We start from the raw sequence: 121,896 nt of genomic DNA, 5'->3' as shown, positions 1-121,896 counted from the left end.
TATAACTTGCCCTACGGGAAGTTCTTCCCGTAGGGCAAGTTATAGTAATCGCAAAGTTTTGACTGAGTTATAGTAAGCAAGTTTTGACACAACTCTTAAGATCCCTTAAGAGTTGTGTCAAAAAATGTTAATTGCAAAATAACTAGTCGTGTATGGCATCGTGCCTTAAGTCAAATTGCTGGAACTTCCCGTACCGTAACGAAATGTTCGAGGAATATTAAATGTTTTCAAATAGATTTTTATAAATAAATACTGTAACATTGTCTAATATTTTAATATAAGAATTATATAAACTGAATTTCAAAGTTGAAAATATTTGTTTAAAGTATATTAAAACTTAAGTCAGAATTATAATTAATATCTGAATTATTTTCGATATACAAAAAAATATTTTTTGAAAAAAAAATTTAAAAAAAAATGGAAACAATTTTTTTCCAAAAGCAATTATTTTGTTAAAACAAGCAGAAAGTTCTTTGAATCATTCAAATCGAATGCTTAGTTCTCTGCAATTTTTGCCTGCCTTTGCCAAAAATTAATCACCACTTCTCCTCCTCATTACGAATTGAATGTTTTTGGATCATTCAAATACGATGCTCCGATCTGTCAAAAACTCGATTTCTATTTTCTGCATTCTTTGCCACGTATCTCCGAAACGGCTGGACCTGCCTTTGCCAAAAACTAATCAGCACATCTCCCTATCAATACGAATGGAATGTTTTTGAACCATTCAAATCGGTTGATCCATGCGCCCGAAAACGTGGACAAAAAATTGTACCTATACATACATACACACACACATCCATTTTTTCTGAGGTATGCCAAAATGTTCAGAACCCTCCAAAACGTCGAGAAATGCAAATATTTTCATTTTCGATTTTTGGACGATTACAATAACTTATCCTACGGGAAGTATTACTTGATCAATAGGAATTGAGATTTAGTTATTTAGGCAAAATCTTCAATTGTTTATTTCAAAAATAATGTTTTAGCTTTCATTAAAAAATAATCAGTACAATCTTCAATTGATGTCTTTCAAATATAATAATCGTGATATGAATAATGGTATAAATTAAATTAATTAGTTTAAGACATTTCAATTCATCCTTTTCGTTTTTAAAAAATGTATTTTCTTTGACGTCAACTGTAACTAGTAGCTATCTACAAAAAAACAAAGAAAGTACATGTGCTTCGGCATAGATTCTTATTAGAGTCTCTCAAATTCAGGGCGATATTCTGAACTTTGATGAATTATCATAATTCAACCGCTCCAGGGCCGGATTTAGGAATTTGGCGCCCTGGGGCACTGACAAAAATGCCGCCCCATCCCTGAATTTTTACTTAAATAATTTTTATGTATCATTTTTCTAAAATTAAAATAACTATTTGATTGCAGAAAATTTATTACGCATTACATACTATAAATAATGGTGCTTGGCATTGTGCCTTAAGGCAAATTGCTGGAACTTTCCGTACCGAAAATTAAAATTAAAAAAAAAAAAAAAAAATTTTTAAAATGCTTTTGGCATTTTGGCCCGTATCTTCGAAACCGTAAGACCTGCCTTGGCCAATAACTAATCAGCACGTCTCGTTATCAATAGGAATCGAATCATTCAATCATCATTATCAAAAAAATTCAAAATTTAAATAAAGGTTTTTTTTTAATTCAATTTCTTTCATTTTTCAAAAAATTCTAAAGCTCTTTATAAAATGTACTTTTAAGTGCAGGAAGTTTCAGTAACTTGCCTTAAGACACAATGCCATGCGTCACTAGTTTAACTTTTTTTCGGCGCTATAGATTAAAAGTGCACAAATTCGTCATTTTAAGAGGTTTGAGATCTGAAGAACATATTTTTCTTAAACTTTCACCTCGTTTACGAATTTTTATATTAGCCAAATTGCCAAATTTTGCATTGCAATCGTATTATGTTTTGTTAATCATATTTCTTGAAATAAAAAGAATTAATTGAAAAAAAAGAGTTAATTATATTGTATAAAAATTTTTTTTGCTATCTAAATTTTGCCGCCCTGGGCAGTAGCCCCGACTGCCCCTACTGAAAATCCAGCACTGCGCTTATCGTAGGCCTCTAATATTTCAGCATGTTACTTCAGACTACGAAACCTATCGTTATTCAAATTTCATAAAGTATAATCATTCTCACTCATTTATACCTTGTCATTCTGAATCCAATGAGACCAAATTTCGAAAAACTATGTGTCTGTGTATATAAGCCGATTTTTGACCTTTCATCGACGTTTTCCCAAAAACGGTTGAACCGATTTGAAATTTTTTAAAACCATTCCATGTAACTTGATAGGGACTCGCGTTTAATAGTTTTGCGCGACGATCGGTCTAGCCGTTTTTTTTTGTAATTAACATAAAAGTGTGAAATTTTTCGTCCACAATTTTAGCCCGCAATTCTAAATAGATTTTAAATACAAAAACTATTCAATTGTGAATCGCTATTAGTTTTTGGTAAAGATGGGTCGGGCCATTTGCAGCAAGTCTGAATAAGAAATTATCTAAAAATGAGAATTGTTGTACCGAATAGTATTTCAAATGTAGTATCTGGAGTAAGTACTCCTATATAATTTTGAATATTTTCTACAATTATTTTTATAAATATAATTATAGAGTCTCTTTTTATATAGAGGCTGTAACTCTATAGGTTTATACAAGAGTGCGCATAAGGATCACACGCGATTGAAGTAAAGTATTTGCTACTATACAAAGTGAAAAATTTAAGTTAAGTAAAAATTAATACATCATAAAACAATTTTGAATAATGTTTATTAGTAATATGGTAACACTCGTGATGCACACATTTATTAGTGTCAACCATTATACACATTTATATAACGATAAATTATTATAAATTATATATTTATAATAGCATTAAAAATATGTATAATATTTAAAAACAATAAAGTAATAAAAGTCATACTTCGAATATGGCATGATCGGTTTGTCGTTGCAATTAGCATTTAGAAATGAACCTTCATTATTAGTGAACTGAAGTAATTGCTGATTAATAAATTCTATAATATTCGTTCACACAGTGGATTGTGTTAAACAACGCAACTTCACTCGTCATGTAAATGTGTTTGAAGAACTTCATGTAATTAAAATTACCATACATTCATTGACTGCTTGTATTTTTTTTTACTTTTTCGCTTGCGATATAATCTCATTCTTTGAACAGCTGTAATATCTGTCTTGCCTAAAAAAATTTTCCATTTTCATAACTTCAAAGACGGCCCAGATGATTAATTTGTTTTATCATTTTCAAAGAACAGGGTAAAATATTCTTCTGATTCAGGCATTTTTCATTGAATCAAGGTTAGTACTATGATGTTACTTTAAAATTAAAATGTTTTTTTATATTTGCCGATCTCCTTGTTGATATGAATACGCATACAACAACGATGCCGGTACGCATACAACGACAGATCCCTATTCACATACACGACGACTAATCACAATCGATCAGTATAGAAATGATATCATCGAGAGCAAATGACGAATCATTGGCACTCGACTCTTATCTGCCGTAACGCACTTCCGTTGCATTTGTACGGATTTACACCCTAGTCGCGCCTAAAAAAGTTTTACTTCAATAAAAAACTTTAATTAACTTGATTCTACTTCCACACCTTGATTGTCATCGAATAAATTGATTGTTTAAGACATTATTATAGTAATTTATATCTAATGTAGGACATGATGTTAATAAATCCTACTATGTTCATGGTGTAAGATCTAACAATCATCATTTAACTAATAATCTCATATTATTTTATTGTCTACGAGGTAATAATCATTCATTCATTCATTAATTCAATTAAATTCTTGCGTTCATTATAAAAAAAAAGTTTGCTGACAATTGAGGAATAGAAAACCATACGGAATTTGAAAAACGCGTCATCTGTTAAATTTCAAAGCGACTGGGTAAATGTCTCATCTTTCTAAAAACATACTCTATGCTTCAAATGTCAAATAATAAATGCAAGTGAAGTTGAAGTCATTTAACGCGAAACAATTTAAGATTTAATGTAATTTGAAAGATTATTAATTTAATTAGATTACTATTAAGCGCGCAAATGTTTTCGTAAATGTTTGCTGAGTTTACGCCGTGAAAATATTTAAAAATGTCAGAAGAATCAATTATGCCTTTGAATGACCATGCAATTAAAATTGAACCACCAGATTATGTAGAAGAAGACATTAAACGCGAAATTGAAGAATTTGATGTTATTGATGATATTATTAAGTCTGAATCCTGTTCTGAAGAACAGGATGATGACACGTGCTTAGAAAGATTCATGAATTCTGAAGTGACGATAGAAGAGGAAGTCAAACAAGAGTCAATCGAGACATCCGCTTATGAATGTAACATTTGTAACATATCATTTGTAGAATCATATCACCTAAAAGGGCATATGGTTGTTCACAGCAAAGAACGCCCTTTCAAATGCAAAGTCTGTCACAAGACTTTCAAACTACCAAAAGGATTGAAAACACATATGATTACGCATTCTGAAGAACGTCCCTTCAAATGCACAATTTGCAATCAGGCGTTCAAACAATTGGCTGTTTTAAAAAGGCACATGCTTATTCACAGTGGTGAGCGCCCACATCGATGCAGTATATGTAATAAGACATTCACACAATTATGTGCTCTGAAAAAACATATGTACATTCACAGTGGTGATCGCCCCCATGCATGCAACATATGCAAGAAATCATTCACTCAATTAAATCGTCTGAGAAGTCACATGATGATGCACAGTGGAGTACGCCCTCATGAATGCAATACATGTAATAAAACATTCACAGAATTAAATAAACTGAAAAGTCACATGCTTATGCACAGTGGTGAGCGGCCCTATGAATGCAATGTGTGTAGTAAGACATTCACAAATTTGGATAATCTGAAAAGTCACATGGTGATGCACAATGGACTACGTTCCCATGTATGCAGTATATGCAATAAGGCATTTAAACGAGTAAGTGATCTGAAAAGACACATGCTGATACACAGTGGTGACCGGCCCTACGAATGCAATATATGCAATAAGACATTCATGCAATCATGGAAACTGAAAGTTCACATGATGATGCATAATCGAGTATGCCCTCATAAATGCAGTATATGCAATAAGTCATTCAAAAAATTAGATGATCTGAAATGCCACATGCTGATGCATAATGGAGAAAACCCCTATGAATGCAGTATATGCCATAAGATATTCACACAACAAAGTAATCTGAAAAGACACATGCCGGTTCATTATGGAGAGCGTCCTTTTAAATGTGAAATATGCAATAAGACATTTACTCACTCAAGCTATTTGAAGAAACACATGGCAATTCATAGAGTAGAAATTAAATTTAAGTAGATGTAGAATCACCACTCTTCAAACATAAAAAGAATTATCATTCACATATTTTGCTTCCATTTGTTAAAAACAGTAGAAAATCATTAGGTACTTAATCCAAAATATATATATTTTTTATACCAAAATTTATCTCATACTAAATTATATGAATAAATGATATTTATTTATCAAACTGTTCTATTCTTATATATATAAAAATTTTCTGTGATGATGTATGTAAATATACTCCTCCTAAACGATTATTCGGATTTTGCTAAATCTGTCTAAATTTTGTTATGAGAATTTTTTAGTATGTATGTGATTATAGAAATATAGTAATATTGTAGAAATAAATGAAAAAAATTGCATAAAACTACATGTCAATATTTGAGACATAATTTGGCATTGAAAACAAATGAAAACTGTCAACTGCCAAAAATTTCAATTTACCTATGAGCCTAGACAATATTAGAATATGTATTATAAATTCATGATTAAGAATGAGCAAAATGAAATGTTTACATTATTATTGCCAAAAAGTAGCTGAGATGTGCCAGAAATTAAATTAATATAAGATATACAGATTATGGCAGATTGAATGATGCACGATTTGACAAATTTTATGGCAGATTGAATGATGCACATTTAAACAGGATTTGACAAATTCACTTGAAATATGAAATTAAGTAATAATCAAGGCCGTTCCTACGTTGAATGCGACGCACGCCTTAGGGGGCGCCAACACAAGATTCAGATATGAAGTTTTCAATATAATTCAGTATTTTTGAAATACGTTAAAAATTGCACTTTAAAACAACAAATGGGAAAGTAAAGATGAATATACAATTCATCGGTCCTTACGATATCATGATATCGTAATTAGGAGAAGTTTAAACGGTGCAATTTTGGATATCTTAAATAATAAAAAAATAAACTAAAATAATCCAACATGCAGTATCAGTGTTATGTTATGGTTATGTTTAATAATGAAAGGCTAGAACTTTTTTGCTCTCTATGATTTGCTCAATAGAATATATCGCAGAAAATGCCCAAAATAAATAGGTGAAATGTTTCAAAAGCCAAATATTAATTAATGATAATAACTTTAATAATAAACTGTTAAAATAGGCAAAATAATAATAAGAGAGGGGGCGCTAGAAAAAAATGGCATGCGGGCGCTTATTAAAAGTATTACTAAGAAAAATGTAATTTAGATATTGTAATTACTAAAAACCAGTTAAAATATGATACGAGGTTATAAAAATCATAGGCACCATTATTGGAGCAATTATTTTAAAATTGAGTGAAAAAATCCAAGGTAATATTGTTGAAAAACTTCAATTTGCAATAGTGTGGAAATTGAGAATCATTTTATTTAAAGCAGTTCTACATTTAACATCGCCCATATTTATGTGCAGAGTAATTTAAGAAAAACAGTAATTATTATTTTTAATTACACGTTAAATATTAGTATAGGATATTAAAAAATTTAAACGTGGGTACAGGACAACGTCTGTAGGGTCACCTACTATACTCATAATTTTAGTTATCATAACCCCATGTTATAGACTTAGATAATTCTCAAAAATGTTAATTAAAAGATATACTCAATTGTAAATTATAAACAATAAACAATGTTTATAAGAAAGCAATTTTTATACAATTAATAACTCAACTGCGTTTAAAAAAATATTTGAATTGACCGCCAAATTTGGTTTTGATTTGAATCATTTTTTTTCCTCCCGGCAGATGGCGACCACCAAATTTATTGAGACTGAAGTTTTGTTTATAAACTTCATAACCTCAATTTTAATTGGTACTAAATTTGAGCGCAAAATATGTAACAATTGTATAAATTTAAAATTTGTCGTTTATAAGAAAAATAAATAAAATTCATTGTTAAAAAACTATTCTATCAGTAAATATGAGTGTAAAGGATGTACCTATATTAACAAATGCCAATGTCTATGCCTTGGCATCAACAAAATCAGTAAGGCAGAGTATTCAAACTTTGAAAATCCACAGAATTTTTATAAATTATGACAACAAAATAACAGTTGACAAACTATTTGATATATTATTTGCCATGGTAGGAAATTCGTCGTTTTGTCCTACGAATGTTAAAACAGAAGACAACTGCTTAACCTTCTGCGTCCAGAAATGTGCATCAGCTTTAGATAAATTGTTTAAGAATAACTTAGTTCTTAAAGACGGTTACAACGCTTATTATATTAAAGTGCAATTGTGTTACCAGCTTGCTAACAACCAAGATATACCAAGTGAATTCCTGCATCAACTTTTCAATAAACGTTTCAATCTTAATGTACTTAACCTCGAAGGCATTGCTAGTGAGATAACTAAAAAGGATATATACATGTCCCCGAATAATTTAATTTCCATCGGGGCTTATTTATATCAATTTCTGTTTGCTTCTGGACAAAATTTCACATCTGTAATTCGAACCATACGATTGAATAATAATGGCCTGAAAGATCTGCAAGGAATTAAATACTTATTGGTGTTTACCAATTTGACTTCACTTTATCTAAGAAATAATTTATTGGGAGATGTTTCTGTATTGGAGCCTTTGAACACCAAATCATTGGACATAACTGATCTCTGGTTAGACGGCAATCCTCTATGTGATAAGTACACCGATGAAGCTAGTTATATCAAAGACGCTAAATCCTATTGTAATAACCTTGTAAAATTAGATGGAACTTTGCTCAAAACTGGTTTGCCCCAGTCCAGGAGAAACTTTGTATGTGACAATGAAGCTGCACAATTAGTAGATCAATTTATGGAACATTACTTTACAGTTTTTGATATTTGTAGAAAGAATCTAGTGGATTTATATGACGCAAATGCACTATTCTCATTAAGTTCATCCCTTACACCAACAATGCTAACCGGTTCAAGTCCTTCCAAAGTATTTTCCTCTGCCAGTCGCAATATTTTACGCTTATCTGATATAACTAGAGGACAAGATCAATTGCACAAAGGAGCAGAAAACATAATCAAATTTCTGGATACGCTTCCTAAAACCCAGCATGACCCTTATACATTTACAATAGATATCGTCCAACACGATGCATATAGCACAACTATCATGGTCACCGGGATGTTCAGGGTTTTCTCAAATAATCCTGATACATTTTATAACTTTTCTAGGACATTTCGAATAATTCACTGCGGTCACAATAAATTCAAAATTTTCAATGAACTATTAGCAATCACTAATTCTGTTACAAATTACCCCAAAGGTTTTACCAAAACAGTTCCTGCAAGGTTGTCTGAATACAACAAGTTATTTGGAGAACTAAATAGTGAAGAGAAAAAAGATATGTGCAAGATGCTGTCGAACATAACCGAAAAATCTGAATACGTTTGTGAGAAATATTTAATAAGTGCCTCTTGGGATATGAAAGCTGCTATAAATTTATTTATAAAGGATTTTACCAGTAGCCCTAGTTAAGGATAAATAAATAAAATGGATTAAGATTTTAAATGTCTTTTGAGAAAATGAATTATTTTGTTATAATTGAGATAAATGATATTAGTTTTATATTAAATTTGCTTTTGATAAGTATTTTAGAATTTAAGAATATTTGAAACGCTTTTATATATAAATATACAATGAAATGATATATGTAATTATATGAATAAATGAAATATATAATTATACTATGAGTTATTTAGAATATATATATATATATTTATATATATATATATATATATATATATATATATAATATTTAGTTCTGATTTCTGAGCTTGAAGAAATTGCTCAAATCTCACTTTAAATAACAATTTATTTTTATTAAGGGTTGTCCACCCCTAATATTTTTTTGAATTTCAGGACCAATTCTCTTTATTAACTTCCCGTAGGGTAAGTTATTGTAATCGCAAAAAATCGAAAATGAAAATTTTCGTATATCTTCACGTTTCAGAGGTTTCTGAACATTTTGGCATACCTCAGAAAAAATAGATGTGTGTGAGGAAACAATTTTTTGTCGACGATTTCGAGCGCGCGGTCAACCGATTTGATTAGTTCAAAAAACATTCGATTCATATTGATAGGGAGATGTGCTGATTAGTTTTTGGCTAGGGCAGGTCCAGCCGTTTCAGAGATACTGAGCAAAGAGTGCAGAAAATAGAAATCGAGTTTTTGAGAGAACGGAGTATCCGATTTGAATTATCGAAACAATTTCGTAATGACGAGGAAAAGTAGTGATCAGATTTTGGCAGAGGCAGGTCCAGCCGTTTCGGAAATATAGGGCTGAATGTGCAAAAAATGGCAGTTTTTGAGAGAACTAAGCATCCGATTTGAATGATTCATGTTTTGACAAAACAATTGCTTTTGGAAAAAAAAATTGTTTTATTTCAATTTTTGATTTCGAAATATAACAGTTGAAGATTTAAAACTTAATTATCTGAATTTGAATTCTCGGGAAGTTTATGTAATTTACCTTAAAGAAAAATGTCACTTACACCTATAGTTAATTATTAACTTCCCGTGGGACAAGTTATAATTTTTTTTTTATATATCTTTAAGTTTCAAAGGTTTCTGAATGTATGTGGTGTGCGTGTGTGTGTGTGCGGATACAAATTTTCGTCGACGATTTCGGGAACACGGTTTAACCGATTTGAATGATTCAAAAAATATTCGTTCGCTGTTTATAAGGAGAAGTGCTGATTACTTTTTGGCAAAGGCAGGTCTAGCCGTTCCGAAGATACGGGGCAAAAAGTGCCAAAAACGATAACTCGGTTTTTAAGAGAGAGGAGCGTTTGATTTTAATAATTCAAAAAACATTTTACTTATATTGACAAGGAGAAGAACTGATTGAATTTAAAGACGTGCTTGTCCGTTAGACGGCGACGTGGCGCTTACGCGCTTCGATATTTCGTCTCTATGCAGTTAAGCAATACGATTGCTTCAAAAAAAGTTCAAAATTTCCAAAATATTTCAAACTAAAAAAACACATTTTTTCCAAAAAAGTAATTTGTTTTTCAAAAATTTAAAATTTCTCACAAATCTAATTTTGTCAAAGTTTAAAACATATTTAATCTTTTTTTTCTAATTTTAATTTTTGGTACGGGAAGTTCTAGCAATTTGCCCTAAGGCACAATGCCTCTTACACCTAGCAAATTATTCTTATTGGAACAGAACTTGAATCTTATTATATAAGAAATGAATGAGCTCTGGCAACACTTCTACACTACATAACCTATTACGTCAAAACGTCAAAGTTCTAATTTTGCTTCGTGCAAAATTTAATTATTCACATTTTTTCAATCTGTAATGATTTTTCAGATCTAAACCTAAATATGAGCACCCACGCAAAAAAAGTCTGCAGCCTTTATAAAAGGGCTTTACGTAATTTGGAAAACTGGCGATGGCAGAGGTTAGAAGGAATATTAAAATAAAAATAGACTTTTGTGTTAACAATTTTGTTTCCAGGGATATCTTTCGTTATGAAGCTACACTTTTAAGACACAGATTTGATTTAAATAAGGATGAAAAGGACCCCAGAGTTGCCCAAAAACTTTTGGCAGAAGGCGAAGAAGAATTATTTCAGAACATGCACTACCAGCCAAGACAATGTAAGTAAACTAATAAAAATAGTAAACAAAATTGAATTTTTATTATTGGTATAAATATACAAGGTGAGCCAGAAGTCAATTTAAGATCCCAACCGGGTTGCAACCATCATGAAACAATGAATATATTCAAACCGATACAATTTTTCAGTTATTGTGGTCAATTTTTGCTTTTGTGTTTATTGAAACTTTGGAAGTATAATCTTGAACAATATTTCTAGAACCACGGTCACAAAAATAAAGACTCAATTGTGCGAAAGATAGTAAAAAAATTTGATTTTTTTTATTATTGGTATAAAAATACAAGGTGCACCAGAAGTCAATTTAAGGTCGCAATTGAGTTGCAACCATCATGAGACAATAAATCTATTAAAACCGCTATCATTTGTCATTTATTGTGGTCAATTTTTGCTTTTGTTTATTGAAACTTTGAAACTGTAACCTTAAACAACGTTTCTAGAACCACGATCACAAAAATAAAGATTTAATTTTCCCAAATTTACTAGAATTGAATATATTTGTTTACTATGAATATAAAATTTTCAAAATTTGACCTCTTTAATAGGGTCTCCTTTAAAAAATATGTGCTTAAGTGCTTTGGCAAGTGTTATTAAGAGTTTGCATATTTAATCAGTATTGTATAATGATACAATATTTGTTAGTTTTGTGCTAGAAAACTTAAAATCTAAAGTTACCTGATTTTTGCTAACCTTCTTTACTGAGTTACATCATTATTTATATCGCTCATTGGCAGACATGTCCATTATTATCAGCAATTTGACCAGGAATTTTTAGATTTTCTGTAAATGCCTTTAATTTTGTTTTAATTCTATACTGGATGGCATATATTTTTTCCTGATTCCTCTCATGATGGTTACAATCAATCCTATCATCTGGTTTTTGAGTTCTGGTATAACCTGTATAAATATAATATTTTAAATCGAGTAATGTTAAAGGTAAAATTTTTATCAAAAACCAATATTTTTATTAAACATCATTAACATTCAAATGTAGAAGCATACAGATACACTTTTTTAACCATGTAGTTTAAACAATTTGTTGCTTATTTTATTATTATTATATTATTTCTTTAGTTGCCTCAAGCCCTGGTGGAGTAGCGTACGGCCGTGATGTTATTCCCCCAGACTGGGTTATGGATTACTGGCATCCATTGGAAAAAGCCCAATATCCCAAATATTTTGAAAAACGTGAACAAATGAAGAAGGAATACATCGAATTCTATGAAAAGCAGTATGGAAAACCAACCGAAGCCCCCAGTCATTGAAAGATTTTAATGCTTTTATATTAAGATCTATTGATGCTTTATGTATAAAATCTAGTGATTATAGGAAATGAAATAAATATAAATTAAATGAATGACGGTGTTGTGATTAAGAAATAAAAGGGTAAATGGAAATTATTGACTGTAAAAATCAAAGATAAATCATCATTTTCATCAAAAAAATATGATTATATATAAAACATCTTTGTTGCAGTATTTCCTCTCTAATGGAATATCAAAACTTAGGAGCATTTTGTACAAAAAGTAGTTTAAAACACCGTGTTTATAATTTAAAAGTAAATAAAAGTAAATAATAAAAGTATATACAAACTTTTATGTAGTTATGCAGGAATCTATATTTTTGCATTTGCGTATTCAGATAGTAGTTATTTTTGATGTTGAGATATATGAGTAGGTTTTTATAGGGCGATACATCAAAGAAAAAACAAAGATTTATAAATTAATCTTTAATTCTATATGTTTCAATATTCAATTTATTGTTATCATCAGTGGATCTAAAAACAGTGAAAAAATTGATATATTTTACCTGGTTATATCAATTTTTTCACTGTTTTTAGCATTTTAGTTTTATTTATTCAATTTCAAACCATTCAGAATACATTTGTTATATATATATATATATATATATATATATATATATATATATATATATACATTATACTTTATACAATGGGGAAAACGCATTAAAAGCTCATAGAAAATAACATTAATTTGAAATGGAAAATGGCTCACATTGTCGAGAACCTTATTATGTTAAGACATAGGCCTACCGTACAATGTGGAAATAAGATTTAAGTTCAAATTATATGCGTAAGCATCATATAGAAGAATGCAAGGCAGAAATAGAAAATTGCATAAACTGTTTTTACTCTAATATTAAATATAAAACCAATTAGATTACTCATAAGTCAAATAATATTATTTACCCATGTTGTCAACACCGAGTAAAAACCATCAGATATATAGAAACATCTGGGGAAACCTGTGCAAAGCTCATAGAAAATAACATACAACAATAACAAATATCTGGGATTAAAAATATTGTATGTGTGAGCATTACAAGAATGCAAGGCAGAAATAGAAATAAAGCAAATTACAAATTATTACTCATAAAACAAATAATATTATTTGCCCATGTTATCAACACTGAGTAAAACCCATCAGATATATGGGGAAACATCTGGGGACACCTTTTTCAAATGTATATACATTTAGGACAAAAAATGCGTCATATTTCTGAAGTCCTAAATAAATTAAGATATTTTAAAACTCAGGCCTGCTACAAACATAGAGCAACATAATGTAGAAATAAGACTTACTATTCAAATTGTCGTGTGGGTGAGCATTACATCAAATACTAACAGGCAGAATATAACAAATTACAAATGTAATTAATTGCAAATAATATTATTTATTATATATAATATTATTCACTCAACATATAGTAAAAATCATCCAATTCACTATTAATTATACAAAGGCCAAATTGAAGATGAAAAATAACAGCAAAAGCAATAGAAACAAGGACGCCTAAATTAATATCATGTATAATAAAAATAAGGCTAATCAAGAAATGGATAGTAATTTTAAAATAACTAATACATCTTAATACATACCTACGAATGCATTAGCCATTATTAAAAATTAATGTACATTCACAAGTTTGATTTCAAAATTTGTTTGAACAAGTTTGACAAGACATAACAGTATAACGGAAACATTTTTTTAATAACACTTAGCACTGACACTGACTTTAAATCAATTAAAAAATACATATTCAAATTTATTGATAAACCAATATGCTTTAAACATTGCAAATTCGCCATCACAAACGTTTATTTCAATTTGAATTACTCTTGTAACCGATTTGACAGCACTCTTCTACCCGCCATTTTGAAAAAGTATTGCCAGCCTATAAAACAAATCCAGAGACAACCCGAAGTAAAAAGTGTTTTTATCACATCTGGCAACTTTCTGTAAACTTTCTATGCGTTGTGTCTACAGTCAGTTGTTAGCTAAATATTGATTTCTGGATTTCGGCGTCCAAATTTCAAAACGTAATCAAAATAAACCCCTAACAAAGTAATCCAGTTGTTTTTGACCTTTTCCCAATTTCATTTATATTTTACCTTTTTCCAGAATGTCCGCTCACGACGATTTTGCAGAAGATAGGGGACTGGATGATTTTGAAAACGACAGAAAAGTTAATCTTAATGATTATTCCCGGGACGACGATCAAAATGATAGTAAAAATGGATTTTCGGGTCACAAACCAGGTTAGTTAAATTAGCAGTTTCATGAAAACAATTTATACCAGCTTTCTTTTTAAACCAGGAGAATATATTGCCAAGTTACGTGGGCTGCCTTGGGGAGCCACTCAGAATGAAATTTTGAAGTTCTTTGATGATTGTGAGGTTGTAAATGAACGGGATGGCGTTCATATTATTATGTCCAAGGATAATAGACCATCCGGGGAAGCTTTTGTTGAATTTGCTTCTGCAAATGATTTAGAAAAGGCGCTGAAGAAGGACAGGTGCCATATGGGGAGCCGATATATAGAAGGTATTTTCACTGCTTCTTAATTGCTTAATTCTTAATGCATAAGTATTCCAAATTAGTTTCACATATCACATACTGTTTTGATTTTCGAACAAAAATAACAAAATTTATTATATATCACTAAAAGTGCAATTCTGAAATAAGTCTCCATTAGAGAAGTATTGTCCGTTTCTTTTTAATTTTTTCTTCCAAGTTGTGATAACTTAGTTAAATGAAGTACATCTACATTTACATCTCATTTTCATTTTAACATTACTATAAACAACTATTATTAATTTATCTTCAATCTCTTAAAAAGCAATTTTAATTTGTTTTGTAATACATTAAAACCTATATTTATCCATCTGTATATTAGATTTTATTCAGATTTTAAGGTTTTTATTATAAGTTATTAGTGTTTTATATCTCATAAATGTAGTATTTGTCACATATTTTCATTTTTACATATCTATAAACCACTTCTATCAATTTATTAATATTTTGTTACAGAATTATAAATTATTAATACTGGATAGCTTTTCCATAAATTTTCTTTCTTTTAATTCACGATTGTGATTTGGAACGCTTGTATTAATATTTCCAGTTATTTTAGTTTGATAATTAAGTATATTTAATTAAAATTCAATACTTTTTGATTCAACAATGACTTTATTAGACATCAATATTTTTTGTACACTTTTTTTGTTGATGTATTAAAAGTCATGACAAACTTAATCTAAATTGGAGCTCATTTGCTCCAGATATTTTGCAATCATTTAACATTTAAAAAAATATCTCCTTTTATTTATTATATCATTTAAGTCTTTCATAAATTATTTTCAAGTGATCATAGTTTTACATACTCATAAATGTAGTATTTTACATATTTTAATATTTACATTTCTCTCAACCACTTTTATCAATTTATTATCAATGTCTTGACATAGAATTATAATTAGATTTAAAATATTTATCTTCTTATTTATTATTTACCTTTAAAGTCTTTTCATCAATTATTTTCAAGTTATCATAGTTTTATGTCTTATATATGAAGTATATCTTTAATTTTAACAATATATATTTATTTTATTATTCATATTAACTATTCTTATTAATTTTTCTTTAATATCTTGAAATTTGATCAACTGTAGTTAGCAATGTTTAAGAAAAATATATCATAAAACATTTTTTATATTAGCTTTAACATTTAAATAAACTACTTTTATTAATTCATCTATTTTCCAATATGGAACTTGAACTTAATGATTTTTTACTATTTATACTATATATACCTATACTATTTTTGTATATTATTCTAACAATCTAATTCTATTATATAATATATTGTTACAGTTTTCCGTTCCCGGCCATCACAATTTGAATATGCAATTCAAAGTCAATTCACTGAACGTGATGCGTGTGTAAAACTGAGAGGATTGCCATTCCACAGCACCAAAGACGATATTATAAACTTCTTCAAAGGTAATATTCAATTTAATATAATTTCTAATGTAATCAGTTAGTAAACACTTTGAAAAAAATATATATCTTTCCTTCTTAGCTTTTTTGACGTAAAGTAAAGGTATTGCATAAGAAATCAAATTAATAACTAGTTAATTAGGTGCAGAAAATTTTGTGTTACATGCCGATTTATGTGACATAAATTGTAATTTGAATGATTGAATATTGATTTGAATGCCGGTTAAAAAATTGAATCAATGAGCAAACAAACACAATTTTTAAAATTTAGTTGTATAATTGAATATTGTTAAACAAGGTTAGTTAAGATACTTGTCATTAGCATACTACATTAATGTAGTTATTTGTAATTTGTCGAGTGAAAAAGATCTACAAATATTTTTAAAATTATATTAAATATTTGTATCAAAATGTTGGTCATTTAGCAGTTAGTCATGTAATGATTGATTTAACATTGGCTTTAGTAACTAGTGATTACAAATGAAATCTAAATTGAAAACATGCGTTAAAATTAAGGGTCTAATTTAATCATTTTATTAGATAAGTCTCCTATCATGCTTATCCCTGTTGTTAGTATAAAAAGGGATCTTTACAAAAAGGTTTGGCCTTCAAGTAATATTTGTGGTTTATAATCCTATAGTGAATTTATTTTTTTATGTGTTTTTGCATATTTCGTCTGCGTGTGGTACATTGGGTTTGTACTTGGGATTGTGGTGGCCTTTCATCGTGGGATGCACTGGGATATCTCTGGGCTCTTCACATGGGATTGCTGGAAATGGGTTTCTCTCCTTTTATACAAAAAAATGTGTGGTATTATATCGTAATAATTTAGATTTGAAGATAATACCAAATGGGATAACAATGGTGAAAGAAGGATCGGGGCGTGCGAGTGGGGAGGCTTTCGTTCAATTTGCAAGTATGGAAGACGCGGACGAAGCCTTAAAGAAACATCGTGAAAAGATTGAATACAGGTGGGAAGGGTTCACTTATGATTTGTGATAGTTTGAAATAGGTGATTGTTCTATAAGAGCTCAAACTATGTTGGACAATTCTCAAGAATTGAAATTGATATATATTTGTTATTTTGTTCAGTAGATCAACGGTAATTTGTTTATTCTAATTATTGCTAATCTAATTCTTATTTGTGTGATTGTTTACTTTTGGAAGATGGTGCATGAGAAAGCATTATATATATAAAAGCATACATTTCAGTTTCGGGTAGCGATATGTGCATAAATATTTGATTTGGGTGATGTTCCAGATTTGTTAATTAATAGTAATCATACATTATTAGTATAGAAGACTTAAGCCTAAATTTGTACCATATCTAAATGCATAGAGGTAGTAGAACTTACATTTATTGGCATATAAAATATTCGTCACTTTGCCGCGGGTCTACTGTATTTTTAATCGTTAAATATGCATCAAGGTTACCAAGAATATATTTGTATTTGTTAATTTACAAATCCCGTGTTCAAAAATTACTCAAATCTTTTATATATATATATATATATATATATATATATATATATATATAATAAGTCTGTTTTTACACGGTCTTTTTGTACACGGTTTTGATGTAACACGGTTTGAAAATTGAATATTTTTAATTTTTTTACACGATTTTATTCCATTTAGCACGATTTGAAATTTTATGTACTTAAATTTTTTTGTCAAATTTAATTTTTGCGAAGTATGTTCATATCACAAAAAAGTATTTATGAAAGAAAAAAGTCTGAAACCATCGATAGTATCGATAGTTTGCGAACACTAACTTAAAGATTTAAGTGAATTCCCCTTTAGCGCGTACAAATAATTTTTACTGGTCAAAGCAAATGTGAATAGCACTAATTTAGGGGAATTCCCTTTATGTGCACAAAATAAAATTTACTGGCTAGAATGCGAATAACTGATGACGACAGCAATTAAATTTATGTTGTTGTATTTATGATTATCATTTATTCTATTTTATTTTATTTTTTACCTTAAAAATTGAATAACCTATTCTTTTCGTTCACAACATAGTTTTTTAGTTCCTGAACTTGCCATACATTTAATTTATATTACTTTTAAGATTAGAGTGCATATCCTTTTTATCATTAATTACTATGCTTGTGAAAATAAGCATTATATATTTGATTTAATAAAATAAACATGAATTCTTGATCTTAAAAATTCTTGTTTTTCACTAATTTTAATAGGTTTTAGAGATTAGGAACAAATCACCCATTTTTGTATAAGATCAATGTCTTTTTTTACACGTTTTTTTTTTACACGGCTTCTTCTGGAACCAATCTACCGTGTAAAAACAGACTTAGGTGTATATATATTTGAAGTATTTTGCAGCCCAATCCTGGAATTAAAAAAAGATTAAAATAGAAAATTTTTTTATTCTATAAAACGTTTGCACACTTAATGTGTGTCATCATTCACTAATCTAAAAAAAACATTGCATAAATAACAATAATTGATATTAAATATAAAAAGGAGAAAATTATATACACACCAAACCAAGAAAAACACAAAAAAAATTATATAAAATTTATTAAACACTAAACTTGTGCAAAAGAACATTATAACTAACTTTCAACATGTCAAATCCAATCAATTATATATTGAAAATTGGGACCTTAGAAAGATAGTTGGATCGTTATTCATATCTCTTAATACTTCTTGTGTCAACAAATGGAATTCCTCCCATCTTTTACATGGCAATTACAAAGTCATTATAAATTTCATGAAAAGTAATTCTTAAAATTGAAAAGTAACCGTTTTCCAATCATCTCAATTGCATGGTAAATAAAATAGATGTATTATTCAAACAATGATTTTGATTAAATTATATTTCCAAAAATAATTTGTGATTAAATTTATGTCTCAAATCCTTCAGATGTTAAATTACAAAATTAAAAATAATTTTTTTTAATAACTTTGTTGCATGTTCTTTATATTTTTTAGGTACATTGAAGTGTTCCGAAGCAGCTTAGATGATATCAGGCATTATCAGGATAAAATGAATTATGGCTCTAGTAACCGATCAGGTGCTTCCAGTAGGCCTGGACCATATGATAGAAATTCAAGGAGCAGATATCAAAGCGGCGGCAGTCGAGGTGGAAATAATAATATGAGATATCAAAATAATGGTAAATTTTATATTTATATTACTTGAATCTAAAATATTTAGTTTCTCACTAATTAAGTTGAATCCAGACCATAATTTTTCTTTCAACATGTTGATGAAGTTTATTTTTGCCAAAAAATCCTATTTGCTAATTTAAAACTTTTGTTTTTTAAAGGTAATAACTACAATTACAAAAACACTTTTGTAATATTTTTTAATGTTACTTTCTCTGTATTTCTTTACGCAGTAATTTTGATTTTTTTTCCCGATTTTATGATATCAACAGATTCATTTTTTCGATTTTTGTTGAAAATCGATAGGGCCATTTCTTCATAATTAATTGTAAATTGTTTACGAATTTATCTTTGAGTGTCTACACATTTAGTCATTATTTTTTTCTAAATTATCTACATATAGACTTCAGTAATTAATTGATGTTAAAAATTTGAAGGCTTTGATCTAACCTAGTCTTTCTCAAAGTGGGCGATTGTAATATCCAGTAGGATGATAAGCGGACTCTAACTAAATTTTTTTACATGTACACACTGTTTTAAGTAGCGTTTTATTTGCTCTCACTGGTAAAATTTTCTAATTTAGAATGAAATTATTTTTTAAATAACATAGTGCACTATAACTATATTATTAAAATTTATACTCGTATAAAAATATTTTTAGAGAATATATAGGTGTAAAAAAAGGGGGGTGTTGGAAGAAATGAGTTTGAGAAACGCTGATCTAAACGATCATACTACAATAATATAGGATGCTTATGAATAGTGGTTTAATTATTATTTATTAATTTTTTCACGGTGTATATTCCGTTCTTCACTTTGTATTGATCACCGTTGACGCCTGCACTAAATTAAAATAGCGTTAATACGAATTAGAAATAATTGTGTTAAATAAATTAAATTTAATTAATACAATTGCGGATATGTTTTTTGTTTGAGAAATATTAATTGGAAATCGCATTAGATAGTTTTTAACAATGGATTTTCTTTGTCTAATTAGCCAAATCGAAATCATTGAATTAATTATTTACATGTACTGGAAAGTTCATGCAACTTTCTTTAATCATGTATAAAAAATATATTCAACTAGTAGTGTATGGCATCGTGCCTTAGGGCAAATTGCTGGAACTTCCTGAAATGAACAGTAAACATTCTAATATTTATAAGAATTATATTAACTGAATTGCAAAGTTAAAATTATTTATTTAAAATATATAAGCGAACTTTAGCTAGAATTAAAATTAAAATCTGAATTATTTTCGATGTACAAAAAAATATTTTTTGAGAAAACAAAATTTTGTAATTTTTTTTTTCCAAAGCAATTATTTTGTTAACACAAGCAGGAAGTTTTTTGAATCATTCAAATAGGATGCTTATAGTTTTCTCAAAAACGGCCGTTTTTTATACAACTTTTTTTTGTATATCGAAAATAATTCAGATTTTAATTTTGTTCTAATATACTTTAAATAATTTCAACTTTGTAATCCAGTTTATATAATTTTTATAGATATTAGACAATGTTACAGTATTTATAATATTCTATTTGAAAACATTTAAAATTCCTCAAACGTTTCGTTATAGTATGGGAAGCTTCAGCAATTTGCCTTAAGGCACGATGCCATACATCACTAATTTTATTTTATTTCTAAATAATTATTCAATTTTTTAGGTATGGGCGATTGGGGTAGCAACAACATGAGAATGAGCAACATGGGAAGTGGCGTAGGCCCGTTAATGCCCAGGTTGAACTCTGGAAATCTGGGTGGTGGAAACATGGGTAGGTTTAATGACTATCCACCGGCTGATAGGTTTATGAACGAATCAAATATGGGAAGAATGAGGGGAGGTGATAATATGGGCATGGGTTTGTAGTCTTATTAGTTTCTTCATTTATTTACTAATTATTTATTATTATACAATTATTGGACGGTCTAATCAGCAAATATTGGTTGTGATATCCAAATCTTGATTTAAAACTGATTATATCAATTATTTTTAGGTATGAGAAGTTCCCAAAACAACAGCAGGTACATGGGCCGTGGAAATGATGATTGGATGGACAATGGTAGAGGGAACAGTAGAGGATCATTCAACAATGGCTCTGGTGATTTCAGATCACGGGAGAACTTTATTCACATGAGAGGATTACCGTTCAAAGCCAGGACTTGTGATATAATTGATTTCTTCAGGCCAATTGTTCCTATTGACGTTAGAATTAATTTTGAACCTAATGGTCGTGCCACCGGCACTGCTGATGTGGAATTTGAGTGTCATGATGATGCATTAGATGTAAGTAGAGATGGATTTTATGTAGTAATTATATTTACTACATAAAATTATGTGTATTTGTATTTTTATAATGTTGTGAATGTTTTTTAGGCTATGACTAGAGATAGGCAGAATATGGATAATAGGTACATAGAATTATTCTTAGGATCAGGCCCTGGTAAAGGGCGAGGAGACTATTAGTGTGCTGATGACAAATGTCTAGTGATGATAGGCATTTTAAATGATATTTTGTATTTTTAGAGTATGACTAAATTTAAGAAGAAATTAACTTATGGTTTTCATAGAATTTATATTATTTTTCCACAATTCATATATGCATTCATTATTTTGTTCTTACTAAATGTATTTAAATACATAATAAAATGTGAATGATTATTTTTCACCAATCAGTTCTTGTTGTTTACTATCAAGTAGTTTTTGAGCCTCTTCTAGATACGAATCTGCAATTGAGGTTATTTGCAGTTGTACATCGTGTACTAAGTCTTCAGATAATCCAGTCTGCTTTTTAACTTTCTTTATTGCATTGTTTTGATTATCTTTGATACTATCACGACATTTTATAAATAATGTCTTAGCGTTCTTGGACAGCAGCTCACGGTGCTCTTTGGTCACCCTAAAAAGTAAAATAGATATTAAAACAAATTATTATATTTGCATGTATATTACAATTCTTACTTTGGTACTGGTATAAACAAAGTAGTACCATCCTGTTGAGGATTCAAATTCATCCCAGATTTACTCAAGGCTTTAAGAACCTCAGGTATAACCTGAGGAAATGAAGTCATATTTACAACCACGGTCTTTGGGTTCTTTCGGACAATTTGAGCCAGTTCTTGAAGCTCGTACTCCTTTCCTTCAAATTTGACTGGCAGTGCATCGATAGCTCCGGTTGTTGATCTCAATGACAAATTCTTTACGAATTCATCTTTCAAATGGTCAACACATTTAGTCATTTGTTTCTTTAAATTATCTACATCTAAGACTTCAGATAATTGTTCTTCGTTTATTGCAACCTTTTGTTTTTTCTTTGACTTATCTTTTTTTATGTCTTTGCCTTTTGCATAATGTCTTGCTGATTGGATATTTACATGTTCAGGTACACTTAATAGATTAGGACATATATTTTTTGAAATAATATTGTTACTTAAAATTGGAGCACTAAGTTGACAATGGGACACAAACAATCGTCTCGATAATATTCGTAACATTTTTAAATTTATATATTTTTATAACAGCATAATAAGTATAAATGTTTATTTTTTCAAACAAACCAATCTATGTACATGTGTTAATTTATTAATATTTAATTTTCGTCTTCAAATGCACATGTTATCACATAATAGAAAAATTTGTGAACTGTCAAAAATATTTTAGGTTATCCCAATAGCAGATTGAAGAGATAGAAAGAGAGCTGATAGAGCACTTATTCATGGTCTTAATTTTTTACTTAAATATATTTTGAGTTATATTGATTTTTTTCTTTTGCTCCAAAGATTTACTCCAAAGATTTACAAATAATAATTACAAATAAATAATATATTTAATATATGATTATTCATTACTTAAATTTTACTCATTTTAGATTATCATATTGATTTTTTTCTTTTGCTCCAGAGTTTTACAAATAATAATTACAGATGAATAATGTATTCATTATATGATTTTGCAAAATTTTTCTTGCATACTTTTATGTTATGTATACATTTTTATATCCATTTCATCATCACAAAATCAAAATTATAATTATATCCATTTCATCACCAAATCAATATAATTATAGTGACATAAAAGTTATGTTATGTATAACATAATTTGTTAATTATAAATTTTTTTTTGAAAATTATATAATATTTATTATTATACTATTCATTTGTAATTTTTATTTGTAAAACTTTATACATTTGTAATTATTATTTGTAACTATAGTTAACTTTTTTGCTAAATAATTTCCTAATTGGTAATTTATGCACAATTTGCTCAAATTCTTTGGTATTTTATGGCCAATTCACTAATTTTATATTTTCTCGACATTCTAAATTGTTTGATATAAAAATTACAAAAGGCTTTATGTATGTGTGCATAGATAAAAGAAGTATGTGTGTATGTGCCAGTGGCGGATCCAGCTTCGGCGTCAGGGGGGGTCATAATTGTAAAGTTTTTATAGTCCTCAATGAGTATGTAACAAATTTAATATATATATATATATATATATATATATACATATAAGATAGAGCGGGGCTTCGCGGGTAAAAAGGTCCACCACCGATATCTCAAGGAGGTTAAGGATTAAAGTAAAGTTAAGGATTTCTTAACAACAATATTAGAAAGTGGAAGGAAAAATGTACAACCAGCCATCACCCTGATTCTTACGACGTTAAAAGAAGCATTTTTACAAGAGATAAATTAAATAAATATTTATTTCAACTTTGCTGGTGGATATTTTGGACAAAATATCAAATTAAGGTTATATATAGAGTTATCTCTGTAAAAATGTATCTATAAAATTCATATTTTTCATTGGTTGAATAATGTAGCTAAACCCCTTTAAAATTAAGAATAGTAAATTGGATTGTTTGTCCTCTCGCCGTCCGATTTTACCCCGTCTATGGGGTAAAAAAGACCAAGTGACAAATTTTTAAAAAACAGAAAAAAACACATTTTTACAGTGATGAATTAGCTGGAAGTTGGACTAAAACATAGTCAGATGCTTTTTATTTGATGTGTCCTATTGGTTGTTATGTTTTTTGTTAAGTTTTCACAATATAATTGCTCAAAGTTAAATTGGACCCGCCTAACCTTATATATGTGTATTTTTTTAAAAATAATCTGCGTCTTTGACGTGAGTCAAATTTTGACCTTTCCTCGACGTTTTCTCGTCTGAACCGATGTTAAAATTTAAAAACTATAAAATGAAACTGGATAAGCGCTTGCGTTGATTAGTTTTTTGAGAAAATTGGTCGATCCGTTTCTTTACTATTGGCAGAAAAGTGCAAAAATTATCGTCCATGTTTTTGTCAAAAATTCTTAGCCGTTTTTGCTTAAACTATTCGATTGATATCATTTGGAAATAAATGGTTTCTGGCGAAGATCGGTCAAGTCGTTTCTTTTTCATAATAGGTTGTCATTTTTTTGCGATTTAAGTGAAACTTTACATGGCGATAGAGTTTCTGCTCTAAATGAACGTACTAAACTAGGCCTGCGACAAGTGGTTTACTTATGATAATTAAAGTTTTGGATTATTTTCCATCAATGTGTATTATGCAAACCATTTTTCAAAAATCACTACTATATTTGAAAAAAATTGCAATAGTTTCTCACTTCAAAATGGTTTACAGCGATGGACAAAACGTGGACAAAAAAATGCGGACATACAAAATACACACACACACATATCAATTTTTTCTGAGGTATGCCAAAGTATTCAGGTATCTTCAAAACGTCGAGAAATGCAAAAAAAATTCATTCAAATCTAAAATGATTTTTTGCATTTCTCGACGTTTTGAAGATATCTGAACTCTTTGGCATACCTCAGAAAAAATAGATGTGCGTGTGTGTGTGTTTTGTATGTCCGCATTTTTTGTCCACGTTTTAGGGCGCACATATCAACCGATTTGAATGGTTCAAAAAACAATCGATTCCTATTAATAGGGAGATGAGCTGATTAGTTTTTGCCAAACGCATGTCCAGCAGTTACGGAGATAAAGAGCAAAGAGTGCAGAAAATAGAAATAGAGTTTTTGAGAGAACGGAGCATCCGATTTGAATGACATAAAAAAACATCCAATTTGTAATGATTGGGAGAAGATATGATTAGTTTTTGGCAAAGGCAGGTCCATCCATTTCGAAGATACAGAGACAAATGTGCAAAAAATGGTAGTTTTTGAGAGAACTGAGCGACCGATTTGAATGATTCAAAGAACTTTCTGCTTGTTTTGACAAAATAATTGCTTTTGCAAAAAATTGTTTCAATTTTTTTTTCAAAATTTATTTTTTTTGTATATCGAAAATAATTCAGATTTTAATTTTAATTCTGACTTAAGTTTAAAACTTATATACTTTAAATAAATAGTTTTAACTTTGCAATTCAGTTTATATAATTTTTATAAATATTGGACATTGTTACAGTATTTTTAACAATCTATTTGAAAACATTTAATATTCCTCGAACATTTCGTTACGGTACGGGAAGTTTCAGCAATTTGTCTTAAGGCACGATGCCATACACCACTATTTTATATGTTGATTATGTCGTCTATTAATAGGATTACTGAAAGTTTATGCATAAGAGCCACTCACAATCAGTTTATTTTTTTGATTTTTGAATGAATTTTTTTTCCTAAACTGTAATAAAACATATATTCGCAATACGATTAGAAAATCCTTAAATTTTAGGGTTTTTGATTCCGCCATTCGTCTACAATCAGTTAAATATTTGAGTTGTAAAATATGTTTGGTAACAAAATACATAAATAAGATCATTATGAAGTAATTTTGTTGTTGAATTAGTGTTTTATCTAAGTCCTAAAACAGGCTCAGGGGGGGGTCATGACCCCCGTGACCCCCCCCCCCTGGATCCGCCACTGGTATGTGCATGTATACCAAAATTTGACCATTTATCAAAGTTTCATCAAACTCTTCTGTACCGATGTTGAAAATGCAAATAAGATACTTGTAGAAAATTATTGGCAAAAATCTTGAACAGATTTTGTAAATTCAAAAACTGTGATTTTGTTAAAGTTCGGTCGAGCCCTTTCTTTGTTAATAATTGTTGAATTTCTGACTTTTTTAACGTAGCATGAAAATTAAGTTTTTGGTCTAAAGTTTAGACTCCAAAGGAACATCCTAAAATATATATAGGCCTACAAAAAGTGGTTTAATTCAAAATAAGAACTAGTGGTGCGTATGGCATTATGCCGTAAAGCAAATTGCTGGAGTTTTCCGTATGATAATGAGGTATTTAACAATAAAATTTAATTTAAAAAAATATTTTTTGGAAAATCAAAAAAAAACACTTAAAAAAATATTTTTTTCTCCAAAAGCTCCAAATTGTTTCGTCAATACAAGCAGTAAGTTTGTTGAATCATTTAAGTCGGATACCTAGTTCTCTCAAAAACTGCTATTTTTGCATATTTAGCTCTGTAACTCCAAAACGACTTGACCTGCTTTTGCAAAAATCTAATCACCACTTCTTCCCATCATTACGAATTGAATATTTTTTGGATCATTCAAATCGGATGCTCCGTTTCTTTAAAAATTTTGATTTCGATTTTCTGCACCTTTTGTTCCGTATATCCAAAACGGCTAGACCTGTCTTTGCAAAAAACTAATCAGCACATCTCCCTATCAATAGAAATTGAATGTTTTTTGGATCATTTAAATCGGTTGATCCGTGCGCCCGAAACGTGGACGAAAAATTGCGGACATACAAAATACACTATTACACCCATTTTTTCTAAGGTATGCCAAAATGTTCAGAAACCTTCAAAACGTGAAGATATGCAAAAATTTTCATTTTCGATAAATAAAGTTAAAAAAGTGGATATAAAAAAAAATTAACGTAGTAAGAAATCTTAATATTGTAAAATTTTGGATATATTGTATAGCTAATAAAATATTTAACAACATTCTTGATTCACCTAATAGTTGTATTATTTATTAAACTAATTGGTTATATAAAAAATAATTTGTATATAAAATATTACATAATATATATAGTCAGTGTAAAATGTAATAAATATATAATCAGTATAATAAATAATATTTATAAAAAAATATACTACAAAAATAATAAATTGTATAAATAAAAGGTATAAGAAATTGGGTAAACTTTCGACCAGCCGTCACACGAACGCCATTTGTAAATACAATATAACCTGCTTGCACAGGTCAAAGTTCATTTTATGTTTATAGCTAAAAATAACCTTTGTTTAAGAGTTTAGACTTTAGTCTGCTCTGAGAACACCAGTTTTTTTATTGTTAATCATTTAATTAATTGTTATACAGTGTTATATTGATTTATTTATCATTATGTCTGCAGGGATACTTTCTAAAGCCAGGCAATTAGTCTCAGTTTCTAGTGCCAAAAGTTAGTATACTTTCTCTTAAATATGTATATATATACATGTTTATTTATAATTTATTTACATTCATTAGTTTTGTTGTAGTGCAAATAATAGTACAAGTATAATAATGTACACATCATCATTAGTGCATATAATATTGCTAATCAATAACATCAAATATAATATTATTAAAAAATAACATCAAAGAAAAAATGTTTGAAGAATATTTATTTACCCATACAAAACATATAATTTTACATCATCATCTATTGATATGAACAGCAACATACAAAACATTAATAATAAAAATAATGTATACATATGTTATGTACACGCTCTGACTTTGCCTCGGATTTGTCAACAATGAGACTTTCTTAAACAAATTACATAATTTTATTACAGATTTAGTGCCATCAGTGTTTATCAGTTCTAGTAAAATGTCCACATTTGAAACTTTAGCAGTTACGACTCCAAAACCTTTTGTTTATCATGTTGAACTCAACAGAGCAGATCGATTGAATGCATTCAATCGCACCATGTGGTCGTAAGTATGATAATAAAAACATTAATATCATATTTGAAATGATATCTTGAATAGTTTAAATTTATTTTAGAGAAATTAATAAATGCTTTGATGAACTAGACTTGAACCCCGATTGCAGAGTTGTTATTTTATCCGGAGCTGGAAAACATTTTACTGCAGGTACTATAATATTTCTTAAACATTATATATATATATATATATATATATATATATATATATATGAATGGAGCTCGGTGTTATGTTAGCCAAGCTAAAACACTAAAACGGCTGTCGATTTGGCAGTCTTGAAATATTTGTACTTATCCAGAGGTTGTGGGAAAGGTGAGAAATTATTTCAAAATATAATATAAATTCGGGACACTATTTTACATTTCTGCAAATAACTCCAAGAATTTAGTTTAGTGCACTCTTTTTTTGTTAGCTTAACAGAAACAAGATTAAATTTACTAAAATTGAATATAAGCAGGACACTCTTTTATTTATTAGCTTAGCAGAAACTAGATAAATTTGACTAAAATTCCATATAAACAATCTTATACACTTTGATACAAAAATTTGGAATAGTTTGAAACACGCCCTAATGAATTTTGCATAATTACAATATAGGGTTTGACTTTTTTACATTTATACAAATAACTCAAGAATTTGGTTCAGTGCACTCTTTTTTTGTTAGCTTAGCAGAAACTAGATAAAATTTACTAAAATTTTCTATAAACAGTCTCATACACTTTGATACAAAAATTTTAAATAATTTGAACACGCCCTAATGAATTTTGCATATTTACAATATATGGGTTCGAGACACTTTTTTACATTTATACAAATAACTCAAGAAACAGTTTTATACACTTTGATAAAAAAATTTGGAACAGTTTGAACTCATCCTATTTTGCATATTTACAATGTATGGGTTTGAGACACTTTTTTACATTTTTGCTTTTTTCAGTTAGCTTAGCAGGAACTAGATAAAATGTACTAAGACTCCATATGAACAGTTTAGGATAGTCTTACACGATTTTTTTTTATTGGATCATGACTTGGATTGGATTATAACATGTTTTCTATAGAAAGTGGATAAAACTTCCAGTTCGAACAAAATATGGACAAATGAATATTGTTAATATAAATTATATAATATTGAACAAGTAGAGTTTGTGGTTTCATTGTTATTATATTACCTTATTGTCTATAGCATTCAAACAACACATTCTTACACACTTGGAATAAAGTATTAATTTTTTTGATTCTCTAGAAACTTTTTAGAGAAATACCTTACTTAGTAAAACAATGTTTGCCGGGTCAGCTAGTATACATATGCACACATATATATATATATATATATATATATATATATATATATATTTATTTATTTATTAAGTACTTAAAAGTATAAATAGATCTTTTATCTTTTATTTTTTATTTTTCTAGGAATTGATCTCCAAGACATGATGAAGCTCGGAGGAGAGCTTGCAGAATTTGAAGATGTTGCCAGAAAAGCTAAATTTATGTTGAATATGATAAAAAATTGTCAGAACTCAATTTCATCCTTAGAAAACTGTTCGAAACCTGTCCTGGCTGCAGTTCATTCGGCCTGTGTTGGTGCTGGTGTCGATTTAATTACTGCTGCTGATTTGAGGTAAAGTAGAAATTAAGCATTTTATATATAGGAGTAAGTTGAATTTTGCCTTAGGGCAAGTTCCATAAACTTTTTGATATATGCAAACATTATAATACAAAGCTATCTATGAACTCTCAATACTCTAATTTTCTTATATAGTTTCTTTAATTTATAATTATATTTGTACCCTTTAAAATGTAGTTATATTGAATTATTGCCTTGGGCGTTGAATAAGTAAATAAATAAATAAATAATAAATATATAATACAAATAAAGTATGATTTGATTTGATATATTGTACAAGAATTGAATTTTATCAAAAATGATTTAAAAAAAGTGTTTTATTAACTAATTAAAATAAAAATAAAGTGTTTTCTTAGTGCACTAATAATGAGAATTAATCATTGAGATTTCTAATTAATATCTTTCAATAGATTTGTAATATTATTAATTATATTCATATCTTTCATAAATGTTGAATAAAAAATAAAACTAGTGGTGTATGGCATCGTGTCTGAAGGCAAATTGCTGGAACTTCCCGTATGGTAACAAAATGTTCGAGGAATATTAAATGTTTTCAAATAGATTATTATAAATACTGTAACATTGGTCTAATATTTATTTATAAGAATTATATAAAGTGAATTACAAAGTTAAAACTATTTATCTAAAGTATATAAGTGAGCATTAGAACTTTAGCCAGAATTAAAATTAAAATCTGAATTATTTTCAATCTACAAATTTTTTTTTTTTTTTTTTAAATTGAAATTAATTTTATTTAAGTGAATAAAAGGAACCTTTATGTGTATTTTCTAACTAAGTGAGCCGTTAATTATTTCAAACTTTAATGAATGTTTATAATTAAACCACTTTTTAAGACTATATCATATTTTAGTAAATTTATTTAAAACATGAACTTTATATCAGGCAAAGTTTTATTAAAATAATTTAAATTTGCTTTATTCAACAATTAATAATATTGGGTATTTACAATTTTAGCTTTTATAAACTGTTCATAAGTATATCAACATAAAAACTATACTTTTCAATATCGCTTAGTTTTTATCAATAAGGAATTGAATGATAAATCACAAGTTAATATCATAAATCATATTTTTTTTATAAAATTGATATAAAAATATATATTATGTGTATAAAAAAGGTACTGCACACAAGATGCTTGGTTCCAAGTTAAAGAAGTCGAGATAGGAATGGCTGCAGATGTTGGTACTTTACAAAGGTTACCTAAGGTATTTCTAATTATTTATTATTATAACAAGTTGTCATAATCATTCTTAAATACTATTTATTTATTTTAGGTCATTGGTAATAATAATCTGGTTCGTGAACTGTGTTTTACAGGTAGAAAGTTCCAAAGTAAGGAAGCTTTTGAATGTGGACTTATTGGAAAAGTTCTTGAAAATAAAGAGAGGTATGTTAAGTGATTTTATAATGTCTAGTAAAATCCGGTTAAGTCTATTTTTCGAGAAACATATTAATGCAGTGGTTTCCAACCGTGCTCCCCTGCTCTAATAAAAAAAAATGTGCTCCCTTAATTTTTTTTATTAACAATTTAATTTTATAAATACTCAACCGAAATTATCAGATGCATAAAAACTAATTACTTTTTGTTTATTTTTTAATACGATTTGCAAAATTTTGGCTTACTTTTGAAAATACAGGTAACCCCCGCATAATGCGGTACTTGTATAACAGGGACCCGCTCTAACAAATTATATTTTTATATTTTGTAAATGATTTCGTTTGCTATATTTTATGTAGTATCATATGTGATATGTGTATCATTTTACCCTTATTCTTTATATTTATAGTTGTATTTGTCATAATATTTATTACATTATTTTATTTCAGCCTTTTATCACATTGTTTAAATCTCGCTGAAGAAATTGCATCTAAAAGTCCAGTGGCAGTACAAATGACAAAGAAAAGTATTATTTATTCCATGGATCATACTAATCAAGAAGGATTAGATCATATTGTAAGTAAAAATTTAAAAATATAAATATAAATACAAATGTATATATATATATATATATATATATATATATATGAATGTAATAAATTTATTTTATTCCAGGCTGCTTACAATCAAACATTGTTACAAAGCGAAGATTTTATAAACGCTTGCATGGCTCAGGCGATGAAGGGTGAAAAGCCAGTATTTTCTAAGTTGTAGAATGGAGAGGAAAAGTTAGGTCAGACTGAAATTTTTATATTATTGATAAATGTTATTATGATATATTTTTATTACTAATAAATGAATTAGATAAAAGTAATTTGGGCATAAATAATCAATTCTTACAGCCTTAAGGGATTTTGGTGCTAATTAAGTATTTTAAGTTGATTTTTTTCGTGACCCACATAAATACCATGTATTTCCCATGAAAAAACGAATCTTGGTCGCCCATAAAATGCTTCCATTACGCCCTCATTATAAAATTATGTATAATTTGTTTAAATATAAAGTTAGACGTGTAAATCAGATGGAAAACATGTTTCTTAATGTAATAAACCATCAAAAACAGTTTTCTCATGAATTTTCCATAATTTGTAAAACAAATATTGTCTGGTTCATCTAAAAACAAGATTTGAATATTATGCCACGATTTTTTACCCTACGGTTCATTTCTACTGGGGATCATTATCTATCAGTCCGATTCTATTTATTGTAACAGGATATGAAGCCTTTTGGAAAGCAATAAATATTCAGTTTATGGACGTGTTGAGATAATATTTTGACATATATTCATCTAAAGATATATCTGTTTATGAGATTAAGGAATTTAGAAATAAATTTGTTCCGAGAAATTTAAACTTGGATGTAATATGTATCAACTAGCGCTTATGTAAAAATACCGGTATTTTTAAGGTAAATACCGGTATTAATACTGCCAAAAATTTGGGCGGTATACTGGTATTGCATTCCTTTGATGTGATCAATTACGAATTTTATTATATTAATCCCTTATTTAATGAAATTTCAATTAAAAACTAAAATGTTTATTCCACATATATACATAAGAAACATTGGCATCTCCTCAGTTAAAAATTAGTTAAAATGCTACTTAAAAATTAGTGTGATGACTCGGTAAAATATCACAAAAAAAACCTCATGCAACTTTGGCATAACATATGGCTGATAATACAAATGAACACTCAAGGCATAAAATACTAGATCAATTAAAATTAAAATTAAAATCTATGACTGGCTTTTCAGACTAGCTAAAGTCAATATGATAAATGTTGATAAAATGAATAAACTAGCTGGTATTGAAGCCTTCATTTTTTGCTTACGATCTGGAACAATAAATCATGATTAAAAGACATTTGACACAACATGATAGAATAACATTACAATCGATTGATAACGTTGCAACACTTCACAAAGCTATCAATCTGTGAATGATCAATGATTTTTATGAAATGAATGTTTATGGATTGTTAGAAATGAACATTGATATACTGGTCCCAATTAATTTTATTCGAAAAATAGATATATAAATTTATTAACAGTATATAAAATATATGGAATGTATAATATTATCAATCGATTGTACTGAATTTGGCACTCATTGTATAAAGAAACACGAACCCCATTTTATTTTCTTTTTTTCTTCTGGTTCCCAACCTAAACTTCTCTGCACAGCCATTTTCCACCGGGAATATCTCATATCGCGATCTGAAAAAATTCAATAAACTAGTAATAATAACTATGATTACTAAATAATTTACTAGTAATATATAAATTCCGTACATTATATGAAACTAACACTTGTTAAAGAGTATTTGATAATAAAATTAAAAATATTGGAGCAATTCTCCTGTAACAGAGCTCATAAAATAGCGTTGTCATGACAACGCTCTCTTATGCTTGTTCTTGGTATTGAAAATTATGAAAAGTCTATATTGTGTTTTAAAGTATTAACGTGGTCCGCAAGCATAGTTTTAAATTGTCCGGGATTTTTTTAATTGTTTTAATGTTGTTGTAAACGTTTAATAATTTAAGAAGTTCTGGCTTCTTTCTACTATGTAAATTAAATTACAATCTAGACCAGTGATTCCCAACCTTTTTTGGGCCCCGCCCCACCGTTTATAAAAACGTTATGCCCCCCCATACAATCTTTTTTCTCCCAGAAAAAATGTGAATAACTTTTAAGATGAAATCGCTATTAAATTGTTATTAAACATCATAAGTAAAATTTCGGAATAAGCCAACATACGGAAATTTCAAACTAATTTTATTACTGTTTTTTTCGAAATTTATTTAATGCAATACTTAAGCTAAAACAAAGATTTTATATTAGGTTCTAATCTGAGCTTTTTCTTTTTTTCAATAAATTATAGCAAATTTTTGTACATATGATTACAATTGGACATTTGGTTTCAGTTTCTTCATAAAGCCATTTCTTAACTAATCTACTTGACACTTTCTTAACTCAGAACGGAATTATATCTTAATTTTATATATTTTTTGTTAAATCTTTTTAATTATCAGATTGGCAACTAAGTAAGTGCGCATATTTTTCTAGAAATTGATAGTTATCGTTGGCAACTAAGTAAGTGCGCGTTTTAGTTAGAAAATTAAAAAGACAATTTTTGCATGGAATTAAATAACTTTGTTATGTATACCATTTTGATCGATGGCCTTTTGTTATTTTTCAAGAAGCATCATTATCCCAAGTTTATAAAACTTCTAGTTTTTATTAGCAAAAACTGAATTAGACACAATTTGACACCATCATGATTTTTTTTTTAAATTCAAGTATATATTTTACATATATACAAGCAAGGGAGAATGTTATATAACAGAATTCTAGATGGTGCAGTTATCTTAAGATTATTCCTTGCTTGTTTATATGCAAAATACGCCCGATCGCACGGCAAATAAATAGACATTTTCATAATCTTCAATACCAAGAACCAGCATAAGAGAGCGTTGCCATGACAACGCTAATTTATGAGGTCTGTCACGGCAGAATTGCCCCATATGCATTGATTAATTGTTGTCTATTCCTCAAACTTACGATCATCAGTGATATTTGGATAAAATATATCATGAGGAACAGCATTGCTCTGCATCTCCCAAACATTGATGCCAGCTGCCATTCCTGCAGCCATCGCACAACCCAAAGCTGTTGTTTCGCACATCAATGGTCTAACTGCACAAATCAGAAAACAAAAAATTAATATATTAATTCCCCGTAGGGCAAGTTATAGTAAACGTAATAAAATGGAAAATGAAAATTTTTGAATATTTTTACGTTTTAAAGGTTTCTGAATATTTTGGCATGCCTTAGAAAAAATGTATGTATGTGTGTGGGTGTGTGTATTTGCGTGTGTGTACGCGGGTACAATTTTTCGTCCACTATTTTAGGCATATGGATCAACCGATTTGAATAATTTAAAAAAACATTCGATTTGTATTGATAAGGAGACGTGCTGATTAGTTTTTGGCAAAGGCAGGTCCAGTCGTTTCGAAGATACGGGGCAAAAACTGCCAAAAACGGTAATTCAATTTTTGAGAGAACGGAGAACCCGATTTGATTTATTCAAAAAACATTTTACTTGGAAAAGGAAAAAAAAATGATATTTAGCGGTGAAAAATGATCATTAGATAGGTATATGCTCATTAAATTATCAGATATTTGATGAAATTTTTAAAAATGAGATTTTACTAATTTTGTTGGGTTCGGTAACAAGATTGTTAAATTGTTAAAATAAATTTACTTATACGGTTCAAGCAGATTTCAAAATTTTCAGAATTTTTTTCAAAATTTTATAAAATACACAAAACTCCAAATATGAATTTTAAATTTACAATTCAGTTTGAAAATGTATATATTTCAAATGCGTTATTCTAATCGTAGGAAATATATCCTCAAATAGATTAATTTGGCACCTCTTGCTAATGCAAACTTTCTCAAGTGTTTTGAGCAATAAGATCATCACTGTATATTTTATGAACAATAAAATATAAAGTAAGTACGATTATCTATTTAAAAATATTTAAAAGAATTGTTAATAATCATTGATCAATATTTATTGATTACTGTTTTTTTCCTTGAATATTTAATTCTGGTATGAAAAGTTCCAACAATTTGCCTTAAAGGCACGATGCCATGCACCACTAGTTTTATGTTCCTTACCAACTGGTTTTCCACAAAGATCGGCTTGCGTCTGCATAAGTAGATCATTATTAGTCATGCCCCCATCGACCAAAAGTTTGCTCAAAGGAAGCGAGCAATCCAAACTCATTGCATGCAAAATATCATGAATTTGGAAACAGACAGATTCCAAGGCAGCTCTGATTATATGACCAGGTTTAGTGTTTTCAGTCAAACCACAAATGACACTGAAATAATAAAACTTCAGTTTATGTAAGAGGAGATTTTAAAAAAAGAGTGCGCGTAAGGTTCACACGCGATTGAAGTAAAACTTATTTGCTACTGTACAAGATGGCATTTAATTAAAAATAAATACATCATATAACAATTTCGAATAATGTATATTAGTAATATGGTAACACTCGTGTTGCACATATTTATTAGTGTCAACCATTATACACATTTATATAAATGATAAACTATAAATTGTATATTTGTAATAACATTAAAAATATGTATTATATTTGAAAACAATAGTGTAATTAAAGTCATACTTCAAATATGACATGATCGGTTTGTCATTGTAATTAGCAATTAGGACTTGGACCTTCATTAGAGAAATGAAGTAATTGCTGATTAATTAATTCTATAATATTTGTTCACACAGTGAATAATGTTAAACGATGCCTAAACAAATATTGTTTTCGCAACTTCACTCATCATGTAATAATTGTGTTTAAAGAACTTCATGTAATTAAAATTAACATACATTCATTGACTGATGGTATTTTTTTTTACTTTTTCGCTGGCGATATAATCTCATTCTTTGAACAGTTGTAATATCTGTTTTGTCGAAAAAATATTTTCCATTTCAATAACTTCAAAGATTTATAGAAACTACGAATAATATAGAAATTATTTCTAATCAATAAACTTTAATTTAATTTGTTTAATTTGTCTTATTATTTTCAAGGAACAGGGTAAAATATTCTTCTGATTCAGGCATTTTTCATTATATCAATATTTGCACTACGATGCAATCTTAAAATGCTTATTATTTATCTATGCCGATTTCCTTGTTAATATCGGTACGCATACAACGTTGATGCCGGTACATATACAACGACAGATCTATATTCACCTAGGCGACGACTAATCACAATCGACCCGTATAGAAATATATCATCGAGAGCGAATGACGAATCATTGGCACTCAACTCTTATCTTATCTTATCTGCCGTAACGCACTTCCGTTGCATTTGTACGGATTCACACCCTAGTCGCGCCTAAAAAAGTTTTTCTTCAATAAATATTGAAATGATTAGTTGTCTCATACCTTCTTGCATCCTTCCTCCAGTAAGGTGCATACAGGCCAGAAAAAGCAGGAACAAAATAAACATCACCACAATTATCAACACTGTTGGCAAGTTCTTCAGATTCTTTGGCATCTGATATCACCTCTAAGTTGTCTCTCAGCCATTGTATTGCAGCTCCTAAATTAACAAGTAACAATATTAAATATTGAAGAACAAATCTCTAAAATAGTTCTATTACAACCTGCTACAGCTACAGATCCTTCCAAGGCATATGTGGTAGGAGCGTTTGGTCCTAATTTGTAACCAACTGTACTTAAAAGGCCGTGGGTGGACTGGATTATTGCTGAACCTGTGATAAATTCAATTATAGGTAAATGTAAGTAACTAATGTATATCGATATATATATATATATATATATATATATATATATATATATATTAGGGTGGTCCTTAAAAAGGTCATTTTCGAATTTCCTTGCTCCCAGGGGCTCAAATGGTTCCAAATAGATAAAAAATAATTCTCTGAAAGTTTTAGCTCTTAATATTAACGTTTAGATAGAGCGCAATTCAATCAAAGTTTGTATGGAAAGAGCATGGAAACAATTTTGAAAATTAAAAAAAAATGTTTTAGGTGTAACTTAGCGATAAATGAATGAGTTTTATTCATTCAATTGTTCACTAAATTACATCTAAAAAACATTTTTAAAATTTTTGAAAATTTTTTCATGCTATTTCCATACAAAACTTTGATTGAATTGCGCTCTATCTAAACGTTAATATTAAGAGCTAAAACTTTCAGAGAATTATTTTTTATCTATTTGGAACCATTTGAGCCCCTGGGAGCAAGGAAATTCGAAAATGACCTTTTTAAGGACCACCCTAATATATATATATATATATATATATATATATATATATATATTAATTCTTCTGTAATGATATGTAAATATACTCCTCCTAAACGATTATTCGGATTTTGATAAATCTTTCTGAAGTTTGTTAAGGGAATTTTTCAGGATATATGTGATTATAAAAATAAAGTAATATTGTAGAAATAAATGGAAATAATTGCAAAAAACGACATTGAAAATATTTGAGACATTGTTTGGCATTGAACAAATGAAAACTGTCGTCTACCAAAAATTTCAATTTACTTATGAGCCTAGACAACATTAGAATATGTTTAATAAATTCATGATTATGAATGAATAAAATGAAATGTCTTCATTATTATTTAGAAAGAGCAGCTGAGATGTGCTGAGGGGGCGTCTAGACAAGATTCAGATATGAAATTTTGAATATAGTTTTTTTTCAATATAATTCAAGAAATATATAATTTCTTTGCATGTTTTACTAATTTTAATACAATATTTTTAAAATACGTTAAATATTTCACTTTAAAACGATAAATGGGAAAGTAAAGATGAATACATACATTTTTGGATATCTTACAATACAACAATAAAAAATTAAATTAAAATAATCCAACATCAGTGTTGAGTTATGGTTATGTTTAATAATGAAAGGCTAATTTTTTTTTGCTCTCTATAATTTGCTCAATAGAATAAATCGTATAAAATGATCAAAATAAATAAGTAAAATGTTTCAAAAGTCGAATATTAATTAATGATAATAATTTTAATAAACTGTTAAAACAGGTAAAATAATAGGGGAGGGAGGCGCGTAAGAGCCCATGAGTGTCCCTGGTAATAATTTATATTAAATTATTACCAAGAAAAATATAATTTAGATATTATAATTACTAAAAACTAGTTAAAATATGATACGAGATTATAAAAATTATAGGAAATATTAGTAGAATTATTTTGAGTGAAAAAATCCAAGGTAATATTGTATTTGTACAACCGGATACTATATATTAATTTGCTCTGAGTTCTTAATATCGTTTAAAAGACTTCAATTTCCAATATAGTGTGGGAATTGAGACTTATCATTTCATTTGAAGCAATTCTACATTTAACATTTCTCATATTGATGTATATGCATTTTGGTATAAAGAGTAATTTAAAAAACAATAATAATTATTTTTAGGTAAACGATAAATATTAGTATTGAATATTAAAATATTGTAGACGTGGTCACAGGACAACGTCTGTCGGGTCATCTAGTATATATATATATATATATATATATATATCAAATATTTTATATTACCTGTATTATATAATAAAAAGCATCCCGTGCCATATGTGCATTTAGCCTGTCCTTGCTGTGTACAATTTTGACCCAAAAGAGCCGACTGTTGGTCACCTAAACACTAAATTAAAGCCTTTGATAGAAAAAAATGTTATAAAAAATTGGTGCACCATAAATATGATAGAAAGAAAGATCATTTAAAAGAAGTGTAATAAAAAAACAATCATGACAAGAATTGGAAAATCGGTTGAAATCCGTGTTCGCAAAATCGTCGACGGAAATTTGTTTCCGCACACACACACACATTTTTTCTAAGGTATGCCAAAATATTCATAAATTATTGAAACGTAAAAATATATAAAAAATTTCACTTTTGATTTTTATGTGATTACTATAACTTACTCTACGGGAAGTTAATCATTTCAAAATATAAGCAAGCCCAAATAGTATTATGAAAATATTTTAAATATACTTACTCCAGATATGGGTAGATTTCTCAAAGCTCCTTCAGCCAAGTAGCCATATATTTCGGAACTGCTCTTGATTTCAGGAAGTATGCTCATCGGTATATCAAAAAATTTGCAAAGAGCAGGATCCCATTCCAAAGTGCTTAAATTCATAAGCATTGTACGAGATGCATTTGAAACATCTGTCATATGTATACCACCGTTTACACCACCAGTTAAATTCTAAAAATATCAAAAGAAAATTTTAGAAACTAGTTGGTATTGGTATTTTGCCTTGACGCAAGTTACATAAACTTCTCGATATGTGTAAATAATCGACTTATTCGATAAAAAATAAATTAATTTATGAGTGATTAAAAGTATTTCAAGTGGATTGTAATAATTTACACATAATTGAAAACAAACCAACACGTTAACTTGGAGTATTTTCTAAAAACAAATGTTTATAAATCAATAATTTTTATAATTGAACCAGTTTCCGTAGGACTTTAATGGTTTAGTATGATCATTAAGACCAAGTACTCTATCGTTATACCAAGTAAATCGTCTAATTTTAATTTTAACAAACGTCAAAACAACTACTTATTTTCTCAAACTTTGATAAATTTTTAAAATTAAACTACTTGTAAGGCCGTAATATTTCAGTAAGTTCTACAAACCATGATATATATATCGCAAAAAAAAGTTCCATAAAAATCGGCTTACATTTTTTTTTCACAGTTAATTACGAGAAAGCGGCTCGGTAGATTTTCACCTAAAACTGATCAGTATCGTTCCCAACTAATATCGTTCGAACAGTTTTTGATTTTTTTAAATCGATTCGGTAGTATGAGCATAAATGAGGACGAAAAGTTTAACACTTTTTACCAAATTTCAAAGAAACGGCTCGGCAGATTGTCGCACAAAAGTGAAAAACGATAATCCTCATCAATGGTTTTTAAATTTCTAAAATCGGTTCAGGCGTTTTTGGAAAAACGTAGATTTACGGCAAAAAATCACACACTTTTTCCAAATTAAGTCTCATTCGATTCAGAATGGCTTGAAACGCCGAGAAAATATAAAATTAGCGAATCGGATTTTTTGATGAAAATATAAACTTCTCTTTCGGGAAGTTAATAAATGCATTGCATGTTATAATATAGTCTATTATTTTTACCCATATTAGCCAGCTATCAACAGTGCCAAATAAACAACGACCAGCATCAATTGCAGTTTTCACTTCTGGCACATTATCTATGAGCCAACGCAATTTGACTGCACTGAAATATGTACTTATTGGCAGTCCACAAATGTGTTTCAAATGATCCTTGCTCTTGTTACGTATCTTTTGCAGGAGGAGGTCAACTGTCTCGGTGGTTCTGATATCCAACCAAACTGTAAAGAAAAATATTTTATAAAACTTACTAGTGGGGTGCATGGCATCGTGCTTTAAGGCAAATTGCTGAAACTTCCCGTATCGTAATTGAAAATCTTGGTACGAAACAAATTACACAAAGTGTGTACACATTATTAAAATCTCTATAAAATATCTGATAATTTGATGTACATTTGTCCAATAAACATTTTCGACCGCCAAATGGCATTTTTTTAACTTATTTTCATTGAGTCCATAACCGCCGGACCTGCCTTCCCAAAAAATTAATCAGTTCTTCATCTTGTCAATACAAGTAAAATGTTTTTTGAATTATTAAAAGAAGTTCATAACATTTTATTGTTTCTTACCTATGGCATTGTACAATGGTTGCCCAGTGAATTTATCCCACACAATTGTGGTTTCTCTTTGATTTGTTAAACCAGTGGTTATGATATCGGTGGGGTCAATGTCCAGTTTTTTCAAATTTTCAACACTCTCCTAAAATAAAAATATTAAAGTGAAAAGTAGTGTATCAAAATTGTGCAATCTTGAAGTAACACTGATAGTCCAGTCATTACAGTAAGTTCACCTCGGAGTTTGAGATACCCAGCTGTAAGTCTAGTAAATACATGTATATTGACATTTAAAAGTTGTCTCAAAACCTACATATGGTACAGTGTACGTACCAATTAAATAATTTCAAAGCAAGCTAAATGTTTTTAAATTGTTATTAACATTCGTAATGTAATTACTAATTTCATTATGACAAACTTTTTCATCAATTCAACTAAAATAAAAACTTAAATTCAATTATAAAAATAAGTAATAAGATTCGAATAACTTAGTTATTATTTATAAGTAAATAGTTAAGGTTATATCATTATCATTAAAATATCGTTAATATTAAAACGAATGGAAAAGCAACTATTGAGTTGTTTTTCCAACATGTCAATATAGTATACAAGGTCCCTTTACGGCTGATAATTGTAAATTCCCCAAATTTACTAAATGTCCTGAACAGTTGTCAATAAAATAGAGAATAAAAAAAATAAGTACAACTAAAATTATGTGATAGAAATATCTTCTTGTTTCATCAATATTTATTAGTTTTACTAAAAGTAGAGGATGAAACTATTATTTGTGCAGACTAAAAATGAAGCTTATGAATGTTTAAATTCATAAGTTAATTATTGATTTTACTAGCATTTTTTTATGAACTCCTTGCATGTTATCTAATTATATAACTACTAATGTTCGTGGTAGAATTTTTTGTTTGTTTTGTTATGAACAGTTTAGTTTAGTTTTTACTAAAAGTGCAGGAAAAAACTATTATTGTTGCACAAGATAAATTTTTTTCATTGGTTTATTAATTACTAAATAGATTAAAAATTATTTTCTCATTGGTCTTGGATATTATTCAATTATAAATAAAAATGTTCGAATATAATAACTGCATTTTATATATAATAAAAAGGTTCTAATTTTAATAGTTTATACTGTGATATATAAATATAACTTCTCTCGTGTTTTCTAATTATATAACTATAAATGTTTGTGATATTATTGTTGCACAAGATAAAATTTTTACATTGGAAAATAGATTAAAAATGATTTCCTCATTGATCTTGGATATTATTCAATTATAAATGAAAATGTTTGAATATAATAACCTTCAATTATAATAAAAAAGGTTCTAATTTAATAGTTTATACTGTGTGCACAAAATGGTAGGTCCAAAGGTCACGATAAAGTATTTTTTAGCAAACCTAGTAGATTAAAAATTATTTTCTCTTTGATCTTGGATATAATTCAATTATAAATAAAACTGTTGAATTTAATAACCTCAAATTATAACAAAAAAGTTCTTATTTAATACTTTATACTGTGTGTACAAAATGGTAGACTTTATCATGTCCAAAGGTCACGATAAAGTATTTTAGCAAAACTAGTAATTTTAAAGTAAATTTTCTCCATTATTTTTACCTCAATACATTGCAAAACAGAATGCAAAATTTCTTTAGGATCTTGCTCGACCCATCCTTCCTTAGGATAAATTTGTTTTATAGGAATCTGGTGATATGTTAGAACTTCAGCATTTTTTGCAGCAAACACCTACAAAATAGTAATAAACAATATAAAAAATTGTTAATATTTTATATATTTATTTGTACATACCAAAAATCTGGCACTTGATGTGCCCTCATCAATAGCACCTATCAATGGTCCAAATTTTCCATAACCCATAATTATAAAATGTAATATTAAACGTTATAAACAATTCATCAAATATAATAATAATAATAATAATAATAATAATAGTGTGTGGTTAGAATTTTAGTTTAATATTGATTTATTTTTAAACCATGATTTTATCAACTTTAAATTTGTAAATATTTGTTAAAAAAATAAAATTTGTACAAAAACGTGTTTATGTCAAATACATGTGATTTGACAGTTCGTAATTAAAATCAAATATGGCGGACAGGTTAGTAGGGGCGCCAGTAATCCCATAATAAATATAGTAATAAGTGCTCGAATATATGTTAAAATACAGCAATTTGTAGTATATGATTTAACGAACTAAATATAGTGCAAATTTTAATAAATTGTGCTATAAGAATTCGTCAAATGTTATTTTACATTTATGCAAACATTTTTAAGAAAACGACATCAAAACTATGTCTACTTCATCCTTATCAGCTCTCCCACTACCATGTTTGCCAACACATTTGTGACAGCTGACATTTACGAATCATCATATTAAAAATACAATTCGATTAACACAATTTAATTAAAATATACAAATAATTTTAACTCTAAATGTAATTAATGATTGTAAATAATATAGTTATAGTGTTTTTACAAAATGTCGTGGTTAAATAGTAGTCTTAGTAATATCAAAGGACAAATAACCAATTTTGCAAATGAAGTCCTTGCAGAAGGTGCTGAGGATGAACAAAAAACTAATCAGGAATTAGATAAAGCTAAAGAGAAACTTATTGAATTGGAAAATATTATAAGTCGACAAAATTTTGAGGTAAGTAATAGTTTATAAGTTTTGAAAAAGTGAGGTTAGGATTTTTGTGTGTTGCACAAATTTATTCAACTTTTGGTTAAAGATGACATGATATGACCTACTAAAATTTTACTTTACATGTCTACATCACATATTTCAATTTGTATTTATTATACATAGAATATTATTTTATTTTCATACTTAAATTTTAGTGAATTGTATGTGCATTAGTTTTTGCTAAATGTTGCAGCATTTCAAATTTTAAAATGTGTAAAAAGCCAGAGTATACCTTCTATCTATATTTTTCAAACAGCCTTACTTTTTGTTTTTATAGAAAATATTAGTCTAGTTTTGTTTTCGACTTCTGATTTGCATTTTGCAAAATGTTCTTCCATTAGGGCATTTACAATTTTTAAAACGTTAACAAATTTTTGAAAGATAGCAAAAAAACACATTTCTACAATGATGAAGTAGCTGGCAGTTTTACTGAACGTAGTCAGACAATTGTTCATTTGAAATGTGTTATTTGTTGTGATACAATTGGTTTAATTATTATAATATAATTAATATTTGCTCAAAGTCAAATAGGTTCTACGTGCCTCGCCCTGCTCTACATATATACTTTTTATTAAATTTACTTTAATTCATCAATGTTACTTGAAACTTTTCAAAAAGCAGGTTAAAGAAGAAACACTTAATTCATTTTCTATCTCTCCTCGCAGAAATTTATATTATATCTGTATACAAAGTCAGATAATGTACAAGAAATTTCCTCAAAATATCAGAAATTTTATAGCCCATGTTATAAGTATCATAGTACATATTTTTAAATACTACAAAAATCTTCATCACCTTAAATTTATTACATAATTTTGTTTTATTATGTATTCAGGTGTTTTATCATATTTGTCTTTGGTATATTATCATTAACGATTTATCTCAATGTGCATTTTTAGAGATCCAAGTTATTTTATTCTGTTTAGGACAAGATGTTTTTAACTTTCCGAAGAAGAAGTTTATGTTTTTGCCAGAAAATCCGATTTGCTAATATTGTGATAATGATTCTGAATCGTGTGACACAAATATTGGAAGAAGTATGTGAGCCTAAATTTGAATAATTGTAAAACAGTAGCACTGATTTCAAAAATTGATAATCCATTCCTAGGAAACTCTAGGAGGACTCGAGTTGTTTAGTTTTTAGTTACAATCGGTCCAGGTGTTTTTTTATAATTAGCAGATAAGTGCTAAATTTTTCATCAATGTTTTCACTCAAAATCCTGAACCAATTTTGAAAATTCTACGATTTTTTGAAAGATATCATATGAGAGTAATAGGTAAATATCAGCTGAGATGTTTTTTTATAATTAATTGCTTAAATGTATGTATGTATGTATTGAAGATTTTAATGAAGCTTTATACTGTGATAGAGTTTAGGGTGTAAACTATTTTTCTGAAATATTATAGGCCTACGAAAAGTGGTTTAATTATAAATATTTGTTAAAGTTTTGAATACTCGATTACACTCTTAGGACATGCACTGTATGGATGTATTGAGCGTGTGTGCATTTTTTTTATCAATAATATATAATATTTAATATTTTTGTTGCAATTATCTCACATGATTGGAAACTTTGTGACTAAACTGCAATAGTTTCTTACATTATTTCTCTACAGCAAGTAGAATTACTTATAAATCACTCATAATAATATATGAGATATATTATATATTATTAATAATCAATATTATTATTAATATTGACGCCTTATTGATTAAATTGATGAACTTGCCTCTTGCCAAAATGCTACTAGTTTAAATTTATTTAAAAAAATTAACACATTTTTTTTTGCAAAGAACTTAATTTTTAAACATATAGACAACTAATACAAAATATGGACCTGCCTTTTAACATTTTATTGTCTTCTAAGCAATCAAACAACTATTAATAATAATAATAAATTTTGGAAGCATTTTTTAAATTACTGCAGGCTTAAAATACATTGTTTTAATTATAGAAAAATTTGAAGTAATTCATAAAAAAATAACTAATATTTCTATTTCTTTTGGACTCTTATTTAATGAGAATATAAAATAGTTAAATATAATATAGTAACTAGTAATAATAATTATGAGATTTTTTTTAAATAAATATAGACCTAAAAAGCTACAATAATAAATAGAAAATTTTAAAGTAATTTATTAAAAATAAAATGAATTTTTCAAATTTTTTATTTTAAATTTATTTATTTTTAATACATATAGTTAAGTTATATTGGTGCTATAATAGTAATAAATTATTACTATTATTACTAATAATATTTATGAGCAGTCTTTTACAAAAACGTATTTAAAATAGCTTCAATATACAGAAAATTTTCAAGTAATTTATCAAATATAAAACGAATATTTCCATTTCTTTTAGACGCCTTTTTATTATTCAGAATATTTAATATACAGCATTTTAGATAAGAAATGCGACTACATTATTTTACATACGATATTTTATGTATGTATGTTACGATATTTTATGTATGTATGTTATACGATATTTTAAATATGTATATTACATATTTTATGTACATAAACGCACTCAAAAGTTGCCTCGTTGGCGAATTCTTTACATTTAAAATAATTTTCTGCATTTTAAACACGAAATATAAACTATTTTTCTTATTTCTATAGAAAACAATAAATATTCACTTATACAGTTTGATTTTGAAAGTATTTTGTAAAATGAATAAACCAAAGAAATGTATGTTCAAATGAGTCACTTCAGGGATGGTATTTGGTTTTGTAAAATATAATTAATGAAGATTTATTTATAAAATATTTTAAAAATTGTTTGTTACAATTATCCAATTATATTAGTAGTATGAATATTAGTAAAACATAAAAAAAATTATTTTAAAACTAATCTTTAACTATAATATATTTTTAATCCTATCCTAAAGATATATTTGATATTCATTTAGTATTATTAGACAAAATTGCAGGTCTAAGTCTTGCACATCTCTTCAATGAGTATTGATATCAGTTTTTACTTAAAAGTTTAGATAAAACTCGGTTTATGTGGCATTTTGCTTCGAGACAGTTTGTATCAACTTCGGCTTAATTAATAAGAAATCATTATAATAAATTATGAGTGATTTATAAGTATACCGAGTTGCTGTAGAGCATTGTACTGTGCGTTTATTCCTTTAATTTCGACAAATTTTCCAAACATTTTAATTATTTCAAATAAAATATAAATATAGACATATAAACGTACTTGTTTATAATACATATAATGAGTATTTTCTAAAAGCATGGTCCAATATTCTTTATCAACTCTGATGATATTTTATAATTAAACGACTTTTCGTAGGCTTATGATATTTTATCAACTCTACCATCATACAAAGTTTAATTAAAATCATCTTTTTCGATAACAATTAATTTCAAAAAAACGGTTCGACTGATCTTTACCAAAAACAAATTTGCACGATTACTAACAAATATCTTTATAAAGGTTTTTAAAATTTCAACATTGACTCATCCTCAGGTATTTCTGTCGACGAAAAATTTTGCTCTATTTTGCTAATTCTAAAGAAATGGCTTTACCCTTCGTCTCTCAAAACTTATTAAGGGGGGCGATACATGTAACAAGAAAAAAAAATCGATTTTTTTTTTTACATAAATCGTTACAATAACATCTCAAAAATATGCCTGTAAATATTCAAAACAAAATTATCATTATTTATACAATAAAAACTCATTTATGTGCCACGCCTCAACTCGACGCTTGAGTGCTATTGTACTCTTATCTGTTTCTGTGTCAAAACTTTAAACGCGTTTTTCTCAAAACGACATTTTTGAAATCTGCGGGCGGGATAACTCAAAAAGTTCTCAACCGATTCCAATGAAATTTTGCACACATCTACTTTACAGTAATAGCTTCTAGTTAAACCTCAAACATTCCAAAAAAATTTTCAAAAATTAACCCTTTTACCAAAAAAAACCATTGAAAAAAAGGTGAAAAATCGAACTTTTTCTTCTAAGGTGTGCCAATTTACGATTTTGTGACTTTTTTAATTTTTTTTGGTTTAACTAGAAGATATATGTTTTATGAACACGTACAAACTAATTTTTTGAAATTCAGATCACCGTACGAAAAGTGAGAACGCCCGCAAATTGATGGCGTTTTCCGAGAGGGTCTTGGCAGATTTATTTTTACGGCAGCCATTTAAAAAAAAAAAAATAAAAAAAATTTTTTTTGTGTATTTTAATATATAATAAATAACCCTAAAAAAGTTCAAAAAGATTCAATCATTCCTTCCCAGTTTAAAAAGTCCTCAAAAAATGGTAAAAATTAAGGCGATTACATGTATCGCCCCCCTTAAAGCGAGTCCTTGTCGAGGTTATTGAAATGAGATTTAATTTTTTGAAACCGGTGCAGGTGTTTTTGAGAAAATGTTAAATGTTGGCTCACACATATATTTTTTCCAATTTCAGTGTCAAACGACTCAGAATGCCTTGGAACGTCGAGATAACATAATGGATTTTTTAGCTAAAACGTGACCTTCGGAAAGTCAAAAAATTCAAATGTGTGGAAATAAAAATAATTTGCGTGGAAAACCAATATCATAAAATTTCTAAAAATATTATGAACGTTGTATCTTATGTCATATATAAAAATTAAGCTCTGTATTATGTTAGGTATGCTAAAACTCAAAAACGGCTGAACCGATTTAACCGGTTTTTGTCTTGTATGTATTTGTACTAATCCGGAGATAGTGCAAAAAGTGAGAAATTATTTCAAAACCGCGTAGAAATTTTACATTTTTGATTTAAATTTTTTTGTAGAATCGTAATTCAAAATGAAACAATTGCCGGCGGCTCATACGTCAAATGATAAAAATATAATGTAGACGGCTAAATACTATTGCCCGTCCAATAATAAAAATATACCACATAATTTATGTAATAATTTGTCTGGTCATGGCTGTACCTTGTTTTTTACACCCAAGTTTGAGTATTTTATGTAATTCTTATCAAAAAATTATTGATCGAATCGTTCGATATCATCATCCACGTTGTTTAATTTCTCACGTGTACCAATAACGTTTTTTCATTTTATCTTGACAACTGATAATCCCTTATCATAATTCAAAGTTATTGTTTACTTGTGCAGATACGAATTATTTTTAAATAATTTAATAACATTTTAACTAATTGACTGTGTTTATAATTGATTATGCAATTTGTAGTATAAAGAGATCGATGAAGTTTCGAAAACAATTCGATTGAAATAATTATTTTTTAAATCAGCTTAAATCCTGCAGTTTTACTTGTTCTTTATAGGACAGGTGAAAAAATTGCTATATGATAAAAATAGCTTTGAATTAAATAGCATTCATTTGCGCAAATTGGTTTTGCGAGAGGAATGTTACGATTTCTTGGCCTTAAATTTTTATTTGGTTTTTGAGACATTTTTCAGTAATATTGCAAGTGGTTTCCAAACCTTTATACCGTGCCACCTCGTTTTTGCTACGAAAATTATTGCAACTTTTTTATATTGAATCGACTGTTTGGTTTATTTTCGAAATTAATATTTTAGAACTAACGCGTCCCACAGTTTTGAAACCGCTGAATTAACGTGATAAAATATCACTCAAATTGAAAATATGTTAGATAGAAAGATTTTTGTCCTTGTTTTCAGAACAATTTTTCACTTAGTCATATTTAGATCTATATATCCAAGTGAAAACTGATATCACTGCTGCTTGATATCAGGTTGTCCACAAGGCTAATGCTCTTACCACAAACAAATATCACATCAGGGAGATTGATCTAGTAAGATGTCACGGGTATTCATTTTTTACCTGGATTTTAAAAAAATCCGAAAAATTTATCTCCAAGTGAAAACCGATATCGCTGCTGCTTGATATCAGGTTGTCCGCAAGGCCAAAGCTCATATTTTACCTGAAGTTGAAAAAGTCCTACAAATGTAGGGGTAGTGGTTAATTTTAAATATTACCACGTAGGATTCTACCATATAAATATGAGCATCTTAAATTTTCTTCATGCTATGTTTCCAGTTTTTTCCGATGCATTCGGCAACCTTTCAGAATAATAAAATGCAGTTTTCTTATCGTTATTCTAGTGCACATGATAATTCACCTGGTTTTTATTTGAAACTCCTAAGTGCAGGGAAAGTCTATAAAAGTTTAAAAAACTAACATTTTTTTCACCTATTTTTGAGCTTTTTCCGCATTTGATGCTTATAACTTTTGAACGTTTTATCATAGGATTTTGATGCTTTCGAATGAAATATTCTAAATCAAAAGATCTATACGCTAAGCTAACAGTATCCAATGAGGGATTCAAAAATCCTTAAAAATCGATCAAGTGATTAATGGACGCACCCTTAGAGACAAATAATCTGAAATATTATTGGACCAGACCAGGTATTTTCACTTGAAATCGTACTAGGATCTTTATGTCCAAGTGAAAACTGACATCGCTACTGCTTGATATTAGGTTGTCCGAGGTGCGCAAAGAATCTGTAATTATGTCGATGTCTAAACAAGCCTTAAAGAGAACTCATGGAGAACTTATTTGAGTAGATTTGTTTTTTATGATACACTTCTGTTTATTGCATTATCTATCGTTGATAAAATATTACTAGTAACTTTATCTTATATTAATAATGTATGAAAATACTCCTATGTGAGTTTTGTACAAATAACAATTTTATTAAAACACTGCATCGTCCCTCTTCAGCACCATTTTGCCTAGGCTTATCATATTTTTGGCCACGTGTCCGTAAAAAAATTAATAAAAATGAATTAAAAGGATTAACTTATTTGAATAGATCTCATGGAGGATTATTCATATGAACATTTTACACGTTAGATCTAATTTTTATTTAAATTGTGTTTTTCATCGAATTTTCCGCAAATAGAGCAGATTTAGAAATAGCATCAAAAATCTTTTTTTGAACTTGAACTTTTGTGAATGCTTTTTTCATCAGCACCACATTTTTGTTGTGCACTTCTTCTTGATATTATCGACTTTACGATCATAATAAGCATACTGGAAATATGTTTGAATTACATGTTATTACAAAGAATCTTTTTTTAAATGATAAAAACGCACTAAAAGGCCTATCTAATAAGTAATGAATGCTCCGAAAGGCTATTTTTACTTGAAATCATATTTGAGATTTGTAATCTTAAGTGAATATCTAACTATTGCTTGTAGGTTCCAGCTCCTATTTCCGATATCAAGCAGTAGTGACACCAGTTTTTGAAGTAAAACTTCTTTAGGCGCGAGTAGGGTGTAAATCCGTACAAATGCAACGGAAGTGCGTTACGGCAGATAAGATAAGATGAGAGTCGAATGTCAATGATTCGTCATTCGCTCTCGATGATATCATTTCTATACGGGTCGATTGTGATTAGTCGTAGCGGATGTGAATACAAATCTGTCGTTGTATGCGTACCGGCATCAACGTTGTACGCGTACCGATATCAACAAGGAAATCGGAATTGATAAATAAACATTTTAAAGTTACATCGTAGTACTAATCTTGATTTAATGAAAAATGCCTGAATCAGAAGAATATTTTACCCTGTCCCTCGTAAATAATTGAAATGAAAATAATAAAACAAATGCAGCATTTGCGCTGTGTATGAAACATAAGTTTATTAAAATAATTTCTATATTATTCGTAGTTTCTATAAATTTTTGAAGTTATTAAAATAGAAAATATTTTTTAGGCAAGACAGATATTACAGCTCTTCACGAATGAGATTATAGCGCCAGCGAAAAAGTAAGAAAAATACAAGCAGTCAATGAATGTATGTTAACACGAAGTTCTTCAAACACAATTATTACATAATGAGTGAAATTGTGAAAATAATATTTCATTAGGCGTTGTTTAACATAATCCACTATGTAAACTACCATTATAGAATTTATAATCTTTAGAATATTTAGATTTATTATTAGATTTCGAATATTTAGAATTATAAATCAGCTATTACTTCATTTCTCTAATAAAGGTACAAGTGCTAAATCATAATATCATACATATCAAAAATGCTATCCAAATGTTTATAAGAATCAGTTGGGCAGTATTTTACTACTTGTATCATTCGTGTTCTACATTAAATCAAATATTCAAGATTCAGTGATGTAGTTTTTTACAGTAATGATAGTACAAAAATAAAAAGTCAAGATGAGTTTTATCTTATAGTAGATTTTAAAATTGGTCATTAGGATTTCTTCTAATTCTTGTTGTATGGGTTTGACCTAATAACTTCCTTGCTAGGCTCCTAGGATGTTCAATCAAATGGTTTTCCTTCTCCTGACTTTGCCTGGTACTTTTAGTCATTTCCGATGGAACTTTTATATTATTTCGTTGAAAAATATAATAATCGTTTCGGTGTCGACTAATATAATAATCGTTTCGGTGTCGACTGTCGACGTGGTTTGAGGATTTCTGGTGGTACTTTCATTTATTTCGTTAAAATAATATAATACTCGTGTCGGTGCCGACGTGGTTTAAGGATTTCTAATGAAACTTTTATATTATTCCGTTGAAATAATATAATAATCGTTTCGGTGTCGACTGTCGACGTGGTTTAAGCCAAGCCTCACGTTAGTCAGTGAGATAAGGTGTAAACAATTTTCATATCGTAGGTACGGTGTTTGCTCACCTTATCGCTTTTTACGGCCTCCAAACAAACGCATATGTCTTTGTTGACACAGAGTCATATCATACAGCATATATAAGTTGAACTACATCAAAATGTGTGGATTCTAATTTGATACACCAATTAAATATTTGGAAATTGCACTTTTGGAAAATTATTAGATTATTAGAGGCTATGAACTTTAGGGTGTCCGAGTTTGATACCAGTTTCGGACAGTTTCTACTTGGAAATATGGATAGCAATATGCATCCAAGTGAAAATAGCCCTTATCCAGTATTAATGCTCCAATAAAAATATTCGCACTAGTACAGAAATTGTAATAATAATATATCATACAGAGATGGGACAACTGTTTGGGTTGCCTTCTGTAGAACAGACTATTAGTTTATTAATAGTATTAAGGCAAATTAGCACAACAGCTTTTAGAACAATTAAGCTCTCTAATTCTAAAAAGAAAGAGTGCGCGTAAGGTTGACACGCAATTGAAGTAAAACTTATTTGCTACTGTAGAAGATGACATTTAAGTAACAATAAATACGTCATATAACATTTTTGAATAATGTTTATTAGTAATATGGTAACACTCGTGATGCACACATTTATTAGTGTCAACCATTATACACATTTAAATAAAATTATAAATTATATATTTATAATAGCATTAAAAATATTTTTAATATTTAAAAACAACAATGTAATTAAAGTCATACTTCAAATATGACATGATCGGTTTGTCATTGTAATTATCATTTAGGAGTTGGACCTTCATTAAAGAAATGAAGTAATTGCTGATTAATAAATTCTATAATATTCGTTCACACAGTGGATTATGTTAAACAACGCCTATATAAATATTATTTTCACAATTGTGTTTGAAGAACATCATGTAATTAAAATTAACATACATTCATTGACTGCTTGTATTTTTTTTACTTTTTCGCTGGCGATATAATCTCATTTTTTGAGCAGCTATAAAATCTGTCTTGCCTAAAAAATATTTTCCATTCTAATAACTTCAAAGATTTATAGAAACTACGAATAATATAGAGATAATTTCTAATCAATAAACTTACGTTTAGTACACGCCACAAATGTTCAATTTGTTTCACTATTTTCAAGGAACAGGGTAAAATATTCTTCTGATTCAGGAATTTTAGAGGCCTGTGAAAAGCGGTTTAATTAAAAAATTGATTAAACTTTGCATTTAACAGAGCGCGCTATAGATAGTTTGCAACGTTCACGCTGAGAATAGTCCTGATGTTTTTTTTTTTATTAACAAATTTATATTTTCTATTGGAATTATAAATAAATTTGGAGACAGGACTGGCGAAGATGTGATTGATGATTACGAAATTGAAATGTATTCTGAGTGGATCTCTTATTTGGTCCAGATATGTCAAACTTAAATAAATATGTTTAGCATTGTCTTTTTCTTGATGTAGGATCAATTGATTTATTTTATGCAGCTTTCGGGTCATGATTACAACTTTTAAAATAATTTGATATGACAGATTTTGAGTTTGATGCCCTTTCTAAAAAAATATTTTATATTTTGAAAAATGTTTGTATTTCTATTTACATTTTTAGTTCGAAAAAAGTTTTTCTATTCTGGCAGGTAAATTATTGAACAATCTTGTTTATCAGTTTTCAAACAGGTGCGTCATTGCACGATAATATTATCATTTACAAGCTCAAGCTTAATTTTTAACATATAAATATACAATTTTAGTTATCAGAGGTTTTAATGGAACCCTATTATAGGTAGTTAAACAGCTTTTAACTATTAGATTCCATAAATCTGACAATATATATCCTACAATAACAATTAACAAAAAATACAGAAAAAAATACTTAAAAAGATATGAATATTTTATTTTATGCTTTCACAACTTCAACTTCAAATTGAATGAATATGATGGGATAGGATGAATATTAGATTGTAAACTTTCTCAAAATCGACTAATTTATTGAAATTATACTTTTTACAAAATGCAAGATTTTTTGCAATTATACTTTGCATTACATTCATATTTTACTAAATCTATTCTACAAATAAGCATGTTTTATTGGAATTTAAAATGTATGAATACTCAATATATTTTTTAAAAATATTACATTTCTTATTTAATATAATATTATTTTCTATTTTCAGATCGCGAGTCTTCGAAAACAAAATGCAGAATGTAAAAAAGAAGCTGAAAAAAAGTCTGGATTGGCGGTGAGTGAAAATTTTCAAATTAGATTTTGGTTTTTAATACATATATTTTTCGAGCATTTTTGAAAATTGAGTTTATCGAACGATTTTTACGAGTCCGTGACTCATAACTAATAAAAATGAGCTGGTGATCTTATTTTCAAAAAAATCTATTTTAGTTATTCATAAATTAATTTTAAGGGATTAGTCTTTATTTTAAAACTGATATTCTGTCTTATCCATGGAATCAATAGTCTGCTGGAAAACTTCACTTAAAAAAAATCGAAAAATAATATAGAGTAATCTTTAATAAACATTTTCATGAAAGAGGAAAATTAGAAAATATTTGATAAGTTTGTGAATAAAACCGACGTCATGTTGCTCTTGGCTCGGTCAAAAGGACTTTACCTTTGCAACCACAAGGTTTCACATTTTTGCACAGGCAACCTGATATCAAGCAGTAGTGATATCAGTTTTTGCTTAAAAATATATATTCATATATAATTTGAACTTGAAATAGCTTTTTGGGTAAATACCAAACCGTTAAACTTTTTACAAACCTTATCTGTGTAACTGTATGTCAACCCTTGCATTTAGTCCTTTTGCACCCGCTTTTGGTATTCCCTATTTTCTACTAAAAAGATAAAAACGTCCTCATAGGGGTATGTTATCAGTTTGTGAAAGTAACATCATTATTTGACTGCATAATAAGGTAAACAATTACAGCTGCATTTGAAAGTATCTTCCTGGTAAAATAATATTGTTTTAGTGGCAGATTTCTAAGTTATACCAGACATGGTGTAGTAAATAGGGATGATAATTATGTGCTAAATATTATAGAACTAAATATTATATATAGAAAAATGACACTGGGCTTCCTCCTGGTCCTGGTTTAAGAGGTTTTAACAACCTGATATCAAGCTTGAAAATAAAAAGCTAAAAATAGAAAATTGGCCTTCAGAAAATATAATATGTCATAATTTTGTTTACCAGACATGATGTGGTAAATAGGGATGATCTTGAGGATAACTTTGTTCTAAATATTGTTACTTAATAAATGGCACTGGTCTTACTTCTTGTTTTGGTTTAAGAGGTTTGAACAACCTAGTATCAAGCTTGAAAATAAAAATCTAAAAACTGAAAATTGGCGTTTAAAAATGTATCGTGTCATAATTTTGTTTACTAGACATAGTAGAATAGAGATCATCCTGAAGTCAACTATGTGCTAAATGTTTTTACTAAACAAATGACATTGGACTTCTTCTTGGCTCAGGGGTTTGGACAACCTGATATCAAGCCGTAGTAGTATCTAGAAAGTGAAAATTGGCCTTGTCCGGCTGCACTAGATTAAAACTATATCGTGCCATAATTTTGTTTACCAGGATGATCCTGAGTACAATTTTGTGCTAAATATTTTTACTGGATAACTGACTCTGGGCTTTTTCCTGGTCCTGGTATAAGAGGTTTGGACAACCTCATATCAAGCTGTAGTGATATCTAAAAAGTGAAAATGGGCCTTATTCGGCTGCACCAGATTAAAAATATATCAACGTTTTTAGAGAAACTTTAGTGCTATAGTTTTTTTTACATAGCTGTGAATCTGTGCCATGGAGTTAAGAAAGCTCACCCCTTAAATTTTATTTGAGTTGACTGAAAAAAAATGATTAACAGTAAACAATTGACATTATTTTTATTTGTTAGACAATCCTGATACTTTGTCATCCAAAATAGAACCCTATTTATATTGCCAAGCTCCATTACTCTTTTAGTAAGACCTTAACAGAAATCTTTTAATTAATATTATTGTTGTCTACTAATTATGGATTTGTCGTTAATGATTCAATTACTATTAATTAGTTTTTCAATTAATTATCATATCGATTTTAATCGAACCATATTTTTAGGACTACAGGGTAGTTGTTATCAGAATTAGGTTTATATTGAATATGCGCATGACCAAGATAATAGGTGATGTTACTAATATCATATATGAATTATATATATATATATATATATATATATATATATATATATATATATGTAAATGGACATGCGTTTATTAAAATTAATCATATCTATGTTACTATAAGAGTCATTCTTTATAAATTGTTTGGCATTGTCATGTTAGTGTTTGGTCGGAAAACATTATTTTTTTTTGAAACTATATGTAAAATATTTACATATTTATGGAAAGTTATAGTATGATTAATTTGTGCATATTAATCGATACTTTGGGGTAAGTTATATAGTTTTTAAATTCAAGTGAATTTACGTAAATTGTTTTTGCTTATTTACTTAGGTATCAAATGTTGCTCTTGCTTTTTCAAATTTTTGTAATCTTAATTATACAATGAATCCGTCGTGTTTAGCGGTTAAAAACGTGGGTTAGCACAAAATAGTCTTGAAATCGATTCCAATCGCGGCTGGCTCGATATCAAGCAGTATGATATCAAATATATTCTCAAGTGAAAATCGCATTTTGTGGGCATTGATGCAACATATATATGCCAACACTTTTAGATATTCATATCTAATATATACCTATAGTCTACACATAGAAAGAAAAGAGGTTGACCACTGGGTTGCCCTCTCGAGAAAAGTACTTGGTTAAGATATAGCATCCGTAGCTCCTAGAACACATAGTTCTAATTGAAGTTAAAAAATTTTTAGGTGGTGCCTGTTATCCATTTTTTTTCTGTTTTTTTTTTATTTTTCTATAACTTGCTAAGTGGTGATGAGATATTAAAAGTTCTATCTCAGATTAATTTTGTTCTTTTCTGTTATTGAAACTATGCAATTCTGAAATGATTTTTGAAATTGTATTTATTAAATTTTTCGAGAAAATTTCATATCACCCACATTATTTTCTCTATCCAATATTTCAATAAGGTTTTTTTTGGATATATTTTTCATTTTGTTGATTCCTTTACCTGATCTATTTCAACGATAAATAATGTAGGCCAAAGTGTTGTATTATTAACCGTATATTTGCACAGCAACAATTACGAGATATTTACATTATCAGTCATAATTATATTTAATAATAATTGCAAATGCATTTGCATTCACGTATGCAAATACAAATTATTATTTTTAAATAACAATTCGCATCGGACGAGCATCGACGAGTGTTTTGTACGAAATTTTAAGGAAAAATATTTAGGGTAGACCGGGGAAAATAGGTGGAATTATATATCTTTTATATACTTTTACATCATTTGGATTCTATATTATTTTGTACGAATTTCTGTTCTTATTTCCTAAAATCGAAGAATCCTGAGTCTAATTCCAAGTCTAAAGAAATTTTAATCCGGGGTTTTTTATTTAAATAATAAATTTTTGGGGTTGAATATCTCATTTAAATTTTTCTCCAAATATATTCAAAAATACTCTGAGCTATTATGAATGAAATTATGAAAACATTTTACAATTTATAAACAGTTTTAATACAGTTGAATGCAGTCTAATTAGTAGACTAAAAAGTATATTGAAAATCTGGGCTTTGGGATCGCTTTATTTTGAGTTAGTATCAGTTTAGTATCAAAGAAGTATTTAACATTGATTTTATGACATTATCTATTTATTTCGATTTTTATGATGAAAAATTTACAAAATTTGTATTTTGATAAAATATTTGATGTAGCAGAAACAATTTTGTTTTTGCTTATTAGTAGTCTATTCATTTTGTTTATCTAATATATATCTCAAATATATAAGAATATATACGAATAATATTCATATTTTTTCATTTCATTCAGAATTTTAAAGATGATCTGATTTATACCGACTCACTCTAAATACATATATTTGTGTCATGTTTATTTATCGTTCATTGGAGAAATTCCGTTATAAGTAAAATACACTTTTTGCAAATAGAAATGCAAAACTTTTTACCAGTAAAAGTGAATTTTTAAAATGACTTTTCCTAAAAATTTTGTGTCGCTATTTTTTACATATAGAAATATTTGTAATATTTCTAATAAAGAAATTTGCGACCTGTAGAGTTTTTCGTTTCGGAAAAGGCGTTTTACTGATTTATTATACTAATTCAATTCGACAGAGATAATTAAATACAATATTTCATTAAAAAGTATCTGTAATAATAATGTAAGATTTATTTTAAAAATATTGCAAGTTCTATTTAAAATTGCTTCTGAGTGTTTTTAACCAAAATTTTTGTCGGCACTTATTATATGCATTTTTGCTTTCACATTTTGATCTATGTATCTTAGGGTGGTCCTTAATATGGATGTTTTCAAATTTCTTTTGATCCCGACTTGGTGTTCAAATTGGTGTTCAAATGCTTCCAAAATGATAAAAGTAAAATCTCTGAAAGTTTTAGCTCTTAATATTAACTTTAAGATAGTCCGCACTCCAAGCAAAATTTGTTATGGAAAAAACTTGGGTAAAATTCCTATAGACAAGTCTCACAACTTGAGATGAAATTTGTAAATTAACTGTTATGAATTGCTATTCTATATTTTTCTTCATTCAAAAGCGCTTTATAAATAAACACAAGATAAAAGTAATAATTTCAATTTTACCAATCTTTGTATATATTGATCTAATTGTATTGGCTTATACATATATGTTGCAGCAATGCCCATGTGAAATGATTTTCACTTTTCATTTTTATTTTCATTCGATATCATACTGCTTGATATGGCCCAGGCAAATATCGAACCTGAAACTTTCTGCTTGGGAAGCAAATGCTGTTAGGGGCGTCTATTAATCACGTGATCGATCTTTTTAGGGATTTTTTGGACCTGTCCACCATTTTGGTGATACGTCGTGATATTCAAAATTACCTCCCATTCCCACCTAACAAAAAACGAAAAAATCTTTTTTTGAAAATTTAGATGCAAAAATAAATACACGTGATATCTACTAGATTCCTTCCTCACCCATGTGATGATCTATCAATCCCCCTCCCCTTCCCCTAAAATCCTCACGAGGAAGCCTAATATTTAAAATTTGATCAGATTAGAAATATATGTGTAATGATGAATAAGCTATTTTATTTGACTGGGCACGTACGCTACGGGTGTAGATTCCAACTTAAAGACCCGTGTGTTACATAAGCACGACTAATGACACCTGCCCAGGTGAGAATTATAAGGGTACTTGTGTATATATTGTATGTATACATGTATAAAATAGTCAATTTGTTACTTATACGTAAACTAGATATATCTTTATATAACTTTCCTCTACATCAATTAAAACAAAAGCCTAATAGATTCATAGAGCATGTGCATGCAAAAATGATTTATATGTCTATTAGAGCGGGTCGAATTGTATGGGTCAAAAAAAGTCACATAGGCACATATGACTTTCGGATACTAGGGATTCAAATAAAATACTTTGCTGAAGAAACGATACCTCTAAAACGAATTCTGATGTCCGTACATTGACCCAAAAATAAGGATTAAAACTTTAAAAATTTTATTTTGACCCAATCAGAGTGCTCCAATCGCGTCCAAATGTATGACCGACCCCCACTAACTTTGGTAGGCCGATACACCCATGCACGTCGTTCACCCCTTTGAGAGGTTTTTCAAAATTTTTAACCCTTTTTGGGTCAATGCACGGGACATCAGAAATCAATTTAGCGGTATGGTTTCTTGAGCAAAGTATCTTATTTTGATCTCTAGAATCCGAAAGTCATAGGTGCCTAAGTGACCTCTAAATCGACATGTCCCAATGTTCATACAACTATTTTCACATATTCAACGAAATTTTGTATAGGGTAAGGCGGGGCATGAAGGTCCAATTAAAGTTTTACTAATTATACCAAGCCAACTGCATAACAACAAATAACACATATAAAAAAACATATATGGAACCATGTTCAGTAATATTCTCAGCTAAATAACTATTGCAGAATTATGTTTTCTTGTTTTTTTCCAAAAAAATTATCCAGTAGGCGGGATAGGAAGGGACAGCTAGGGAGCAAAAAACTTACAATTTAATTTTTAATTTTAAAAAAGTTTTATTGAGCTACTAGCTCCATTATTTAATCAACGTTTGATTATTAGGTTAAACAACAAAATTTAAAATTATAGCGTTAAAATATATATTTTTAAATGTAAACAAAAATTTGAAATACAATTATTATAAATAAAGTAAATACAACTTTAGTTTGAAATATATATTTTATGGGCATATTTTTTAGAGAGATCACACTTTATACAACTTTAGTATGGAACTTTGCCAGGAAAATTCATCATCAGAATTGGAATATCTATTAATTTCATTTATATTTTGCCCAATTGTTTTTTTAGCTTATTTTACTATTTTATTTCCTAATTTCTTATTGTTTACACCTAAGCTTTTATAGAAATTATATAAAAAAGCTGTTGAATTTAACTCAAAAACATCAATACATCATATATTGGCTTATACATACAGCAATGCCCATGTGACATCATAAAATTGACTATATGATAGCGATGTCACCCGATTTAAGACGATGACTGCTATTCCGTGGTTACACATTTTTAGCCTTCTACTTTAAAATGGTACTGTTCAAAATATCCCGTACTTTTAGCCGTGATCTGCCCTATACTAAAACATAAACTAAAGAACAGTGCTCAACATCAAAAAATCTAACTACAAAAAAAACATTCGTTATAAAATTGACTATATGATAGCGATATCGTCTGATTTTAGGAATGAACAAAGGAAATTTTGAATAATACTTTCATTATTATATTTACATATTTTTTTACAAATCAGCCAAATTTTGCTCAAAATATTCATGTTAATAGCGATCAGAGCTACGTGATTGTGTTTGCTATCGTACATCTTAAATTAGTATTTTTCTCGAGAGGGCAACCCAGCAGGCAACCACACTGACAATATATTGAATATTTTATTAAGACTAACATTAAGCGTTAACGCTTCATGAATCAATTCAATTCATCAAAAACATTTTCTTTAATAATCTTACACTGATTATACAAGACGTATTACAATACGTGCAAGTTGCTGTTTTTATTTCATTTTTGTAATATACTATAAATAAGTAATAACTTTCAACCTATACATATTTCGAATCTTTTATAACAAAATATTCAGTATATTTATATGAATTACTATAGAATCTATAATATAAGCGGTAAGGCTTAATGTAAGAAGTAAAGCTAAAAACATTCAAAATATTGCCACAGTGTGGTTGGCCGATGGGTTGCCCTATAGTGTAGATAAAAGTAAAGTGGATTATACATGAAATCCGCCATTAACCTAACAATAACCAACTTCATACACATTCATACACATGCGCTGTCACAATGCCATCTGTGTAACTGACTCGCACTAATTGCTGTTTTATTCAAATATTACTAACTAATATGTCTAACTAATAGTGTTGGTGTGTATGTGTTGCAGCAATGCCCACGTGGGGCAATTTTCACTTGAGATTATATTTGAGATCTCTAACCTGAAGTAGAAATTTGACATCATACTGCTGGTTGGAATGGAATTCAGGACTAGTTTGCGCTAAACCACGTCCTTAACCATCAAACCACTCTATTTCAACGTATATGATACGCTCAAGTTAATTCAGTGTTCTCTGGTTTGTTCTTTATATTGTACATATTACATTATGTCTTCTTCATGACACTATTTGTCAAGGAACTTATGCGTATCTCTATACCTGCATTAACCGCAGCCTGACCCCGTTTCCTGTACAGAAATAGACTATGCAGGATTTAATGTCCAAGTCGTTATAATAATTTTATATACATAATATGTATATGACTCTATTTGAATGTTATCATCCATCAAACGGTGAAATGTAATAGATACATGAGGATAGATTTTGAATTTTATATCGATACCTACGACGTCAGGATTTATTCAGAACTGAACTATTGAATGAAGACTTTTATAGTTGTGCAACAACAAATATCAGGATCAATAAAATACAGTTTTTCTCCAAATCTGGTCGAGAGACATAAAATTAGCAAATCGGTTTCTCTGACGAAAACCTACACTTTTCCTTCCAAAAGTTAATTAATTTTTAAAATTCCCAATCCCAAAGACGTTAATTAGAACATTCGAAAAATACAAAACCCACATTCATTCAGAATAGGATATCCTCTCTAAAGCAAATATAGCGGCTCCAAAGACAATAATGAGCTGTACCTATTTTACTTTTAACGACAATTCTTCAAGAACAAATATTAATTTAAACGAATACCAAAAAATATATGAAAATATAATATAAATATAAAGAAAGTGATATAGGCCCTAAGACCAACGACATAGAGTATCAATATTAAGGTGTGCTAGTCTGGTGAGATAGATAAAATTCTTTAAATAATTTTATCTGTATACATAAATTCGATTTAAATCGAATGTTTACTTAATGATTAAAAAAATCTTTAGATGATAGAAATGATATATATATATATATATATATATATATATATATATATATACTAGATGACTCGACAGACGTTGTCCTGTACCCACATCTACGTTTTTTAAATATCCTATACTAATATATATCATCCAGTTAAAAATAATAATTATTGTTTTTTGAATTACTGTTAACACCAGTATATGAGTGATCTCATATACTGTTTCTCAATTCCCACAGTTAACACTTTCATTATACCTTTAAAAATTATACACTGCAATTTATAGAACAAATTTATTTCCAAGAGCTCAATTTATTTTAATTCCAAAGGTTATTCAATATTTTTAGTTATACTTGTAGATGTGAATGTATAAATTAATGATTTTTTGTTTATTCACGGCTAAAACATTGATTTTCCAAATTTATCACACATTTCTATCATAACTCTATCAATATTTGTGTAACAGAAAAATAATAAAAAGCAATAATTAGTCAGAAAATGATATTGAATTATCATCTATACACCTTTATACGTATCTTTTATTCTTTCAGAGATATAATAATGAGAAATTGGTTGTTTTTTTTAAACAGAGTTTTTTTTTCATGAAATCATGAGTTTTGAATCGTTTGTACTAAAGTTATGGTAGTTTCTAGAATTCATCAAGATCACACTACATTTTTCTCATTCATAATCATAAATATATTATATTTTAATATTGTCTTAGCTTATAAGTGAATGGAAATGTTTGGCAAATGGCAGTCTTCATTTGTTTTTAATATCAAACAATGCCTCAAATATTTTCAAAGTCAAACAATGATAAGCTGTTTTTTGTTTTTTTTTACATGTATTTCTATAATCTAACTATAGTCTTCTATAAATCAAAATATCCTAGAAAATTTCCTTAAATATTTTCACGAGGATTTATGAAAATCCGAATAATCGTTTAGGAGGATTAACCTTTCATACCCCATTACAGAAATTTTTTTTATATAAGATATATATTATATTCAAATTGTATTATCATATTTAATGTTATAATTCGTATCCAAATGAGAGTTCAAGCTTACAATTATCTCCCGCGTCGGACAACCTGATATCAAGCAGTAGTAATTTGGAAATATAGATCAAGATTAAGAATATATTTTCAAGTGAAAATAGCTCTCTCGTTAAAAATGTATTAAGCCAAAATTATTAATTAAGTTAAACACTTAATAATATATTTCACAATTATCAAGGGCAACTATTAACTAAAAAATATAAGCAAATGTTTTTATGTAATAGACATATTGCAATTCATAAATAATATAACCGTATCTGATAATAGGCCCCTCTTACAACATGAAATATCATTTTTATACTCATTCCTAAACATTATTAGGTCAATATTTTTATTTTTGCCAAGAATTCAACTCTTCTCTGTTCGAAATGAAAATCAATAGAAAATTTTACAGTTTACCTAGTTATAATTATTAAATGTGTACTGATACATTTACTAATTAAAAAGGTTCAATTATTGAATCTTTACTGAAAATTCATTTTCATATAAGTGTAAAAATGAGGGTTTAGAATATTTTTCATCGTCCAAACAAAATAAAAACCGTTGCACCTTCAAAAAGCTGCAAGTCTTCCTTCGTTATATGTTATGTATTAGTCGTATCATATATTTTTAAAGCAAACACAAATATTTGTACTGGCTAGGGGATATTCTGCCTCACATTGGCGTCTTTTGCTATTTGTTGGACAGACAGTGGTGTTTATAAAATAATTTGAATATATTTTTTATCTAAGAAATTCTATAATAGATATGAATGATCTGATTCTTGAATGCAAATTTGTACTTTTAATACATAATTTTGGTTTCAACTACTTCCTCAAATTATTTCGCTATTTGTTGGAGAGACAATGATACTTCACCCAAAAATAATTTTTATATTATTCTTGTAATTATTTAATTGATATGGTGATCTAATTCTTGGATGCAAATTTTAATTTTTAATACTAATTTTGGTCTTAATTACTTCCACATCATTGTATTCCAATCCAATTGTCACTCCTACTAATATAGTTAAGGTAGTTTTACATTACATTTCCAACATATATAAAATGTAAACTAGTGGGGTGCATAGCATCGTGCCTTAAGGCAAATTACTGGAACTTCCCGTACCGTAATTAAAAATTTTGTCACGGAACCCAAAAAAAAATACACAAAATGTGTACACATTATTAAAATCTATATAAAATATCTGATAATTTGATGTACATATGTCCAATAAATATTTTTGACCGCCAAATGACATTTTTTTAACTTATTTTTATTGAGAGTCCATAACCGCTGGACTTGCCTTCCCAAAAACTTAATCAGTTCTTCACCTTGTCAATACAAGTAAAATGTTATTAAAATCGGACGCTCCGTTCTCTTTAAAATTGAGTTACCGTTTTTGGCACTTTTTGCCCCGCATCTTCAAAACGGCTAGACCTGCCTTCGCTAAAAACTAATCGACATGTCTCCTTATCAATATGAATCGAATGTTTTTCGGATTATTTAAATAGGTTGATCGGTGTTCCCGAAATCGTCGACGAAACTTTGTATCCGCACACACACGCATACACACATACACACAAACACATCTATTTTTTCTAAGTTATACCAAAACATTCAGAAACCTTTAAAACGTAAAGATATATAAACATTTTTATTTTCGATTTTTTGCGATTACTATAACTTACCCTACGGGAAAAAAACTAACAAAAATTGTAAAAATAAACAAACAAGTGCTATTTTTTTCAAATTAAATGAAAAATGAAATTGAATAGAATGTTATACCAAGGCTCAAAAGCGAGAAAAACAGTTACGAAACATAGATGAAAAATATTACATATAAGTTCTTGCTAAAAGTCCGCAATACTGATTAAAAAAAAAGATTCATATAAAAAATCTGAGTTTTAGTGTATCCTTAAGCATTTGTTATTGTTATTAAATGGTCACCTTATTAATGGACGCTCCTAAAGATATTCATTTAGTTTCAAAGGAATGGGAAATCGCTTTGATTAGTTTTTAAAAAATGCAAAAACTTTATTTTTGAAATAAACAAGTAGAAAGTTCTATCTAAATAGCTAAATCTCAATTCTTATGGATTAAATCTATTATTCACACGCATCGGTAAATACGTAGAACTTGCCAGAGTTATAATCAGAAATACGTATTTCGTTAAGTGCAACTTGCCTCAAGGCAAAGTGCCACTCACACCTGGTATTATCTTCCCGTTGAGTAAGTTATAGTAATCACAAAAAAATCGAAAATGAAAATCTTTGTATATTTTTACGTTTCAAAGGTTCCTGAACATTTTGGCATACCTTAGAAATAATCGTTGTGTCTGTGTGTTTGGATACAAATTTTCGTCGACGATTTCGGGAACACGGTTCATTGAAAAAAAAAATTTCAAATCTTTCAAGATATAAAAAAACATGTTTTTCAAAAAGTCTCAGTATTAAAAAATTTCGTGTCTTTTTTATTAAATTTCATTTTTGGTACGAGAAGTTCCAGCAATATGCCTTAGGGCAAAATGCTACACACACCTGGTTCTTACATTAACTATTTTTTACCTTTCCATATTGCACGTTCAGGTGAGTCCCCTACAATTTCATCGAATTTCCGCACCGCGTCGCCACCTGCGTTCCAAAGTCACACAATGCAAAACGCCTGAAAAATCGAGCACAGTCTAACGCCGACTTTACGACTGGAAACATATACGTAATTAAATATACTATTTTTTTTTTTTTAAAAAAAACTATATTAATCCTACAATAGTGATAATAATAAATTTTGTGTTAGTTTTTTTTTGTACGCGTTGCATTTGTTTTTTTATTTTTTTTCGCGAATTTTTGATTTTAGTTCAGTAACAGATGTGTGGACGGTTTGTCCACGTAGTGTTTCCTGTTTTGGTGAACCACTTTTGAAATGTGAGTATTTTTTTAAAAATATTATAAATTGTAATAGACTCTTATAATAATTTTATAAACGTATATCAACCACTGATAGTATTTAATAAAAAATATTGCACATTTTTTGAAAATAAAAACTGTGAATACCATTACTTGCACAATATTTCGAAATGTTTTGGAGTTTTGTTCAAGTAGTTTTTTTAGATATTATTTTAAAACTTATGCCATTCATTGGTTAAATATTGAACAAAGGGTTTTTTTCATTTTTTTGTGTATTTTGAATTAATTTAATTGTGCTCCAGAAAATTGACCACGTGTCCAAAGAATTTTATCCCGCCTAATATCTTATGTATTTTACTCAAATTTTTAAATATATATATATTTATATATATATATATATATATATATATATATATATATATATCTCACAATTGTTGATGATGTTTTTTTTAAGTTAAATTTTATTCTACCATACAAATTAATAGCCAATACTTGGGCAAACATTAATTGCATTGCGAAAATATCATTTTTGCAAATATGTTAATTATTTATTGCAAATAGTATGTTAATATCTATATTTTTTTATTTTTTATTTTTTTTAAATAGCTTGTTATGACTTTATTATATGTTTTTTTGAATGGATGACAACACAGTGGTTGTCCAATCGAATTATAACTAATTAACTATTCTTGAGGTATTTGCTACAAATATCTACTAATTTTTAATAAAGTTTCTTAACATTTGTGAATGCTTTTATATATTAACTAAATGTGTGGTATTGCAGCATTTTTTTAATTATATTTCTAAGATATTTTTTTTAAAAACAGGATTTATATCTTAGAAGAAGTACTTTTTTTAACTTAATATTGTTATGATATTAGTGTTACTGATATTTTTCGTCACAAATTAAGTCAAATTTTGTTTTCAACCTTTTTGTGATATTTTTTTTAACTATGGAAAGCATGGAACAATATTTTTTGCGTTTTGTATAAATAATGATATTCCAAATATTATTTTAAAAATATTAATATATATTTTAATAATAATAAACCATTTTAATTTTACATTTTTATATATATTAATAAGTAATTTAATTGTGCACCAGAAAATTGACCACGTGTCGCGAATGATTTAATCCCTCCTAATTCTACTTTATCAAAATACTCAGTCATGTATTTTAATCTTATTTTAAACATAATTGCCGGTGTCTATGTAATATATTTTTATATTTCTTTATTAATTAATTAATTACTTGCTTATTTGATTATAAGATATTTCATTTTCTAATACAACTTGCGTACATAAAATTGTTCAAGATCTACTACATTTTTTTAGTAAATTATATTTGAGCAAAACCTTTATTTTATTTTGTTAAAATTATTTTTGCATTCAGAAAGAAACAGAATTACTATTATAATCGGGAAAGTTTATTTAATTTTTTTTATAATTTCTTTATAAACAATTGTATTATAATTTTTTATTTGCTTTTATATATAAACCAAAAGTTCAATAAGGTACTTGTTTATACTCAACATATTTTTTTAAAGACAGTAATATGCCTAAAAGTCAAGTTATTTTTTTATTTTCTATTTGGTTTTATATAATTGCTAAATGTAAATATTACATGAAGTTTTTGTTTATATTTCAAAATTAATTGTATTGCTAAATTACTATATTTGAATTTTAAAATAACAGGTACTGAAGTAATTTATAATATAAGGCAGTTTCATTATATTATTCATTACTAAATATATTTTTTAACTAGATTCGATTTTATTTATTAATTAAATGTATCATATCTCATGATGTTTTTTTATCTGCAATATAATATTTGTCTGGAAAAATTAATTCAATTTTGCTTTATATTATAGCTGAATGCGTGATATTTTATGAATGTAATTTAATATGCATTTATTTATAATATTGATAATATTTTTAAAATATTATTTGAAAACGTTACTGCTGCTTTATATGAATTTGTGCTTCTTACGACGAAAAATCAGTAACTTTGCATTGTACATCATAAGAATATTTATTATAAACAAGCCATAATAAATATTATTAAATACTAAGTCAAATATTATTTTCGACTATTTTACATCATTTTAGTTAATTTTTTTCTTATAAAAATCTGTTACAGCATTAAATTTCGAATTTGCAACAATGTCACATCGTGTAGGTTTCGTGTCGGTTTTGTGTTTCACATTTTTACGTCACACTATTTAAAAGTAATGTTTTACAGAAATGTATTGTAATAATTCAACCAACAATATTTAATAATTCAGAAAAATATTAATAATGTTAATTTAGCGACGCAAAATAGAGTCAGACAATTTTATTTAAAAAAATGCACTCTTGGGTCACCGCAATGTTCTTGGTTTTGGCTGCATTTTTATGTAATAGTAGTAATTTAATTCATAATCAAATTTTTGTTTATTAAATTAATTTTTTTTTTCAAGATTCAAATATCTCAAATTATTGTAAAATATTATTAACGCATCATCAATGCATTTATAAATATTAATAATCGTTAATGTTTATTAATGTAATAATGCATTAATAACATTCTACAAAAATTCAAAATATTTTTATAAATTTTTCAAACGTATATTTATTCTTTTTTTATTAATTAATAAACAGCAATCAAAATTACATAAAAATATTTATTCTAAATTAAATTTTCAGTTCATTTTTAAAATTTAAATATCATTTGTAATCAATGGTAAATTAGTCCGAACAACTGCACTACTATAGAAAACACAAAAAATATCTTTTTGAGTAACAAATAATTATTTAATAATATTTTTGTTATAAAAAATATAGTACAGATCATTGTGAGTAAAACTGTAATTTTTTGTCCTTGATTTCAATATTTGTAGTCTATTTTTTTTATTTTATTTATTTATTTTTATTGATTTAGTATTTTATTTTTTATTTTATCTAGGCAATATATTGTACTGAGTCGCCCTAAAACATTTTTTTGCTTGAAATAATTTGTTTAGATACCACCATGAAAAAATTCTAAGAAATGTTTAGAAAAAACTTCTATTTTCTTTATTTCCAAACCGAACAAAATTTTATGCAATATTTGAACTTATTTTTTTAACATCATTAAGTTTGGCAATATATTTAATGAATATATTTAAAATATTTATTACTATTTACTTAATAATTATTTAGTTTTTTTTGTTTAGTGCATATTATAATTTTTTTAAACACATTGGAATGCTTAGTAATTTTTTAGTTTATTTTTTATTAGTAAACAATTGATGAATTGCATTTGTGGAATTTGTAAACAAAATATGCAATCGTAATTGCAATTATATAAATTTATACTGACTTGCAAATTAATATTGGAACGTACAATAAAAATAAAATTGCGTACTTATTAAGAAACAAAATTCTTTGTACTAATGCAGCGATAATTGATGGCAATTTATAATTTTTTAAACTAATTTTGGCCTATAAGTTCTTACAGAAAGACAAGAGCAGATTATTTTAACAGTTTCCTATAAAAATTTTGTTTTTAAATAATTTTGTTCAAACAAGAAAAAAGTAAATAGATGTTTCAAAATTGACGATGGATATAATTAGAAATTTAATTATGAAATTACTAAAATTTTGCAATATTATGTATAAAAATATTAAAATTCTTTATGAAGATTGCAAGTTTGGTAAAATATAATGTTAAATCTATGATAAAAAATATCTATCTAGATTTTAGCTGATTTTCATTTGAATCAGCGATTAATGAATAGCATTTAATTATGTAATTAATTAAATTTTACAATAATATTAATACATAATAATATTATTACATAATTTTATTTTAAAGTTCTTGAGAGTGTGTGATATTTCACATACTCCATAATTTTATCTTTAAGCTCTTAAGTATCAGAATAGTACTTGTAAAATTTTTCACATTAAACGTTATTTTTCTTATCCATATGTATATATATATATATATATATATATATATATACATATATTTTAAAGTAACTTGAATATTATATTTATTCTATATAGAAGGAGAGCGAGAATACCCTTTACTCATTTAATAAATAAATAGATGATTGATATCTAAATAAAAGACATCGATTTATCTAGATTTGTTTTTATATAAACATGTATTAATTTGACATTATTAAGAGTTAGTACAAAGAAAAAACTAAATTAATTTTACAAATAGAAATGAATTAGAAAACAATTAACATGAAATATATGGCTTTTGCACTTAAGGAATGTTGCATTCATCTTTACAAACTAGAACTTTCTATGACTTTTGGACTCTTGCCTTTAAATTATTAGGGCCTAAACAAATATTATTTTAAATAAATTATCTATTTGGACAATAAACCAAGAAATTTTTGTATCAATATTTTCTTTTACAAAAACAAAAATTAAATTATCTGCCTAAGATGTCCTTTAACATGATATATGAATTTTGGACAAGTGGTTCTACTTTTGGATCTTTGTCTTTGGGGTTTAAAGTTTCTAAATAAATATTATTTTAAATAAATAATTTATTTGGGCAAAAAACGAAGAAATTTCTGTATCGGTCTCTTCTTTTACAAAAACAAAAATCAAAAATTATGAAATGTCCATTTACACGTTGTATAAAGTTTGGACACGTGGGTCTACTTTTGGATCTTTGCCTTTGAATTATTAGGGTTTAAAAAAGCTTCCAAACAAATATGTATTTTAAATAAATAATTTAGTTGGACAATAAACCTAGACATTTCTCTACCATTGTCTTCTTTTACAAAAGCAAAAATTAAATTAACTGCCTGAGATGTCCTTTAACATGGAATATGAATTTTGGACCTACATGGTATATGAATTTGTTGATCTACTTTTGGATCCTTGTCTTTGGGGTTTAAAGCTTTTAAAGAAATATTTTTCAAACAAATTATTTATTTGAGATATAAACCTAGAAATTTCTGTGTCAATCTCTCATTTTAAAAAACAAAAATTAAATTATCTGCCTCTACTTATCTGGATCTACTTTTGGATTCTTGTCTTTAAATTATTAGGGTTTAAAACTTCTAAACAAATATTATTTTAAAATTAAAAATTATTTATTTGAGCAATAACCCTTTGTACTTCTGTATAAATATCTCTTTTTACGAAAACAAAACTTTAAAATTATCTGCCTGAGATGTTCTTTAACATGTTATATGAATTTTGGACACTGGATCTACTTTTGGATCCTTGTCTTTGAATTATTAGGATTTAAAGTTTTTAAACAAATATTAATAAAAAAGTTATTTGTTTGGGCAGTAACCCTTTGTACTTTTGTATCAATATCTCCTTTTACAAAAACAAAAATCAAAATTATGAGATGTCCATTAACAGGCTATATAAAATTTGGACACGAGGATCTACTTTTGGATCCTTGTCTTCAAATTATTAGGATTTAAAGCTTCCAAACAAATATGTATTTTAAATAGATATTTGATTGGAGCAATAAACCTGATAATTTCTTTGCTAACCCTTTCTTTTTAAAGTAAAAAAAAAAGTTATCTGCCAGATCCGTCCTTCACCATGTTATAATATAACATGGTGAAGGACGGATCTGGCAGATAACTTTTTTTTATTTTATTTTAATTTTTAATTTTTTTTTTATTTTAATTTATTTTATAACTTTGGACTTAGTGATGAACGTTTTGATCCTAGCCCTAAATAAATTATTGAGATTTGAAGCTTCTGAAAAAAATAATTTAGATGAATAATATACTTGCGCAATAAGCTTTAAAATTTCTCTATTAGTTTCCTATTTTTTATCCTTGAACATGTTGGACGTAGGAATCAACTTTTATCCAAGTATGAATAAAATCTCCATTAATCCTCCAACTATTTCCTTATCTCCATAGGAGTAATACGATGATATTTGTTCTCATCCAGGTTGTGTATGTGCTTGTTTTATGATATATGAGATTACTTGAAGATTATTTTTTTGATGACTCCGTTCTCCCGAGCCGAGTCTCATGCAGCAAAAGCATTTTGAGATATAAATTCAAATATAAATATGAAATGGATTAGCAGGAAAAATAAGTAGATACACGAGCATTTGATGAAAGATGAAAATACAGTCAAGAGACGGTATTACTTATTAACCAAACTAGGTGTAAGTGGCATTTTACCACAAGACATGATGCACGAAGATCTCCATCTGTGTTAAGTAATTCAAATAACTGATATCTTTGGAATAGGATTTGTTTTCCTTGATTGACATAGTATTTTCAGTCAGAGAAGGTGTAAGGTGTAAGTGGCATTTTATCTTTAGGAAAGATGCATGAATTTCTCTATATGTGTAGGTAACTGACATAACTAACTGATATCATTGGAACAGTTTTTTTTCCTTAATTGACATAGTATTTTTGTATCTCAGGGTGTAAGTGGCATTTTATCTTGAGGAAAGTTGCATAAATTTCTCCACAAGTGTACTTACTTATGTCGATTTGTGAAACTGATATATTTGAAACAGGATTTTTTTTTCTTGATTGATATAGTATTTTCATATCTCAGTCAGACAGGGTGTAAGGTGTAAGTGGCATTTTATCTTAAGAAAAATTGCATAAGTAATCTACTTAACTGATATCTTTGGAACAGAACTTTTTTTTCCTTGATTCAGTTAATATTTTCATATCTCAGTCAGGCAGGGTCTGGTATATAGTCAAAATGGGTTTAGGATTTTTGACGAAAACGTTGACGAATATTTTTGCACTTGCCTATAGAATATAAAGAAACGGATAAATCTAGGCAACGTAAATTCTTATCCAAAGGCTTTTAAAATTTTGTAATTGGTATAGGCGGTTGTTGAGGAAAAGTCTAAGAAATTTAAAATTTTTGCTCTCATATAGAAAAAAAACATATGCTTTTCTCTAATTTGTGTGTGTGTGTATGTGTATGTGTGCGTGTGTGTGCGGATACAAATTATCGTCGACGATTTCGGGAACACCGATCAACCGATTTGAATAATTCAATAAACATTCGATTCGTATTGATGAAGAGACGTGCTGATTAGTTTTGAGCAAAGGCAGGTCTAGCCGTTCCGAAGATACGGGGCAAAAAGTGCCAAAAACGGTAGCTCAGTTTTTAAGAGAACGAAGCGTCCGATTTTAATAATTCAAAAAACATTTAAACAACTTGTATTGCCAAGATGAAGAACTGATTAAATTTTTGGGAAGGCAGGTCTCAATAAAAATAATTTTATTGGACATATGTACATCAAATTACCAGATATTTTATAAAGATTTTAATAATGTGTACACATTTTTAATTACGGTACGGGAAGTTCCAGCAATTTGCCTTAAGGCTCGATGCCATGCACACCACTAGTTTTTAGAATTTTTTTTAGTCTACTTATATATAAATATATCCTTCTTGTATTTTTAACTACTTCTGTGTTTGAAACACAAATTCCCATACGTTTTACCCAGGAACTAATTAGCTTCATTTATATTCTAATTATACTTTTTTTTCCAAAGTTTTTTATTTTTTTAAAATTAACATATATATTTTACATACTATTTTTTTATTTAGGTATTCAACACAATTTGTGTTATACCTGTCCTACTAGCATAGACTAAAAAAGTGCATTGTTTGTTTTGGACATTAACATGAAAAGGGAACTTTTTGAACAAAAAAAATATACAAGTTTAGCCGAAGGGGACGAATGTTATGTGAATTTAATATTAAAAGAAATACAGTAAATTTTACTAAAATTATAAATATTAGTTGAGTAATGAAGTTTCATGCTTATTACTCTAAAACAGCTATTATTATCTATACTTTCTATTGTTCACAATCACAAGGTATGAAAAATGGATATCAATAAAAAACTATGTATTTTTTAATTCTAAATCGAGGAAACAAGTTTGAAAAAATAGTTTTCAGTGAGAGTTTATTAAAAAAATTGTATCATTACTTCTTACAACAAAAAACTAGATCATCTACTGCATTATTATATACAATGAGTATATAATAATGCCGTTAATTATTTTATTTTTATCAAAAAATGTCATGAGATTTTTAGTTCAATGAAAATTACTTGAATTTTTGTATTAATTATATCATTCAAAATAAATTTTCGAACCAAAATATTTTAAACATTGCTGAAAATTCTGATCTCCTCCTGTAATCGCAGTGAAATGACGTTTTTGATAGTCTGAAAATCTTATCAAATCTGAAACTTTTTAAATATTCTGAAAATCTTCTAGATAGTCTGAAGACATTCTAAATAATATAAAAATGTTTTGATAATTCTGAAAGTGTTATTCCTGGTGATAGTATGAAAATATTAAAGATTCTAATAAATAAATAAAAATTCTAATGTTTTAGAGTTTATAAAATTGCACTAAAACGCCCAAATATTTTTCGCAAATTTCTGCACAAAGTAAGGTCTACATTATAAAATTTAGTATACTTTTTGCTAGTTTTACAATAGCTTACAATATTTTTCCAATGGTTTATATTGCCTCTCCGAAAGTGTCAATTTTGTCTATTTATTTTGTCTGCGTTGTGTCGGCAACACCAAATATTATGGCAAATATATATATATATATATATATATATATATATACATATGTATTTATATATGTGTTTATGTGACACATATATAATAATATGTTAATGCATATTGTTATGTACACATAGACATGTTTTATTTTCGTAATAGAGAAGACTCATTTTCATAATACTGCATAGAATTTTTAGTTGTATATTATACATAGGTGTGAGTGCAGTACCATATTTGGATTTTGTCAAAATAATTATTAAATTTTTCTATTTTTAATAATTCAACTTATATGCTTATTATTTGCATCATGCAAGAGAATTGAATTTTGTATGATAAATTGCAGATTTATTTTTAAACTATTTTACAGAACCTATAGTATTGATTGTATTTAATATAGTCTTGAAGCAATATGTTTTCTTAAGTTTTATGCCACTTTATTAAATAAGTGGAATATTTACAGAACGGTTTTTTTAGAATTAATTACTTATTAATTAATATTAATTAATCATTAAATAATATCACAAAATTGCTTGAAAGAGTTCTAGATAGTCTGAAAATGTTTTAGATATTCTGAATATGCCCTACATGTTCTGATTATATTCTGGGTAGGCTGAAACTTTTTCTAGATATGCTAAAAATGTTCTAGAATATTTCGTATATAGTTCTAGATATTTCGTATATATTTAGATATTCTAAAAATATTCTGGATAGTCTGCTGTGAGAATCTTAGATAATCTGAGAATGTCCTGAGAAATGTAAAGTTGTTCTAGACATTTAGAAAATATTCTAGCTAGATCCTTTGAAAATATACTGATTCTTATCGAAAATTCTGGATCTTCTGTCCAAACAGTCTGAAAATTATATTTCCGGATAGTCTGAAAATGTTCTGGATAGTCTAAAAATATTATGGATAGTCAAATGTTATGAAAATATTTTTCGAGAGTCTGAAAACATGTTAGATAGTCTAAAAATGTTCTGGATAGTATGAAAATGTTTTGAATGGTCTGAAAATATTTTGGATCTTCTAAAAACGTTTCAAATAGTCTGAAAATGTTTTAGATAATCTGAAAATATTTTTGATATTCTAAAACTTTTTACATATTCTGAAAATATTCTGAATGATCTAAAAATATTACAAATATTCTGAAAATATCCTAAATATTCTGTGAATGTTCTAGATATCCTGAAGATATTATGGGTAGTCAATTGTTCTGCAAAAGTTCTGGATAGTCTAAAAATGTTCTGGATAATCTGAATTATTCTGTAATTCTGAAATAATGTCCAAAATATTCTGTAAGTTCTAGATATCCTGAAAATATTCTGGATAGATTGTTATGAAAATGTTCTGGATAGTCCGAAAACATTTTGAATAGTCTGTAGATGTTCTGGATAGCCTGAACATTTATAGATATTCAGAAAATGTTCTAGATTTATTCTAGATATTCAGAAATTGTTCTAGATACTCAAAAAATGTTCTAGATATTCAGAAAATGTTCTAGATTAATTCTAGATATTCAGAAATTGTTCTAGATATTCAGAAAATGTTCTAGATTTATTCTAGATATTCAGAAATTGTCCTAGATATTCAGAAAATGTACTAGATATTCTGGCGATATTCGGGATAGTCAAACATTCTGAAAATGTTCTGGATAGTCTGAAAATGTTTTAGATAGCTAGAAAACGTTTTAGTTAGTCTGAAAACTTTTTAGATATTCTAAAAATATTTTGGATATTCTAAAAATATTCTGTTAGTGTTCTCGATGAAAATGTTGTCTATGGTCTGAAATCGTTCAAGATATTCTGGAAACGTTATAGATAGTCTGGAAATATTCTAAATATTCTGAAAATGTTCTGGATAGGCTTAAAATATAACAAATGATCTGAATAGATAGAATCATAGATAGTCTGAAAATGTTCTAAATGTTCTAAAAATATTCTGGATAGTCTTAAAATGTTGTAAATCGTCTGAAAAAATTGTAAATTGCCTTGAAATATTATATAGCTGAAATTGTAAAACTTCCAAGGAGTAATTGTGTCATTGATGCAGAAGGAGAACTCTATTTCGAATCTTACTTTAATTCTTGAATATTAAAAATTTGATTAGTTTTTTGGTCGAGAATCAAAAATTAAAAGTCGTGAATTTTAAAACAATACGAGTTTACAAAATCTCTTCTCTCTACTATTTTTATTTCCACATGAAAAGAGCTTAAAAAAACTTCTTAAACTTCTTACGCGCGGAGGAAACTTTTTCATACAATTCAATTTTTTGCTTTTTTATTTTTTTTTTAAATATAAAATAATTTTACTATTACATCTCTGTCTGTAAATATATATATGTATAATATTTGTGTAGCCGTCCGTCGTTCTCATTATTGCATACTAACTTCTCGCCACGTAGACATAACTCATTTGTGTTTAATTGTTATGTTATGCATATGTTTCTATAAGCCGAACACATAATATATTGTTAAATTATTCTTGAAATATATATAAATTATTATTAACAACCACTTGAGGTATTAACTTGCGGCTAAACATTTTTTGCAAGTAAAGGATTTGGGTAAATTTAACAAAAACTCATGGTTGAATAACGCAATAAGTCCAAAATTGCAAATATATTTTTTTAAACTTATGCATGTCGCATTTTGGTTTACTTTACTAAATTATTTAACAATACAAACAAATATTTCTACTTATTAAAAAAAAAAAAGAGTGCGCGTAAGGATCACACGCGATTGAAGTAAAACTTTTAATATTGTATGAGTAGGCAATTAAGATAAAAATAAAAAAAACATCATATTTGAATTTTAAAAATCATCTTTTAATAATCATATAACATCAATAATAATAAGATCTCCTGAGCATCGGCACAGCTGTCCTACTGATATTAAGAGTTTGAATATGATGTGAAGCTTTCTTCCTAATTTTGTTACCTATCTTACCGGGAAATTCAAACCATAAACGTAGAAGTTCATCATTATCGCCACGTTTTTTTTTTTTTATTATTTTATTGGCTTTATAAACTGGTACATTAGCCATATACTAAATTACATAATATCTACACTATCTCTTACATATATATCATTGTTTTATGTATATTGCATTTATAATTTTATATTATTTGATTTGATGTAAATATAAAGAGCTCTATGTACGTTCTATGTACACTAAGTTTCCCACACAACCATTAGCTAAGCCATCACTTACATCAATATTAGTTGTTATTATGTAAAATTTATTCAGAACTAAAATTATTTCATACGGCAAAGCCCCGGTATCAATAACCGATTTTTTTGAAACTGCTGACGAATGTATGATTGTTGATCTGTCGCATGGCAACCTACATAAATATCCGTGGCAGTAGATATTATTTTGTCTTCAACGAGATTCAATATAAATTTATTATATTCCATGGCACATTTATTCTCTAAGAAAAGTCTTATTCCATGAGGACATAATACAGCAACCATGCAGCAACCTCTTCTTTTGTAAAAAAAACGTGATTCAATTAATGCAAGTTTTCATATAGGGTTTAGCGCTCGACTTACGCATGACATGACGGGAGTGGATACTCGCGACATCAGCGCTTACGGCGTCGTAGTGTTCAACTACACGTTGGCATTTTCGTTGCATTTGTACGGATTTACACCCGTGTCGCGCCTAAAAATTTTTACACCCATATCGCGCCTAAAGAAGTTTTACTTCAAAAATATTTAGAATTTTGTTTCATGTGTCAAAAATTTATTTGTTTGGCATTGGATATGAACAATTTAGTTAGTTGATTGAATAGTGCACATATAAACTAGATTTTATAAATTAATTCACCTAAGATTTGAACATAAACGATAATGTTTATTAAATTATTAGTAAGAAAAATGTTCTGTAGATATTATAATTGCCAAAAAGCAACTAATATATCGTACGAGATTATGAAAATTATAGACTAAATTATTGAAGCAATTATGCTGTGTGGTAAAATCATGTGTGATATTGTTCTTTTACAGATACTATATTATTTTTTTCTGAGTTTTCAATACTGCTTATAATAAGGCCATAAATGAATCACTAAGGCAGGTCATCAAATAGGATATTAAAAAGTATAGTAAGGATATTCAAGGACAATGTCTGTCGGGTCATCTAGTGTATATATATATATATATATATATATAATTTTATAATACATTACTAATACTCTTGAATATCATTTAGTGCGTTCATGGTAATGAACTGCAACCCGCGATCTGTGAGTTGCATTTCTTATATCAGGGGTTGCAAACGTATTTTGTGAAAAAATATTATAAATCTATTAACCTCTGTTTTTTGACTATTCACTGTGAAAATCGTTTGGTGCAAAAAGGTAGAGATATTATTATAGTTTTGTGAACTTTTGGGTTTTACTAAAAATAGTTATATAAAATATTAATTTATTCTATGACACCATAAGATGACTTTTTATAGTTTTGGGAAGGTTTTTCCAACCAGATACCTGGTTTTTATTATCAGATGAGATGGCGATTTATTAACAAATATTATATTGTTATTTTTGTAATATTATTTGAAGAACTAAGGCAGATCAAAGCCCTTCAAAGATTTTGTCAAATAACTCACAAATTTTATATGATTATATGCACTATTTTCCAGTTAGAAAGCGCGAAACTAGATAAAATTTACTACAATTCCTTGCCAACAGTTATATACACTCCGATATAAAAGTTTTGAATAAAACGACTTTGAATTTGGTTTTTCATTATTTAGCAATAAATAGAAAATTCGGGACAATTTTTGGCTTTTGTTAAATAACTCACAAATTTCATATGAAAGCACTGTTTTTCAGTTAGATAGGGTGAAAGTTGATAAAATTTACTACAATTCCATGCCAACAGTTATATGCATTCCGATATAGAAGTTTTGAATAAAACGACTTTAAATTTGAAATTTTATTATTTAGCAATAAATAAAAAAAATCGGGATATTTCTTTGGTTTTTGTCAAATAACTCACAAATTTCATATGAAATCACTATTTTTCAGTTATATAGGGCGAAACTAAAAAAAAATTACTACAGTTTCATGCTACAGTTATATACACCCCGATATAAAAGTTTTAAATATAACGACTTTGAATCTGCACCCTAAAAAAGGTTCTAAATCCATTCCATATATTTAGTACTATGCAAATAGGTCTCACACATATTCAAACATCTCTTCTAAGAATTCCTCTAGGCGTTAGATAGATTTGAAAATATTGCATTGACCTTGCACTTTTAATATTAATAATAATTGACAAATATTAAATTTTGATAGAAGTATATATAAAGGACTTATATATATATATATATATATATATATATATATATATATATACTAGATGACCCAAACAGACGTTGTCCTGTACCCACGTTTACAATTCAAAAGTTCCAAATTTTGATTTATGGCACACCCTAGCTGCATTTCGGCAATAATAACGTACACGTTACATTTTTTTTGCATATTATATTCTAATTTTATCTAGGCTCATAATTTCAGCTAAATTCAAATTTCAAGTGAATCGACATTTCTAGCAGATGACAGTTCAAATGTTTTCAATGTCAAACAATTATAAGTGGATTTTTGTAATTTTTGCCATTTATTTATGCAATATTACTATAGTTTTATCATTCATAAAATCTTAATAATTTCCTTTGGCAAACTCTAAAAAGAATTATCAAAATACGAATAACCGTTTAGGAGAAGTATCAAATCATACGAATCGTACTGAAGAATTTTCTATGTAATATATAGGAAAACAAAATTTCTGCAAAAAATATTAAGTAAATCATTTCTTCCTTATCATCATCAATTAGTTAACTATGATACTCAAGGTAGCTTAAAATTTTCCTTTTTCATATTACTTTGAATAAATGAAAATTGGTATCTCATAATTTTTCTTGTTCATATTATTTATTATTACAATGTCTGCGTACAATAAAAAATAAAACAAACCGTTAAATTGGTGCGTCAGTGAAATTTAAAATGCTATTCTTGCATCGATATACATTTTTCAATAATTCATGAACTCTATAGAATTGTTTCGACATGATTCGAAATGTTAAGAGTCAAAGTTTTACGTGATCATATTTATTTATACACGCATTATTTCCGAGAATTGATTTTGAGATACTTTGAAAGATTTTAAGAACAATGGTGAATTCAAACTATGAATTATGCAGTGTTAAAAATTTATTTTTATACTTGCAATTGGAAAACCACTAAATTGTTGATCTTCAGAAACCAGCTAATCGTATTTGTTTTTGGAATATTCATCTTAACAGCCCAATGTTATGGCAAGGCTATGTTATGAAGAACTTTCCATACTAAATATTATCAAAAGCCATGTAGTTGCTGTGCAGTCTGGCGTTTATCTCAGGTTAACAGATAGTAAACCTAACCTAGAAACCGTACAAATGTCAAACAAACGATGTTAGATAACAGGGTCTTTCTGGCTCAGCTTCATAACATACGAGTGACGTTGCAGTTTATTTGTGAAACGTCTGAATGCACAGAAAATACATGACATTTTGACAGTATTCAGTATGATTCAGTAGCATAATGTATGGAAGTTGGATCGTGACAACATGACTTTGCCATAACATTGGATAATAAATAAATATTGCAAAATTGTTTAGAAATGCCCAAAACATTAAATAATACAGCTGGTGTCTTCTCTCTTAGGATAAGAAAGTAGAGGCGTTTTATTAGTGGATTTGTCTTGATTTTAAATATTTCTTGGCTTCCTCGTGGGTAAGTGGTTAGAGTAGGATTTTAATCCAAAGGTCCATGTTTTGGGTAGCCTGATGTCAAACTCGATTTTAAAGAATTTTTGGACCCCCTGCCCCTTGGTGATATTCAAAAGTACCCGTGTATTTTTAGTTACGAAAATATTCGCAAAATGTTTGATTTTTTTCTGAAAATGCTTGGATTTTTTTTAAATTTGGGTGAAAACTAAATACTCGTGATATCTTACTAGGCCCCTCTCTCCCCCACGTGATTATTTGTGATTTTTTGCCAAACCCTCTCCCCCTTCGCCCTGAAAGCCTCAGGTGATCAATTGACCCCTCACCAAAATTCCTGCACCAAGTTAACAGTATTACAAACATTATAATAAGTTCATCATAGAAAGATAGGACAACTGTTTGGACAAAACGCCACGTCACTAAGAAAAGAATGAAAAACATTCGATTTCTATTGATGAGATGTGCTGATTCGTTTTTGGCTAAGACAGGTCAAGACGTTTCGGAGATACGGAGCAAAGAGTGCAACAACTCATTGGACTTGTTGAGTTCAGGTTGCTGTTCAATATATCCATAAATTAGTAAAAAAAAATATTTTTCACCTAGATTTTTCCAGCAAATAGTGATATTTCATGATACTATTGAACATTGGTTAGTATACCGTACGTGCATTATGTTGTGACACGTATATAATATAACTATCTTTTGTTGTTTCCATAATAATCGCTATTATTTATTTATTACCTATAACCTTGTAATATATACATGCATCGGACTCGACTAATGTTGCTATATGAATGGTCTAGGTAGAGGAGACCGGAGGAAATTGATATATTATGCTCATTTGTTTCAACTACACTTTGAAAAGACCACTAAGATTAATATTAGCAATCAGTCACAACTTTGTGCAAAGTTAACAGGTTTGTCTCTTGTGAATTCTAAATCTGAACTCTTGTTGGTTAAATCGATTATTTACACCTCTGGGAAAGTTCGTGCAACTTGCCTTGATGCAAAATGTCACTTACACCTAGTTATATATCATTTGTTACTATATCTTCACATTTCACTCTGGTTAGTCATATCAATGTAGTCAAAGTGAAACAACGCAGAAAATATGTTTACATCAGAAATATGCGACTTTCAATCGATCTTGACTATTATATTTGATAATTGTTATTTTCATAAAAAATACAGATAAGCTATAGTAGCAATAAGAGTATGTGTTATCTTAGAATATTATTAAGATTGGAAAATAAAATGTTGTTTTGTTATAAAACGTATCGAATTACTTATTTAGTTTAAATTTAAGTAATTAAAGATTTAAATTTGAATTAACATATTTAGAAATTACTAATTAATCTTTTTTGAGACTACACTATTAGATATGTTAATATAAAACAGAAGATTGGTCGACCGCTGGGTTGCTCTCTCGAGAAAAACAATATCTTAGAATGTGCTATATGAATCACAAATCATTTCAAATAACGTTACAATTTTTATTACAAATATCTATATATCTCTTCCTGTTTTCTCCGGTTTCCTCTATAGGAAGAAAACGCCGGCAATTATTTTTTTGCCTTTTCAACATGACAGATAATATAATATGTAAAACGCAAACCGTATGCGATAATCGTAATTAGTTAAGCACTACCATTATACTTTCACAGTTATGAATAAAATTTTGATAATGTATGAAAACTGGAAGGTTTCCAAGCTTTCTAGAGTAATGGAATAGATAGTGAGATTTTTAGTGAGAATTGAATATAATGCAATGCTTCACATTATTTAATCAATTTTTTAGATTGCGGATCAATTTACATTGGTGAAATTTAGCCAAAACTTGAAAATACACAAAAACAAATAAAAAATCCCAAACAATTTAAAACCATGCTAACAGAACACATAAACACATCGAAACATAATCTAATTTTTTGTTAACTGGTTCATGCTACATTTTGAAGAAAATTTATCTAAAAGACGCATCCGTAAGGAATTTTTTGTAACCATTTATAGAATATTTTAGAACATTTTCTGGTTTACTATTTTTACTAAAACAAAAACTTTCTAATATCTAACGCCTTAGAAATCTGGTCTATCAAATCAATTGTTTAGATTGCAAATCAATTTACATTAGTGAAATTTAGCAAAAGCTTAATAAGATATTTAAAAACATATACAAGTTTATGAGCCGCTTAGGATAGTTTTATATCAAGCAGTAGTAACGTGAAAAAATAGAGAAAGCAATATGTTTCCTAGTAAAACAGTACAATGCCTCAACTGGCAGTGTTGCACCAATAAAAAATTCTTCATTATTACGGAAATTGTAATAAAAAATTGATCACATAGTGATGGGACAACCGTTTGGGTTGCCATCTGTGAAGCCACGTCGTTTGAGCCAATTTTTTTATAACACTAAAGAGAAAAAAAGTTTATTTGTGAATGGGATTTAAGTCTTCTCTCATGTTTTTTTTTATATATTTCAGGTGAACTAATAATCAATATACTTTTCAGATTGAACATTCACTTTCTTCTTTTGATTGAACATTTTTAATTCCTCCTCACTTGACGCAAATTATCTTCCTGATTTTTTCATACTTCTAAATGGCGATCGTTTTATCTTATAATTTTTCTCTATTTTTATATGTGTCCTGTAAAACAATAATTATTGCTTTTCAGAATGGGCACTATTATCTTCCTGAAAATTATTTTTTATTACTTCAGGACCAAATGTGGTCAATATATTGAGCATGATCTTCCTGAAACTTCTTTTTTATTACTTCAGGACCAATTGTCGTCGATATATTGACCATGATCTCTCTGAAACTTCTTGAAGTAATAAAAAAGGCGTAAAATGCTTCTTTAATAGTAAATTATTAGAAATTATTCAAAATCTTGATTCAATAAATTTAACCACATGGTAAATCAACTTATCATATTGCAACAAGGAAACATACTTGTTCTAAAATATTTTTTTAGCAAATTAACTACTTTGCAAACAAGTTTTATTTCAACTTATTGAGATTTTTTGTTGGCCTTAAAAACTCTACAGCCCTTAAATTCGACAATAGTACATCTATTCATTTTTCATCTAGCAATATTTTTCGGTTTGGCTTGAATGGACGAACACTTATCATAGATCATAGTAGTAAATATCATTAAACCATTTTTTTTTAAAAAAAATTCATATATTTGTCGCTGCAATTAGAACCTAGCGAGTCCTATAAACCGTTGTCCTGGTTTTTTTGGATGGGAACCCAATTGGTTGTCCTACTTCTAAGTGATCAATTTATATATGATAATATCTGTAACACTGATGATCTTTTTACTAAAACAACAATGATGGGTAATGTCAATTTTTACTTGGAAACATATTGCTATCAATGTTTCCATCCGATGCAAATACTGCTTGACATCAGACTGTCCAAGGCGTATATCGAATCTGGAACATATGATACAAAGTGCACAGATCTAACCACTTAGTCATGGGACAGCCCAATAGATCCTTGTTTCAAAAAGATACCAAAAGATACTTGTTCTTTAATAAATATTTTTTTTAAACTTACTACAAAATTTTTTATTTCAACTTATTGGGATTCTTTGCTGGTCCTAAAAACCTTAAAACCTTTAAATGTGATGTTGGTACATGTAATAATTTTTTGTGCTTTTTTTACATTCTTGGACTTGAATGGACGGAGACATCTCAGATTTACTCAATATTAGTCACAGAATACAGAAACCAAAAATAATGTACACAAGTCACCTTAGATTTTTATAGTAAATGCTGTCAATTGGTTAATTTTTTGTTTTTTTTATATATTTTTTATTGCAATCATAACCTAATGAGTTCTATGAACTGTTGTCTTGACCTCCATAATAGATGGCAACCCAAACGGTTGTTCTATCTCTTAGTGATGAACTTATTATTACAATCTATGTAATACTGATGATCTTTGTTTTAAAACAACAAGGATGGTAAGGACAATTTTCACTTGGTAACATATTTTCATCTCTATTTTCAAGTGAAAACCGGTGTCACTACTACTTGACATCAGGCTGTCCGCGGGTATCGAATCTGAAACATATGATTCCAATCTAGAAAATCTATTGCTCTAATAACCACTAAGTCATGAGACACCCCAATAGATCAATATAAATCTAATTCTATAGTTCAGATCAGATTTCTAAGAGTCTCGATCATCGTCGCCCGAACAAAAACTATTTACCAACATTCCGGTCATTAAAGACGTAATATTTCAAACAAATAAATATTCATAAACACAATTTAATTGTTTATCATCTATTATTTTCTGATATCGATCGTCATGTGTTCTTAAATTTTTAAACAAGAACCGTTTTGGACGCCTTATTGTCGCCTTTCAGAATGCGAAAACAATAAAATATCAGAAACATGTTACCTAATCGCCAATCGTAAATAACGATTTTGTTTTAGTATTTGGATTTATTGTTTATTGTTTATTGTTGATAATTTTAATGACTATGTTTGGTACTGCGATAGAGAACGACAATTTTTTCAACATAAAATTTATGTGGAATTGGAAATGATTTCTATAAACCATGGTAAAGGACTTGGAATAAAAAAAGGTTTGAAAAAAAAAGATAAGTAAAACTTATTTGCTACTGTACAAAATGGCATTTAATAAATATTAAGTAAAAATATTAAGTCATAAATAAATTAAGTAAAAATAAATACATCATTTAACAATTTTGAATAATGTTTATTGGTAATATGGTAACACTCGTGATGCACTCACATTTATCAGTGTCGACCATTTACATTTATATAATGATAAATTATAAATTATATATTTATAATAGCATTAAAGATATGTATTATATTTAAAAACAATGATGTAATTAAAGTCAAATATGGCATGATCGGTTTGTCATTGTAATTAGCATTTAGAAACGACCCTTCATTGGAGAAATGAAGTATTTGCTGATTATTAAATTCTATAATATTCTTCACATATTGTTCAAATATTGTTTTTGCAACTTTACTCATCATGTAATTGTGTTTTAAGAACTTCATGTAATTAAAATTAACATACATTCATTGACTGCTTGTGTTTTTTTACTTTTTCGCTAGCGATGTAATCTCATTCTTTGAACAGCTGTAATATCTGTCGTGCCTAAAGAAGTTTTACTTCAAAATTAACTAGATGTAAGTGGTATTTTTCCTTTGCCTTAAAGCAAATGCAGCTTACAACTATTGATATTTCAACTTATTGATGGAATTCCTAAGCATCACTTATGATTTCGATTCAATATCTAGATAATCTTTAAAAAAATCCCATATTTTGTTCATCAGGTAATTCCCGCGTAAAATCTCACTAGAATTTTCAACAATTAATAACGATAAGGTATTACAGAAATACTTCATTTAAAAAGCATTAGTAATAATTATTAGTTCTAAACAATTGATTTAAATTCTATTGAAATTACTCAAGGTTTCTTGTCGCTTTTTAATTTAACTCTGTTTGTAAAAACAAATTGTAATACAACGAAATAGCATTACCATTTGTTTTTACAAGTATGATGAATATTTATTAAAAATTGTTTAGTGCGCACTAGGGATTGGCAACCTCATAAATTGAAATATTATATATAAATTTTAAGAAATTATCAAGTTATTACTGCTGCTTGACATCAGGCTGCCCGTAGTGAGCATCGATTCTCCAACCTTCTGGTTGGAAAACCAAATCTCTTCAACCTTTTCAATTTAAAAGTTCAATATTTTATTACTTTACTTTTTTATTATCTTATCAGATAAAAATAGACAGTCAGGCGTTATTTGTATGACAAATATTATAATCTGATACTAACAGTGGAACCATATATAAATACCTGTGGTTTCTTGGAAATTTGCAATATATATTTATATATAAATAACAATGACTTAGATAGTATTTCTAAGAATAGTATATATTATATATAGTATAGTTATAGTTGTTCTCTGGTCGAAATTAAAAAAGCAGAGTTCTTATTTTTTCATATACTGTCTTATTGTTAGTAAAGATAATTTTACTAACTTTAATATTAATAAAGAATTAATGAAGATATAAATAAGTATCAATAAATAATGACATGAATATAAATTTAATTATAAATTAATAATATAAGACTCCTGCAAATGTAAGATAAAAATTTTTTTTATTAACATCTTGTAGTTACACCAAAATGGTTGTGAAATTTGTAAGAATTAATTTACTAGAAAAGAAGATGAGTTTTTTGATATTTGTATGCAATTTACGATGCTTAAAAAATTAACTTTAAATCGTAAAAATAGTTTTAAACAGCTCGAATATTAAATTAATTTAATAAATGCATTGCTTTGTAAATAAATGACTGCTTTCTTAAAAAAATTACAAAATCGTATTTTATTTAAATATGTTAATATTTATTTTATTATTTATTTACATAGTACTACTAGTTTCATCTAAAAATACATTTAATCAGATTTTCCTAATACTTTAATAAAAATATTAAGTACTAAACATATAACAATAGAAACATAATTTTACAGAGTTCTCTCATTTTTTACATGTATCTTTTCGAGTCAGTAAATTTTTTGTGACCTTTATAATTATGGAATCAATCCCCAAAATTATCCATCAATTTACTTTCAGCCAAATCAAAATTCCTGCTTTTTAAACTATGAATTTTCCAGAGAACAATAAATAATATATATTCTGATCTGATAAATTTAACAATCCATTGTCAAAATGAACATTGCTCTGAACATTCGACATAATGCTTCCTATATAGATTTTTAGCTATCGATAAAATTGATTGGATAATGAATAGTACAATTTTTATTATGGTCATAAAATTTTATCAAAATACATGTCGTACAAGCATATTATTTGCTGAAACTTTTTCATGCTTTGTCGATAGAAATAAACTTTATAATTGTTACACAAAGTGATATGAAATAATTGATGTATAGAAAATTTTATTCCCATTTATTTTGTATTATATTTTTAAATTAAATTATATACTATTTCTTATACTCATCACAACATACATTCTTATATTGTTCATAATATTTGAATTGATTATGAATTTAATTTCAACAGCACTTATGATTTCTATTAGAGATGATGTTGAAAAACTAAGTTTTATTTTTTAATTTCCCGAAGAAGTTTGTTTATGCAAAAAAAATTGATAATTTTTTCCAAGTCATTCTGTGTCGAATGAAGACCAAATTTAGCAAAAGTATGTACATGAGTATGTGAGCTGATTTTTAACCTTTTTTGAGTATTTTATGAAAATGGGTGAATTAAGTTGATTCTGTCTTAAGGCAAAATGCTACTTGCAACTAGTTACATATTTTTTTCTTTTATGTTTGATTTTATATCAGTTATATCTATAACTATGTCTATCTATCTATATGTCTATAATTATATTAAGTTTTATTTTTATAAATTTGGAAAAAAAGTTATGATATATGTATAGTTAAATGAAGAAATTTTGTACAATTTTGTTCATATCAATATACAGTTTATGAATTTTAAATTAAAAGTAGAAAGATGCTTTTTACAAAAAATTTCTAAATCTTGGTTAATTGAATCAAACATTCAATTAAACTTTAAAAATCCAGTACTTCTTAATTTTACACTTCAAAAGCATAAGGTTAACATAAGAGTACAAGATTATTTGGTCAGATTAAACATAGCAACTGCATAAGATTCTTCACATTTTAATTACAAAAATAAATAATTAATATCAATATTTCCCACATTTTTGCCATCTGTCAGACTATTTTTTATTTACACAATTTAGTCAGCGCGAACAATTCCCAAATTGTGTGTTTTACATACAATACCATATTTCTAAAATGTATGATCATATACTTCAAATTTGTTTTATAATAAAATTTTGTTTATAATTAAATATAATATATTTTATATATTTATATTTCTTTGTGATATGATTAATCTTTAACAGCTAAATCTCTCAAAGAGATTTGTCTTAGCGAATAATCATTCTACAAAAAAATCTTTGTCACCACGTTTTGACTTGACGTTGAGTTCTGGGACACCCCATATATGTATATAATTAAATTAAAAATATCATACATATATGTCTACTTTTCATTATAACAATAAAATTATTTTAATTACAAATAACTTGTACAGAACGCAATGCACACAAGGTGCATTATTAGTTTAGCTGCTTGAGAAATAATGAGGATAAAAAATACATACAACATATTGTATGTACTAACAACTATATAAACACAATTGGTATCGTTTTGAAATTAATTTATTGTACAATACGTTACGTTTGTCCTATTTAACATGCATGAAATGCATTTGTGTGAATAATCTTGTAACAAAAAAAATAATTGGAAAACCAGGTAAAGTACAAACAAACTGCAACAACATTTAAAATGACAATCTTATATAAAAACTAATTTATATAGAGGATAACAAACGAGTCTTGACATTGGGATATATTTAATCGGTCATTTTTCAAAGATTTCTCTATATTTTCTAATTTTACCTAAATTGGTGACCCTGACATTCTCCTTCAATAACGAAATAGCCCTTAACCGACGTTGCAAATTCATTATAGTTGCTCTGATGTATTTTCATTTAATTATATTGGCCATAAGGGCGGCAATCTTCATGGCATTAAGCTTTTTCACCAGAAAGTTGCACCATGTAGAAGGTGTGCCGATTTTGGATCAGACTTATTTTTCTTAACAACAAATACATAAATTACACTAACAAATTAGTTTTTTTATACAGTCCACAACTACATGGGTTAAATTATAGCCCAACAACCTGAGTTATTGAAGGAGAGATTTAATACATAACTAAGTGACGCACTTACTGTTGAAAAAAAATTATATGGTGATATAATAAACGAGTCTTGAGATCGGGTTATATTTAATTGATGAAGTTTTAGAGTTTTGTTGATTTATATTTAATTGGTGACCCCAACCTGATATTTCAATTACAAAATAGCCCTTGAATCAATAACAAATTTCATCAGCATTGCAGAAAATCTTGTAATAAATGCATCAGATAGATATAAGACAACCGTTTGGGTTGTCATGCATACGTAGTGGAATGGTGTCAAATTATTTTCTAATAGGGGCCACATATTTAAAAAGTCACTGAGATTACGGAGACGGTACAAAAGATCATAAGCTACATTATGTTCTGATTACTATTACAAATAATTTTTTTTAAAAAATATGGCTTGAATAACAAAGTAAATGAATGAATGAATGAATATATATATATATATATATATATACAGTAGAATCCGCTTAGTATGACATTCAAAGGACGGCGAAAAATGGTCATACTAAGCGGTCGTCATACTAAGCGTACTGAAAAAAAAAAAAAAAATTTTTTTGGCGAATATGTTATTAATTTCAGTAATTTAATACAAAAATAAAGGTAAAAAATGACACATACTAACAAATTGACAAATTTAATTAAAAATATGACATAACAATGCACTTTTTAATGTAAGAAATCTGTAATTTTCGTTTGAATTTTTTTCTTCATCTTATTGCAAAAACAGTCTCTGACACTGTTGTGTACAAAAGACATAGCATTGGTTACATTTTCGTTTTCAATATTGCTAGAGACAAATTTTGATAGTAATTCCGCAGCTTTCAAAGCCTCTTCTGCGGTAGGTAGTTTGTCATCGACTTCTTCCTCTTCATCGCTTCCAAATAGTTCATTGTCATTAATATTTTGTATTATATTTTCATCAGTAAGTTCTTCACATGTGAGAAGAGTATTATCGATATCAACATACTCTTCCCACATTTCCGGTGTTTTTGCTAAATCTATGTTTCGGTTTCTTAACAACAAAGATAAAGGAACATCTTCTTCAACAAATTCATTTTCTGAAATTTGAAATGGTAAATCGTCGTGGCTTTTATTTAATCCTGAATGCCTAAAACAATTATGAATGGTATTTTGTTGCAATTTGTTCCAGGCATCATTGACCATTAAAATTGCGTCTAGCACCGTTATTTTTGAAGAAAGATCTTCATTATCATCAACACATTGAATCATTTTTAAAACAAGGTTTTTTCTAAAATTTGTTTTCAGTGAACGAATTATTCCCTGGTCCATTGGTTGTAGTATTGAAGTAGTATTCGGTGGAAAAAAAGCAAGTGTTATTGAATTTAAATCAGCAATATTTGGATGTGCCGGGCAGTTATCAACCAGTAATAAAATTTTTCTATTCTTCTTCACCAAATCACGATCCCAATCTCGAATCCATTTTTCAAAAATTCCAAATTTCGAACACCAAGAATGAGCCTACTTATTTTTTGCACGAGGTCGTCCATGCCGGAAGTTGCCAAAGTTTCCATAGCGCGAATCTCGTGCACCATAGAGACCTGAAGGTATGTAGCGACCTGACACACAAGGGTAGTTCACAGTGGTGCCATACCATAACAATGTGCAATGAAAAACATGAACTCTATGTTATCGGAGGTGTAAAATCATGTCGGTCATTATACTTGGACCAAATTTTTTTTCAAAAATGGGTCATTATAAGCGAAATGTCAATGTAAGCGAGGTCAACATATCCGACTAGACAGCTGTTTTTTTAAGAAATTTTATATGGAAACCAAACTGCCTTTAAAATTACGTCATAATAAGCGGTTGTCAATATATCCGGCGTCATACTAATCGGATTCTACTGTATATATATATATATATATATATATATATATATATACATTATGATGTCAGATTAGAAATAAATAATGCTATTATATAAACATGATTTTATAGAAAACTGAACGTTCCTAATGACATACATCCCGTGCTCGTACTCTATGTCGATTGTCATTTTATTGTTGTATTACATGAATTGTCTATGAGCTATCATATGCACACGTGGTACAGTGGTGTTCAACTGTATTTTAAAACAAGAGCCACATTGGAGAAAAAATAATTGAATCACTACAAAAACGATGTAGTTTCCACTCCGATTTTGTTCTAAGAATATGGGATGATATGGGTGAGAATATTGTTTGTTTGGTTTGATTTCTTGAAGGACCAATGATTGTTGTACTCGTAAAATACTTCAATTGTAATTTTAATTATGAGTTTATTTTTAATATAACTACAGATTGTATTTGTATTTATAACATATTCAAAATTTATTGTATTGATTGATTTATTTTGTGATGTTTTTTGGTTAGATTTCTTTTTTTTGTCATAATATGGGTTGTGTTGATTTGGCGTGAACAAATAGTATTAGAGATTTTCTGGGCTATTTCAAATTGATCAACATATTTTTTTAAATGCAAATGGATGAGCTAAGAAAATGGACTTTAAGGATTTGGGAGGATCAAGGTTGGATAAGACTGCAACCTTGTGAATTTGTGGCGAAATCTTTATTCTTGTATCAAGTCCATTATTTTTAACATTATTGCTCTGTTTGAAGTCAAATTGCCATTTTTTAAAATAAAAAACAATTTGCACTTTAACTTTGATTCTATGATGAACTTCTGGTTTTAATATCTTGTGTCTCTTGCAATTGTCTGTATTTTGTATTAAAATTGTAAACTTCTTATAAATTGCTATTTGATCCACCAAAAATAGATAGTTTCATCATTTTTATTATTTTATCTATGTCATCTGCAACCATACAGATTCTTCTTTACATATGTAAATCTTTTCTCCCTAATATTCGTATCTAAATTATTGCAACCTAACTAAGGTCTTCTTTTATTACTGTTAAAATTATTTTAATAGAAAAAGATATTTCCATTAAAATACTTTTTTACCTATTTTTTATATTTTTTGAGACACTACTATGACCACCATCGCTTCCCACAATAATTACTTCACTTTCTACACCGCAAATCATACAATTTTATGTTTGTCATACACAAAGTTGTTTTTTATTGTAATGTTTATACCTCATAATATTTCTAAATTTATATATATTATGGATCGGTGAGTTTGTTTGGAATATTTAGTGAATTGTGTCAAAATTATCAAAAAATTAATTTTTGTATTGTAAAAGGTGCGATGAACTTCAAAGTTCATTTTTTTTGTTAATGGTAATGATGTTTATTGTGAATTTTGGTGAATAGCAATTTTTGTAATCTGATGTGGATCTAGATTTTTTTTATCAGAGATTGATATTATTTCAGTAGTAAATGCCTATGTCATATTTAATATATTAATGGAACATGGAAAGGAAACAATTAATATCAATAGTTTTTTCTGTATGCAACTTTTTTCTGGAGTTTTCTAAGCAACTCTTTGTTAGTTAAATTTTTATTAATGCATTTTATTGTTAAGTTAACTGGTGCTTATCCGTGGATTAGTGGTTAGAGTTATTAGATGACCTATACTCCGATAGCCTTGAAGGCAAGCAGTAGTGACATCAATACTGGTGTTGGAAAAATCATTTCCTGTTCTTCCTCCATGTGAACTTTTAGTATTTCTAAATGATCAAGTTTGAAGAAGACTTTGATCAAACATAAATTGTGGCACTTTTTTGTGCCTGATCTGTTTTCTAACCACTAATGCTTGAGCACCACTTCTCAAAGGCCTATAATATTTTAAAGAATTCGTTCTGACCATCAATTCTATCATTTTCTAAAGTTGCATCAAAATCCAAAACAAGTAAACCTGAAGTTCTCCTTGTTAATGCTTTAAGAAGCAAAGCAACAGTTAAACTCAAATATATTTACAACGGTACATATATATACAAATTATATTTACCTCACTATTAAGATAAATCCCAGCTATAATTTTCTGTGTGAAAATCAGCAAAGCTGGCATGGCAGTTAGACTGCTGCAGAGTTTTAATAGTTATTTGCTGTGTTATCAGCTAAATGTATCGGTCGAGTTATGTGCAAATAACTCAAGTCGAGCTGAAGGTTCATAAACGAACCAACGACAAAACGTATTGTTTTAAAATGCGATAAGAAGTTGCCAAAGCCAAGTTCTACATGGGCGTACTCGGAAAAATATCAGAAGTAAAAAATTAATAACCAAAATTTTTTTTTTATTTATTTCGAGATATTTTAGTATTTTATTTCGAGAGGACAACCCGGCAGTCAATCACTCTTCCTTTTTATTCAATATTATTTCCACGTGTTCCACGATTGTCGGCAACGCTCGTTCACTAAATAAGTGACGTCACAAAAGTATAGCCCACGAAAGACAATTTTCACTTAAAATTTTATTTAAGATTTATATCTTCAAATGGAAATTTAATATCATAATGCTTGTTATCGAGCTGGCCGAGGCTGAAATCGAATTCAGGAGTAGTTTATGCTAGGTGTACTCTGGACCGAAACATTATTTCAAGAATAATAATAATACTTTTGTGCAAATTATATAGGTATATTATATAGCAATTATATAGCAAAACTTATTTTCGGTTCAAAAAATGTAAAAAAAACATACTAACCACAGTCTAAGTACTCGCATAGAACAATAGTATTCGCAAGTGCGTTTAGAATGTGACTCTACGAGTGCCCCTTTTTCATTTTTGTGCAAATTAAGTCAAACTTTTTTGTCGGTTCAGAAAATTTTAAAAATTACCCCCACTTGTCGCAGTCTAAGTGACACCGTGAAACAAACGTATAAGCAATTTCGTTTATATTGTGACTTTACCAAACTTTTGCCTAAATTATTATGGAGTATAATTAATAGTTGGATGGTTCGTTGGAGTGGTGATTGGTTAGTGGTGATTTCCCCATTAGGAAAAGATTTGAATATTTTCTTATAGTATAAACTTTAGTTTTTACTTGTTTATTACTATATTTTTTTAAATTTTAAAACATTTAGCAAATATATAAAAATTATGATTATTAATTATTATTTAGTCTATAGATTATATTCAAAAAGGTTGATGAAAAATTTCGAAAATAAAAAATTATTTTGATTTGAGTTAGACATTTCTTAAATGACCTTAATTTAAATGGTTCACAACTCTCCCTTTCTTAATAGATATAAAAATTATCACTCTTAGTAGTCCATAATAAATAAAAAATATACCATATTTAGTAGTTCAACTCACTTTTTCAAAAAAACAAGTATTTTGAGAAAAAGGTGTTTTATATATATCTAATTTTGATAGCACCTATAGTTCCTGAAAACCAAAACTTCTAAGCATATAATTCATTTAGTTAGTGGATTGTAATGATTGTGATTGTTGCTATATTAGAGAAAGTTGAATGACTCAATATATTTATAGTTTTAATCCTAAATAATTTAAAACCACGTTCTCAGAATACAATTTTTCTTTTAAGAATACTTCTAATAGTAATTAATCGAAAATCCTTTATAAAATATAAAATATTGACTTTGTAAGATTTACAGATTCTGTCTTCACCTGTTTACATTCTACAAATGTAAACATTTTTTCCAACAGCTATCAAAACTTAATAAATTTCTATAAGGCTGGTCTGTTTCCTTAATTCCAGATATTCAGCTTTAAGTTAGTTACAATTTTTTTAGATTCAATGCACCTTTCTTTAAAAAAATATGCACATTTCTCTACGTGCATCTTACAATTAGAAAACAAAGTTTTCTCTCTAAATTTCTCAGAATGGAGAATTGACTTGAGTTAACATTTTCTATATTTACATATGTTCCTAATACATATTGTAGTCTTCTTAGATATATCCAAACCAAAGGTTTTCAATTCGTATAGGATAACATTAACTTCTGTATAATCATTAAGATTTTTAATAATAAAAATATTATACAGGGTGGCATGAGAAAAATTAGAGAGGGCTTATAGCTTTTACTTAAATTAGAGCTTTGATCAAACTTTAAAGAATTTTCAGTTATTGTGGTTAATTTAGTTATTTTTATTTACTTGAATTTTGGATTCGTAACCCTAAATGATATTTCACAGTAAAAAATAATGACACATTTGCCCCACGTTTTCTAGAATTAAGACTATTTGTTTCACTATGAACTTAAGTTTTTGAAATTAATCGGCTTTTAAAAGGCATCCTTAAAAATGTATTAAAAGTACTATTAAAACAAAAACCAGAAAATAACCCGATTTTTTTTTCTAAAGTTTTTTCTATTTCATTTTAGCTTAAGTTTATATGTAGAAGAAGAAAAGGCTTTGTTTGATTCAATATTCTTATTTTAATGCTATATATTTTTATTTGAAATCTTTATTAATTTGCAACTAACTTTTTGATGAAGAGATTTGTTTTATCAAGAAATAAAAAATATAAATTATTTTCATTGAACTTCATTAATGTAGTTCACCTAATCATATTATCTCATAATTTGTTTTTTTATGATATAATGGCAAGAGTCACAGTTTTTTTATTTTATAACAATAAGAATACAGTACAATTCTATGAGCAATTTGACTTATATAATTATAAGATGAGCCTGAATTTATAACTGAGTATCAAATATTAGGAAGCAATGTTTGTTTTTTTATAAAATGATTACGAAATGAATTTAAATTTAGAAATCCGAGTGTAAAATATTAGGAAGCAATGCATTGTTGATTTTTTTTCACTAAACGTATATTAATGACATGTGTTTCGTTTTGTCAATTGAGTCAGTCGACCGGCTGACTGACCTGCAGGTTCTGCTCATTAGCATTCGCACAATGGATCGACTTTATCGTTAAAAATACTAATATATATATATATATATATATATATATATATATATATCGTGCATACATATACATATCTATAAAATTTGGGCATAATTCCAAGTAAAAGAAGGACCAAGGCACTTAAAAAGTTAAATGCATATCATCCCAACGTTTTGGTCATATTCGACATAACTGTAATGTTTTAAAATTTAAATATGCAATTTGTAAAAAAAATGAATCTGGAAATATTAGAATAAAAGAAAATTTACTTTGGAATAATATTATTAATAAAATTGTAATTGCAAATATTACATTATAGAATATTTCTAATATAAATAGGTAACAGGCCAAATAAATTCATCTTAAAGGTTTCATATGAACGCTACTTGATATATAAATTATGCTGAATAAGTTCTATTTCTTTACATTCTAGATATTTTTTTGTAAAATTATACCAACTTATTTGTTTAAATAATAAAAATAATTTTACTTGTTCGATTGTCCAAGATTTTGGAAGAAGAATACAATTGCGTTTAATTATCACAAAAATCTTAAATAATCAAGCAAGTTAAATTAATAATTTTACTTATTAACTATTTAATATAACTTCAAATATACTAAATATTAACTAACTTATTAATTATTATTACTTAATTATTAATGTTACTTTACTATTTAATAAAACTTTAAAGTTTTATTTTGTTTGTATAAAAGCAGATTTAGAAGATCTTGATTTTTACAACAGATTTTTCCATTATCATAAATTGTTTGCTATTTGATCATAATTTGGTCAGTGAAATAATCATTTTATAATGCATTTTTCTAATACCTAAGTATTGGAGTAAAAACTTTTTTAAATGTTTTACTGATTTGAAGTTCCTTTTCGAGCAATAGTTTCTTCGTAAAAGTTTCTTAAAATGATGAATTATAAAAAATTGATAGCAAGGGCATAGTACACATTAATAAAAGTCAAATATTTGGCGATTTTTATAACAATTTAAAAAAAAATTATAATACTCTATTAATTTCTGGAATTTAATTTCTAGTTCTAATTAAAACTAATTTAAGTAAACTTAGGTAAAGTTGAGTAAACTAACGTGAATTTATCTTACTTAAATAACTTATTCTAATTTGCTTAAATAAGGTAAAATCTACATATTATTAAAATAAAAATTTAAAAAAAAAATTATAAACATATAGAGTGCTTTATTTTTCATAATAACTTTTATTTCAATTCCATTTTTTTTTCAATTAAAATTATTTCTATTTTTATATTTATTTACATAATCCATTCATTTATTTTAAACGTCGATATAAAAAAATATACTTTTTTAGAGAAATCATTTCGTTTTCATTTTATAATATTAGTTCGACTATTTATATTTTAATTAAGTGTGTCGTGCTCTTGATGTCCTTAGGATGAAACGAACATAGTATTGAAACGTCGATATTAAATAATATAAAAACACTTGATTTTTATTTTTATTTTTGATTTTATTTTGGATGACTAGATTTTAATCGATAAAAACTCATATATATATATATATGTAATGATTAACCCATTGCACTCGAGACTTTTTTGTCAAATATGCTAGTGCCTCGAATGTACTTAAATTTTTTTTTACAAAAATGTGCATTAAAATTAAAAAAAAAACCTATTCTAAATTTTTTGGTCATACATAGTGGCGACTGTATATAACGCCGCTCAAGTTTTTAGATGCATTATTATTTCAGCGTAAGAATGATAACATTCTAGATCCTCCCCCCATGAAGTAATGCCTAACGGCGATTTCCGTGTGAACCAGAGTCAAGGGCAAAGCGAAGATTTTAGTCAGTCATACCCAGAGTCCGACATACCCAGACAAAAGATCTAGTCTGGGATGCGTAAATGCATTTCCTTCGCTATACAAAAAAAAGTTATTAGATACATGTTTACTGATGTGCGTATCTTTTTATTACCATTATTACATTTTTTTTTCTCTTTCAGGAGACATCCAGCAAGCACAATGTCCAGTCAATGGAAGACAGTTGGATCTGGACGGAAGGTGATGATGAAACAGAGACTTTGTCCCAAGAAAGCGAAAAGAAAAGGCGTTCAGATAGCGCCGAGTTAAAGTCAAGAATTCTTGAATTAGAACAAGAAAATCAAACATTGACTTCGAATCTCGAAGAGCTCGATTCCCAACACAATCTAGCTTCCCAGAAGTTGATCGAGATCAAAAACGAGTTGCAAAAGAAGTATGATGGTCTCATGCAGGAGTTGCAAGTTGCTAAGTCGGAAAATATTAAAACTGCAAAAGAAACACAACGACTCAAAGATGAAAATGAAAGGTTAAAAGTTGACTTTGATAAGGTTCAAGAAGATTTGAGTATTCTGCAGGATGAGAACTTTGACTTGCAAAGGGTAACCCAAGATCTAAAATCTGCTGCAAGTGGTGACAATGAATTGAAAAAGCTAAGGGATGAGTTGCAAATTCTAACAAAGAAATATGAAGAACTATCTTTTACCAATGAGCGGCTTAAAACTGGCATGGACAAAATTGATGAGGACAGAGCTGTTTTGCAAGATGATAATTTCACACTTCAAGATCAAATTGCTGAATTGCGCAGACAAGCCGAGGAAAAATCTGCTGGATCAGAACACTCAGTCAAAACTGAGTTAGAAGCTACCAAGAAAAAAATTGAACAGTTGACTTTTGAAAACGAACGTTTGAAAGTTGATTGCGATAAAGTCCAAGAAGACTTGTCTAACCTCCAGGATGAAAACTTCCAGTTGCAAGAAGAAATTGAAATGCTAAAAAATAGTAGCGTGCCATGTGCTGAAAATTCTGATGCTTTAAAAGTTGAAATTGATAATATGCGTAAAGATTTGGAAATTTTGAAGAAAAAGGAGTTAGATCTGTTGGCTCACAATGAAAGACTAAAGGTTGACCAGGATAAAATCGAGGAAGACCGTTGCGTTTTGCAAGATGAAAACTTCAAACTACAAGAGCAAGTCCAAAGTTTAACTTCCACCATTGCTGAATGTAGTAATTATGAAGACATGAAGAAAGAAAATGCTGATTTGAAGTTAGAAGTCGACAAATTATCAAGTTTGAGGGCTGAATTGGATGATTTACAAAAAAGTGTTGCAGATTTGAAGTTCGAAAATGAACGTTTGAGGATCGATCAGGATAAAATCGAGGAGGACAGATCTATTTTGCAAGATGCAAACTTTGAACTGCAAGATCAAATAGCTGCTTTAAAAAGTGAAGCCAGTGATTCTGGAAACTCTGAAAAGAAATATGCTGATTTGAAGTTGGAATTTGATAAATTAACCCAAGCTGATGCAGAACTGCATCAGGAGTTGGAACGCCTCAAAGTAGATTTGGATAAAGTCGAAGAAGATAGATGTATTTTGCAAGATCAAAATTTCGAACTTCAAGAGCAAATATCGGTTCTGAGAAACACCAAACCTACTGATAGCCCTTCTGCGTTAGAAACACTAAGGCAAGAAAATCTAGACCTCAAAATCAAATTAGAAACTAAATTAAAAGAGCAGACTGATTTACGACTTTTGCAAGCTGAAAAATCTGACCTCTTAATCCGAAATGAAAAGTTGGTGGTAGATTTTCATACAGTCGAAGCCCATAAAAAAGTGGTGGAGAAAAATAATGCAGAGTTGCAACAAGAGATTCAGAATCTCATAACTCAGCAAATAGAATTGAAAAATATGATAGACACCTTGAAGAAAAACGGTCAAGAAAATAAAGTGTTGATAGAAAATAATGCTGTGTTGAAAAAACAAATTGAAGCTCTTGCAGAAGTGAAAAATGATGTACAGCAACAATTGGAAAGTGTGAAAGCAAATCTTTATATGGCAGGAGAGGACAAAGGTATTTTGCATAGTACAATTACTGAACTTCGGAAACAAATAGAGGAATCTGAACGTTTGAAAATAGATCACAAAAAGTTAATGCAAGACTTATCTGTTTTGCAAGTGAAAAATCAAGGTTACGAAGGCGACATTGTTAATCTCAATGGTAAAATACAACAACATCTTTCAGAAATAGATGTATTGAAGCAGAAAATCAGCACGTTAACTATTCAAGGCTCAGGGGATAGTAAAAATAATTTGAAAGATGACTATGATAGGTTAAAAATCGATTACGAGAAAGTTCAGGAAGACTGCAGTGTACTCCAAGATGAAAACTTTGATCTTCAACAAAAACTACGAGAAATCAGTGATAAATCCAATTCCGATGGTCTGAGAAGTCAAGTACAATCATTAATGGAGGAAAAGACAAATATTGTGAAGGATTTGGAGAAGATCAAACAACAGCTAGCAGAAGCACAAAGTAAAAATTTAAAACTTGAACAACAATTAAAAGTTCTTGATAAAAATGAGAAATTAATAAAGGAGGCAAACGTCGCGTTGATTGCAGAAAAACAGGCCATAAGTTTAGAACTTGACCATTACCAAAAGGAGTGTGCTGAATTGATGAAAAACTATGATAAAATTTATTTAGAACTTGAAGAAGTCAAGTCCACCAAGTTGGAAACGATTTCTGAGAAAAACGAAGAAAGTTTCCTTAATTTGGAGCAACAACTTGAAAACTGCAGCAGTCTAAATCAAAGTCTAGAAGATCAGTATAAAAATTTAGAACAACAGTTAGATCATGCTTTGAAGGAGAAGAAAAAAATCGAACAAAATCTTAATGAAAGTTTGGAACAAGCTAAAGCTAAAATTGACAAGTTAACTTTGGATCACGAACAAGAAAAATCGACGTTACTGTTCGAACTGAATGAACTCAAAACCAATGTACCTGATAAAAATGTATTACAAGACTTGGAAAATAAATGCACGGAATATGAAGCTGCCTTACAGTCAGCTATACAAGGACATGAAAACTTGCTCAAAGAAAATTCTCATCTAAAACAAGAATTGCACAGAATGGCACAGAATTTAGATGGCCATAATACCAAAGTTCAAATTTTGGATTCAAAAAGTGGTATGGTGAAACCACAAGTGGATAATGGTCAGTTAAATAGACTTCAGTCAGAGTTACAAACTGCTTTGGAAACTATAGAAACTTTGAAAGCACAAAATACAGAATTGCATCAGAAGTATTCAACCGAGTTGCAGAATTATAAAGCTGTTGAAATAACTTTGAGGCATCAAATTGATGAACTTAGGCAAAAGGATGGTAATAAAAATGTTTTGGACAACGTGGATTCTGCTAACGCCAACAGGGAACTGCAGAAGGGTTATTTGGATTTACAAAACAGGCTCAAAAATATTGTTCAAGAAAATGAGAACTTAAAAGCATTACAGCAACAAATTGCTGATTTACAAGCTGCTTATGCAGCCTTGACAGTCGAAAAGAACAACTTGCAAGAACTTTTGAAGTCTTCACCACAAAATGCATCTGAACTGCAAACCAACTTCATAGACTTGAAAACAAGGTTCGACAATATCATCCAGGACAACGAAAAGTTGAAACTAGAAACCAGCAACTTACAAAAAACTTCTACAACCTTAATGCACGAAAAACAAGAACTAATAGAAGTTTTAAAACGCAAACACAAAGAAAGTGTTACATATCATGCAGAAATCCAAAGGCTTTCAGGACTTTTGCAAGCAGAATTAGCTAAAAATCAGAACCAGGAGCAAGTTGATCCAGCAAATATTGAAAAATTAACAGACCAAATCGGATTTTTGAGGGAAAAATGTGATATTTTAACCAACAGTCTGGTCACAGAGCAGACTAATGTGAAATTATTGAATCAGGAGAAAAAAGATGTAGAAGAAAAGGCTGCTTCGGCTTTGAAGGAGTTGGAACGATTGAGGCAACATCTTGTAGAGGTAATAAATGAATATTGAAAAAAGGTCATGTACTATTGTCAAATAAACTGTAGAATATGTATAGCTAAATCTTAATTCTTATGGATTAAATATATTATTTCTACATTTCTACACTTACAAACTTCTCGAAGGAGAAGTTTGTTTTCATCAAAAAATTCGATTCGTGAATGAGAACAAATTTGTGTGTATGTGCATGTGAACAGATTTTTTGCCGTAAATCGACGTTTTCTCAAAAACGGCAGGACAGATTTTAAAAATTTAAAAGCCATTTGATGTATCTCGATGAGACTATCGTTTCTTAGTTTTGCGCTACGATCGGCCGAACCGTTTCTTTGTAAATAGCAGAAAAGTGAAAAAATTTTCGTCCACGTTTTAGCCCGCAATTCTGGATCGATTTTAAAAAATTAAATCGTTTGAAAGATATTAAATGGGAATCGTGCTGGCTAGTTTTTGGTAAAGATATGCCGAGCCGTTTTCTTGTAATAAAGTGTTAAATTTTTTTTTCGACGATATTTATAATTTTGGCGGTAGATACCATAGTCTTATAGATCATACTAAAATATTAAGTCCCTACGACAAGTCGTTTAATTTTAAAAATTCTTCAAAGTTTGCAACAATTAGTATCGTTTTTTTGTCATTTGTCAAAATTAGAAATTTCATCGATGTTTTCTCAAAAACGTCTGAACAGATTTCAAAAATTTTAAAGCCAATCGGTGTATTTTAATGTGGATTATCTTTACTCAGTTTTGTGTGACGATCTACCAAGCCGTTTTTTTTTTGTAACTTGGAAAAAAGTGTTAAACTTTTTGTCCACATTTAAGCTCATACTACCGAATCGATTTCAAAAAACCAAAAACTGTTCGAAAGATGTTAGTTGGGTATGATACTGAATAGTTTTAGGTGAAAATTTACCGAGCCATTTTCTTGTAATTAACTGTTAAAATTTTGTTTTCTATTTTATGAACCTTTTTTGGCAATAGATATTATAGTCTTGTAAAACATACTAAAATGTTACGGCCCTACGACAAATAGTTTAATGTTAAAAATTCATCGAAGTTTGAGAAAATATTATAGTCTAAATTTGTGTCAAAAGTTGCTTTTCTGATGTGATGAGTCAAACATTATCAATTCATTAAATTTTACAATAATGAGCTACAATTTTAGGACATACAAGCACGTGTCTGTGCAATTTAATTAATATAATTACAGTTAATTTAAATGTGTTTGAGAAAATTTTATTCGAAATCGCTATGTTTAGATTTAATTGAAAGCGATAATTTTATTTTTGAAATAAACATTTGAAAATTTTATCTAAATATCTAAATTTCGATTGATTAAGTTAATTCTTACACATTTCGGGAAGTTCATGCAACTTACTTTAAGGCTAAATGCCACTTTCCACTGATTTTATACTAGTGAGTCAAAATCTCAATATTCTAAACAACTTGATATTTCAAAATAAATTTTGTTTTTTTCACTTGTTTCAATTTAAATAGCAAATTGTCACTTTGTATGATATTTATCAATATACAAAATTTGCCACTACTTCTTGACGAATATATGCGTCAATCACAGTTACCTGGTGAATAGCATCTTCTAGAAATTTCTTTGGAGACTTTTTGTACTTGGAAGTATTCTAAAGTTACAAAGTTTTCATTCTCATTTTAATATAGATTTATTAAAGTTAATGCTTGGAATAATTGATATTGATTTTATTATTATTAGATTGAAAATTCGCATACTCAAGAAATTATGGAGTTGGACATGAGAAATAACGAACTGCAAACCAAGATTAGTAACATTGAGGAGCATGCAATATATAATAATACGGCCTATACATCTGCCAGGTAATAATTTTTATATATTAATTTTTTTTCTTTTCTTTTTTATTGTTTGAACAGCAATCAGAACTCTTATATGTTCTATAATCTGTTTGTTTGTTAAGGACTTATGACTACTTATGTATTTCATGAGAGGCAATCCATCGATTGACCATTCTCTTATGTGTGGGATATATATATTAAAAATGGGAACACAAAATAAAAAAATATCACTAATCTAAAGATTTTGAACTTTCTAAAAAAAGTTCTACAAATTTAGACAATATTTTGGTTCAACATATATGCAAGAACTAGTATTTATTGTATAGTATTTATTATTTTAGAAGCTCTTTTAATTTAATTTCCAATTCTAAATGATTCGAGAAACATCATTTTGTCTTTTGAATAAAATCATCATTATTTATTTTTGCTCAGTTCATTGCAGCTCATATCTGCAAAAATATTGTTATATAGGTAGAGGTTGCTTTAGTAGTGCAACTGCCTAACTTGTACTCTGTTTATTTTGTCTAAAAATTACATCATTTGGTACCCATAATAAAACTAGTGAGTAAGAAAACAATTCCAATTGGAATGCTAGACAACTTAGTGAAACAGAAATAATTAAAAAGTAAGCTTTTTGTAAAATTTCTACTGATATTTTGGTTCAATTGTAAGTATGTCGTGGCTATAACTAAGGAGAAGTTGATCTCAGGCAGAATCTTACATAGTTCTTATTGTTAGTATTAGGCACGACTAAGGCGACTAGACTATTTAATCGAAACAAAAGCACACATTTGAAAACCACTAAAATACCTACTTCTAAGATTAAGCAAATGGCAAATCTTTTCTTCTAATTTAATTGCACTAAATAGTTCAGCATTATTTCCTTGGGTGGTACGACTTAAGCACCTTTACCCTACATAGTTTTTTTCATTATATATTATAAGAACATATTTAATTGAGAATTATATGCACATAATTAATGAATTATTTTGAAAAATTGTTAGTATTCGAGCCAACCAGCAAGCAGAAACATTGCAGACTCAATTAAATCTAATGTCCCAGCAACGAGATGAACTTTTGGCCAAGATGAGTGACACTGAAGACAAATATAATAGACAAGTTGCTGCTCTAACCAATTTGCAATGTGCCTTAGAACAATTCCAAAGAGGTGAGTTAAAAATAGTAACTACTGATTAAAATTAGAGAAAAGTTAGAATCTCAGTTTTAAGGAAGTCTCTAGGAAACGCTATTAAACAATATCCATATTAATATGTCGGAGTTGCTTTTCTTCATATTAAAAAAAGTGGCTGGCTGTCTGAGAAAGCCTGGCTTTTTTAAATTTTGTAATAGTACATATTTTAGGAGTAGTATAAGCTCTGCCAGAAAATACTAAGTTCTATTATATTTCGAGCAATCGTTCGAGTAATCGTTTGATAACAATATTGGATAGAGTGCCAAAATTAAGTTTTGCTCCACATTATGCCAAAACCAGTTTTCAAAACAAACTGTTGAAAACTTGATTACTATTTTACAACTTGTTAAATAAATAAATAAATAAATTTGTTGATTGCTTTAAGACAAAATACCACTTAGATGTCCATTGATCACGTGATTGATTTTTTAAGGATTTTTTAAGGACCACCCCTCCTTCTTTTTGATTCGTGGTGATATTCAAAATTTAACAATTTGGAGCAAATACTGCTTTTGTAAAAATGCGGAATACAAATTGAGATCCAAAACTGTCCCGACCAATTCTAGACTCGTGGTTATCTTTAGCATATATCTTGACTTACACTTAAATTTTTTTTATTTTCAGATAAAGATCAAGAAATCCACCAATGCACAGAAAGGATAAGAAACCAATTGGAATTGGAACGACAGGAACAAACTGCTTTAAGGAACGAAATCCAATCCCTAAAAACGCAACTTAGTGAACAACAACAAGGCCTGATGGCTGCAGGAAGACTTGCCAGTCAACTTGAATCCTCACAAACAACTGTACAAAATCTCAGACAAGAATGTAAGTAGAAAAAAATTAATACATACTAAATATTTGTTTGAAGTAGATAGTTGCTGAGGTAGTATGTGTTTGAAGCATTTTTACTATAATGTTTTTGAAGCACTACATATCTTGATTTAGCAAGCAATGCACTATCACTAGATGATAATAGAAATAGTCAGACAGGATTTTGTTTTAGAGCTAATTGTTCATGGATTTTTATATTGGTTAATGTTTTGATCATATTGCATTGTATTGAAAGATTTACCTAAAATGTAAAAATCACCCGAATAACATCCAGGCCCTTGGCCAATATACATGCCAAATAGTTTGGACAATCTATATACTGATCCACCTATAAATCTAATTAGAACACATTTTATTTTGTTAAATACTGATGTGATTCTTTTAAGAATGGCCAAAACTCATCTTTTTTGTCGCATAAAAACAACACACAGTTTTCTATTTTCATATTACAAATAAATATACTGAAATAAAGAAGAAGAGTTATACCCAAAGGCCCAACTATGGCCCAATCGACCATAATCTTGTATGCATTTTATATATTGAAATATATCTTTTTTGAATTGGAGGAAAAACATTTTTTTCGAATTTTCAATTGAAAAAAATGTATTGGAAGCATGTCCAAAATAGTTTCTTTAAGGACTTGTTCTAAGTTTTTTATTATAAAATATTTTTTACAACTATCGAGGACAAGTAATGAATAATAATGAACAAAAACACTCTTAATGGTCAGATGAATATTTAATTAAGATTTTCTTAAATTGAAATCAAAGATAAATCTAATATTCAATTTATTTATGTTCTTTTCTCTTCTGTTTATGGGAATATATTCAATTGAATATACATATTAGAAGAGAAAACTTGGACGAAAAATTGTATCCATACGTACATACACACACACACACACATCCGTTTTTTCTAGGGTATGCCAAAATGTTCAGATACCTTAAAAACGTGAAGATATGCAAAAATTTTCAATTTCGATTTTTCGACGATTACAATAAATTACCCTACGGGAAGATAATAATTTTTTTAAAATATTATAGGCCTGTGAAAATTTTGACTCATTCGAAACAGAATTTTGTAATAAACATTTCTTTTTTATTAACTTCTCGAACTAGTTTGTTTTTTTTTGCTTATACCAGAAAATACGATTTGACAATTTTATGTTTTCTACATTTTTCACAAGACATTCTGAATAGTTTAACGCCAAAATTTTGATTGCAAGAATCTGCATAAAAGCCAAAATTTTGATTGTTTCTCTAAAAACTGCTGCATTGATTTCAAAAATTAAAACCAGTTTAATGAACTTTGTTAAAGACTCACGTTTATCAGAAACTTTTCAAATTTTCTAATAAAATGCAACATGCATAAGTTTAAAAAAATAATGTATATGCAATTTTGGACTTGTTGCATTATTTTTTAAACTAAATTATATAATTACATCTGCCAAAACATATACTGTTGACTGTATATTATATTATTTTAATTTCTGGCACATCTCAGCTGCTTTTTGGCAATAATAATGTAGACATAACATTTTTCTGGTATTTTATATTCTAATATTATCTAGGCTCATAATGTCAACTAAATTCAAGTTTCAAGTGAATTGGCATTTCTAGCAGATGACACTTCAAATGTTTTCAATCAAACAATGATAAGTGTTTTTTTTGTAATTGTTGCCATTTATTTCTTCAATATTACTATAGTTTTATCGTTCATTAAATCTTAAAAATTTCGTTCGACAAACTCTAAAAAGAATTATCAAAATCCGAATAACCGTTTAGGAGAGATATCAAATCATACACCCGTACAGCAGAGTTTATATATATATATATATATATATATATATATATATATATATTTATTGATTTATTTATTTATTATCTAAATATTCCTTTCTACAATGCGATTGATCAAAACCTTTACCACCATCACTTACTTTTGGAGAATTCACCTTGCATGCTTTTCTACAAAATTAATATTAATATCAACATTGTCTCATATTTATTAATTAATTGGTGCAATGAAAATGAACATTTGATATCAAAATTTTTGGAGATTGATTGATTGATTTGATTAACAAATGGACGACGATGGAATATCAGCTGGTAATTCTGGGCGATTTGAGAATCCAGGATTCTGACTGATATAGCATTGTCGTGCCAACAAAAATGACATGACTTTTTGGCCACTGTTTTTTATTAGAAATTCACGCACTTGTTGTATATAATAATAATAATATAATATAGAATAATTCAAATTATGATATGGTGGTGGTGGATATTTATTCGTACACACATAATTCATTCAGGAGTTTTTTTGACTGTATGAGCTTTGGCTGATTTTAGTGTTTCTGCTAGAATTTTGTGACTTGTGTTCATGTTTTTAATAGATTTTTGTGTGATTGTTTAAACGTTAGGAGCTACATATATCACATACATTTAGACATTTTGTTTTCATTTAAAAACTGAATGTAAGGTAAAGAGTTTTTTTATTTCATGAACGGTAAGTTTTTTGAAAATCAATTGTGAATGTGTAGAAATATATATTGTTTTTGGAGTGCACACACATTCACATATCTATATATGTTTATATATATATATATATATATATATATATATATATATATATATACATATATATATGACATTATTATTATTTTTTTATCAATATATTTGTAAAAGAATGAAGCGGCATGTCTATAACTCAAAAAATCCCTATCAATACAAAACAATGTTTTCGGAACACATAGAAAAATTTAATCATACTTTCAATATTAAAAATCCAAAAATATATTTAATTCATTTATTTATTTATGTTTTTGAATTTAATGCATCAATAACATCATATTTACAAAATTTGATGGAATTTTTAAGAATTTATGACTGAAAATCTGTATACACAAACATGTTTCTTTAAATCAGTTTTTCCTTTTTGCAACTTCCACATATTTTATGTATTTCAAACTTTTCATTTCTTTTTTCAAAAACATTTGCCCTGAAAATTTTCAAGATTTTTATTTTAAGTTTCCTATTATATTCTTTTTTTGGCCCTAGAACAAGAAAATTTTGATTGTCAATTTATTACCTATGAGAAATATGTGATCATTAATTATGAATTAAAATTGTAAGAATAATGAACTTTCTTGGTAATTTTTTTTTTGCTTATTTAAACTTTGATTTTTAAAACTTTGATGTTGATATTTATAATACACTTGAGCAAATTTCATTGTATTTCTAATGCTTTTTTATTTATCCTAGTTTTAAAAACATTTTGAAAACTTTTCTCTACTTTCTCCTTTATTTGTGTTTATAAATTTTGTACCTAATGTCTACTCACTTAATCAAAAACTTTACTTGCTAATTTATTATTTATGAGGCAAATATAATTATAGAGTGTAAACCATAATTGATTTTTTGTTTAAGTATATTTCTAACTTTTCTTTTCTAAAACATCTAACGAATAAAATCTAAAAATCGAACACAACTTTTCTTACATCATTTTTTGCTTTTTTCCTATTTTGTATTTTAAAATTTTGTTATTGATATAGATATATATTTACACCTTTACGTAAGTTTAATATGCATTCTTCATTTTAAAAAAATCAAAGTATAAAATCTCTACAAAACTTTGAGTTTTTCTCTATTTTGTTGAATTGTAAATGTATAACTGAGTAAGCTTATTTTAAAAGACAATTGCTTGCTAATTTGTGATCAAATAAAACATAAATTAAAATTGATTTTTTGCTTTAGTAAAAATCTAAAAACATACTTTTTCCTATATTATTTTTAATACTATTTAGTGTACAATAAGCTATTCAAACTTTCATATTCTGTATCTGAGCTTTCATTATAAATTAACACTTGCTTCTTTCATTCACACCTATTTCGTCCATATTATTGTTTTCATATTACAATACAAATATAAACAACTCTATATTGTTTATTTATAAGTTTGTTCCTTCAACCCTTTCCACTGGATGCCTTCGCTCCAGCGACAAAATTCACATAAATCTAGGAATTCGCGAGTGGAAAGGGTTAAAATTTAAGTAAGACTTGCGCAAATATCCTCAATTTGTCTAAATGTGTGCCCTTAGAATGTGCTTGAAAATTCGAATGACTATATAATCTGATGCAGTCATTCAGAATTGTATTTATTGTAAGTGTTGTTTGACAGAGTGTAATCGTGTATTTTGATTTGATATTATATTTTTTGAAATTGTCTGCATTTATTGAGATTATTTATTTGATGTATCTATATGGAGGCTGCCAGAATGCTGCTAGCGATTGCTTTGTAATGCAAATGTAAAAATGTTTGCTTTTCGCGTAATCTCATAATGTAACGGTGAGGCAAATTTTTAGCAAACACTCATTGTGCAATGTGAGATGATGCGAACGCAAATGCAACCAAAAATGAATGTTATAGAAAATATAATAGTTTTATTTAATAAAAATCAGAACAATCCATATATTAATTTATATCGGCCAAGAGTTGTTAAACTTAGCGGCCGAGTCGCCGAGCACTTTGACCTGAAACTACGCAAGTTTCAAGTTGCATAAACATTACCCTTACACGGGCTTGCCCTGATGAATATTTTTTATCAAAATTCTTGGTTATTTAATACTACTGCGTAATAAAACGTTTAACGTAATTTTGTGTTACAATATTTTTAAAAAGGCCATATATTATTCTATATTGTCCAAAAGCTGCTATGTAAAGTAGCCAAGAACAGTTGATTATTGTACATTGACTTGAAAATACGAGAGATTTAGGATACTAACATGAATCCTTATCCCGCGTTTGGTCATTTTTTTTTTGTCAAAAACCATGTAATTTTTTCATTATACTTTGTATCAAGAGCAAACCAAAATATAAATTGATTGTTTTAGACTGTGAGTTGGTTTGTTGGCATCATCAATATTTTTTTTATTAATAAATATCGACTTAAAAATGTGCATTAAATAATGAATTAACATAAGACTCAAAAGCATTTATGAATTTTTAACTTCCCGTAGGGTAAGTTATAGTAATCGTCCAAAAATCGAAATCAAAAATTTTTACATTTCTCGACGTTTTGAAGGTTTTTGAACATTTTGGCATACTTCAGAAAAAATGGATGTGTGTGTGTGTGTGTGTGTGTGTGTGTGTTTTGTATGTCCGCTTTTTTTCGTCCACGTTTTCGGGCGCACGGATCAACCGATTTGAATGGTTTAAAAAACATTCGATTCCTATTGATAGGGAGATGTGCTGATTAGTTTTTGGCAAAGGCAGGTCCAGCCGTTACGGAGATATGGAGCAAAGAGTGCAAAAAATTGAAAGCGAGTTTTTGAGAGAACGGAACAACCGATTTGAATGGTTTAAAAAACATTCGATTCCTATTAATAGGGAGATGTGCTGATTAGTTTTTGGCAAAGGTAGGCCCAGAGGTTTCGGAGATACAGAGCTAAATTTAAAAAAAATGGCAGTTTTTGAGAGAACTAAGCGTCCGATTAAAATGATTCAAAGAACTTTCTGCTTATTTCAACAAAATAATTGATTTTGGAAAAAAAAATTTTTGTTTCTAATTTTTTTTTCAAAAATTTTTTTTTGTAATTTTGGACTAAAAATTCAAAAAATCACCCAGGCTAAGCACAGTCTAAGCGCCACTCTGGTACAAATGTTTACGCAAGTGCGTTTAGACTGTTTGTGTACTGGAGCACTTTTCCAATTTTGTGAAAATTATTGAAAAATGTGAAAATGCCGCCAATCTGAGCACAGTATAAGTGAAAATGTCGCACAGAATTATTTGCAAATGCGTTTAGACTGTGACTATGCAGGAGCACTTTTTCAATTTTGTGTAAATTTGGCAACTATTTTTTTTTTTGAATTTGATTCGAAATGAAATGACGATTGTTAATGTTCTGGAGATGATAAATTGATTTATTTATAATTAACTTTCCATAGGGTAAGTAATCGCAAAAAAATCGAAAATGAAAATTTTTATATATCTTCACGTTTCAGAGGTTTCTGAATATGTTGGCATACCTTGGAGAAAATTGATGTATGTGTGTGTGTGTGTGTGCGTGCATGTGTGTGTGTTCGGATACAAATTTTCGTCGACGATTTCGGGAACACGGATGAAGCAATTTGAATAATTCAAAAAACATTCGATTCGTATTGATAAGGAGACGTGCTGATTAGTTTTTGTCAAAGGCAGGTCTAGCCGTTCCGAAGATATGGGGCAAAAAGGGCCAAAAACGGTAACTCAGTTTTTAAGAGAACGGAGCGTCCGATTTGTATAGTTCAAAACACATTTTACTTGTATTAACAAGATGAAGATTTGATCAAATTTTCATGAAGATAGGTCTAGCGGTTTCGGAGATCTAGTAAAAAAACTAAAAAAAAATAACATATGGCGGTCAACAATAATCATTAGACATTAGACATATGCATATCAAATTATCAGATATTTTATTGAGATTTTAACAATAAGTATAAGTTTTGTTTACATTCCTATGGGTTCCGTACTAATGTTTTACCGTTAGACAGCGACGCGGCGCTTACGCGCTTTATATTTTGTCTCTATGCAGTTAAAGAAGTACGATTGCTTTGAAAAAAAGTTCAGATCTTCCAAAATATGTCAAAATGAAGATAACATTTTTTCCAAAAAAAATTTTTATAAAAAAAATTGTTTAAAAATTTTTTTTATAAAAAAAAATTTTTTTTCAAAAAAAAGTAATTTTTCGTCCGATTTAAAATTTCCAAAAAATCTTATTTTTTCGAAGTAAAATTTTTTCAAAAATGTTAATCGTTTTTAAAAAAAATAATAATTTTTGGCACGGGAAGTTCCAGCAATTTGCCTTAAGGCACGATGCCTTAATTGCCTTAAGACAGAATTTCACTTACAGCTAGTTTAAATTGTATTCCAAGCCGTTAGGTGGCAAATCAAATTTTTAAATTTAGTATTGTTATTTATACAATCTTAGGTGGCAATTCTCCTATAAAATAGAAATGTAACATAGCGTTGCTATGGCAACTCTGAAAAATAGCACTTTTTCTTACATTTAGCTTTATATCTCTGATACGGTTGAACCTGCCTCTGCCAAAAACTAATCACCACTTTTTCCCATCCTTACAAATTAAATGTTTTTTGGATTATTCAAATCGGATCCACCGCTCTCAATAAAATCGATTTCTATTTTCTAGCACTCTTTGCTCCGTATCTCTGTAAGGGCTGGACCTGCCTTTGCTAAAAACTTATCAGCACAGCTTCCTATCAATAGGAATCGAATGCTTTTTAAACCATTCGAATCGGTTGATCCGTGCGCGCGAAAGCGTTGACGAAAAATTGTATCCATACATACACACACACATCCATTTTTTCTGAAGTATGCCAAAATGTTCAGAAACCGCTGAAACGTGAAGAAATGCAAAATTTCCAATTTCGATTTTTTGTCGATTACAATAACTTACCCTATGGTAAGTTAAAAAAGCACAAGTGCATCTTTCTGATGTGTCCTTGCAACACATAAGTAAAGTTAGGTTTATGTGTAAAACGCCTACATAGCATTTTGACAGTTTTTACTACCAATTTAAACGAAGATTGGAGCGTAACAGCGTTGCCATAACATTTCTATTTTATAGAAAAATTGGCCCCTCATTATTTTGTATAAATATTTGTAATGCAAAATCATTCTGTCACGTTTGAAAATATTGTCCCTTCGAATATTATATTAGCTATAATATAGTGTAAGGTTGCTTTAGTCGTACCTTCTAATTATTTAAAGGAAAATCTTTGGTCGGTTTATTGAGTTTTAATTAGTTTGTGAATAACAGTTACTGAAATCTTGATTATTTATATTAAAATAGATAATTTCAGGTTTTTTAAAATGTATTTTCGGTAAGATTACGACGCCTAGTCGCCTAAGTCGTACCACCTACGGCCTTAGTTGTATCTACTACTAAAAACTATATGAAATTAACTCTGAATTAATTTTTTTTTGAGTTATTGGTTATCAAGTTGAATATAATTGTTAAAAATGACACCTAAATAAAATTATAACATGATAAAGTGATAAATGTACTTATAAAAAAATTATTGAGTTTCTGGGTACTAAGAATGAAGACGGGGAACTGTTCATGAAATAAAAATCATTATTCATTACAATTACCAAATTGAGCAAAACCTTGAAATATTGTATTTATGCATTATTTCGTTGTATTTATTAAAAAATCGATAAAACACTCTTTATTAAATCGGTTCGAATAAGGAATTTTGCACAGATACGACTTTACGTTACAAAGTGTTTCAAGTTTGAAATTAAAACAAATTGCATTATCTAAAGAAATTGTACTATTCAATTATGCCTAAATGATTATCAAAAAAGTAATATGAATAAGTCGTCGTAAAAAAACTGAATCATGTTATTGCCGTAGAAAACTTACAATTGAGCCAAAAATATTAGTAGAAACTTTACAAAAAGTTTAAATTTTTATTATTTATGTTTCACAAAGTCGTTCATCTTTCCAATTGTAATGTTTTACTTAACCTACTAAATAGTTCTAATTGAAGGTACCAGAAGAAGTAATTTATAATTATCAAACAATAATATAGCCAGGGTACGACTTAGGCGGTGGTACGACTTAAACATCCTGACTCTATATTTTATAAAAAAATTCCAATATTTCGTTCTTTAAAATACCAAATAAGATGTACATTTTTGTATTGTATTTTAAGTCATGTATAATATTTTTAAGCTTGCATGCCACGCTGAAATAAAGTTAATCTTCCAACCCTATTCCATTTCCAAAATCACTTGATGTTTTTGTGCAAACTTTTGAACTTTGTTGCCCGAACATTATTATTGTTATCATTTATTTTTTCATGAAGACCTCTTGAACAAGAGGGCATGCTTGAATTATATATAAGTTTTATCAATTTTTTATTATTTTTTGTATTTTGATGGCCATTTGGTGATGAGTATTACATCAGGTACTGGCTGATTTTTGCACCTTGTCAGTGGCTGTGTGATATTCGTCACCCGATGGTCGGCACCCGACGCATGGTTTGAGAAGCATTAGGAAAATAATTGATCGATTTTAGTATTTGTTATGAATTTTATTGATTTGTTATTGAATTTGGTGTGAATGTTGTGCATATAAACATTTAGATTTAGATGGCATGAAAAAAAAAATACATTGTGGTAGGTATGTATCATTAAACTGATATCATGATAATGGATATGATGACGTATACATAGAACAATATTACCAAAAAACATCGAAAATTCTAATAATTATATTATAATTAAAAGCACTTAAATTGGAAGCATTTATTTCTGAAAATTATATTTAAGAAAGGTTATTTATTGAAATTATCTATAATATATCTCCTTGGACCGAAATGACAATAAAGAATTTTTTTGAGAAAGGGTTGTTTTTAGGGTTTTCCCGGCAATTATTCGATTTTTTCTCGCCGTGAGAACCATCTTTGGACTTCAACGAACATTTTAAAAAAGAAATGGCCAAATTGGTCCAGGCGTTGTGGAGTTTTGCGATTCATTTCTATATTATAGATTTTCGCATCTATCAAAGTGTTATCAGAAATTAATTTTTTCAATCGTCTTTTATTTACCTATTGTTTTTTATTTAATTTTTTAGCAATTCACACACTTTAATACTTGTCCTAACTTTAAATTGTTGTAAAACGGCCAAAACTTTTTTTTAAAAATCCGTGGATATCTTTAAATATTTGTTAAAAATAAAAAGAGTGTGCGTAAGGTTCACACGCGATTGAAGTAAAACTTATTTGCTACTGTACAAAATGGCATTTAAGTAAAAATAAATACATCATATGACAATTTTGAATTATGTTTATTAGTAATGTGGAAACACTCGTGATGCACTCATTTATTAGTGTCGACCATTATACACATTTATATAATGATAAATTATAAAAAATATATATTTATAATAGCATTATAAATATGTATAATATTTGAAAACAATAATGTAATTAAAATCATACTTCTAATATGACATGATCGGTTTGTCATTGTAATTAGCATTTGCGAATGAAACTTCATTAGAGAAATGAAGTAATTGCTGATTAATAAATTCTATAATATTCGTTTGTGGAATATGTTAAACGCCTAAACAAATATTGTTTTCGCAACTTCACTCATCATGTAATAATGGTGTTTGAAGAACTTCATGTAATTAAAATTAACATACATTTAACATCACATACGCGACGACTAATCACAATCGACCCGTATAGAAATATCATCGAGAGCGAATGACGAATCATTGGCACTCGACTATCATCTTATCCTATCAACCGTAACGCACTTCCGTTGCATTTGTACGGATTTACACCCCAGTCGCGCCTAAAGAAGTTTTACTTCAAAACGGCCAAAACTTTGTTTTATTATCCGTGGATAGATATCTTTGAATATATAAAAAAATAAAACGGCCAAAAATCCATGGATAGATAGACCTTTGAAAATTTTAAAGAAACACATTACTCTTTAATGCCAAAAAAGTTGGTCACTACAGAAAATTCTGTTACTTCACTGATCAGAATTTCATCTTGTTAGAAAAATCGATGTTTATGATAATTATGTGAGAAAATAAAAATTCTGCGCTAATATGTTCTACAATAAACTAATATTTCGCAACGTGATGAATATGAAAAACTAGTTCCCTTACAATAATAATTTATTTCTAGTGAAAGAGAGCCAAGACAAATACGCTGCTCTGACCGCCAAAGTGGAGTCTTCAAAAAACAACCAAGCCGACAAAATCGAGAAGAGCCTTGTAAAAAACCTAATGCTCGGTTACATCACAGCTGGTCAACAAAACGACAAGGCACAAATCCTAAAAATAATATCAGCAGTCCTCGACTTCAACCAGTCGGAATGCGACCGCATAGGCCTTTTGAGCAACCAAAAATCATCTTGGTTTGGAGGATCTGTTCTGCGATTGGGAGAAGAAGGCCTTGCTAAAGCCTTTGTCGAATTCTTGGAGAAAGAGTCTTTACCCAGACCGACTTCGGGAGGACCGAGTCTGCTGCAGATGCAGCAGGAGAGGAAGCAGAGTGTGACGAAACAGGAAGGTAGTCCTAGAGATAGTGTTACCAATGTAAGTCCTGTGCCTAGCAGCAGTGGACAAACAACTGCAGCAGGAAATGCTTTACTGAGTCAGGCAACACATGAGAACATGTTGCCGACTTTTGCACCACCCAGAAGTGCAAGTTCGATATTGAAAGATGTTTTGAAAGATACTAATACGTAATTTTAAGTTTGTTATATAAATTTTATTAAGAGATATTTTTATATATTTATACTTGTTTCGATTGATTAAAGTATTATTTACTTTATCATAAATAATTAATAAAAATAAAAATATTAAAAATATTATACACTCTATATCATGATTTGCCAGCTTGGAAGCGTCCATTAATCACGTGATCAATTTTTCAAGGATTTTTGGATCCCCTTCTCCTTTGGTGATATTCAAAATTAACACCACCTCCCCTACCAAACATAACGCTTATTTTTTAATTTTTTTATAAAAATGTTGGATTTTTTTTTACTATTTCCCTCCCCCTTCTTTCCCTAAAACCATAAAGTGACAATATGATGATTTGCCAGTTTAAGGGGGAGGGTCCATTGATCACGTGATCAATTTTTCAAAGATTTTTGGATACCCTGTGCTCCTTGGTGATTCGTGGTAATATTCAAAATTAACCCCCCTTCCCCTCCAAACATCACGTATATGTTTTGTGAATTTTTTATTTCTTTTTTGAAAATGCTCGTTTTTTTTTAAATCCAGGTAAAAAATTAATACTCGTGATATCTTATTATAACCCTCCCTACCCCACCACGTAATATTTCGTGATTTTTTGTCAATTCCCCACCTCTTACCCTAAAAACCTCTCGTGATTAATGGCCACCTAATATAATCTAATTTTTGTAATTAAGTTTCTGTATGATGATTTGCCAGCTTAACGGGGTGTCCATTAATCACGTGATCAATTTTTCAAAAAAAATTGAATCCCCCCTCCCCTTGGTGATATTCAAAATTAACCCCCCTACCCCAACAAACATCGCGTGTATTTTTAGTTACAACAAAAAATTGTACAGTTTTTATTTTTTTTTAAATGTTTGATTTTTTTAAAATTTAGGTAAAAAGTTCATACGCGTGATTCTTACTTCTTTTCTTACTATACCCCCCTCCCTGCCCCACGTGATATTTCGTGATTTTTTGTCAACCTCACGTGATTAATGGTCGTCCCTGATATAATCTATTTCTTAAAACTAAGTTGATTTTTTAAAAAAATTATATCATTAAATTTTATGGTTGTACTAGCAATGCATTTATATATGTTTTTTTTTATATAATTTCATTATTGCAATTTAACCAGTTAACTGTGCTGTCCGAATCGAGTTTGTGACGAGTATATTCGTCAATCACATAAGTTGCGATGCTAAGATATCAAATGAGCTAGTGGTGCATGGCATCATGCCTTAAGGCAAATTGCTAGAACTTCCCGTACCACAATTAAATATTCGAGCAAAAAACAATTAATAATTATTAATTGTTTTTTGCTCGAATATTTAATTGTGGTACGGGAAGTTCTCTCTTGTTATTAATCATTGATCAATATTTATTGATTATAATCAATAAATATTGATCAATGATTAATAACAATCATTTTACATGCTTTTAAATAGATAATTATAATTACTATATATTCATTCGGTCGTATATTATACAGTGGCAATCTTATTGCTCAAAACACTTGAAAATGTTTACATTAACAAGAGATGCCGAATGAATCCATTTGAGGATATATTTCTTGTAGAATAATTATTCTATGCGTTAACGCATATGAAATATATACATTTTTAAACTGAACTGTAAATTTAAAATTTATATTTAAAGTATAAAACATTTTGTATATTTTTAAATTCTGAACATTTTGAAATTTGTTTGAATCGTATAAGTGAACTTTAAAAACTAAAAATTTTGGTACGGAACCCAAAAAATTGTAAAAAAAAATTTCTTGTTAAAATATCTATAAAATATCTGATAATTTGATGTGCCTATGTCAAATATCATTTTTTTTACATTTTCATCTGTATCTCCGAAACCGCCAGACCTGCCTAACCAAAAATCCAATCAATTCTTCATTTGGTCAACACAAGTAAAATGTTTTTTGAATCATTCAAATCGGATACTCCGTTCTCTCAAAAACTCGATTTCTATTTTTGGCACGTTTTGCCCCGTATCTCCGTAACGGCTGGACCTGCCTTTGCCAAAAACTAATCAGCACATCTCCCTATCAATAGGAATCGAATGTTGTTTCAACCATTCAAATCGGTTGATCCATGCGCCCGAAAACGTGGACGAAATATTGTATTCATACATACATACGCACACACACATCGATTTTTTCTGAGGTATGCCAAAATGTTCAGAAACCTTTGAAACGTGAAGATTACTATAACTCACTCAACTAACGTCCAAACTTTGTTTAAAAATCCATGGATAGATATGTTTAAATATTTGAAAAAATAAAACGGTCAAAACTTTGTTTAAAAATTAAAAGTTAAAAATATTAGTTTTATTTACAAAATTGAAAAATTTGACTACTATATTTTACTTCTTAACAAAAACATATATTACATACGTAATAAACTAAAAACTGAATAAATTTAATGAAAATCTTTATGGCGAGTCTATTTGT

General features: G+C 28.3%; 8 protein-coding genes across 10 annotated transcripts; 6 read left to right on the top strand and 2 right to left on the bottom strand.

Moving 5' to 3' along the window:
- The first annotated feature begins 4,130 nt into the window (after positions 1-4,130).
- LOC113389245 (zinc finger protein OZF-like) lies at positions 4,131-5,404 on the top strand. Its single transcript, XM_026626300.1, has one exon. The coding sequence runs from the start codon at positions 4,147-4,149 to the stop codon at positions 5,395-5,397; it is 1,251 nt and encodes a 416-aa protein (XP_026482085.1). The 5' UTR covers positions 4,131-4,146; the 3' UTR covers positions 5,398-5,404.
- Positions 5,405-7,156: 1,752 nt separating this feature from the next.
- LOC113389142 (nuclear RNA export factor 1-like) lies at positions 7,157-8,879 on the top strand. Its single transcript, XM_026626192.1, has one exon. It carries the CDS (start codon positions 7,301-7,303, stop codon positions 8,849-8,851), a length of 1,551 nt encoding a protein of 516 aa, XP_026481977.1. The 5' UTR covers positions 7,157-7,300; the 3' UTR covers positions 8,852-8,879.
- Positions 8,880-10,588: 1,709 nt separating this feature from the next.
- LOC113389198 (NADH dehydrogenase [ubiquinone] 1 beta subcomplex subunit 9) lies at positions 10,589-12,336 on the top strand. The gene is made up of 3 exons (XM_026626257.1): positions 10,589-10,781; positions 10,838-10,980; positions 12,072-12,336. Exons 1-3 carry the CDS (start codon positions 10,705-10,707, stop codon positions 12,260-12,262), a joined length of 411 nt encoding a protein of 136 aa, XP_026482042.1. The 5' UTR covers positions 10,589-10,704; the 3' UTR covers positions 12,263-12,336.
- Positions 12,337-14,280: 1,944 nt separating this feature from the next.
- LOC113389038 (heterogeneous nuclear ribonucleoprotein F-like) lies at positions 14,281-22,006 on the top strand. 2 transcript variants are annotated; one of them, XM_026626088.1, is made up of 9 exons: positions 14,281-14,337; positions 14,420-14,556; positions 14,615-14,842; positions 16,172-16,300; positions 17,130-17,268; positions 19,256-19,440; positions 21,099-21,206; positions 21,429-21,718; positions 21,809-22,006. In XM_026626088.1, the coding sequence occupies exons 2-9, from the start codon at positions 14,421-14,423 to the stop codon at positions 21,896-21,898; spliced, it is 1,305 nt and encodes a 434-aa protein (XP_026481873.1). In that variant the 5' UTR covers positions 14,281-14,337; position 14,420; the 3' UTR covers positions 21,899-22,006. The 2 variants fall into 2 exon arrangements, with proteins under 2 accessions (XP_026481873.1, XP_026481872.1); XM_026626087.1 differs by having other exon boundaries at positions 21,099-21,293.
- On the bottom strand, positions 21,956-23,037 carry LOC113389040 (ribosome-recycling factor, mitochondrial-like). Its single transcript, XM_026626089.1, has 2 exons — positions 22,394-23,037; positions 21,956-22,331 (listed from the first exon to the last, which is right to left on the bottom strand). Exons 1-2 carry the CDS (start codon positions 22,924-22,926, stop codon positions 22,091-22,093), a joined length of 774 nt encoding a protein of 257 aa, XP_026481874.1. The 5' UTR covers positions 22,927-23,037; the 3' UTR covers positions 21,956-22,090.
- Positions 23,038-27,649: 4,612 nt separating this feature from the next.
- LOC113389213 (delta(3,5)-Delta(2,4)-dienoyl-CoA isomerase, mitochondrial-like) lies at positions 27,650-32,230 on the top strand. Its single transcript, XM_026626273.1, has 8 exons — positions 27,650-27,802; positions 28,182-28,323; positions 28,394-28,482; positions 29,752-29,959; positions 31,104-31,191; positions 31,261-31,373; positions 31,814-31,940; positions 32,040-32,230. The coding sequence occupies exons 1-8, from the start codon at positions 27,745-27,747 to the stop codon at positions 32,136-32,138; spliced, it is 924 nt and encodes a 307-aa protein (XP_026482058.1). The 5' UTR covers positions 27,650-27,744; the 3' UTR covers positions 32,139-32,230.
- A 921-nt stretch (positions 32,231-33,151) lies between these two features.
- Positions 33,152-43,639, bottom strand: LOC113389194 (glycerol kinase-like). Its single transcript, XM_026626253.1, has 12 exons — positions 43,536-43,639; positions 43,344-43,472; positions 41,729-41,858; positions 41,163-41,380; positions 40,016-40,228; positions 39,558-39,660; positions 37,624-37,731; positions 37,403-37,559; positions 36,109-36,314; positions 34,987-35,121; positions 33,555-33,641; positions 33,152-33,259 (listed from the first exon to the last, which is right to left on the bottom strand). The coding sequence occupies exons 1-12, from the start codon at positions 43,602-43,604 to the stop codon at positions 33,162-33,164; spliced, it is 1,653 nt and encodes a 550-aa protein (XP_026482038.1). The 5' UTR covers positions 43,605-43,639; the 3' UTR covers positions 33,152-33,161.
- Positions 43,640-44,126: 487 nt separating this feature from the next.
- Positions 44,127-119,583, top strand: LOC113389193 (thyroid receptor-interacting protein 11-like). 2 transcript variants are annotated; one of them, XM_026626251.1, is made up of 7 exons: positions 44,127-44,397; positions 55,226-55,291; positions 100,458-104,315; positions 106,041-106,162; positions 107,143-107,306; positions 107,955-108,158; positions 118,873-119,583. In XM_026626251.1, exons 1-7 carry the CDS (start codon positions 44,227-44,229, stop codon positions 119,436-119,438), a joined length of 5,151 nt encoding a protein of 1,716 aa, XP_026482036.1. In that variant the 5' UTR covers positions 44,127-44,226; the 3' UTR covers positions 119,439-119,583. The 2 variants fall into 2 exon arrangements, with proteins under 2 accessions (XP_026482036.1, XP_026482037.1); XM_026626252.1 differs by lacking the exons at positions 44,127-44,397; positions 55,226-55,291 and adding an exon at positions 67,481-67,593.
- The last annotated feature ends 2,313 nt before the right edge of the window (positions 119,584-121,896 follow it).

The sequence above is a fragment of the Ctenocephalides felis genome, unplaced genomic scaffold (assembly GCF_003426905.1).
Source record: "Ctenocephalides felis isolate EL2017-DRISC unplaced genomic scaffold, ASM342690v1 CF-g0.4_SCAFFOLD_03573, whole genome shotgun sequence".
In the NCBI taxonomy this organism is placed as follows: Eukaryota; Metazoa; Arthropoda; class Insecta; order Siphonaptera; family Pulicidae; genus Ctenocephalides; species Ctenocephalides felis.
The sequence above is the reverse complement of the archived record's forward strand: the minus strand, read 5'-3'. Positions and strand labels throughout refer to the sequence as shown.

Bases quoted from the DNA above. Each gene is read 5' to 3' on its own strand.
- LOC113389245 (XM_026626300.1), top strand. From the start codon at position 4,147: ATGTCAGAAGAATCAATTATGCCTTTGAATGACCATGCAATTAAAATT.
- LOC113389142 (XM_026626192.1), top strand. From the start codon at position 7,301: ATGAGTGTAAAGGATGTACCTATATTAACAAATGCCAATGTCTATGCC.
- LOC113389198 (XM_026626257.1), top strand. From the start codon at position 10,705: ATGAGCACCCACGCAAAAAAAGTCTGCAGCCTTTATAAAAGGGCTTTA. The intron at 10,782-10,837 runs GTTAGAAGGAAT...TTTTGTTTCCAG, and splicing joins GAAAACTGGCGATGGCAGAG to GGATATCTTTCGTTATGAAG. The intron at 10,981-12,071 runs GTAAGTAAACTA...TTATTTCTTTAG, and splicing joins GCACTACCAGCCAAGACAAT to TTGCCTCAAGCCCTGGTGGA.
- LOC113389038 (XM_026626087.1), top strand. From the start codon at position 14,421: ATGTCCGCTCACGACGATTTTGCAGAAGATAGGGGACTGGATGATTTT. The intron at 16,301-17,129 runs GTAATATTCAAT...GTAATAATTTAG, and splicing joins TATTATAAACTTCTTCAAAG to ATTTGAAGATAATACCAAAT. The intron at 17,269-19,255 runs GTGGGAAGGGTT...TATATTTTTTAG, and splicing joins CGTGAAAAGATTGAATACAG to GTACATTGAAGTGTTCCGAA.
- LOC113389040 (XM_026626089.1), bottom strand. From the start codon at position 22,926: ATGTTACGAATATTATCGAGACGATTGTTTGTGTCCCATTGTCAACTT. The intron at 22,332-22,393 runs GTAAGAATTGTA...TTTACTTTTTAG, and splicing joins TTGTTTATACCAGTACCAAA to GGTGACCAAAGAGCACCGTG.
- LOC113389213 (XM_026626273.1), top strand. From the start codon at position 27,745: ATGTCTGCAGGGATACTTTCTAAAGCCAGGCAATTAGTCTCAGTTTCT. The intron at 28,324-28,393 runs GTAAGTATGATA...AATTTATTTTAG, and splicing joins TTCAATCGCACCATGTGGTC to AGAAATTAATAAATGCTTTG. The intron at 31,192-31,260 runs GTATTTCTAATT...TATTTATTTTAG, and splicing joins CTTTACAAAGGTTACCTAAG to GTCATTGGTAATAATAATCT.
- LOC113389194 (XM_026626253.1), bottom strand. From the start codon at position 43,604: ATGGGTTATGGAAAATTTGGACCATTGATAGGTGCTATTGATGAGGGC. The intron at 41,859-43,343 runs GTAAAAATAATG...TTTTTATTTTAG, and splicing joins CTGTTTTGCAATGTATTGAG to GAGAGTGTTGAAAATTTGAA. The intron at 40,229-41,162 runs GTAAAAATAATA...TGATATTTTTAG, and splicing joins TTGATAGCTGGCTAATATGG to AATTTAACTGGTGGTGTAAA.
- LOC113389193 (XM_026626251.1), top strand. From the start codon at position 44,227: ATGTCGTGGTTAAATAGTAGTCTTAGTAATATCAAAGGACAAATAACC. The intron at 55,292-100,457 runs GTGAGTGAAAAT...TTTCTCTTTCAG, and splicing joins AAAAAAAGTCTGGATTGGCG to GAGACATCCAGCAAGCACAA. The intron at 104,316-106,040 runs GTAATAAATGAA...TATTATTATTAG, and splicing joins TGAGGCAACATCTTGTAGAG to ATTGAAAATTCGCATACTCA.